Source organism: Chelonia mydas, chromosome 4, assembly GCF_015237465.2.
Source record: "Chelonia mydas isolate rCheMyd1 chromosome 4, rCheMyd1.pri.v2, whole genome shotgun sequence".
Taxonomy (NCBI): Eukaryota; Metazoa; Chordata; order Testudines; family Cheloniidae; genus Chelonia; species Chelonia mydas.
Window position 1 is genome coordinate 40,286,094 of NC_057852.1, and position 144,179 is coordinate 40,430,272.

The 144,179-nt window shown below is 41.3% G+C and overlaps 2 protein-coding genes and 1 long non-coding RNA gene across 5 annotated transcripts; 2 read left to right on the forward strand and 1 right to left on the reverse strand.

Annotated features, from left to right (window-relative positions):
* The first annotated feature begins 49,668 nt into the window (after positions 1 to 49,668).
* On the forward strand, positions 49,669 to 57,221 carry RPL7L1 (ribosomal protein L7 like 1). Its single transcript, XM_007056814.4, is given in 8 exon segments — positions 49,669 to 49,721; positions 49,723 to 49,815; positions 50,172 to 50,280; positions 52,718 to 52,881; positions 53,081 to 53,218; positions 53,479 to 53,588; positions 54,371 to 54,583; positions 55,160 to 57,221. Coding segments are annotated over 7 exon segments (849 nt in total). The 5' UTR covers positions 49,669 to 49,695; the 3' UTR covers positions 54,580 to 54,583; positions 55,160 to 57,221.
* A 12,027-nt stretch (positions 57,222 to 69,248) lies between these two features.
* Positions 69,249 to 75,147, reverse strand: MAD2L1 (mitotic arrest deficient 2 like 1). The gene is made up of 5 exons (XM_037897130.2): positions 74,920 to 75,147; positions 74,483 to 74,629; positions 73,752 to 73,872; positions 72,818 to 72,921; positions 69,249 to 70,882 (listed from the first exon to the last, which is right to left on the reverse strand). The coding sequence occupies exons 1-5, from the start codon at positions 74,990 to 74,992 to the stop codon at positions 70,710 to 70,712; spliced, it is 618 nt and encodes a 205-aa protein (XP_037753058.1). The 5' UTR covers positions 74,993 to 75,147; the 3' UTR covers positions 69,249 to 70,709.
* Positions 75,148 to 75,352: 205 nt separating this feature from the next.
* On the forward strand, positions 75,353 to 111,875 carry LOC122465536. 3 transcript variants are annotated; one of them, XR_006290453.1, is made up of 6 exons: positions 75,353 to 75,547; positions 102,989 to 103,062; positions 105,539 to 105,616; positions 106,830 to 106,906; positions 107,064 to 107,208; positions 109,829 to 110,180. It is a non-coding gene; the product is annotated as an uncharacterized LOC122465536 (long non-coding RNA). The 3 variants fall into 3 exon arrangements; XR_006290455.1 differs by lacking the exons at positions 107,064 to 107,208; positions 109,829 to 110,180 and adding an exon at positions 111,853 to 111,875; XR_006290454.1 differs by lacking the exon at positions 107,064 to 107,208.
* The last annotated feature ends 32,304 nt before the right edge of the window (positions 111,876 to 144,179 follow it).

A 144,179-nucleotide genomic window follows, 5' to 3' on the forward strand; every position in this document is an offset into this window, starting at 1 on the left:
TGTCCATGTTCACATGTAGTCAAACAGAACATTTCTCCTCTGATTTATCTCTATGACGTTGTCAAAAACCCCATACATGATCATATTGACGGTAATGGTTAAAGCCTTCCCAAAACGAATTTCTGCTCTCAGGCTCCCGGTTTTAATCAGGGAATAGTGATCGGCGCATTCCTGGTCGGGGGACAGGTCAAAGGCAAACATGGTGTAACCCTGTGCAAACTCCTCACGGTCGATTAACAGAGAACGATCTTTCATGTGTTTACCGGCCGTCTGTACCAGATTCATGTATTCTCTCACGCAGCGTCCTGCCTCGAAGTCTGGTTGCAGAGGCTTGGTCGGTATCTGCTCACCGTCCACATACAAGGCCACAAAATTAATATCGTAATGCTTAAAATGAAAGGGATTTTTAGCGTAACTTCCGCTAAAGGCATCGTTATCCACGAACCCCAGGACAAGCATTTTGGGTAACTGTCCCAAGAACAGGTTCTCCTGGTTACTGACCCTGCTGCCCGCAGGGATGCTAAACATTTTCATTCCCACACAGTCCACGGGGTATTTGGCATTAGCGGTAAGCAGGGCCTCGGCGTGCCCCAGACGAACGCTCGGGGCCACCCGTACTTTCTTCACAAAAAGGGATGCTGATAGAATGCACAGTTTAAAGCCTTCGGTTCCGCTGCCCATTAAACAGAAAGGATCTTTACTGCGCGTCAGTTTAATTTTCACATCCACTCTGTTCAACAATAGTTTTTCTTGAAAAAACAGGTCGCTGTGTAGATGACTCAGAAGCTCTACTGTTCTGCTTTGAGCGGTCAGCTTTGCACGCCTCACAAACCCTAGATTCTCGCCATCCAAGTCTGTGTCTTCCTGTTGTCCGGCAGTGTCTTTGTAAAAGAGGCCAGCGGAAAATTGCGTGGCGAGGGTGTCGTTGCTGTAATTGAGCACCGATTCTGTAAAGGCACTGTAAGGGTAACAGTTGTTGCTTTGGCCTACAAGGCGGTCTCCAAGCGTGACATCCAGCTGACTAAAAATAGAGGGCACTGGGTAATTCACCAGGCCCACCTCGGCGTCTGCGTCGAGTTCAGTTCCATTTCCTTTTACAATCTTGCAACACAGGTACAGCAGTGTGTTGTTTAAATCCATATAATCTACGCAATTCCCTGCTATAAAAAGTCAATGGGGGCAGACTCCGTAACGGCCGACAGAGGTGGCACCTCGATGTAGATGCTTTTCTCAATGCTGGTCTGCGTAGGGGCTATTTGGAACAAGTCTAGTTCGGATTTGGTGCATTCTTCAGACCCGCAGTGAACGAAAGCCATGTTGATTAAAATATATCTCTCGTATCTCTCGTATCAGCCGGCGAGTGTTTCCTCTTTCGCCCAGGCTTCCTCTTGGACTTTCGCTTATGGCTGACCCTGCGGGTCAAAGCCCTTCTTTTAAAGGGTTTCGGGGGACCTGCACATCGCGGGTTTGACGCATTTCTCTTTCTCTTCTTCCTCCTTTTAATGTACATCAGCTCCGATCCTTCCTGTGAAGCTGTGTTCCCCACCTTCTCCAGAACAGCGCGGGAGACGTGACCTACCACGTCTTTAGCTATGTTTTGAGCGGCGGTTTTTACGTGGGGTTTAATAATCTCTAGCCCCCTCCTCAAAAGCGGTACGGCTTTTCGAAAGAGGCTATGGAATATTCCACCCACGCCTACCCCATACATCACGGGGGCCCCATGATATCCAGGAAGGGCGTATCCCGCCTGGGCTTTGTAATATTTTCTGTAGACATTGGGGTCGCCGTAATTTTTTAGGATCACCATAATACTGTTTTGCTTTTTTAGAAAACTCCCTCTCTCCGGGGGCGCAGGTGTAGCTTGATGATCACCTTGCCAAAGCGAAATGAGACACTTTTGTTCTGATCTGTCTTTATTTCAGTGGTAATGGTGTTGATGTGGTGTTTACTGATAGGGACGTAATGAGGTTTATCGTAGGTGATGGTGACAAACTCGTTGTTCCTTCCTTGGACGGGGACACAACGTAAGAGGGGAACAGAAAAGTCCCCCAGAAACTGATGTTCTACGATATCCGTGTACAGATACAAGGAATTAAAACCCCCTGTAATATCTGCCGAGAAAGGGAATTTTTGGATGCTGTGTTTGGGGCCCAAGCCCAGAATGTTAGCTAGCTCCCGCTGGTAGAAAACATATAAGTAAAAGCGGCGGATTTAAGTCTAATTTTTCTACCCACAGGATCGTAGTTCATGACCATCTCAGGCAGTCCGGGGTGACGAGCTATGATACTGTTCATATGATCCAGTAATTCGGGTATGGACGCGTAATAACCTCGTCGTAGGATGAAACTCCATGCCATATCTCCAAAGGTGACTTCAAAAGGGGTGTCTTCATTGATAGTGTTCCAGCTGTGTGGGTATTGTATTTCCACTAACCCCACCTCCCAGGCACCTCGGAGATCCAAGGGCTTAATTAGCTGTATTGTAAAGTTCGAGCTGGTGTTTTGGGGAAAAACTGCAGAGCTGGCGTTGCTGGGCAAAGTAATGTAAAACCCGCCGTTGCTCATCTTCTCTGTCTTTGCGGGGAGGAATAACTTTTGTTTGTTTGCGTCTAAATGTCACAGAGTTGAGAAGCTTTCACCCAGCTATTAAACTTATCAGGCCACCCCAACCATTTCACCAGTAGTTGCTTTTTTCTCCCTTTTCCTTTCTCCGCTAAAACTTTTTCAATCCTGTAAATCCTGTCTCGTTTGGGGTTTACTTTTTGTAATTCTTCAGGGTAAAAAGATCCAGTAACTGCCTCACCCTCGTAGTCTTTTAATCGGTATACAGGTCTCTGATCCCTGGTTAAGGCTTCATCCACTATGAATATCTCATCGGTAAATGTCTGTTCATAACCTTTTTCAGAAGCTCCTTTGGTTTTAGATAGTCTCACGTGGTCGCCTTTTCTAAAAGGGGCAACAACCGGTTTTATTTTAAAACCATCGCCATAAACCATTTTCCATACCTTCAGAGAATTTGAAGGGTTAACGTCAGCGGGTCTGGTATGTATAGTTCTGTGAAAGCTCTGGTTGTAACTCTTTATAAAGTCAGGTAACACATCAATGTAGCAAAAGGTGTTATTGGCTGTAAAATATCTCCACATCCTAGTTTTTAAAGTTCTGTTAAATCGCTCCACGACCCCTGCTTTGACTTCATTATTAGTAACAAAATGGTGAACGCTGTGCCGCTTTAACAATCTGCTTAAGGGTTTGTTTAAAAATTCTTTCCCCCGATCGGTTTGTAATTTTTGAGGCACGCGCCCTTCACTAAAAATAGCTTTAAAGGCCTTGGTTACCTCCCCGCTCGTCTTGTCCCTTAGGCCTAAGGCCCAGGCATATTTGGATAGAATGTCTACCACTGTTAAGATGTACTTAAAATTGCTGTTGTGTTTGGAGAACCAGTGCATATCCACCAAATCTGCCTGCCATTGCGCATCCACATCCGAAACAATGGTCTTGTTTCTTTTAAAACGTATTTGAGCCGGTTTGTGTAAAGTATAAGCATCCTGGTCTGAAAGCCAAGCTGTTACTTGTCTTCTATTTAAAGTTTTACTATGCTTTTTGGCCGCTTGAAAAAGAGGGTTCACTCTGCCAAAGCTCCCAACTTCCCCGGGGGTGTAATATATTTTCTTTAACAGAGACGCCTGTGGAGACATGCCTGTTACTGGTACCATCTTTTACTAACACAAGTGAGGGTGGGGGACAACATTCATATGAACACATTTAAATAAGTTTTATTAATTGCCTGGTTTAACACAACCTTTTACAACCGCCTGTAAAAAAATGGACGCCATGACTCCTAACATGAGGGAGTCTGTGCTGGTTCATTCTTCCATTTTGTCCTTTTCCTCTTGAGATCTGTGTCTCAGACATGAGCAAAAACAGCTGATGCATGATACATTTACTCCCACAGGGCTACCGATGTGTAAGTTCTCAAAGGCCTCCAGAAAGGCATCATCGAGCTGTCGAGAGATTTTTTCAAAAAAAGAAACAGCGTAAGCACCCCACTGCTTGGTTTTTGATTTACACAATCCCTGGTTCCTATCCCCCACCCCCATTACGCACCCCCACCCCCGACCGTCACTTCTTAAACATTCATTTACCTGAGCCACATCTTTTTCATTCACCTTGTCCGCCCGTAACTCCCCCAAGCCATGATCACCTTCCACCTCTCGGGGGGTGGACAACAAGAGGCCATCACGCTCATTGCAGTGCCTCACAAGCAGCCGGGTTTCGGGGTCGGTTTCCGGTGTGTCCATCAACGGCTGGGCCAAAGGGTCCTCCTCAGAACTCTCGCTGATGTAGCGCTTTCTCCACACAAGTCCAAAGGTCCTCGGGGCTAAAACAAAGTCCGAAGTTCTCACGGGGGTGGTGAAGGAGTCCATGTTTCCACGATTTGTAAAACACGCGCTCTTGGTAAAAGACAGCCTCTTCCGCCCGACGCTGGGACTTATGGGGTGATGGGGCTGCACTCTGATTGGCAGAGGGGTCACACGCCCCTCTCCTGGGCGGTTCACCCCGTCCCCGAACGTGCCCTATTTTGGTCAAATCTGATCTCCGGGCGGCCTGATTGGTAGAGGTCGATGGGAGGAGTCGTTAGAGGGGTCACACACGAATCGTTTCCGGTCGGGTCACCCCACCCCGGAACTCATCCTGATTGGTCAAATCTCCTCTTGGGGAGGTCCTACAGGGGCAAAACCCCTCTTGATTGGTAGAGGGTTGGGGGTGGAGTCGTTAGAGGGGTCACAAGACCCACTTCCGGACGGGTCACCCCTGCCCCAGAACTCATCCTGATTGGTAAAAGCTGCTCTTGGGGGAAGTCCTACAAGGGCGAAACCCATCCTGATTGGTAGAGGGTGGGGGGAGGAGTTGTTAGAGGGGTCACAAGACCCACTTCCGGAGAGGACACCCCACCCCGGAACTCACCCTGATTGGTGAAATCTCCTCTTGAGGGGAAGTCCTACAGGGGCAAAACCTCTCCTGACTGGTAGAGGGCAGTGGGAGGAGTTGTTAGAGGGGTCACATGACGTACCTTGCTTCCGGTCACGTGGCAGCCTTGACCCTGGAAGTAATACCCCAGATGGAGGCGGGACTTTCAGTCAAGGGGGGCGGGGTCAAGGGGCAGGGTCAAGGGGTTAAGGGGCGGGGTTAGGGGTTGATTGCTTCCGGTCACGTGGCAGCCTTGACCCCGGAAGTAATACCCCAGATGGGGACGGGACTTTCAGTCAAGGGGGCGGGGTCAAGGGGCGGGGTTAGGGTTTGATTGATGGTAGGGCCCCCTCGAGCTGGGGCGGGGCTATGGGGTCAAGGGGCGGGGTCAAGGGATCAAGGGGCGGGGTTAGGGTTTGATTGACGGTAGGGCCCTTATACTACTTGTATAGATATGTAATAGTCCCTAGTACTTCATAAACCTATCAAGTTTAATAAAGAGTGGTGCCATTTCTATAGTTTTTAAGTCTTATAAGAATCCTATTGCAGGGATACATTTTTTTTTATTAAGAATGACTCACTAGAAAGACTATATTATCTATGACAGGTTTCAGAGTAACAGCCGTGTTAGTCTGTATTCGTAAAAAGAAAAGGAGTACTTGTGGCACCTTAGAGACTAACCAGTTTATTTGAGCATGAGCTTTCGTGAGCTACAGCTCACTTCATCGGTGCATCCGATGAAGTGAGCTGTAGCTCACGAAAGCTCATGCTCAAATAAACTGGTTAGTCTCTAAGGTGCCACAAGTACTCCTTTTCTTTTTATATTATCTATTAAACTCTATGGACGTTTTTCATAAGATTGCTCATTTTGCCAATGTTATTTATGTCCCCATATTGCAGTATCACGCAGAAGCCCTAATCAGGACCATACAAATATAAAAATAACAGTCCCTGACTCACAAAGCTTGAAATCCAAATGCAGACAAGTGAGTGTAAAACACAGTGGAGTTGGGGAAGATGACCAGGATGATATAATAGGTAATATATGCAGCCTTCCCGTGGTCAAGACTTTCAAAAGTGTTCAGTGTCACAGTTGGAGCTCAGCTGCTCCCATTGTTTTCTATTGGAGTTGCTAGACACCGAGGATTTTTTGAAAAGCTGGACACTTTATTTAGGTGCCTAAATTGAAGCTGATGGATGACAGGCTTTTGAAAAGGTGGCTGTAAGTATACAATTAAAAGGCTACATACAGTTCTAAAATAAATGATCACAGATACCATTGGTTTGGTAATAAAACACCATATCACATCTTTGCATAACTTGAAGGACAGAGATGATTTTACAACCATGAGTTTTATTAGATAGAAGCGGTCTTACTATTCTCATAAGGTTTGAGACATGAGCAGAGGTCTTCTAACCAATATACCATCTGGAAAGCAGGAAGAGAGTGGTTCCTGAAAACCCTATACCTTTTTTGTTATGTCTAGCATTACACTGGCAGAAACTTCCTTTATTTTAATGACCAAAATTAAATGATCAAAACCAGCTCCAGATTTGTTAAATTCCCATTGTGAATTTGAGCACATTCAGACATATCGTCTTCACGTAGTGTCATCTGTGGTGGGCACAGCTACAGTGCTGCAAGATGTGGAGCCATTTGCATGGCTGTCAAATAGTAATAAATTTACTGGCAGTCAAATTAAAAAGGAAAAGAAAAACGTGTTAAGAATGTCTTTCATTGCAATTCCACCCCCCCCCCTTAATATTTTAATTTGGTTTGCAAAATCTTAATGCTGCCATACATAATTTCAACCTTATTTTTTGTGCTACTCTTTAAATTGTGGTAAAAAGAGTAGGAACATAAGAGGCATCAGAACACAGTCTGATCCAAAACCCAGTTAAGTCAATGGGACTTTTGACTTTAATGGGCATGGGAGTAAGCCTAGTTATCATAAAACAGGAGCCAAAAAGTCATTTGTGCAAGGGTATGCACAAAGAAGCTGCATCCCAGAACTGCTCCTACATTCTTATAAGATAGAATGTATCTGTCTGCATATAGGAACAGTGGCATGGAGTAGAAGGGAAACTGTTAAATTGTTTGCTCAGTGCAAGATAAACATTAATAACAATCTCAACAATTTTATTTTCTTTGCTTCTGGGACAAACATTCAAACCATATAGTACTTATTACTATGGTCAATCATTGCTCCATGCACTACAGAAAGTGAAAGATAAAGCCAACCCACAAATGTAAACAGAGCACGTTGGCATTAAGAAAAAGTATGAGTTAAAAGACAGTGTCAAATGATTATTTATTTAAAAGCGCTGGCATCGCAAGTTTAACATAACAGTAATCCAGTATTCACAAGAAAGCACTATCCTGTGCAGGGCCCTCAAATGAGATGCCAGTTCTCAGTGTTAGGCTGCTCCAAAGAAAAGCACTATCTAGAGTTCCAAGGCCATTTCATGCAATTTTAGCTTGTTAAATAAAAAAACAACCCCAAAACATGGTTGCACCAAAATGTTGTTCTGCTAACAGATGTTTTGTTCCTTTAACAAAGGAAGTTTGGCTGTTTTCTTTAATTTTGGGTTGACTTGATTCAGAGTGCATCCATCTAACAGTTCACTTTCACATCACTTTTCTATTCTATGTTAGCATTTGAATAGGAACTGCATTATTCTAATTTGTTTGTTTGGCCTTTAAAAGTTTCCACTGTACTTCTGTATATATTTTGGTTTGATAAGGGAAGACTTTTGCTTTCAATAGGCTTATGATGTTAGCAAGTGTCTATTTCAGTGGTCACTTCTATATACTTTCTCAATATGCATGGCATGGCTTCAGTAGGTAAAGATAAGGGTTTCATATTTAACATCCCCAAACTCCCCACTGAAAGCGCAAAAAAAAATTAATCTAATTGAAGTATGTTATGGAGCCTAGATCCAAGAAACTGAATTTCTGAGGTGTTGTAAAAGATGTTTTTTCCCTTTCTGCATTGAATATCTACTTAATACAGTTGATGAAATCAGTGGCATACCTTGTACATACAATAGGACACTTGAAAAAGAATTGTACAGTATTCTTTCATTAAGTCTTACCAAATACAAAGCCAAATTTTAAAGCTTATTGCCTACATCTATATTAAGTGGCCTGATTTTCAGTTATGGTGAACATCCGCAACTCCTTTTGGCTTTAATGACAGCTGCCCAGGTGCTCACAACATCTGGAAATCAGGTGCCTAAAACTTGATTTTCGTACCCTAACTTTAGGCACACAAGTTTGGAAATTTTGGCCTACAGTTTTTCAGTTTCAGTAGAGACCATCTTCACACAAATGCAAAACTTAACTTCTCTGAAGTAATCTCTTCTGAAAACACAGGTTTAATTAGAAAAGCGACGATAAAGATCTTGTTTCTTTCGGAATGACTTCCATATGAAAATTTGTTCATTCTACCAGTCAAAAGGTGGTATTTCTAACTTTCAGTATTAAATTCAAGTCTGGGAATCTGAAAATCAAGCTGTGTTCTTTTGGTCCCTTACAAATCATGAATATTTTGCAATCCAGATGAACATTTGTTTTGTAGATGATGCAGCAGATAATTCAGTGTATGCTCTCATAGCTGTATCGGTTCTGCAGTGACAACACGGCTTTTGTCAGTAACAGACACAAAGGAAGGAAATGTTTTATGTGGCATAGGAAGATACCATTTCTGATCACTTTTTAATTATAACTGCACATTCAAATGAAATACTGTTTGTTCTTCTCAGTTGGCGTCAACCTCAAGCTGACCCCTATGAGACCAATGCTCTTCTCAGAGCAGACACAGTTGTGGCTGTTGCAAAGGCTCCTGAGCACAGGCATTCTCAAATATTGTTATAATATGGACCACATCTTAAAAGAGAAATTATCTTCTTCCATTCACAACTGTGAACCTTCCCAAATGCAAAAATAGCAATTGCTTACAAGGAAAGGTATCACTGGGAAAGTATTTGTACTATAGACTTTAATACATTATGTGTTTTGTGCTTCAGGGGATGAGGGGCCGGGGTGGAGAAGCTAATCACAGCATCTCCTTTTGCTGTTCATTTAATTTCCCCTTCCATTAGTTCTGTGTCTGTTAGCTGGGAAAATGAGGAGCCAGCCAGTACCATGTGATCCTCAAAAATCTTTGAAGCACCAGCAAATGCTCTGAGACACAGAGCCAGAAGAGTACTCAGAAATCACCTACTGCAGGACAAGCCCAACAAAGAAAATAACAGAACGCCACTAGCTGTCACCTTCAGCCCCCAACTAAAACCTCTCCAGTGCATCATCAAAGATCTACAACCTATCCTGAAAAATGATCCCTCACTCTCACAGATCTTGGGAGACAGACCAGTCCTTGCTTACAGACAGCCCCCCAACCTGAAGCAAATACTCTCCAGCAACCACACACCACACAACAGAACCACTAACCCAGGAACCTATCCTTGCAACAAAGCCCAATGCCAACTCTGTCCACATATTTATTCAAGTGACACCATCATAGGACCTAATCACATTAGCCACAGCATCAGGGGCTTGTTCACCTGCACATCTACCAATGTGATATATGCCATCATGTGCCAGCAATGCCCCTCTGCCACGTACATTGGTCAAACTGGACAGTCTCTACGTAAAAGAATAAATGGACACAAATCTGACATCAGGAATCATAACATTCAAAAACTGGTAGGAGAACACTTCAACCTCTCTGGCCACTCAGTAACAGATTTAAGGGTGGCAATTTTGCAACAGAAAAGCTTTAAAAACAGACTCCAGTGAGAAACTGCTGACCTTGAATTAATAAGCAAACTAGATACCATTAACTTGGGTTTGAGTAGAGACTGGGAGTGGCTGGGTCGTTACACATATTGAATCTATTTCCCTATGTTAAGTATCCTCACACCTTCTTGTCAACTGTCTAAATGGGCCATTGTGATTATCACTACAAAAGTTTTTTTCTCCTGCTGATAATGGCTCATCTTAATTAATTAGCCTCTTACTCCACCTTTTCATGTTCTCTGTATGTATGTATAAATATATCTTCTTACTATATGTTCCATTCTATGCATCCAGTGAAGTGGTCTGTAGCCCATGAAAGCTTATGCTCAAATAAATTTGTTATTCTCTAAGGTGCCACAAGTACTCCTTTTCTTTTTGCGGACACAGACTAACATGGCTGCTACTCTGAAACAAATAGTCCAGAGGACACAGCCTAGGCTAATGCAGAGTTTAGAGCTATTGGGGGTGTGTTTGTGTGTTTGTGTTCCTTTACTGAGATTTTTGCCCTGTGAAGTTCCAGTTTCAACCGTTTCATCTGGACCTTTAAGAGAATTCATTCCTGAAGTCACATTTCTGTATCAAATTTTGCATCTAGAAGATGCAATGGCAATTTGTACTAAATAGTCATGTTTAAAAGTGTGTTTTTGTTTTTTTGGGTTTTTTTTCTGAGAGACTGCTAGACGTGATAAGTCACAGCAACCTTCAGCATCCCTCTCACACCACTTGACTCTTCCAACTGTCCATGGGAGAAACTGGCCCTTGACATAATGGGATCATTGGACAATCAGCCTGTAATGGTAGACTAGCATTCAAAGTGGCAGAAGTTACATTCTCTGGAAATTTTGCCACAGAAATAGCGATTAAGTTCATGTCATCAGTCTTCACCCAAGAAGGATTTCCTAAAGAATTGGTAACTGACAATGGAGTGCAATTGACCTCTGCTGAAATGCAACACTACTTCAGAAGCAATGACATCAAGCACAAAACAGGTTCTTTATACCATCTGAGAGCTAATGGTATAGTTGAGAGAATGCACAGACTGGTGAAAAAATTTGCAGCTTATCAGTTTGTAAGTGAGACCATGGAAAGAAGCCTTATTTGAAACACTGCTTATGGAACCACTCCACACTCAACAATAGGAGTATCACCCTTTGAACTGTTAAGAGGACACAAGGCCAATAGATGACTTACTACCTGTCAAGGGCTTACACTTTCTGCTTTTTCAACCAAACCTTCCAATGGAAGTATTTGTGAATGTGTTAAAAACAAACAGAAATACACAGTATGTAAATCATAAGAAAGGTGTTGAACTGCACAAGTTTCAAACTGGAGATTTTGTTCATGTGAAACTGACATACAGAGTCAAAAAATTCATAGTAACTATTTAACATTAACATTAAAAGCTGGAGATGGTAGTTCTGCTTATTTGTGACCCATGTTTTATTGTAGGAAATGGTTTCAAAAATCATCTGACTAGATTATTTCTTTCAAAATTCTCACACAATCCTATTGTATTTAGCATGGCAATTAGAGCTATTCACAGCAGCAAAATAATCATTGAAATCATTCTTGATTTTTTAATTTTGTGTTATTTTCATTATATTCCATTTCCTATATTGGGATCTGATTACCATCCACTTCCTTTCAAGCATATAACCGCAGTCTATCTTACAACAGACTGAGAAAAGACTTAAAGACTTTTTTTATCTACAATAGCTCCTAGCTTGTTTGTATCTCTACAATTAGCAGATAGTCACGCTTTTTATTTTTAGCTTCCACCTCATTATTTGACATTTCTTTGTAAAGAACAGCATATGACATCTATGAGCTCAGATAACTTAAAATGTACCTAAATATTTCAGTATCTATTTGCCATCATTGTTTTTGTAACTATTTCTCTCTCTCAAGCATCATCTGAAGGTCTGAAAATGCTGCATTGAGTACTACCAATATACCAAATAACAAAGTTGCTGTGAATGCAACATGGATGTTTGTTTATTTCAATTAATTGAAAGAATTCAAGAATTTGATTCTGTGTTGAGATCCTCTTTGGTATATGTCCCATAAAAATTCATTAAATTCTCGGCTTTGTGTAATTGCTAACTTATAGCAGCAAATAATTTGGCCCAAATTCTGGTTCTCTATATATAGAGATTTTTTTTTAAAGAAGACAAGACCCACAAAAACATATTTTGGAGATTAGTGGCCTTTATCAAGGAAAGAAAAGGTACTAAAAATTGAGGGCATGTGGTTTTATTTGTAGCACCTTCAGTATAGTTCTAGAAACACCTCATAATATTTTCTTACTATTTCTCCCTTTTGCAGTGTTTGCAAACCCAGTCATCTATTCTGCATGCATCAGGAAAGCATTGCTCTCTTTTGTAATACAATTCTCCTGGCTTCCAACATGCTGGAGAGACACTTCAAAGCAAAAGAGGTAAGAGATCTACGTGGCCAAGAATGCCTAATATACCAGATAGAATAAGGGATTATACTTCAAGAGAAAAATAAATGATTTTACAACCATTGGGCTGTCTTAAAGTCCATCAGACTATTCGTGGGAGTAAGGCGAGTACAATCTGGCCTACTGTTTCTCAATTTTTAGATCAAGGTTTTCAAATGGGACTAGTGATTTCACGTGTCCATGAAGGAGGCAGGGGAAATAGCATCTTCTGCATTCTAGACTCTTGCACCCCATGCAGGGCTGGGCACAGTCTGGCCAAAAGTCTATCTCTCAGTTCTTTATCTTTTGAGCAGGCCTGTCTTTGTGACATCTATCTACTATTGCAAACTTTTTCCTTTGTTATTTGATTTCCAGCCATTCAGTGTTAATTATCTGCTGCATAATTTTTCTTTTGTTCTTTGAACTCCTTGGGTGAAGGGCTCTTCAGAAATCCAAAATATTTATTATTATTGTTGGTAAGAGTTCTGGACAAAATCCCTTTTAACAGGAAGTTATTTTATGACTGTCTTCTGAGCAACTCTAATTGAATTACATTTTCTCCCTCTTCAAAGATATTTTTGAGATCTTTGGTCATATTTAATCTCTGAATGTTTTTGCTAGGTTGACAGTAGTCATTTATTTGCCATTTTTAATGATTGGAACTTCCTATATCTGGTGATAAAGTCCACAGAACTGGTCATCCCAGGAGTCTTTTCTCCTTCTCCAGGACCCCATCTAGTCATGCAAAGACGTCAAGACCTTTTCTGGCCAAACAAGGTTCTTTGCCAGTAATTCTGTTATTGCAAAGACTTTTCTTCTGATGTTTGGGGAGCAAAGATCCACTACTCTGACTTGAAACCAGCTGCCTGTTTTTTTTTCTGGTCTTTATCATTCTTCCTGAGTTTTCATTTAACAGGAGTTACTTTCTTGTACCTTCTGAAAGTAATAACTAAGAATTATTGTTTGGAACTAGCCTTGTAGTAGTAACATGATTGACAAATATCAAATATTTAGAGGTTTGGAGTAGATCAAATATACTGTGGGCCAGATCCTCAGCTAGTGTAAAATGAACATGGCTTCATTTAAGTTGTTACGACCTAGTCTGATGCCACTCAGTATGCTCACCAATCTGGTGCACGTGAACCCAATTGTTGGGTCCCATCTGCTCCCATGTCAACTGAGTTTGGGTAGAGTCTAATCACTGTTTCTAATCTTGGACCATAGGACGCACTCAAAATCAATGTCTTAAATCTCACAGGCTCCCCCAATCACTTACACAAATGTTTCCAGAGCTCCAGCCTGAGCAGCTGTAATGAATACATCATAATAGGCTGCCCTTTGCAGATTAGACGTGTCAGCACATAATACAAAATGGAGTTCATAATTTCATACAGGCATATCCCACTTTGTCAATGAAGTCATCAGAGCTATGCTGATTTCCTCAGCTGAGGATCTGGCATGGTATCTTTAGTAGCATGTTTACTTGTGAGAGATATTCCTTTCAGTTCCAGTCCAACAGGTAACAGAGGAACTCTTTCGAACAGAAAGAAAAGTCTCATGCAGTGTTGCAGTTTCATGATATTACCCTCCAGGACTGAAATCTATCCTCATTGTTTCACCTACTTAAGTGAGAAAGTGCTTCAAAATTCCTAACGACTGCAACCCATTGCTGTGTCACTATGTACACAAAAGATTCAACAAAACCAAGCTCAAACTGCAATCCAGTTTTTAATATGACTGTGAAAAAACAGCTGAGAAACAAGTGAGATGAAGTACAGCAAATATTTTGCTACTGTACGTAATAAAGGGGTGCATAGGAACTCTGGGATTCCACTGACCATTGGCCTCAAAAATGCAGGGGAAAAGAGATAAGCAGTTTGAAAAGCAAAAACACTCCCAAAATGTAGCTCTCAGGGAAAACGGGCCTTTTGTCAAAATTGAAGGTATTTAAGTGAATAAAATGGAAATGACTAAAAACAAGAAAGAGTTGCCTTCGTAAAAATATGTAAAAGATAAAGGCAAATGCCCAATGACTTCAATGGGTCAGGATTTCACCCATAATTCCTGTCAATAACTTTGTAATTACACGGTGAGATTCTGTGCAGCACTCCAAGGGTACTGGAATAAAAGACTTATGGCACAGCCACGGCTGGCCCACGACACCTGCCTCAGGCTCGTGAGGCACCCAGCTAAAAATTGCAGTGGAAACCTTTGGGCTTGGGCAGGAGCCTGGGCTTAGGGACCTTTCCCCCTCGCAGGGTCCAGAATTTGGGCTCCAGCCCGAACCTGAACCCGAACATCTACACAGGAATTCTACAGCCTGCAGTCCGAGCCCCAGTCAGCTGATCTGGGCCAGCATAGGTGTATAATTGCTGTGCAGACGTACCCTAGAAGTCACGTCATAGGACTCACAGCTCGGGGGTAGGGAGATTATGATAGCTTTTAACCATCTTTGTGCCCTCCTGATTCTGGGCTCCTCCGGGGGGCTGGACAGGCACCTGGCATAACCTAGACAAATCTGGAGCCTTGCCTTATTTACCCTGGGGCTGCCCTATGAGTCACAGCACTACACATAATCTCCTCAGCACCATGTGCAGTGGCCCTGCCCCCAACTTGCTCAGCTGCTCCTTCTGTCTACAACCTAGCCCCTGGCTCACCCACTACACCAAACCTTGCCAGTGGAGTTCTTGGAAGGCAGACTTATAGCAGACTTCTGCACTGCCTGCACCAGGGAATTTCTCTCTGGTCAGATATTGAGCTTTTAGAGCCCCTTTATGCCACAGTGGCCATGGTACAGAGGCTAAGCGAGGGTAAGGATCTTACCTACTAAAGCCCATATAATAGCCTGATAAATTAGTGCACATCTAATTAGCTGCTTGAATTTATCTTTTATCTCATAGCACATCAGCTCTTTTCATCATCATCATCATCATCATCACTCCCATAAACGCATTGGTCATTGGGCCACCACCACTGATAAGCAATCAACCAATTGTCTCCACCCCAATGATTGTGTGTCAGTGCTTGAGTCTCCGCGAAGTCCATTCCTGTCCACCCTTTTATGTTGTCAGTCCATCTCTTGTTCTGTCTACCTCTTCTTCTCTTCCCCTGTACTGTCCCCTGGAGGATGATCTTGGATAGGCCAGATGAACTTGTTACATGGCTGTACCACTTCAGCTTGCACTTCTTCACAGTCGTCAGGAAGTCTTCATATGACCCAGCGCATTGGGTGATGATGTTGCAGACCTCTTTGTTAGTGATGTAGTCGAATAGGAGATGCCCAGGATTTTACGGAAGTATCTCACCTCTACTACCTCTATTTTCCATTCAAGTTCTGCCATAAGGGTCCATGTCTCGCAGGCATACAGAAAAATAGAGATGACTAATGCATGCAGCAGTTTCAGTTTGGATTCCAGGGAGATGTTCTTATTCCTCCAAATTGGCTTTCGCTTTGCTACTGCTGCTGCTGTTTGTGCAGTTCTTGCCCGAATTTCTGCCTTGGATCCTTCATCAGTGATGATTGCCCAAATACTTGAACTGTTTCACTGTCTCCAGCTCTTGTCCACTGACAGTGATATATGAGCTGATCCCATCACGTCTGTTTGTCATCAGCTTGGTTTTCTCTGCACTGATTTCAATGCTGTATTTTGCGGAGGTTTCATCCAATCATTTCACAAGGTTGGCAAGTTCATCTTTGTTGCCTGCCAGGCCATCAATGTAATCAGCGAACTGAAGATTTGAGATTGTTCACCCCTTCAGTGCTGACTGTGCATATGTGATCTTCTAGGCCATCAGTCATTATGCACTCCAAGTAAATGTTGAACAGTGTGGGTGAAAGAAGGCAGCCTTGCCGGACTCCAACAGTGGTGTGAAACCACTCTCCTATTGAGCCATTGACGAGAACTGCACTGCTGGCCTTGGCATACAGTTGTTTAATGGTACGAATAAGCTTGCGACCAACATTGTAATTCTTCATGATTGCCCAGAGAGTTCCTTTAGCAAGGCCAAAAATTAAAAAGGCAGACACCATAAAAGTGCCATATGACACCCTAGGTCTTTCATTGTGAGAGTGTTCCTGCAAAGTGCAGAGTGTCAATGGGAGTTGAAGTGAGTCAGCACTTCACAGGATTGGGCCCTATATGAGCTTCCATGAACTTCTTCCTCATGCTCACATTATCTTTGAATTGGTCTTGGTACAGGAAGATTTGATAGACATTCCAAAGCAAATACAGCTTCTTCCCAGCTGAAGCCATGTCAGAGCATCATAGACAAGTAGGGCTGGAAGGGGCCTGAAGAGGTCATCGAGTCCATCCATCCCCCGCCCCCAACACACACTTGCTGAGGCAGGATTAAGAATACCTAGACCATCCCTGGCAGGTCACCTTACAAATCTTTAGTGATGGGGATTCCACAACCTAGTTATTCAAGTACTTTATCCTTTTAGTTAGAATTTTTTCCCTAATATTGAACCTAAATCTCCCTTGTTGCAGATTACGTTGATTACTTCTTGTCCTATCTTCAGGGGACATGGAGAACAGTTGATCACCATCCTCTTTATAACAGCCCTTAACATATTTGAAGACTATTATCAGGTATCCCCAAAGTTGTCTTTTCTTATGATGTATTTAATATTGCACTGAAAATACTTTGCAGCAGTTGGCCTTGCTCTTTAATCCGGATCTGTCTTTAAATCTGTAGTGAATGCAACTTCACTCTTTAGCAGGACTAGAGATTCTAAACACAGTAATTTGGGGACCTACAAAAAGGAAACCAGTGTCTCGCCTATCTATTACCCCCTCTGGAAACCCTACACTCCTGAAGTTGTTTCTTTTACTCCTGTTCTCTGTCTCCACACTTCCTTTTAGTAGCTCAGCCTTTATTAAGCTTTTTTTTTACTTTTGCTTTATTCTCTACAGTTTTTTTACTTTTTTTTTCACTTTTGCTTTATTCACTACAATTTTTTCTGTCTTACTCCCTGGTCCACACACCACGTTCATATAAAAGTCACGCTCACTTTGGTCTCGCTGCCACACCTATCTGAAATGCTTTATCTCCAAGAGGCATGCAGGCACTGAGCAACAGCTGATCCTGCATAGCATTAACTCCCACATGGACATTAAGCATGGGTGAAATCCCGACCCCACTGAAGTTAATGGCAGAATTCCCAGTGACTTCAGTGGGACCAGCATTTCACTCTAGTTATGTGGAGAAGCATTCCACAGAGTGCATCGCCAAACATATCCCTTTCAGTCCCAGCATGGTTCCTTCCAACCAGCAGAGCTCAAACCCCACAAAATTGTGACAGAGAGGCCTGGACAGGGGGATTCCATGGAATTACTGTTCCCCTCTTGTGTGCCCTCTGACCCAGTTATGTCTGTTTCTTGCTCCCCCTTCCTCAGGAGGACTGGAGGGAAGAATCTAGCTCTTTGATATGGGGTACTGTACAATTAAAATTCAGGAAAACAATCACACAGGAACATATACAATAAAAAGTATAAACCAGACCTGACAAACCCAAATGTTTCAGACAGATTTAGAACTGAATGTGTCTCTGATAAAATGCTATTTATTTCAGAGCTACTACGAAATGTTTTTCTTATTTTTATGAGAGCTCTGGACAAAGAACACTTTACTGAAAATTGCTTTACAAATGGCATTTGATTAGATAATTAAATTCTGTTTAATGATCTTTAAACATCTTTGTTGATTATTTAATGCCTGCATAAGATTGCTCTAGGAACAGAAGTTAATTGGCAGTTCTTAATTATACAGTATTCCTGGCTAACATGCAACCCAGGAAACAGTCATGATGGAAGATTGCAAAATATGATTTTAGTAGTAGCATGGCATTGAGAAGTGAGCTCTAGTTTTGGAATAGGTGGTCCTAAGTTCTATTCCTGGTTTTACCACTGATAGACTCACAGTGGGATCTTGGACAAGTCACTTCACATCTCTCTTTTAGTTTTCCTACATTTAAAATGGGGATACAGACAGAATGGATACAGATAGTAACAGATGGACCTGGTAGATTGTGTTTGATTCCAGGTTAGATATGTTAAAGTTTGAGGTTTGAGATGGAGAATTAGGGTTGGGGTCCAACTTCTATGGGACTGATGTCTCAAAAGTTGCTCTCATAAAATTTTGCCCCAAATGATGGAATTCAAGTGACCTCAAGCAATTTCCAAAAAATGTGAAGAGAAAATAGGAGAAGAAAATAGACAAGACAATCAGCAGGATCAAAAGAATATTTTCTCGTGCCTCTGCTGCTGAAAATGAGACTCAGAAGGCTGCCAACCCCAGAAGATACAGTGTGGATGGGGGAGGTTTGAATTCTACAAAGACTCAACAAGAAGCAAGCAGACCAGATAGCTACCTGTGAAGATTGGGGAGGGGACCAGCTCTCTGCCCCCATGAGGATTTTGAAGGCTCTGCCAAGCTCAGAAGATGGATCAGTTATTAGCAATCAGTTTACAATAATATGGCTGATAATATTAATATTAAGATGTTTCACTCTGGAACTGATTCTATTTGGTTGGAAAGGAACACAGAGCCCAAGCACAGAATCAATAATTCACTGAAGCTGGGGTTTGAACACAGGAGGACAAACTCTTCGACATCATCCTTTCTAGCTTCCGTGGTCTTCTGAGCTTCCCATTAGCATTTTGGACCAATTCTTTAACAATCTCAGAATCTTGTGTTCTTAACTATGTGGAAGCCATAATGTTTAAAAATAGTGGGCCCTGGATAGGATGCATGGCCATTTGGATCCTAAATCTCTCTTTGAATTAAGTCTTATTCATACCTCTTTAAACTGCTTGGTCCAGCCAGCCCTAGGTGTTACCCCACACTAAGTCTTCTGACTTTATTTTTCAGATCCTTATCAAAATAATCTTTCATTCCCCTTCTCTCAGTCTCAGTGTATTTGTAGCTATATGGGTACAACTTCATCCTTTAAACAAAATTATTAACACTGTAAAGTGAATTTGTAGACAGAGACATTCATTAAGGGCCCAGCACACAAAGGAAGATTGAAGAGATTATGGGCCTAATTCAGCAAATCGGCAGCAGGGAAGCATAAACTATGTGCGTGGAGTGCTGCTTGTGCCAGACAAGCTTACTGCATCTCAAGGGAGATTCACTCCTTCAGAGTTAAGGTGATATTCCCATCTTTGCCATGTGCTAGGCTTCCACCATGGATGGTAGGTGACAGCTTTAACTTCCACTGGGGATCTGCAGGAACTCTCCAGGCATAAAACACCGAAGAGAGACGCTGAATCTGCACACTGTTCAGCCGAACTACTAGTGCCCCATTTTCCACATGTGCTGCCCACTTAAACTCTGTGTTTCTGTAAGTGGATTTGCATCTGCTTTTCATTGTAGCAACCTTGAGTAGTTTCCAACATCTGGGACTTCCACCATTGTTTACCATGGTTCTACCAAGCACAAATCCTTTTACCTGTATTTATGCTAATTCTAGTTCTTTATATATATCTAGCATGTGTCATTTGATGGTAGATATCTTCCAGAAGGCATGCCAAAAAACAGGGAAAGATTTAGAGAGGAGGAAGATAAATTACAGGAACATGAAAAACAAATAAACAGACGCCTAGAGTCATTAAAATAGATTAAACTTGTGGGAATAGCAGTTTATAGTACACACTAGAATTTTTTAATAAGATGGCAGTGGTAAAGTTCTGAAGGAAATATTTCACACCTCACAAGCAACAGATGTAGAACCTGTGAAGTGGAAGTAAGAAGCTTTGTTCAAGAGAGCTTGAGGAAAGAACTGGAAAAATACAGCTTGCTTTTGTAAGTGAAAGACGGTCTTAGGGACTAATTAGGGCCCAACATGGGAGACCAATTAGACATTGGCAGGTAGCATTGTTTCCCAAAGGGCAGGTCGGTTTGACAAACCTGATTAACGTAATTGAGGATGTAAGAATAAGATGCAATCTACCTGGAATTCAAGAAGTTTTTAAAAAAAGCACTCAGTGAAGTTTTGCCCTGATGCCTGATATACCAGATCAGTAAGAGATGACATGCTTCTTTTGTAGACTGAGAACTGTATTACTAAAAGTGGACTGAAACAAATAATAAAAGGATTAAGCCTAGGACAAAAGGAGCTAACCACAAGAATGCCATGTGGGAAGCTATGTTGCACCCAGTTTTGTGTGACCTGTATGTACACTTACAAGAGTGGAACAGCGTCTAAATTTTCAGATTATATAAAACTAGGGAGAGCCGTCTATCTGGGTAAAAGCCAGATCAGGTTTGGGGACCAAGATTCTGCCTCCTTTGCCCAGACCTTGCTCCACCAAAACTCTCCCCCACAAGCCCAGCCCCCACCTCTTTAAAACAAAAAAGCAACACCCCAGGGGTACATTTGTGTTACATTAGAATTTCTGGGAAGGGAAATGCAGCACCCTTTATCCCCTATTCCACCTGGTTCTTTGGTGTGTCATCTAGTACAGGACACTGATCTCCTCCAGTCCACAGAGGTGTTTGTGTTTACTACATGCTGCCACAATGAGATCAGCATACAACCCCTCCTAAGGCAGCTGCCACCTCCACTGGACTCTATTTAATAGTCACTTTTTATAACTTTTTATATCAAGACAGCATTTCTGTTCATTTGAACAAAATTTAAGAAAACTTCCTTGTATTGTAAGTCTACAGGAATGCTGGTATATGTATGAAAATGAAATGCAAGATAATATAAATCTATTAAGACAATGTTACAATGTATTGGCAAACTGTCATCAGTGGAATGTCACAGGCAGTGACACTGGTTATAGAAATGGACAACATTAAAAATATAAAGAAAATTAAATGTAAATAACCATAGTATGTTGTGGCAGAATTAAGATTGAGACACAGGTTAATTATAAAAAAATAAATTCTGAATTAAAGGTACTGTATCACTACCTCCTTTAGATAGTTGTTGTAACACATATGGTCCTTTATTGGGAACAGTGAGTGATTGCACATACCATATGTGCTGCAATATCTAAGCACAGTGCAGCTGGAGGTTTACGTTTCCTTACTTTTACTGGTGTTTGTCTCAGCCAAACTGATATTATTTTTAATTAGTGCTGGATGAAGACTGCAAAAAAATATTCACAAGCTTTTGTTCCAGTGAAAGCCACAAATTTACTTCGGCAGTATTTGTGACTCCTCCTACTTACTTTCAACAAACATTCTTACCAATGGATTTTTGTTTGTAGAAAGAGAAAGTAATGCTAATACGAGTGCATGTATGTATTTATAAGAGTATTCATGCTGCAAAAGTTTGTGTGGTCACCCTGAAACCTCTTTGTGGGTTTGGTAGTCATTCAATTAAACAGCAAACAGAATACCATGACCAGTCACACAGTGCAAATTATGAAAAGCAAACAAAGTAACAGTGGCTGTGAATAGTTCATGAGCCATTCACAGTCTGAAATACATTCGGATAAATCATCTGCCAAATGATTTTGAATAACCAAAACATCAATTAACCCAGATATTTGTCCACAGATAATTCAGTAACAGAAAAGTGAGGATAAATTTTAATATGGTTTTCTAGATTTAGAAATATATGAAGAAAAATGAACTGTTTCAACTAAATATCAATGTCAGTGTAAAACACAGTATTGTGATTAAAAGAGGCTTCTCGTAGATTCATAGAATTTAAGGCCAGAAGAGACCGTTAGATCATCTGGTCTGATCTCCTGTATATTAGATGCCATTAAATTTCATCTGTATTAAGCCCAGCACCTTCTGTTTGACTAAAGCATAACTTCAAGGCTGGTGGCCGCGCGGAAGGAGTGTGGGGAAGGAGGGTGAGTCCTCAGGGTCTAGCCTCCCCCAGCCAGTGGTTCACCTGCCACCCATGTTTTACCCTATACTATACAGATTTCATGGGGAGACCAGCGTTTCTCCAATTGGGGGTCCTGACCCAAAAGGGAGTGGCAAAGTTATTTTGGGAGGATCATGGTATTGTCACCCTCTTGGCTGGGAACCCAGCTCTGAAGGCAGCACCGCCACCAGCAGCAGTACAGAAGTAAGGGGAGCAGTACTGTAATTCCCCTACGATAACCTTGTGACACCCGCACAACCAAGGCTGGCTCTAGGATTTTTGCTGCCCCAAACAAAAAACATTTCCCCCCCCGCTTTTTTTCTTGCCCCCCCACCCCTGGCTCTGCCCCAACGCTGCCCCTTCCCAACCGCTTCCCCAAATCCCCGGTCCCACCTCCTCCCCTGGGCATGCCGCATTCCCCCCTACATTGCTTCCTGCAGCTCCCCCCCCGCAGCCTCCTGCCCTAGCTCACCTCCACTCCGCCTGCTCCCCTGAAAACGTCGCCGCTCTGCTTCTCCCCACTCTCTCTCAGGCGAGGGAGAGGCAGCGCATTCGGAGAGCAGGCGAAGAGGAGGTGAGTGGGGGGGGGGGAGCACAGGAAGTAATGGGGGGGGTAGAGGAACCGCTCCCCGCCCCAGCTCGACCTTTGCTCCACCACCGGCGCCTCTCCCGAGCACGCCACCGCCTGGCTTCTCCTCCCTTCCTCCCAGGCTTGCTTGTGCGTGGCAAGCCTGGGAGGGAGTGGGGAGAAGCAGAGCGGCGGTGGCGCGCTCAGGGGAGCAGGCGGAGGCGGAGCGGAGGCGAGCTGGGGCGGCGGGAGCACATTTCTAGGGGCGGCATGGCCGACGCCGGAATGCCGCCCCTAGAAATGGACCGCCACCAGCACCTGCTTGTTTTGCTGGTGCCTGGAGCCAACTCCTTTTTGGGACAGGACCCCTACAATTATAATACCGTGAAATTTTAGATTTAAATAGCTGAAATCATGAAATTTATTATTTTTAAAATCCTATGACCGTGAAATTAAGCAAAATGGACCGTGAATTTGGTAGGGCCCTATATATACAGTACACAGCTCCTAGCACAAACACACACATACAGCCTGTCAGATGCAGAGAAAAAATATTTTAAGATCAGAATATATTTCTGTAGAATACCTGCATCAGGATTATTTCTTGCTGAACTGAGATTGCTCACTGATGGAAAGATTACTTTTTATTACCAAAATTTTACCAAATCATTTTTGTTGTATAATGTATGTATCTATCATAAATGTGATATATTGTACATATTTTGTTGGCATCCCTCACCTCCACCACTTCGTAGGTCATCTATTCTGGGTACATGGGGAAAAATGGGAAAACCAACAGAGATGTGCTTATTATCACTCTGACCATTTTGTTTGTATGTTGTATACTGTTTCCTCTCCCTTGCTCTGTCTTTTGTCATCTTAGATTTATAATCTCCCTGGTCAGGGACTGACTCTTATTTGACAGTACAGTGCCTAGCACAATAAAAATAATTAATAATAAAGTGTAGAAGCAGGGCTAGCCAATAGGCAGACCATAGGCCAAATTTGGACTGCCAGATGCTTTTGAATGAACTGTGAAATATTTTTATTTATTATAATCATTATTGTTGTTATTTTTGTATTATTTTCTCTGGAGTCTGGACCTTGAGTATTCCTTGACCAAGAAATTTGGACCTTGACAAAAAAAATTGATTACCTCTTGGGTAGAGCATCCTTCAGTAGATAATGATTCTTTGGCTGGGCTCCCACTCCTTTATCCCATCCCTTTCTGCACCCCCTCTCTGACTTTCTCCCCAGTCTTCCACATGAGGGATCTGTGGCAATTTTCTGTTTAGGGCCTTTTGTGCCCATGGTTGGAGAGGTGGCAAGATTTGATGCTAAAGCAGTATAGAGAATTTTCAAATATATTTCTTGGTGAGGAGTATTCCTTACCTTATACATTTCAGTCTTCTAGATTTTGCAAAGAGATGCAATTTTCTTGAAATAGCCATATATGAATATGCTGTATCTCTGTCCTAATCAGGCAGTTGTCACAAACTAGCAGATAAAATAAAACCTTCTAACTAAAACCTTCCCTGAATAAATTAACAGGCAAAAAGTGCTTATATGTCCTTTTGTTATGCACTGTTACAGCACTCCGCATCATGGCTTTATTTAGTACTCATGGGCACATCTTGCATATAAATTAGTGGAAGACTATTTCCTCCTTCTTACCTTTTAATTACCTTCTATGATCATTATTTCAGTTAAAAAAGTGAACTTTTAAAAGGACTTTTGACAGGGAAGTTTATTGATGACAAATGGGTGCATGAAAAAAGAATGATGTGTCTTTTGTACTTAAAACAAAGAAAAGGTTATGGGATTATTTTTAGGGTGCAAACACCTTGTATCTCAATCACAGACTCTTAGGAGAGAATGTAAAACCAGGATTACAAAGAATTAATTTCTTATTGGAGTCTCTGTATTGTAAGGGATAAATTGGTCTTGAAATGAAAATAAATTATAGTTGCAAGCTATTTTGTACTTTCTGTTCTGACTCTTTTGTGGCTGCCCCTCCTGCAATATTGTTATGAGTAGTTCATGCCGAGATCTATTTATTAACATCCTTCTGTTAACTAAACGGCATAATTAGTTGCATTTATAACTTGAAGGTCCAATTAAAAAGACAGTCTAGTGGGAGGCAGGATTTCCAATTATTAAGTGTGAAAAAGACAGCTACTCTGCTCCCAGTGTCTTTCATCTCAGCCATATTTCAATCACTCTTTTCTTTCTCAAATAAAAGTGCAGCTTTTCATTTCCATGGGCAGAAGAAGAGATCATGGAGACATGTGGAGTCCACAAATAAATTTGTCTATTTTTCCCCATTTTTATTTTTAAAAGCTGAAGTTATATTTGTGTTACAATCTATGCTCCACTGTAATTAGATATGACACAAGAGGAAGTGACATTTCATTGTTATTATAATATATAAACTTTTTTTCTATTTCAGGATCATTATTCAAGTCTTTGCAAGTGTTTCTGAAGTAAATTTAGATTAATTTACATTTTAGTTCTTATAGTCATCTCACTGATGGAAGCTTTTAAATAGACTTCACCACTGTTTTAGCTGTAAATGTCAGGACTTTATTAACAGATGTAAATCTAGTGGTTAATGTCCAGTATAGAACTTTAAAAAGTTTAGTTCGAATTTACGTGAATAATAATTATGAATAGCAGGAGATCAAGTGTAACTAAGTCAGGAAGACAAAAATTTGAAAAGGCAAGGCAATAATTTGTTCTAGGTCAGTAGTCACAAAACCTTCTGTATAATCAAGTTTCTAAAAAAAAAGAAAGAAAGAAAGAAAAAACCATATCAGCTTGAAATAGAACCAGTTGAAAAATACAACAAAATATTAGCAAAAACATTTTTGAAATTTTTCACTAAACTTTTCTATTGAAATTTCAATTTTGAAAAATGTTGACCAAACTATAAGCTGGTTTAAAAAAAAAAAACAGAGAAAAAAACCATGAAATTTTGAATATTTTTTACCAGCTTTACTTTTTTTATAAAAAAAAAAGTCTGAGAGAAAAATGAAATCCTCAAAAAGAATGTGCTTTTCTGGATAAACTATACAAACTTCACAATTTGTGGAGGGAGAACACCAGTGTTTAGTTACCGGGAAGTCTTAGGAGACTGGATGCTTGAAACAGGGTTGTATTGTATTAATGTAATGAACATATACATAAGACCAAAGACTGAGCTGCACACATGCAAAATTTTCATTATCTACAATGGGATCAGGATTTAGCTCTGGACCTTGATATGCTAAACTATACAATGTGAACAGAAAAACCAGGATCTCTCTGAAGTTCCAATCTGTATAACCAAGGATGCTCTTGACCTCATCGCCTCAGCTCTCATGAAGTACAAAAACAGCAATGAAATTTAAGTACAGTTTATTGCCAGTTAATTGTTTTTTATTTTTAAAGTGAATTACTTACAACTTTCAAAGTCACTTTTCCTTATTTAAGATTAAATGTATAAACTAATCAGTTTTTGAGTTATTACAGCGCATGAAAGCACTAATTTTGTAAAAGGTATTTTTTTATATTTGAATAACTAAAAACAACTCAACGTTTTCTTTTAAGACTTTTGAAAATTCACCTTTGAGCTGAAGTAGAGTTTGAAAAATTTTAGCTCCAAAAGAAAACATTTCCAGAAAATTATTAGGGAGTGAACAAGGTTGAAATCAATGGATCTGGAGGATCTGGCTCTCAAAATTGAATGATTCTTTTAGGTATGTTTGGTGATTCTGAACTCGGAAAACAATTGGTGAGATTATTTGTGACCTCAGGAAGCTGGGGTTTGTTCCACATTTTATTTAAACTAAGTGTAAATTACACTTTTGAACAAAAAAAAAATGCCTTTTTGGAGGGGGAGCAGGGAGGAATTTTATATAGTTTTGTTTGTTACATTAAAAAAGACTTTATAAAGGGCTTTATAAAGCAGTGAGCAAGCGACCAGGGAGCTTTGCGACCAGGAGCCGCTAACAGGGAGTTTCGAGAGTCAGTTCTCCAGGTGAAGGAGGAGCAAATACAGGACCCTTGGGGTACGTGGCTGTCTGTAGTGTGTGTTTGTGTTTGGGGGTTATGTGCTGTGTGCTGAGCTTGTGTTTGTTTGTTTGTTTGTTTGTTTGTTTGTTTGAAAGACCGTGTGCTGAGGGAAGCTGTGAGCTTCTAAACAAGGTTTGAAATCTAGAAGCCTCTGTTCATTGGCTGAGCCTTAATCAGGGGATGGGTCTATCAAGGATGCCAGGGCTTTATGAAGCAGTGAGCAAGTGACCAGGGAGCTTTGCAAACAGGGGCCATTAACAGGGAGTTTTGAGAGGGAGTTTGGAAGGGGAGTGGGAAGGGGGCAAGGTACACTTGCCATTCTTTAGAACCTTTACACTAAACTATAATCAACACTTCTTGATTTAAACAAAAATCCTATCATTAACCTAGGTAACTGTAGGAGAAAATGCAGGCAGAAGCCCAGCAGCAGAGTGGGGGCTATCCTGTTGATTGCACTCAGTGTAGCACGTATGATTACTTGCCCTGTGGGCGTGTGGCATATGTGTGCATTCGGTGCAAGGAGCTCCTGGCCCTCAGAGACCATGTACAGGCTTTGGAGGCCAAGGTGGCGGAACTGGAGGAGCTAAGGGAGGCAGAGAGGTATGTTGATGAGGCTTTCCGGGACACTGTAAATTTGTCCTACCTCTGGTCAGACAGCCCCTGTGCTGTTCAGGAGGATGAAAGGCCCAGAAAAGGAGAGCAGTCAACAGGTACAGAGGGAAACCTTCCCATAGTTGGGACCCTCCTTCCAGATGATGTTGGGGTATCCTCTCGCACTGAGGTTACCTCTTCGGGGGAGGGAACTCCAGTCATTAGGAAAAGGCAGGTGTTAGTAATGGGAGATTTGATCATTAGAAACATAGATAGCTGGGTTTGTGATGACCAGGAGAACTGTATGGTGACTTGCCTGCCTGGTGCGAAGGTTGTGGATCTCTCGAGGCATCTAGATAGACTTATGCGTAGTGCTGGGGAGGAGCCGGTGGTTGTGGTACATGTAGGTACCAATGACGTAGAGAAGGGTAGGAGAGACGTCCTGGAGGCCAAATTTAGGCTGCTAGGAAAGAGATTGAAATCCAGGACCTCTATGGTGGCATTCTCAGAAATGTTACCAGTTCCACGTGCAGGGCCAGGTAGGCAGGCAGAGCTTCAGAGTCTCAGTGCGTGGATGAGACGATGGTGTAGAAAGGAGGGGTTTAGATTTATTAGGAACTGGGGAAACTTTTGGGATAGAGTGGAGCCTATACAGGAAGGATGGGCTCCACCTAAACCAAAGTGGATCCAGATGGCTGGCACTTAACATTAAAAAGGTTGCAGAGCAGTTTTTAAACTAAGAGATGGGGGAAAGCCGATTGCTGCAGAGGCGCACGTGGATTGGACAGAGACTTCTTTTAGAGGAGAGTCTATTGATAAAGATTCTCTAGCTTTTAGTCAGGAGGAGGGGATGAAAGAGGACAAAGTTTGGGCCAGATCAGACAAGAAACATTCACATAAAGAATCTGACACATAAGAAAAGGGCAGACAAATAAACAGTGACAAGTTTTTACAGTGCTTGTATACAAATGCTAGAAGTCTAAATAATAAGATGGGTGAACTAGAGTGCCTCATGTTAAAGGAGGATATTGATATAATAGGCATCACAGAAACCTGGTGGAGTGAGGACAATCAATGGGACACAATCATTCTGGGGTACAAAATATATTGGAAGGACAGAACAGGTTGTGCGGGGGTGGGGAGTGGCACTATATGTGAAAGAAAATGTGGATTCATTTAAGATTTTTATTTCATTTGATTCTACATGTTCCATAGAATAGTAATTCCATGCTCTAAGAAGACTATAACAGTAGGGATCTATTATCGACCACCTGACCGGGACAGTGATAGTGACGATGAAATGCTAGGGGAGATTAGAGAGGCTATCAAAATAAAGAACTCAATAATAGTGTGGGATTTCAATTATCCCCATATTGACTGGGTACATGTCACCTCAGGATGAAATGCAGAGACAAAATTTCTCGATACTTTAAATGACTGCTTCTTGGAGCAGCTGGTACAGGAACCCACAAGGGGAGAGGCAACTCTCGATCTAGTCCTGAGTGGAGCGCAGGATCTGGTCCAAGAGGTAACTATAGCAGGACCGCTTGGAAATAGTGACCATAATAAAATAACATTTAACATTCCTGTGGTGGGAAGAACACCTCAACAGCCCAACACTGTGGCATTTAATTTCAGAAAGGGGAACTATGCAAAAATGAGGAGGTTAGTTAAGCAGAAATTACAGTGACAAGAGTGAAATCCCTGCAAGCTGCATGGACACTTTTCAAAAACACCATAACAGAGGCTCAACTTAAATGTATACCGCAAATTAAAAAACACAGTAAAAGAACTAAAAAAAGACCCACCGTGGCTTAACAACCATGTAAAAGAAGCAGTGAGAGATAAAAAGGCATCTTTTAAAAAGTGGAAGTCCTAGTGAGGTAAATAGAAAGGAGCATAAACACTGCCAAATTAAATGTAAACATTTAATAAGAAAAGCCAAAAAGGAGTTTAAAGAACAGCTAGCCAAAAACTCAAAAGGTAATAATAAAATGTTTTTTAAGTACATCAGAAGCAGAAAACCTGCTAAATAACCAGTGGGGCCCCTGGACGATCGAGATACAAAAGGAGCACTTAAAGACGATAAAGTCATCGCTGAGAAACTAAATGAATTCTTTGCTTCAGTCTTCACGGCTGAGGATGTTAGGGAGATTCCCAAACCTGAGCCATCTTTTGTAGGTGACAAATCTGAGGAATTGTCACAGATTGAAGTGTCAATAGAGGAGGTTTTGGAATTAATTGAGAAACTTAACAGTAACAAGTCACCGGGACCAGATGGCATTCACCCAAGAGTTCTGAAAGAACTCAAATTTGAAATTGTGGAACTATATACAAATATAGTTTGTAACCTGTCCTTTAAATCAGCTACTGTACCCAATGACTGGAAGACAGCTAATGTAATGCCAGTATTTAAGAAGGGCTCTAGAGGTGATTCTGGCAATTATAGACCGGTAAGTCTACCATCAGTACCGGGCAAATTAGTTGAAACAATAGTAAAGAATAAAATTGTCAGACACATGGAAGAACATAAATTGTTGCACAAAAGTCAACATGGTTTCTGTAAAGGGAAATCATGTCTTACTAATCTATTAGAGTTCTTTGAGGGGGTCAACAAACGTGGACAAGAGGGATCCAGTGGACGTAGTGTACTTAGATTTCCAGAAAGCCTTTGACAAGGTCCCTCACCAAAGACTCTTATGTGAATTAACTTGTCATGGGATAAGAGGGAAGATCCTTTCATGGATTGAGAACTGGTTAAAAGACGGGGAACAAAGGGTAGGAATAAATGGTAAATTTTCAGAATGGAGAGGGGTAAGTAGTGGTGTGCCCCAAGGGTCAGTCCTAGGACCAATCCTATTCAACCTATTCATAAATGATCTGGAGAAAGGGGTAAACAGCGAGGTGGCAAAGTTTGCAGATAATAATAAACTGCTCAAGATAGTTAAGACCAAAGCAGATTGTGAAGAACTTCAAAAAGTTATCTTTGAAAACTCATGGTGATCGGGGGAGGTCCTGGACAACTGGGAAAAGGCTAACGTAGTGCCCATCTTTAAAAAAGGGAAGAAGGAGGATCTGGGGAACTACAGGCCAGTCAGCCTCACCTCAGTCCCTGGAAAAATCATGGAGCAGGTCCTCAAAGAATCAATTCTGAAGCACTTAGAGGAGAGGAAAGTGATCAGGAACAGTCAGCATGGATTCACCAAGGGCAAGTCATGCCTGACTAATCTAATTGCCTTCCATGACTAAATAACTGGCTCTGTGGATGAGGGGAAAGCAGTGGATGTGTTATTTCTTGACTTTAGCAAAGCTTTTGACATGGTCTCCCACAGTATTCTTGCCAGCAAGTTAAAGAAGTATGGGCTGGATGAATGGACTATAAGGTGGATAAAAAGCTGGCTAGATTCTCAGGCTCAACGGGTAGTGATCAATGGCTCCATGTCTAGTTGGCAGCCAGTAACAAGTGGAGTGCCTCAAGGGTCAGTCCTGGGGCCGGTTTTGTTCAATATCTTCATTAATGATCTGGAGGATGGCGTGGATTGCACCCTCAGCAAGTTTGCAGATGACACTAAACTGGGAGGAGAGGTAGATACGCTGAAGGGTAGGGATAAGATACAGAGGGACCTAGACAGATTAGAGGATTGGGCCAAAAGAAATCTGATGAGGTTCAAAAAGGACAAGTGCAGAGTCCTGCACTTAGGATGAAAGAATCCCATGCACCGCTACAGACTAGAGACCGAATGGCTAGGCAGCAGTTCTGCAGAAAAGGACCTAGGGGTTACAATGGACGAGAAGCTGGATAGGAGTCAACAGTGTGCCCTTGTTGCCAAGTAGGCTAATGGCATTTTGGGATGTATATGTAGGGGCATTGCCAGCAGATCGAGGGACGTGATCGTTCCCCTCTATTCGACATTGGCAAGGCCTCATCTGTGTCCAGTTTTGGGCCCCACAGTACAAGAAGGATGTGGAGAAATTGGAGAGAGTCCAGGGAAGGGCAACAAAAATGATTAGGGGACTGGAACACATGACTTATGAGGAGAGGCTGAGGGAACTGGGATTGTTTAGTCTGTGGAAGAGAAGAATGAGGGGGGATTTGATAGCTGCTTTCAACTTCCTGAAAGGGGGTTCCAAAGAGGATGGATCTAGACTGTTCTCAGTAGTAGCAGATGACAGAACGAGGAGTAATGGTCTCAAGTTGCAGTGGGGGAGGTTTAGGTTGGATATAAGGAAAAACTTTTTCACTAGGAGGGTGGTGAAGCACTGGAATGCGTTACCTAGGGAGGTGGTGGAATCTCCTTCCTTTGAAGTTTTTAAGGTCAGGCTTGACAAAGCCCTGCCTGGGATGATTTATTTGGGGATTGGTCCTGCTTTGAGCAGGGGGTTGGACTAGATGACCTCCTGAGGTCCCTTCCAACCCTGATATTCTATGATTCTAAAAAGATCTCACAAAATTAAGTGATTGGGCAACAAAATGGCAAATGAAATTTAATGTGGATAAATGTAAAGTAATGCACATTTGAAAAAATAACCCCAGTTATACATACAATATGATGGGGGCTAATTTAGCTACAACTAAGCAGGAGAAAGATCTTGGAGTCATCGTAGATAGTTCTCTGAAGATGTCCACGCAGTGTGCAGCGGCAGTGAAAAAAGCGAACGGGATGTTAGGAATCATTAAAAAGGGGATAGAGAATAAGACGGAGAATATCTTACTGCCCTTATATAAATCCATGGTACGCCCACATCTTGAATACTGCATACAGATGTGGTCCCCTCATCTCAAAAAAGATATACTGGCATTAGAAAAGGTTCAGAAAAGGGCAACTAAAATGATTAGGGGTTTGGAACGGGTCCCATCTGAGGAGAGATTAAAGAGGCTAGGACTTTTCATCTTGGAAAAGAGGAGACTAAGGGGGGATATGATAGAGGTATATAAAATCATGAGTGGTGTGGAGAAAGTGAATAAGGAAAAGTTATTTACCTGTTCCCATAATATAAGAACTAGGGGCCACCAAATGACATTAATGGGTAGCAGGTTTAAAACAAATAAAAGGAAGTTCTTCTTCACTCAGCGCACAGTCAACCTGTGGAACTCCTTGCCTGAGGAGGTTGTGAAGGCTAGGACTATAACAGGGTTTAAAAGAGAACTGGATAAATTAATGGAGGTTAAGTCCATTAATGGCTATTAGCCAGGATGGGTAAGGAATGGTGTCCCTAGCCTCTGTTTGTCAGAGGGTGGAGATGGATGGCAGGAGAGAGATCACTAGATCATTACCTGTTAGGTTCACTCCCTCTGGGGCACCTGGCATTGGCCACTCTCAGCAGACAGGATACTCGGTTGGATGGACCTTTGGTCTGGCCCGGTATGGCCATTCTTATGTTCTTAAGACAAAATTGCAGTTCCCCTTAAAACTTTTAAACAGGTTACACAATCTATTCAGTTTATGTTGCTCTCCTGCCGAAAGGGTGTGCAAGTTGATTGAGGAGTTTCGGTGGTTTGTTTGTTTGCCTGTTTTTTCTCAGAGGGGTTTGTTCACTTGTGATTGAGTCTACAAATTTTCAAAAGATGAAATATTTCAGTCGAACAACATCTGAAATCATAGGCAGGTGAATGCCCATCTTCCCCTGGTTTGAGGATCACTGGAGCATAGGAGGGAGGGAGACATCCAGACATTTAAAGTGAGGCAGCAGTGCGCATGCCCAGAAACAAAAACTTAGGTGCTGAGGGAACTTTTACCCTGAATATTTAGGACCCAAGTGAGTTTAGGCACCTACAGAATTCTGTGGCCTAGAACTGGGATTTAGGCACCTAAACTTCAGATTTAGGCACCTAATCTGGGGTTTAGGTTACTAAGTACCTTTGTTAATCCCACTGTCAGATACTATAGTGATGAGGGTAATATAAGAACCTATATAGAATAGAATGAAGGCATTTTACCTTCCTTTCCTTTCTTTGTACTTACTAACATTGCCATTCACATTTTGTCAAAGTTAAGTGCTGTCAATATTTCCATTATAAATCCTAAAATATGGGTGGATATTTAATAATAAAATACATTGCACTCGCATAGTTATATAATTGCATCCAAAGTTAATTATAAACCAAAGTATTTATGAACATTAATTATGAAGCATCACAGCGGCTCTAAGAAGCAGGTATTTAGGCTGATGTTTGACTTGCAGTTTGAAAATATGGCACATAACATTCAAAAGGTACTAGGTGCCAAAAAAGATAGTAAGAGCAGCTTCACAAACATAAAAAAGAGGGATGGTCTTTACTTTCTCCCCTTCTTTCTCTAAACTCTTACACTCCAAGGCCTCATTCCTGTGATGAAATCAACAGTGATTCTATTGGACAAAAGGGTCCAATGATGTGGATCTGATTGCAGGATCAGTGCCTGAATTTTGGAGAAGATGCAATGACTAAAGGTAACAAATAATGGGGCAGGAACAGGAGAAGAGAGGGGAAGGTTTGTAAAGAAAAACGCACAATTAGTTGGGGAATGTCTTCTTTCTGTATTGTTGGTATAACCCAGGTCTCCTTATTGTACTTTGTCCACAAGGTCATCCTTCCTTTCTCTCTGAGCATGAAACTCACATTTAAGAGAAATATTTAAAATTATATGAAGTCTCTTTTGCCATTTTGTGATCTCATTAACAGTAAAAGTACCAAGTGCTGACTAAAAGTCTCTCATTTCAGCCAATGAACCAAGCTCCTAACATGAAATTTGGCTATCGCTAATTCCCTGTGGAAAGGAGCCAGAAATTTATTTTGACAAGCTCTGATCTAATCTTGGGAACATTCTAATGGGGCAAATACCTTGTGATCTCAAATTGTACCCATTTTCAGATCTTTTAAGATGAAAGTTTATATTATTTGGAAGGAGGCCTATGAACTGCTCTATCAACAAACACGTTCCAGTGATTTAATCAAGAAGGAGACTGGGTGGTCCAAATCTCCATTTCACAAAAACAACTATCATGTGGAGACGGACTAACATTTAATAAAAATATTAAAGCTTATCCCCAAATAAATCTGTTAGTCTTTAAGGTGCCACCGGAATCTTCTTTCTTTTTGTGGATACAGACTCATCATCAAATGGGTGTTTCTAAGGGGGTCACTGCAATGATCGTTTCTTGGACCTATACGTTTATGAATGACCTGGAAAAATGATAATATCTTCAATGATAAAATTTATAGATCAGACAAAGATTGGGAGAGTGGTAAATAATTAAGAGGACAGGTTACTAACAAAGAGCAATTTCAATAGCTTAATAACTTGCAGTCAAGCAAACAATTGTAAGCAGAGTCAGGATGAGCTCCACTCTGACATCTGGTGGTGAGTTGTGGCAAGTTGTGGAAAAGAACTTTAGGGGCTGATCTCATTCGCATAGGCACACCCACCCCGCCTAGCATGAGCCCATAGCTGCCCAAATGGTCACTTTGGCTGCTGTGGGATCCCCAGTTTCTCTGTTATTGGGGCAGGAAGAATAAATTGTTATTATTCTGATTATGTGAATCAAGGACAGTGGAACTGTACTTGGCCTTTTGTTATGATGGAGGGACTCACCATCAACTAAGTAGCACTTGCTAGGCAAGGGACATGGGTTCCAAAACTCAATGAATTGAGAGAGAGGCTGGGGGTAGGTATTAATACCTGGTGGTATGGGCCTTTGGTGAGGGCCCTATATGCCAATTGCACTGCCTCCTCTCTCCACTGTGAAATAGCAGAGCTAATTTTGATTCCATTAGGAGTCTAGTTACAGGCTGCTGAGCTGAATTTGCTTTGGGCCAATAGTGCACCAGCACTGAAGCTCCCCTACTACAAGCTCAAATCACAAAAGAGCTAAAACTACTGAGTGTTGTGTTAAGTACTGGGGGGGGGCCTGAAGATATATTGCGGAACAGTCTGTGGGACAGCTGGAGCAGCTCATGGGATGGCGAGCAGAGCGGCGTGGCAATTGGCTTTGGATCCTGTAAGGTGCCCCTTACTCCGCCCATCTCCACCCTCGTTGGGACGTAAGACTCTGCAGATAAAACTTTTGAACTCTGGGGTTGCACTGACCAGGGACAACATTTGGGTTGTTGGACTTTTGGGACTTTGGGTGACCTTTGGGTTGCTGGACTCAAGAACCAAAGGGAAAGGACACGGCCCAATTTGCTTGGGGTGGGTTTTTGCTCATGGGTTGTGTTATGAATCCTGTTGGTGGTGTTTCCACAACATAATGCCACATTGTTTCTCTCTGTTATTAAAAGGCTTTTGCTACACTCAGACTCTGTGCTTGGGAGAGGGGAAGTATTGCCTCCTAGAGGCACCCAGTGGGAATGGTATATATTTGTCCCTGGTCACTGGGTGGGGCCGGTTTTGAATTGTGTTATTGGAATGGAACCCCTAGATACTGAACCCAGCCCTTGTTGCTGCCAATTCTGAGGGGCAGAAAGGTTACACAATATATGTTTAAATATGGCCAAATATAAAGTCATATCTAGGAATAAAGAATGTAGGTCATACTTAAAGGATGGAGGTTCTTTCCTGTGACTCTGAAAAGAACTTGGGGAGGGTCAATGTAAATAATAAGTTGAACATGAGTGCCCAGTGCGATGCTGGAGACAGAAGGGCTAATTTCTTTGGATGCATAAACAGGGGACTATTGAGCAGGAGTAGAGAGGTTATATTACGTCTATATTTGGCACTGGTAGAACTTCTACTGGAATGCTGTGTGCAGTTCTGGTGTCCACAATTCAAGAAGGATGTTGATAAATTGGACAGAGAAGAGCCATTACAATGATTATAGGATTACAGTGAAAGACTCAATTAGTTCAATCTGTTTAGTTTAACAAAGGGTAGGTTAAGGAGTGGCTTGATCACATTTTATAAGTACCCACATAGGGTAATTTGATAATAGACGGGTCTTCAGTCTAGCAGAAAAAGATAAAACAAGATCCAATGGCTGAAAGTTGAAGCTAGGCAAATTCAGACTAGAAATAAGGTGTAAATTTTTAACAGTGAGAGTAATTAATTATTGGAATAATTTACCAAGAGTTGTAAATTACTGGCAATTTTTAAATGAAGTGGATTTTTTTAAAGATATGATCTAGTTCAAACAGGAATTAATTCAGAAAGTCCTAATGCCTGTGTTATACAGGAAGTCAGACTAGATTATCTCAATCATCCCTTCTGGTTTTATAATCTATGAAATCATTTTCAGCCTTTTCTCCCTTTCTAAGAGCGGAGAACAGAACTTGCTGTTCTGTTATGTCGTCTTATTACTGGATCAGAACCCCTTTTTCTTTCCCTTTGTAATTCCTTTCAACAGCATAAAAATGCTATTAACTATACTGTTTTTCTAAGACTCTTAAATCTTCCTGTATCTCCTCACTCATTTACCCTCCATCTCATTTCACAGATCAATTGAAAACACGCTTTTTCTCCCAGTCTCATATTTCTTCATCCTCTTTTTCTCCCTTTTGCTATTAATTGTTCTTTAATTCTCTAACTCAGTGGTTTTCAACCTTTTTTCATGTGCAGACCCCTAAAATATTTCAAATGGAGGTGCAGACCCCTTAGGAAATCTTAGACATAGTCTGCGGACCCCCAGAGGTTTGGGGACCACAGGTTGAAAACCACTGTTCTACGGTAACGGCAACCTTTTGCGGACCCTTTAGACATAGTCTGTGGCAGAGGCAATGCATGGGGGGAGGCATGCGGGGTCACATGCCCCCCCCCAGATTGCTCGGTCACATGATGTAGCCGGGCCCATCTCCCTGCGGAGCAGTTGAGCCCGCGAGCTGCACCAGGCAGGCAGAGGCAGGAGCAGAGGAACAGCTGGGAGCTGCATGGAGGGGATCTGCTTTCCAAGAAGGGGATGGCTGCGAGGGCATGGGGCATGGTGTGACTTGAGCTGTTCTGGGATTGTGCCCCCCACTGTCAGCAGGCATGGGTCATCTATGGTCTGTACATCCCCAGTGGTCCACAGACCACAGGTTGAAAACCACTGCTCTAACTGTATTAAATTCAGTTTGTAAAACATTTGTGGATATAATGTGAAAGGCACTACAAATAACAAATTCAATTATTGCACTGTATTAAGTTGGTCTATATCTCTCCCATCAGTGCAAGAGACCTCTCTTACCTATCTTACGCATAAGATCATTCTTGTTAATGGAAAAAAAGTTAAGGACATTGTTGGAAAAGTGGGTGGGAAAGTAACTAATCTCAAGTTCACCCCATTAGTAAATCTATCTATTTTAGGGTTCAATACTCCTCTCCCTCCCAATCACCATAGTATCCGATCGCTTAATGGTAACAACCAATCATGTCATCCACTAATTGTCTGTTTCTTGCATGTTTAAAAGAACAAAGATATTGAAAACTGGTTCATGGATGTCATGGGCTAGAAGAGAAGTACAGAACCCTGGCCTGAAGGATTCACCTTTTTAGGGTTCAGCAGAGCGAGGCCCAGCCATCCCCTAAATTGCTGTCATTACTGTTGTTACTGTTTTTCCACTTCACAGAATGTGGTAAAAGCAGGACTACTATCCCTTCTGTGGATGTTATAGTCCTTCCAGTATCCCACACTTTACAGCATGGAGCACTTACCAGTAGGTATCCTTTTTTCTTCCACTCCAATTTTCTCCAGCCTATGTTTCTTTTAGAGAGACAAGGTGGGTGAGGTACTACCTTATTTTGGACCACCTTCTGTTGGCAAAAGAGACAAACTTTCGAGCTTACACCAAGCTCTTCTTTTCAAACCTCTACATTTTCTTTTCACTTTCATATCACTGGGGTGGCATATCTGAGAAGGAGGAAGTTTGAATTGTAATAGGATGAAGGTCTAATATTGGGTAGATATAGTTTTCATGGCAATACTTTGGAATGATTATTTTTAGCTGTAAAAAATTTTCTTTATGCCAAGTAGTGTCCTCAAAACTTGAATATGGAATCTTGTACAAGGAATGAGGTTGAAGATCTCTTCTTGATTTTAACATGGAAATTTCCTTTTCTCATTGTCTTTCTTGCTCCTCTCCTTCCCGTACAGGACTGAGGATGTTCCATGCAGTTGTTGTTTACCCCGCCAATTACAAACATGGGGAAACCCCCTTTGGGTCATTCTTCTCTCTCCTTGAAAAATACATATTTGTTATGGTACACTGCCCCAACCTTTAATGCCATACACCTTTCAGTGTGTTACTTCCCTAAATGTGTCCTGCTTTCAATGCTGCCTATTCCATGGGCCTAGGAGAGGGCACCAACCTAAGTTGTTATTATCAGTGTTATTGAAATGCATGCTGAATCCCTAATTCCCACTGAGTTGAGGGCACTCAATACTTTTTTTTAGAGTAAAAGATAATCTTTTGAAAGGAAAACAAAAAAAAAAAAAAGCAAGATATATTTACGGGTTTTCACTGCAGAACAAAATCAGACCAAAGACTTTTCCTTTATTTTAAAGCTTTCCTCTGCAAACTTTCTAGCCAACAACTCTACCAATTATTTCATCTTATCGCATAACTCTGCTCACCTCTCTAGCAACCATTAGTTGTGACTAAGAAGGCCCTTAACTAAGGAGATTCTGTACTTTATTGAAAATAACTATGATGTGGGCTTTCTGTGTTTGACAGTTAGGAAGCACTGGGTCAGTCTTGACAAGTCTAAGACTTATTTCTTCTTGACTGCTATATTCAAAGCAATGTCAGCACCTGAGCTGAATGTCTGTCTTCTCTTTCATTGTACTGTCTGTTTTGAGGTTGCAAGAAAATAACAGCTCTAGAAAAAATTGCACAAACATAATTAGCAAAAAGGAGGGGAATTCAATGAGCTCCTAGAAATTTCATGTGAATTCTCCCTGTATCATTCCAATTAAGTCTGAAATGTCTCCTGATTTTTTATGAATCACACATCTAACAGATGTTCACTTAAATTTAGTTATTATCTATTATTATTATAGAACCTACAAGCCTTAATCATGGACCAGGCTCTGTACAAACACAGAATAAAAAGATGGTCCCTGCCCCAAGGAGCTTACAGTCTAGGTATACGAAAAGAGATGACCGATGTGCGGGGCGGGGGGAGGGGGGATTTAAAGGAAACAGTGAGACAATAGGGAGTGGTCCCAGCACACCAGTAGCCTAGTTCTTGTCCAAAAAGTTTTGTAGGCACCATGAAAAAGGTGCATTTTAAGGAGGTTCTTGAAGGAGGAAAATGAGGTGGCTTTGTGGATATTTATGAAGGCATGAAAGTGCTTGTTTGAACATTTTAAAAATGGATGATGGAGCTGGAATCATGGGCTGATTGAGAGCAGGAGTCAGTCAACATCTCAACATTAAATGAGAGATGATAAATAGGATGGGGATAGGCCGTGAAGGGACTTGATGAAAGTGAAGATAAGCAGCTTATGTCTGATCAGACAGAGTAGGAGAAGCCTGTGGAGTAATGGGTTCCAGAATAAAATAGGGAAAGGCCACATTTGTTTTTACGTTCAAACCTATTGCAAATCTTCATACTGGATTTGGTGCCAAGATAATATAGTAATGGGTGTATTAGAAGTTCCTAAGTATCCTGACTCATATGCCAAAAAACAGCATGCCCTTATTACCCATTTCCCTTTGTTGACGAGGCCCAACTGGATAACGTTAGTTTGAAATAATACAAACCTGCCACTTATTCAGGGAACACATTTTCCCTAGTCTTTTTTATGCCTGGCAATGTATGCCGATGACCTTTCTGTTTTGCTGTGCAATCTTTAGCATCCCGCTGTCCTTCTGCATTTCCCACTAGAGAGAACATCATTTAAACGCTTTCATGTTTTAACATCAGTTGGATTCCTGTATCATTTTTTAAATACTTTCCCGCTTCAACACTGGAGTTACCACAGAAAGAGATGACATTTTAATAGCACTTGCAATACATTACTCTTCTTATCAGTTCACAAATAATTTTAAAGGACCTAGTGTCCCATGTTATCTTTGCTCTTGAAATATATCCCTGTGGAACGGATGTGTTTTCTTTTTTGTTTCTTATTTTAATTTACAGTTGTTTTCCTTAAGGAAATTTATTGCCCATGTGAAAGACGCCACATTAAAGAAAGTGAAGTTCCTTTTATCCAGTATAGATAATAGGATAGTAAAGCACAAGCCCATGAATCACAAGTTTGCCTACAGCAACAGACTGATGTGTCCCCATCCTAACCTGGAGGCAGCACTGTGGCGGTGTAGTTCAGCCTCCATGCTCAGATGGCCTGTCTTGTGCGAATGCCAACAAGGATGCCAATTAGTGTGCTGTTGGTTTTTGTGATGGCGTCGCACTCCGCCAGGAACTGAGCTGAGACCTCTAAAGTCACATACATAAGCATGGGTTCAAATAGATTTTTTAGAAAAAAAAAGATTCATAGGAGATTTGCCCTCTGGTTCTCTGCCTACCCAACAAAATGTCTGTCTCCCTCAGCTCTAATTCTCTCTCTGACAACCTTCAGCCTTGCAGAGAGCAATCTCAGGGAGTAGTCAGTGTTGAGGGCCATACAATATACAGAATGGAATAGAATTAATAAATTCATAGACCTCTGTGCCCTTTGCCACTTTCTCTGCTTACCTTGACTGTACTGTTCTCTCTAGTGCTGCTACTGTCTCTGTGGTGGGCACAAGGCAATAGCGTTAGTGGGAACAATGCTCAGAAGCACCCTCACTTGTTTCACCCAATCCTCTCCCCGCTGCCAGCCAGCATGAGTGCTGCACTTCAATTGGAGCTGGTAGTACTACCAAAGATGGCATCTCCCAAATGGCTCTGTAGTTGCACTGCCTCAGCAAATAATTGGTTTGTCCTCGTTAACATAGGTTCACATGCAAAGTGGTGCACTAGTTGAAACTCTGCAAATGGGTCTCTAAACTGATTCATGAGTTTTGACCACTGCTGAAGTGCACTGGATTCAAACTGGTGACCTAGGCGGAAAAGGCTCCATATCCAGTCCCAGTTCTGTGAGTCATCCAGTTACTTAGGAACTAGTTTTCTGAGTGTGATGGGGGGAAAATGCTACGACAAAGTTGTTAATTGAGCTTTAGTTGCTTTGAATAGACACAGTCAGTTGATTTTGAAGTAGAACTCCTAATGAATTTTCCTATTTTCTGAGTGAAATACAGTCATTCTTATACTTTCAACTGAGTGACAGATAAAAAGCCACATTTATTAAAGTGGTGTGGAATTTACAGTCTCATGCTTGCATAACACTGCAGCTGTAGCATGATCAAGTCAGCCAACTTTAACTTCAGTGTGCATTCTGGCAAGAAAAGAAAATCTTTAAGCAGTTTTACTGTAATGTGAGCAGGGGAAAAAGGAAGACATGACAAATTTTTAGGAAAAGCAAAGTGTAGGTAGTTATAGACTGGGGTTACTTAGTGTCCGTTATAGAAATATTGGGCCCAATCCTGAGAAATACTACGGGTCCTTAGTTCCAGATAAAAACAATGGGAATTGAGGGAGCTCAACATCTTGAGGGAAAGGGGTGGAAGAAGCTCCAGGCACCCACGCTTAAAATATTGGCATTAATGTTTAATATGGTTCAAAAAGGTAACATCTGAGTTAAGAAAGGCTTGAAGAAATGGTTATGGATGATTTCTACCCCTCGCCACTAATTTTTGGCTCACTCCACGTGGTTCTGACATATCCCAGCCCTTTACACTGTGTCTACTAAATGTTATAGTAAATTATTTTGTGTTAGATGTTAAAATGCACACAGTGTGAACATGCAGTCATATTACTTATAAATCAGTCCCATATTTGCTCAAGCCAACTTGATTCTTCAAAAACCCAACACAAGTTATTCAAAGAAGTATCACTTCATCACTGAAGACATGATTTTAATTTGAAATCAGATAAGGAAAATGAACTGGAGTCCAGGTTTTCTTGAGGGAGCAAGGTATCGGGGGAGAGGAAGACACAAAACAAGATACAATTATGGTATTTCGTTCCAAGCAAATGAGAGTGTTTTAGAATTCACAATCTCCATAGCAAATGAATCAATAATTAAATAACAAACGGAGTGGGTGCCTTTTTTTTCAGTTAAGCTGAGCAGAAGAATACAGGGCAGACAGTCATGAATTTAAAAAGTAGGTCAGGTAGGTGGAATATTTAAAATACTAACCAAATTATAAGAATTAATAATAACTAATAAAAGGCCTGCTGGACATAACACAAACAGCAATGGATTCTATGGTTTAACTAGGTGTATTTTTTCTGCTTCATCAATACTTCAGTTGCATATAGTTATACTAGAAAACTGTGTTGTCCAAAGGAATGAATCCTGTGATTGTAGTTACTGGTGCTTTAATCCAATCCATGAACCAAGATCTTTTATATAACTGTGTATATTTGTACTCCTGCCAGTAAATCTGTTTGTTGTTGGTTTTTTTTTGCTTTGAAGCAAAATTTTGGCCTGTATATGTCATATTCTGATTAATAATGCCTTCCATCAGTGTAACATCTGCTTAATCTTAAATTATGTTTTCATAATGTGCTGTCTAATGTCTCCTGTATAATGCAGAATATACAACCATCTGAAACAATTAGGACAATACAATCGATGAGGCTATCCTGGCTGACAGGTGCCCACAAGACATGTATGTAGCTAATTGTTCTTAATTATTTTTAATCGTATTTTAGTGATTTATACATAAATTCTAGACCCACTAAAATCATTGGCAAAACTCTCATTGACTTCAACAGAACTAGGATTTGGCCCTAAATTTCTATTGTTATAGTGTGTGTTTGTGAAAATTGCTATTGTAACATGGTAACATGACAAAATCATGTGGTGGACAGACTGTAATGTGAGTGTCTCAAAACATACCTTCAGATTTTTTTAAATAGAGGGACTCTAAATATGCTTAATGACCACGATGATACAATCACAGAGTTAAAACATAGACAGCACAGATAGTCTCTGCTTTGGAAGAAGCGATAACAAAATGTGGGAAATCATTGGGTCACATTCTCAGTTGTCATAAATTGTCTTTATTCAGAAGCAAACATGCTACTTTACACCATCTGAGAATCTCATCCATTCAATAATATTTTCAGAATGTTCCTTTGGGGTCCCGATCAGAAACTGAGACTGGCTGTGAGCAAATCATAGCTCCCCCGATCTCTGAGATGATTTTGTTTTCCCAACTTGGAAAATTATCATATCTCCCTTTGTGGATGTTAGATATGACCACACAGACCTGACTCTGGGTCCAGAACGATTGAGAATATACCCTCTCACCCTTTCAGGCATTTTAGGGTCAAATTATTATAGATTCGATGGCTCCAGAGCTCCCACAACAGTGGCTGCGAGGCAAATGTGGTGAAATTTGACTTCCATGCAGAGGCAGTCCTATGGAGCAATACTATCCTTAAAATCAGTGATGAAACCTTGATGTGGAGGGATTGGACAGACAGAGGAATTATGACTGTATTGCAGCTAACTGACGATACATTTAAACCATTTGTAGATCTTCAGCAACAATTTTGTTCGCCCTGCTCTGGGGCATGCAAATATCTCCTAAAAATATATTTGGATTGGATGCATTGGGAGCTCAAGAACCTCCAGAACTTTTATTATTTTGGAGAAAATTTCCTGGAATTTCTCAGCCAGTGGTATCCTTTTATGCTTTTCTGTCCCAAAAAACTCGGCCAAAGATTGGTAATTTGAGAGTTTCTTGGAATAGAGTTTTGGATACACAACTATCTCCAACCCAATGGAATACAATTGAGTCTAATGTTAAAAAAGCAGCTATAGACCTGGGGCTACGGCTTATTTACCAAAAAACACTTTTTTGAATATACTGATCCGCACATAGGCTAATGGTAAATGGGCCTCATAAATGCTGACCACTGTTGGAAATGTAACTCCTTTGGTGCTACATTAGCTCATATGTTTTGGGAGTACCCTTGTATCAAGATTTTCTGGTATGAGCTCGGTCAAAGGACTAATTTGATATTGGATACAAAATTGGAGCCCTCCCTCTTAAATTTCATCCTTGGATATATTCCTGATACCTGGAGATTACCTGGTAACAAGGCTGTGTGGTTCTAATGTGTAGCTGTGGTCGCTAAAAAATTAATCCTGCAAAGATGGAAAAGTCAGTCCCCATCAAATATTGATGCCTGGCTGAGTAATATGGCTGACCTCACAGCTAACAAACGACTTGCATTCTGGAGAAAGGGAATGCCTGAAAAATTCAAAGCAATTTGAGCTGACTTTTTAGAGGTCTATGATAAACCAGACCTTGAAGATAGATCTGTTGCTTCCTCTCCCCTCCCTTTATCCTAACCTTCTTTATTTATTTTGTGTATTATGATGAATCTGCCATTTTGGTATGTGTGTGGTATATTTACATTAATTTGAAAAAATTAATAAAAATTATAAATAATAAAAAATCAGTGTGCTTTTGCTATATATTGCATTACTACATATAGTTTCTTAAACCCTAATGAAATGCAATAGACCAAAACTATTAAGACACAAGCTTCTGTCACCCTAATTTCAGCTTAATAAGCATAAAAAATGGAAACTAGATTTAGTTTAGGATTAAGGGGTGGGATTTATGAGGAAATTGAGATTACACTGCAGAAAAAAAGATGATTGGTTAAAACTATGGGTTGAAAATAACCGTGAAAACAGTGGCATTCGACACAGCCCAAATAAAAAGAATTTGGCTCATAATTAGAAGTAAAAGGAAATGACATTCAGAAAAGATATAATCAAATTTTTCTTTTAAGTGGAAAAGGGAAAAAATGGAATGGTACATGAGGCAAGTCTGTATATGCAGAAGTTGCATGCACATTACTCAAGAAACAGTTGCGGTAGATGTAGAGCGGTGGCTTATGATCTTGTTTTCAATCATATATACATGGCTCCCTCTTAAATCACAGTGGTTACTGCAATGCCAGCAAAGCACTGGCCACAGCAAGGACAGTCACGTACAGTATCATGTGCTGCTGCATTACCCATGATACTAAAGCTGAACATTGGGATCCTGGAAATTGTCCAGGGCATCCCCGCCCTCCCACCAAGGTATGCATATTTCAGCCACAACACAAGTACTGGTGCTAGTATCAGTTTCCTGACCCTCCACATTAGGCCCAATGGTGGGGAAACACTGTGAAATATCCCTGTAATGCTGAGGATCAGCACAGTGGTACTTGATTTAAGGACACGAAGCTTCAATCGCCATAAATTAGCAGCTGACAGAAAAGTGGTAAATGTAACAGATTTGGATTTTGGTACAGCATTTGATAGACATCACTAAATCCTGATCTCAAAATAAATTTAAATTATCTTGCTTATGAACACTATCACATGGACTGAGAATAAATGGAACGACCTTAAATCACAAGTAATTACTAAAAGGCAAAAGTATTAAGTTGGAGGGAGGTGTTTGGGCATGTCATCAACAGCCATGTCATGTGTCAGGGGAGGCTAGAAGACCAATTAGCAGATGTGGATAGGAAAGGTCACACAGGCCTGAACAGAGTTGTCAAGCTGAGCAAGCATGGTGACCTATTTACACTAACTCTCCAAACCTTTTCACCCATTCCTACTCGTTGTAGAGCCAAGTATACATTATTTTAAAATATGTTACAAATGATGTTATAAAGCACTTGTAAATGGGGGAGGGGGGCATCTAAAGGGCTGCATCTCACTCACACCGATAGCCTGATGGAAAGCAATGGGACTACTTGCATGATAAGGACTAGTTAAATGGCTAAGGGTTGCAGGATGTGATTCAAAATGATTTACACATTATAACGTGCTAGAAAAAGCAAATCATATTTATTCATTGCAGACAGTATTACTTGCATCATAGCATCTTCCTTGTAACCCAGAAAGTGTTCCTCTAAGCCTCTAAGGGAGAAAGCTGAATGGAGCATACCTCCAGTCTTACATTCTCTTTGCATTTTCCATTTATGATACAGTACATTCACGTTTATTGGTCAAAGTTAAAGAGACAGATCTATCACAGGAATAATAAGCTGACCAAAAACACAACACAAAAAGTGATAAATTCAGACATTCCTAGTAGGAATATATTAGAATCAGCATCCTGCTCTTACAACCACTGCCAGCAGTGAGTCAGATTCTCCTACCTCTTACGCCGAGTGGCCTCATCCTCCGTGAGTAGCCCCATTAAATAAAATGTTGCTGTTTTGTACTCTGCACACATCTTGGGCCTAAGCTAGCAGCTCTTAATCAAGTAAGTAGTTCCATTGAATTCAGGGTTACAGTTACTGAGCCTTTATTCAGAAGTAAATTATTTACTCATTTAGGAAACATTGTTTCACACTGTGTTGTCCTTTAGGCTTCATTTTTCCTTCAGTTTTTCCCAGGTTAATTATCGTTAGCCATTAAAAATGCTAACATATTTAAAAGGGCATCTGTTACAGTTAGAAGTTCCTTGATGTCAATTAGCAGAAGCTAAAGAAAATATTCAGAAGTGCTTCAGGAAGTCAAGTTTTCCTGTTCACTGTCTGTAAAATGATATCCCTAAAGTCTCTAGTGCTATACTCTGAAACAGAATTAATTATTTCCTTTTAGAAAGTTAGTGGCCCATGAATGGAACATGTTGAACCTCACAGAATGAGGTTAAAGAATCTACCGACTTGGAGCTCCAAATGTTACCTTGATTTAGTAAGAGAGAGACTGTAAGGAAAATTTAAGAATAGAAGTACATTTTAATTTACACCCAGCAGAGTGAGATACTTAATGTGATTAAAATTCTGGGATGGAAACCAATGTTCATCTAACAGGTCTGTACTTGTCAGGAAAATAAAGGTGCAAAAAAAAAAAATCCTCATTCTGTTCTAATCCTGTGTTCAGCTAAGTGAAAAGATGAAGTCAGCTGAATGAATGCTGAATAACTGAGCAATTAGTTTATGGCAAGAGGTTAACACTATAGGCTGTTGAAGTTTAAGGGGAGACTTGATGACAGTCTATAAGTACCTACATGGGGAACAAATATTTCATAATGAGCTCTACTATCTAGCAGAGAAAGGTATAACACGATAAAATTGCTGGACTTTGAAGCTAGACAAATTCAGACTGGAAATAAAGTGTACATTTTTAACAGCGAGGGTAATTGATCATTGGAACAACTTACCAAGGGTTGTGGTGGATTCTCCATCACTGCAATTTTTATATAAAGATTGGATGTTTTTTCTAAAATACGTGCTGTAGGAATTTTGGGGAAGTTCTATGGCATGAGTTTCACAGGAAGTCAGACTCTCAGTAGTTTTCAACCTTTTTTCATTTGCAGACCCCTAAAAATTTTGAATGGAGGTGTGGACGCCTTTGGAAATCTTAGACATGGTCTTCGGACCCCCAGAGGTCCATGGACCACACATTGAAAACCACTGTTTTATGGTAACACAACCTTTTGCTGATCCTTTTGACATAGCCTGCACACCCCCAGTGGTCTGCGGACCACAGGTTGAAAACCACTGGACTAGATGATCACAATGGTCCATTCTGGTCTTGGAATCTATGAACTTATAATGCTTGTTGTATTGTCTGTACGATTATCTGTGGTACTTTTTGTGAAAAGATAACAGCAATATTCATAAATTAGCAAGAAGCATTTGTAAATATGGCTGCCTCTTTACAGAAAAAGAAAAGTGATTTTGTTTGGGTATTATAGCTGCAATAGCACAAAAACTAGCATTGTAGGTGTAATACCTATAATGATATTAACTTTCAACTTGTGCTTGAAAATTATTAAATTTCAAGTTCTTGGTGTCTATTATACTGCAATGAGATAGGATGCCCCAAAGGACTTTAATTATAATGATATGCAGTGTTATTTTAGCCATGTCAGTCCCAGGATATTAGAGACAAGGTGGGTGAGGTAATATATTTTATTGGACTAACTTCTGTTGGTGAAAGAGACACTAATAAAAGTTGGTCCAATAAGATATATTATCACGCACCTTGTCTCTTTGATTATATGATGCAGAGAGATACTTTTTTATTTTTTCCATGGTTTGGAAAGTAAATACATTCCATAGCGGGATAATAAGTGATGACTGTAGTGATGAGTTACAGAGAGGCCAAGGGGAAGTTGAATTTTTGGACAGATGGTGGGATTTAGAAGTAAAAAGGGCAAGGAACTCACATTTTTTTAACAGCAGTAGCACCTAACAACTCCAATAAGAGAGCCCCATGCTGCTTGGTGCTGTACAAACACATAAAAAAACACACAGAGTCTGCCCTGAAGAACTTATTGTTAACATAATTGTTACATTATTCCAGGCATAAGCATCACTCTTTTGTGGCGTCACCAGCATGCAGGAGTACCAAACCTTGGCCGGTAGTGTGCTGGGTGTCCCATGGCTGACACAGGCATTGAAGGTACTTCAGCTACTATGGCTGTGTGGTTCCCAAAATTCACTCCCCAATTGCTTCCCATGTTCCTTCTCACAACATTTGGTCAGGTGTTCTTAAAACCCCAGCTCCTGGAAGCACGTGATCAGGTAATCTCAGCTTTCATTTTTTAAAATTAAGTTTCTTCACAACAACGAGGGCTAGAAAAGCTTGAAAATGTGACCCAAGTGAATCTTAAAGTCTCCAAAACAGAAGGCAAATAAAAATAATTTATTACATTGTTAAAATTTCATGATTTTTTAAGCCAATTGCATGATCTTTGAAGAGGCTGACATCCTTTTGAATTGCTTGCACTATTACAATTGCCTTGCAAATCTCACAGAACTTTTTCCTCCTGACCACTTGTATCCATCCTGAGCAGGAGGGAAAGAGTAGCAGCTGAAGCATGGGTTGATGCCTGGAATGACTGGTCCTCTAGGTTTCCAGGCATATTAAGAGCAGTATTTTAGCCTCCTCAGGCTGCACTTTCTCCCCCAACAGGAGATTACCTACTCTCACCCTTTTTTTTATCCCAACCCCCATGGTAGCTGGCGTTGTTTTTGAAGCCCTGGCTGCGGGAGTCATGTGAGTACACGAGCATTTTAGTGTTCATGTTACAAAAAACAGTGTGTTACCCATTCTAGCGAGTGCAGAGAAAAGGCGGAAGATATAAGCCCACCAGGTTAAATAACAGAAGGCAGCTAGAGAGCCGCCGCCACCACCCCCCATCTCGATTTTTAAGCTAATCTGGTGATTTGGGGAACCCAGGCGTGGGGCTGGTGCTACTGCAGCGCAGGCAGACAGACACCCTCCGGGCCCGCCCTACGGTGTTGACAGCGGCTCTGACCCAGCAACCCTCCTGCGCTGCCAGGCCTCCCAGTGCAGCCTCAGCCGGGGCCCCAGCACGAGGAGGACGGTGGAACGCGCCCTCCCCCTTCTTCGTCACCACTCCGCTCCCATGCCACAAGCACAGAGGCGGAAGTCCGAGCCCAACCATAGCGACAGCGTCTAGGGATAGAGAGGCTACTAGCGGTGGTACCCGGACGCATGCGCAGTGATGGCAGCTCCTCTGCGTGTGTGGCGCGGGGCTCGTTGGCAAAGTAGCCGCATGCGCACTGGTGGCGTGACTCCAGACTCAGGCGGAGAAGGAAATATGGCGGAGCCGGAGTGAGTGGTTAATTTGCGAGCTGGGGCTGGCGGGGAGGATCCGTTTCCATCTGCGGGGAGGGGGCCCCTGGGATCGGGAGGCCCCGGGGCGCTACCGAGAAGCGGCCGGTGGGGGGAGGGAGTCTGGTCGCCGTTGGGGCGGCGGGAGAGGACGCACGTGCGCGCGGCGTGGGGGGTTCCCGCGGGCGGGAGTGGGGCAGGCGGGCCCGGATCTGCCCGGCGCTGAGCGCGGGCCGAGCTCCCTGGCCAGGCCCGGCGCAGCGGGGGGGGCCGGGAAGAAGCGCTGAGCCGGACTCTCCTGCCCGGGCCGGCGCTGATGCGTGACGAGTCTCGCTTGCCGTGTCCTCTTGCGTTAGACCCAAAAGGAAGATCCCCCTGGTGCCGGAGAACTTGCTGAAGAAGAGGAAGGCGTATCAGGCCCTCAAGGCCACCCAGGCAAAGCAGGCGCTGTTGGACAAGAGGAAGGTACGGGCCCTGCGGCTGCGGGCACCCTGCGCTCTCCCCGCGACAGGCCGGCGAGAGCAGCGGCTCCTTTTCTCGTGTCTCGGCAGCTTGTCCCTAAGGCGGAGGCTGCGAAAGCACATTCTGCAGGCGGGCCCCCAGGCGAGGCTTTTGTGGGATCTTGCCTAGGGAAAGGGCTCTGTGCAATTGTGTAGTTCAGTAGAGAGTGTGTGTGGGGGCGGGGGGGCGTGTTAGATGTGGGAAGAGGCACCGTTTCTAACGCACAGGCTATGGGATTGCTGTAAGGCAGTGGGGGATGGCTGTTGTAATTGCTATATGTATCCGTGGCCTGGGGATTTTATTTGTAGTTTACCTAATTGTAGTAACAAGCTGACTTGCCAACCCAAACCTGTCTACACTGGATAAAGAAGTGTTGCAGCAAATATGTTTGGTTCCACATTGTGGTTTATGGACTAGTTAGTTGTAGTCTGTAGAGAGCTCACAGGTTGCACAGAAGCCCCACCCCTCAAAGGGACTTAGGCACCTCCCTTTGACCCAGATTTAAGAGCCTATCTCTGGTCAGGATTCACAGTCATGACCCCTCTCCTGGAGTTTCATGCCCAAGCAATCATTTTTCAAGAAAAAATAGAGGAAGAAGCGATGCTATCTTTCTCTTCACCATCCCCATGTCCAGTAGTTAGAGCACTTGCCCAGGATGTGGGAAATCCAGGATCAGTACCTCAATCTGCCTGATTCAGATCTCTCACCTTCGAGGTGAGTGGCATAATCTTCAGCTAGTGGGTTTTCTAGAGTGGCTATCTCAGGGCATGGCTACACTGGCAACTTCAAAGCGTTGTCGCGGGAGCGCTCCTGTGGCAATGCTTTGAAGTGTGAGTGTGGTCGTGCGTGAGCACTGGGAGATCTACCTCCACAAGGGGATTAGCTCAGAGCACTGGGAGCGCGGCTCCCAGCGCTTGGAGCCTGTTTAGACTAGCGCTTTAAAGCGCTCTGACTTGCTGCACTCAGGGGGGTGATTTTTCACACTCCTGAGCCAGCAAGTTAGAGCGCTATAAAATGTAAATGTAGCCAAGCCCTCAGTCTCTCCTGTTGAAGTTGTTGTTACTTTGTATGAAATAATTATTCATTGGGACAGTGAATGTTTGATTGATTATAGCAGTGGTTTTCAAACTTTTTTTTCTTGTGACCCAGTTGGAGAAAATTGTTGTTGCCCGCAACCCAAAGGAGCTCAGGGCTGGGGCAGAGGGTTGGGGCGTGGGCTTACCTTGGGTGGCTCCTGGTCAGCAATGCAGCAGGGGTATTAAGGCAGGTTTCCTGCCTGTCTTGGCACCGTGGACTGCGCTGCGCCCTGGAAGTGGCCAGCAGCAGGTTCGGCTCCTAGGTGGAGGTGTGCAAGCAGTTCTGCGTAGCTCTCACCTGCAGGCACCACCCCCTCCCCCGCGCCAATGGGAGTGTGGACCCAGTGCTCGGGGAAGGGGCAGCGTGCACATCCCCATGTCCACCCCGTCTAAGAGCCAGACCTGCTCTGGCTGCTTCTGGGGTGCAGCACCGTGTCAGAACAGGTAGGAACTAGCCTGCCTTAGCCGGTCAGCACCGCTAGTGGGACTTTTAATGGCCACGTTGGCGGTGCTGACTGTAGAGCCGCTGTGATTCAGTGCCTTCCATTTTGCAACCCAGTACTGGGTCACGACCCTCAGTTTGAAAACCACTGGATTAGAGCACTCACTTGTGAGGGGGGCATGCTCCATAGCAGGGATTTGAACCTAGGTCTGCCACACTTCATATGAGTGTCCTGACCACAGGGCTCAAGGTCATCGGGGACCACCACATCTTCCATCTCCATTTTTGGTGTGTAGTCTGTCCCCCAAAATCAAAACCAAGCATTTTGGACATTTCCAGTATGTGTCTGTTTTTTCTTTTGACTGAAATAACTTGCCAAAATCAGCACAAATTTGTGAAATGTTTTGGTCAATCCAAATATACATTTTTCAGTGGAAAAAAGTTTTTTGGCTGAAACATTTTGCCTAGATTTAGTCATTGCACTCATATGTGGCTTAAATTGGGGTATCTAGATTATTGCTGACCTATGGCTTTGTCTTGCAGTATATTTAGCTGTGGAGCCCTGCTTTGGGCTGCACAGGGAGGGCTCCATTTAGTTTCTCACTCTGTTCGGGTATATGTTCTGCACTTCTCCACATACGTTTTCCTAATTTGCTCAGGTAAAAGGTTCAGGTTCATGAGCTAGCGCCTCGTGAGTTGAAGCTAATGACTGAGGTCTGTACTGTGCCACACAGCACCGCAAGATTGTTTCTTGAGTTTGGCCTCATGCGCTTCAGAATTTTTTGACATCAGGCCCTAAATCTCATTTTCTTCCTCTGACCACATGTACCTTTCATATACATCTTCTGAGAGAGATGATCATCTCTTATCTTTCTGTATTAAGCACCAGAAGGGGAAGCAGATACAATTCAAACGTATTGAGACGTTTGTTCGAGATTCACGGCGCAAACACAGAGATGAGGTCCGGCTGAAGCGCATGGAACAGAAGCCTGGCCAAATGGTGCTACCTCAGGGACACAAGCTGGCCTTTGTTGTGCGGATTGCAGAGTAAGGAACTTCTTCTTTTATACCATCTCCATCCTTTTGCTGGTTTCCTGTGTACTTGCCCAGGCTCATTTCCTGGTCTACACTTGCTGCAGTGAAAAGGAAAAGGCGGGGGTTATCAAGATGTAGCATCCTACAAATTATCATGGGGTGATGCCTGGGTGGGAGAAGTACACTTACCACTGTGGTGTCTGTAATTCAGGATTAAAGGAGTGAGTCTAAGGGTGCGGAGAGGGATACAGATGCTGCGGTTGAGGAAGATTTTCAGTGGCACGTTCATTAAACTGACTCCAGCCTCACTGAAGATGCTGCGCACTGTGGAGCCCTATGTAGCATGGGGGTGAGTACTCCTCTGATTTTTATAATACAGTGGTAAACTAAATATTCATTGTGGCTTTTTTATGTAGTTATTTTCTTCTTGGTTAGTTAGCTCTTTCAGTTTAGTTCACAACTTGGTGTCTTGATATCTAAAAATGTGCTTCAAATACTAGCACTCTTTATTCTGTGGCATGACAGTGAGGTAGGAGATCCCCTTGGTTAACTCTGTGCTGCACTGTTAATACCTCCCGCAGTAACAACCAGGTTTTTGATTTTGTACAGACATCCCAATCTGAAATCTATACGAGAGCTCATCCTGAAACGAGGTCAAGCAAAGATCAACAAGAAGAGGGTCCCTTTGACAGACAACACTCTGATAGAGGAGCATCTAGGTGAGGAAGAAGACCTTAAGGCAGTGAACTGAGGGAAGGGGGGACTAGTGTTCCCTCTAATTTTTCCCACCCATGTGCAGAATGAATTTTGTTATGTGCACCAATGTGGAGGTGATGTGTGACACATGACCTTCATATTGGTGTACATAACAAAATTCATGTGGTGGGGTGGGGCCAAGGGGTTCAGAGTGTGGGAGCGGGCTCAGGGCTGGGGAAGAGGGTTGGGTGTGAGGGCTCTGGCTGGGGGTGCGGGCTCTTGGGTGGGGCAAGGGATGAGGAGCTCAGGGCTAGGGCAGAGGGTTGGGGTGTAGGGGTGTGAGGGCTCTGACTGTGGGTGTGGGCTCTGGGGTGGGGCTGGGGATGAGGGTTTGGGGTGCAGGAGAATGCTCTGGGGCTACGGCGGGGAGAGAAGACTCCCCTCAGCACTCTCTCTCCCCGCAGCAGCTCTGGGGCTGCAAGATAAGTGCCCCTTCCTCGGCCCCAGCAGGTCCGGGCCGCCCCAGCTGCGGTAGGTTGGGGGCCCGGGGAGGGGTGCCCCTCCCCCAGCTGGTCCCCAGCTGTGGCAGGTTCATTGAGCTCCTGCGCGGTGCTAAATAGGTTGCTGTGCAGCTTACAGGGAACTTACGTGGGGTCTGTAACTTAAATGGTTTGTGATATATGGGGAGACTGCGACTCATAGAGAGAAGATGGAAATGTGAGGGTTGTCTGAGGTGCAGAAGGATTTTATAGTTGTGCATCTCCTTATTTATTTTATTTATTTATTTATGCCCTTCCTTCCCCAGGAAAGTTTAATGTAATTTGCCTGGAAGATCTTATTCATGAAATTTATTCAGCTGGGCAGCATTTCACAGAAATCACTAACTTCTTATGGCCATTTCATCTCTCTGTTGCTCGCCATGCTGCACGTAACAAAGTGGGTTTCCTCAAGGAGATAGGTGAACCTGGGTACCAAGGCGAGGGAATCAACAAGCTCATACGTCAGCTGAACTAGTCAGGTGAGGAGTGGTTATTTCCTTCATGTACCATGCTGTTGATTGCTGTGGGTTCTGCAAATTATTCATACCATCTATTTCTTAAAAATATCCTGTACTGGCTTCATACTTGACTGTTGATTGTACAGAAATGACTATCAGAGCAGTGGGAAATTGGAGATCTTGGAGTGAAAAGCTAGCAGCTTGTCAATGTGGAGATATTTAGATTGCAAGCAAAGCACTTACAACTCTTCATAGAATATAAGGGTTAGAAGGGACCTTGGGAGGTCATCTAGTCCAACCCCCTGTTCAAAGCTGGACCAATCCCCAACTAAATCATCCTAGCCAGGGCTTTGTCAAGCCTGACCTTAAAAATCTCTAAGGAAGGAGATTCCACCAATTCCACCCCTAAGGAAGGAGATTCCTCTTTGGGTACCCTATAAATAAGACAGCACTGGATTGATATTTCTTAGATTTGCCACTGTATTTTCTTTTAGACATCAGCAGTCTCACTGAACTCTTCCTTAGAAGCCAGACACTTTTTGTACTTGTCACGTTCTTAACAAAGCTGATATATCTCTTTTCCTCCTTGTCCTCTAGGGTCCATATGAGGATTTTAGGTTTTTGTCTCCTGCTCCATGCTGTATGTTTGCTCAGTTCCAACAGTCTGCAAGAATAATGTGACATTACATCTCCTGTCTACTAACTACTTCTGCCTTCAAGGAGAAGTCACGCATGAAGGAAATGGATTTAGTACTGTTCCTTCTCTGGGAAGAAGTCACATTGCTATCAAATGTGAGCAAGAAGTGACTTGAACTTCCAGGGAGCAGAGCTTCCATGTACATCTGATGAAACAGACATACTAAACCAAATTTTTACTATTGTTGGTTTTACACCATCTTCCTTTTGAAGGATCTGTCCTTGGAACGAACTTGTACCTGCAAACAAGGGGTTTGGAAGATGGGGGTTCCCCCACCATTATTTAATCCTTCATTGTAGCTGACTGTGCCTGGGGATCTTGATTCAGCCCTCCCAAACAGAATCAGTTTGTCTCTAGTGATGCTGCACTTTCCTCCAGCTACAACTTTCTCTTAGTATCACAGTTGCCTGGTAAGATGTTTATCCTTCCTGATCCACAGTTAAGGCTGAGGAGTGTATTTTAAATACATCCCTTAGTCACTGGTGCTGGGCAAGCTGCTAGCAGTAAACAAACTAATAGATGTTCTAGAATTTCTGAAATATCCAGACTATGTTTAGCCCACTGCAAAAGTGGTGATCCTCTGCTGCTTGATCACAGGATGCCTTTTAGATTCTCCTAAATCAGCCTTTTCAGGGACTCCCCATTTCCCTTAAAGGAAAACTTATTTGACCTTTACCTCATTGATTAAAGCTGCAAAGAAGTCCTTTCTTACTCAGTGACTTTCAAATAAATTGTTATCAAACTCTGCTGTAGATTGAGGTTAAGGTATGTGTAATAAATCAAGTAGGAGAGAGGAATTCAGGAGGGTAGTTTTCTTTGGTAAAACCGAGCTGCTGTCTGTAGTAAACATGAGAATTGACTATCCCTAAACCTAACTAGTAGTGGCAGAAGAAATTGGAAAGCAGTGCTCTGATTGCAGTGTGAAACTAAGTGGGATTACACTCATTGGAGAGGAGTACCTATGCTGATTTGCAGTCATTTGCAAAGTAAGTGCTTCTGAGCATGGCTTGCTGCTGCAATTGCCAATCTGACCCATTTGGAAGGGGAACGAATGGTGCTCTTAGAGTGTGAAAAGAGGAGGGAAGAGACCACTGCACTTCAGTAAAAATGACTTTTTCACATAACTTGGGGAACCAATGTTAGGGCATAGATAGATTTGTCATAGGCTGAAAACAAAGTGATATTGGTAGTACATCTGTTTTCAATTCCTCTCAAAGTGGATGTGTTCATTTTTTCTCCATCTAATAGAAAACGATTCTTGTGCAGATCTTATTGAAGATTTGTATTGGACAGTAAGTGTCACTCAATTCTTGGGTTTGACTTAAGTCTTGCAAGATCTTAGGGAACAGCATGGGTTAGCGTACACTAGGCTCAGAATAAGGAGAATTGTGTTTTCTCCCATCTCTGACTGACTTTGTGGTCTTGGGTAAATTGGTTCCTCTCCGTGCTTCAGTTTCCCAATCTGTAAAATGAGAGCAATTATATCTGAGATCTATGGATAAAAACACTGGAATATTGCTGTGGATGCATAAGAACAAGTGAAGAAATTTTTTACCTTTTTTACGGTATGCTTTACTTCTGTAATGCAAATTTCCTCTACTTGAAGTCTTAAAGGTGACCTGTAAAGCTCTTGAATTTTTCTATTACTGTCATATAGCATGTAACTCCTTTTTTTTTTTAAAGACAAACTTCTTTCTGTCTTATTTCTTCTTCCACACATGACATAGGCCTTAGCCACTTGTAACTTCATTTTCTGTTGAATAGTTCCATCAGAAACCTCATGGATGTGTTAAATTAGTAAGCTATAATGTTAACTGCTTTAAACATGTCCACATGGAGAATTTGCACAGGTTTAACTTAAATTAGTTTTCAAACTGATGCAAATCCCTGGGTGGATGTTCTTTCACATTGAGTGGTCTATCAGTTTAGGATAAAACAAAATAAACCTGGTTTAAATCAAAATAAGTGTTCATACAGCCTTTTTGCACGGATTTATCTACATTGGTTTAAAATTATATCAGTTAAAGCATTGCAGCTTTCTAGTGTAGACATGCCCTTAGTCTCAGGCTTTTTGGCTCCCACCCTTGGGTCGAAGGCAGTAATGTTTTAAAGAGTGAGACAGGGCAATGGTTTTTGCATCTGAGTATGCAAAGAGCAGTGATGGAAAGCAGGGAGCTGAGCCTAGAACCTCTGTTTTGGGATTCCCTAGGGCAAGTATTGAAGCTACTTTATTTTTAAATCATGAAAGCAGGGTGTTTGACAAATATCAAGCAGAAGTGGATCTTCCTAAACCATGGGTATTGTGAACAAATGCAGATAACCTCTTAAAGGTGATCGGGATTCTCCTTGGACTATAAGGGTTTCAGTAAAATTCTTAGTCTTGAGCAGTGAATACTTATACCACACACATAGAGAACGCCAACGGAGACACCAAGCGATAATCTGATGTTTTAGATCATATGTGATTAACAAAATATCTAACCCAGCATTCAGATTTTACTCTATTTCAATACAGCTTGATCCTCCATATTCTCAGCCACAGGTCAATCAATGGGACTCTGATTCAACCAGTGGGTCACTGCAGATTAACATCATATGTTCCTTAGGATGCAGTGTGTACACAAAGTCAGATCCAGTCACAGCATAAATGTACTGATGAATTCAAAACCTAAACTTCATGCAAACAGGTATGCCAAAGCCTTATAAAAGAGAAAGAGGTTCCCCAAGTCAGAATTGTTTTAGTGGTAACTATTGAAGTGGCCTCATTCTGTAAACAAATTAATTAGATATCAGTAGACAGAGTGAGACATCCAGCTGGTGAATATCTACTAACTTCCAAACCAGGCTGGCAGTAGTTGGAAGACCCATAACAAAGTATCAGGCTAAAATAAAACATTTTGAGCATAAATTCTCAATCTGGCTAATTTCCTAGTAGAAAAATGTTCTCATTTACGTGTATATATTGAAACATGACCGGATTCATAGTGACTCAGTCACTTTATGTGAAGGAGAAAGAGAACCATCGTGAAAAAGAACTGCCGGAGCATCTAAAGAATGCAAAGAGCAATTGTCAGCTGAGACAAGCTGAGCAAATTGAGTTTGGGTGTGCATGTGTGTGGGGTTGGGCCCTTATTTTTTGTCTCAAGTGATGGAGCTTCTTTGCCTACAAACTGTGGGGTCCAGATTTGAATCTTCCTGTAGTTACAGGGCACAGGAGATACACTCCTCAAGCATGACCAGCAGCTGCCAGAACCAACATGGATGAAAAGGATGTTGTCCATACTTGGTCAGACCAATGGCCCATCTAGCCCAATATCCTGTCTTCCAAGAGTGCCAGCACAAGATGCTTCAGAGGGAATGAATGGAGCATGGCAATTATCAAGTGATCCATCCCCTGTCATCCACTCCCAGCGTCTAGCAGTCAAAGGTTTAGGGACATCCAGAGCTCGAGGTCGCATCCCTGACCATCTTGGCTAATAACCATCGATGGGCCCATCCTCCATGAATTTATCTAATTCTTTTTTAAACCCAGCTATATTTTTAGGCATCACAATATCCCCGGCAATGAGTTCCACAGGTTGGTTGTGTGTTGTGTGAAGAAGTACTTCCTTGTTTGTTTTAAACCTGCTGCCTATTAATTTCATTGGGTGAGCCCTGGTTCTTGTGTTATGTGAAGAGGTAAATAACACTGCCTTATTTACTTTCTCCACACCATTCATGATTTTATAGGTCTCTTATCATATCCCCCAATAGTTATCTCTAATATGAATAGTCCCAGTCTTTTTAATCTCACCTCATATGGAAGTTGTTCCATACCCCTAATCATTTTGTTGCCCTTCTCTATACTTTTCCCAATTCAAATACATTTTTTTGAGATGGGGTGACCAGAAATGCACACAGTATTCAAGGTGTGGATGTACTATGGCTTTATATATAGTGGCCTTATATTTTTTGTCTTCTCTATCCCTTTCATGATGGTGTCTAATGTTCTGTTAGCTGTTGTGACTGCTGCTGCAACTGAGCAGATGTTTTCAGAGAACTGTCCGCAATGACTCCAGGATCTTTCTTGAGTAGTAACAGCTAATTTATTTTATATGCATCATTTAACATGCATAGTGTTTATGTTTTCCAGTGCTTTACTTTGCACTTATCAACTTAGAATTCCATCAGCCATTTTGTTGCCCACTCACCCAGTTTTGTGAGAGCCCTTTGTAAATCTTTGCCGTCAACTTTTATCTTAACTATCTTGAGTAATTTCGTATTGTCTGCAAATGTGGTCACCTCACTGTTCACCCCCTTTCCCAGAACATTTATGAATATGTTGAACAGCACTAGTCCAGTACAGATACTTAGGGGACCCTGCTATTTACCTCTCTCCATTATGAAAACTATTTATTTATTCCTCCCCTTTGTTTCCTATCTTTTAATCAGATGAGATTAATTCATGAAAGGACCTTCCTTCTTATCCCATGACTGCTGACTTTGTTTAAGAGCCTTTGGTGTGGGGCCTTGTCAAAGGCTTTCTGAAAGTCTGAGTCCACTGTCATCTGGATCACGCATGTCCACATTCTTGTTGACACCCTAAAAGAATTCTAATAAACTGGCAAGGCACAATTTCCCTTTACAAAAGCTGTCAACTCTTCCCTGATGTATCATGTTCATCCATGTGTCTGATAATTCTATTCTTTACTATAGTTTCAACCAGTTTGCCTGGTACTGAAGTTAGGCTTACTGGCCTGTAATTGTCAGGATTGCTTCTGGAGCCTTTTTTAAAAATGGGTGTCACCTTAGCTATTTTTCACCCCTCTGGTACAGAGGGTGATTTAAGCAGTAGGTTACATGCCACAGATGATAGTTCTTCAGTTTCACTTTTGAGTTCCTTCAGAACTCTTGGGTGAATACCATCTGGTTCCAGTGACTTATTACTGTCTTATCAATTTGTTCCAAAACCTCTGATATTGACACCTCAATCTACGACAGTTCCTCAGATTTGTCACCCAAAAAGGATGTTTCAGGTATATCAATCTTCACTGCAGAGGATGTGAGGGAGACTGATGTAAAGTATTCATTTAGCTTCTCCACAATGATCTTTTCTTCCTTGAGTGATCCTTTAGCATAAGGGTAGGCAAATTACGGTCTGCAGGCCATTTTAAGCCAGTCTGCGAGCTCCCACTGGGGCACAGGCTTGGGGGTTGCACCATACAGCTCAGCCCCGCTCCAGCCAGGGCGCCGGGTCGGGGGCTGCACCCCGGGGCTCCTGGAAGCAGCCACATGGCGCCACTCTGGCACTAGCAGGGTCGGGGGCCACTCCAAGCTTAAGAACCGGAGAAGGGACATGCCACTGATTCTGGGAGCCGCTTGAGGTAAGCGCCGCTGAGAGCCTGAGCCCCTCCCCATGCCCCAACTCCCTTCCTCAACTCCCTGGCCCCCTCCCACTCTCCAACCCCTCAATCTCAGCCCGGAGCACCCTCCTGAAACCCAAAACTCTCATCCCCAGCCCCACCCCAGAGCCTGCGCCCCCAGCTGGAACCTGGACCACTTCCCACACCCCCTGCCCCAGCCCTGATCCCCCTCCCACCCTCTGAACCCCTCAGTCCCAGCCCAGAGCACCCTCCTACACCCCAAACTCCTCATCCCCAGCCCAGAGTCCGAACCCCCAACCAGAGCTCACACCCCCTCCCTCACCCCAACCCCAATTTTGTGAGCATTCATGGCCCACCATATAATTTCTATTTCTTGATGTGGCCCTCGGGCCAAAAAGTTTGCCCACCACTGCTTTAGCACCTCGAGCTCCAGTGGTCGTTTGTCAGACTTCCTGCTTCTGATGTACTTAACTTTTTTTTGCTGTTAGCTTTTGTGTTTCTTGCTAATTGTTCTTCAAATTCTTTTTTTGGCATGCCTAATTATATTTTTGCCTTGATTTGCCATTATTTATGCTCCTGTGTCTTTTCCTCAGTAGGATTTGGCTTCTGATTTTCAAAGGATATCTTTTCCCCCTTTTACTCTTTAGCCATGGTGTCATTTTTTTGGTCCTCTTACTGTTTTGTTTTTATTATTTTTTATTATTATTATTATTTATTTTGGGTATATGTTTATTTTGAAGTGCTATTATGGTGTTTTCAAGTAGTTTCCATGCAGCTTGCAGGCATTTCACTCTTGTGACTTTTCCTTTTAATTTCCATTTAACTGGCCGCCTCATTTTTGTGTAGTTCCCATTGTTGATGTTAAATGCTACTATGGTGGGTTTCTTTAATATTCTCTCCCCCCTCCTGCCCAAGGATTAAATTTACTTATGGTTGCTATTACTGAGCTATAATCACCTAGGATAGCCAGGTGTCCAGTTCTTGACCAGAAAGTTCTGTTGAAAAGGGGACCTGACTGTCCAATCAGTAGTACTGACTGGACACCCAAAGTTTGGTTACTGGAGGCAGGGAGGTGTCTGGTCCTCAGCTGCACCAGCCCCCACTCAGCTAGCGTCTCCTACCTGTATCCTGACTGCAGGCGAGTCATGACCTGGGCTGAAAGAGGGGTTGCAGGAAGAAGCAGCGAGAGACATGATGCGGGGGGGGGGGGGGGAGGGAAGGGCGAGGAGCAAATGCCGGGGGCAGGGCGTCAGGGGAAGAGGTTGGGTGAGGAGGTTCTGGCACCCCTGCTGGAGTGTCCAATTTTTAAATACTACAAAGTTGGCAACCCTATCATCTCTTGGACCAGATTCTGTGAACCATTTAAGACTAAATCAAGAATTGCCCCTCCTTTTGTGAATTCCAGGACTACCTGTTCCAAGAAGCTGTCATTAATGGTGTTGAAGTTCTATCTGTGTATCCCATCCTGGTTTTCTAGTTTTGTAGGCTCTGTAATCTTCCTGAGTATTCCACAGTCGCCATCACCATCCTGATCAGGTAGTCGATAGTATACTCCTACTGTTACTCTTATTATTCAAACATGGAATTTCTTTCCATAGAGATTCTGTGCTACAGTTTGATTCACTTAAGATTTTTACTCTGACTCTATGCTTTCTTTCACTTCTAGTGCCACACCCCCATCAGTACAACTTACTCAGTCTTTCCTATATATTTTGTACATTAGTATTACAGTATCCCATTGATTATCATCATTTCAAGTTGCTGTAATGTCTATTATTATATCAGTTTCCTCATTAGTACCAGGCACTCTCGTTCACCCTTCTTAGTATTTAGATTTCTAGCTTCTACAAGCACTTGTAAATTATTGCATTTATGTGAACAATATCCCTTGGAAAAATTCAATTTTCCACAGCATTGTTTCCCCATGACCTTTTTTGAAAAATTACTTAAGTGGTGATACATGAAGAAACAATGCCCAAATGATTTTAAATAGGAATTACCAGTGGACGGATCTGGGACAGTTTGTTTGTTCTAATGTTCTGTCTCAAAGTGGCTGTCACTAGATGCCCCATTGATTAACCTGTTTCTAGCTGCTCTTTCTGTCCAGCTCCCAGTAAGTGTTAAACGTACCTCCTGAAGTATGAGTAAGTATATTCCTAATTTTCTGTATTCCTACAATAACTTTTGTCATCATATACCATATAATTCTTTTTCTAAATTCTAAACTTTTGGCATCAATAATACCTTGTGGTAATAAGTTCTACAAGATAATTATTCTCTCCTGTAAAGAGAGTTTCATTTTATCAGTTGTTTTGTGTTGTCTTTTAATATGTGGATATCTCCTTGTATTATGAAAGGGGCTAAACAGGAATGCCCTCTATACCTTCTCTATGTCCATCATTATCTGCATACCTCTATTATGGTCTCTCTCTAACCTAAACAGTCAGAGTCTTTCAATCTCTCCCCTCTGGAAATCTTTCCATGACTGATAATCTTTTTTGCTCGTTAGAACTCTATTTAATATATAATTCAGCACTTAAAAGTCCACAGTTAACATTTTCTGAAGAGGCAGAAATTTTGAATATCTACATGAAATAGCTGATAAGTGAATAATATAAAACTGGAAAAGCAAAAACTGTTTACCCATTGCAGCCACCCAGATTTCCTCGGGAATTCCCTTCTGTTAAACTTTACAGTTTTGATGACCTCTAGTGGAAAATAAACAAGGTACAGTAGCAGTGCTGTGTGGTTTTTGTTTTTTTTTTTTTCCCCCCATGTAATAATAAAACTACATATAAGGAATATAAAAGAACCCTACTTTAGTGAAGTAGGGTTACAAACACAAAGCCAAAAGGCAGGGAAAGCAAGGATTTGTTGCAGCAACCCTAACTCAGCCACACAGCACATGGTACCAACATGAGGTTTTAAGAGGCTTATTTAGAGAGAGATACCAGCAGAAATTTAAGTAGTGTAATCTTACAATGAAAGTAGTGTTTTCACTGCTTGGGATATTTAAAGCTAGGACTACACAGAATAGAAAATGTAGTATGTGTAACACAAAAAATACTAAGGAATAGCACGGTTCTGTATGGGGAGGGGTTAATAGGTAACCTGATAGGTTTTTTCCATCTCTAACTTCTAGTAATATTATAAAATCAGTTTTTGTTTGACAAAAGTCCCAAAACTTCACCAGAAAAATATTTAAAATTTTTCTCAATGCCAGAGCTCAGAATTACCTCAACTGTGGCATACCTTATTTTCATTTCATATTTCTAGTTATACTTAGCAGAACCATTGTAAACCTGAGCTGGCCTTCTGAATGTTGTTTCAACAGCAGTATAAGAGTGATTGATTAAAATTTGGATTAATACTAAATTTTGAGTTATTCCTTTCAGCAGAATTTTATAAAATATACACTGGCAGTGAGCATTTGCTGTCAGATACAGTGAACCAGGCAAAGGCGGTTTCAGCTGTACTTACATTGAACCAAATTGGCTTATCAGTGTGCCGAGGCCTATTGGCTATAGACAATGAAAGATTAAATAAAAGAGGCAAGGACCTTTTCTGTTGTAACTAGGAACAGACAATTACTCAGGTCCAGATTTTTAAAGGTATTTAAGTGCCTAAAGATGCAGACAGGCTTTTGAAACTCCCACCTGATGCCTGACTGGCTTTAGGTACCCAAGTACCTTTAAAAACTTGGCCCAGGGCATTGATAGCCAAGTCAGTGTGATATGTCAAGATGCTCCAAATTGGACCTGCAGTCTACATTACCATAAGCACTACTGAGGAAAATGCTTTGCTAAAAACCCTTAGCTTTTTCAAGATTCTTCATTATTTTTAGTACTTATGTGCATAGTATGGTGGTGCAGAAATGCTGGAAAAAGAAAAGCCCATGACTGTATAGGCAGAAGCACACTCGTATACCCGTGCACACAAAACCCACCTATATTAGAATGTTAAGGTTACAAAGTCACATACTCAAAAGCTAAGAAATGCCAGAATTAAGGTTGCGTGTGCCTTCATTTGGGTCCTATATATGCATGCATCTGAAAATCTTTAATTACATGATCACAAACTTTTTTCTACAGGATCTCTCCCTCATTCTCTGTTAAATTGCCACCTAACCCTAGAGAAACCTAAAGTATCTCGGTGCCTAAATTTCTTCCTTGCGACAGGCACACTGCTGCTTCGGCCTGAGGCCAGTGCCTATCACAAACATAAAAGCTGCAGCGGGATCCTCAAACCAGGTAAAGATAGGCATTGCCCGTGCATCTTGCTTGCAGGTGCCAATCCAGTAGGTCACCTTAAAACATGCCTTCCTCCACATGAAAAGGAGTAAGAGAAGGCAGCCCCCCTTATAACTTTTTTAGCCTAATCATTACGGCACTTACATGAGAGATCCTGGTTCAGTTCCTCTTGTTGCCTGACGAGAAGGGATTTGAACATGGCTTTCCCACCTAACAGGTAAATGCCTTAACCATTGGACTACAAGATGATTTTCTCTCTCTAGCTCAATGCATATTTAGTAATTTATACACACTGGGCCAGCTATATCGGGAAAGGCTGAGAGAGGCCCCCCTACCCCCCAAATATACCATAGTTCAGTGGTTAGGGTACTCACCTCAGAGTTGGGGAGCACAAGTTCAACTTCCTTCTCATCAGGCACAGGGGGCAGTTGAACCAGGATGTCTCACATCAGTGCCCTAACTACTGGGCTATAAGGGAGGTAGTTTGTCTTTCCCTCCCCTGCCAGCTATTTTGTGCAGTTAGTTGTGCTCTGAAAATACCTGCCGGATCAGGCACTATAGCAGAGATGGGTGTATGGGGATAAGAACGCTTATCTTCATTTCATGGCACTTAAGTCCTTTTGTAGATTTGAGCCTCAGCTACTATAGTGATGAGCATCCTATAAATGCCTACATGGAAATTAACAATTCTGTCCCCAGAGCAGGGTTTGAATAGTATGCAATAAGTAAGGCATGGGGCCACTCATTGAACTATAAAGGAGAAAACAAAATAGTGAATAGCTACTTAAGTGCATACTGTCCAGACTGATTAAGGCCAAAAGTGTCCAATAATTTTGGATGCCTAATTAAGAGGCCTAAGACCTGATTTTTCAGAGTACTTAGCATTATTTGGCAATTAATATGTTCAAAGCACGTCTCCTATTTACGTCAGTTAGCAGCTGTGGGTGCTTAGCACTTCTGCAAATCAGACCCCAGAATCTCAAGTTGGACCCTAGAAAAAGGTGCACACATACTGACAGAGTTTGGTGTAAGTGACTTACCTAGCATCACATAGGAACTCTGTAGCAGAATCCAGTTCTCTCGGGCAGCATTCAACTACTTTAACCATGAAACCATCCTTTCTCCTCCTACAATCCCCTGCCTCATTCGCTATGTACCTTCCAATTTCTGCAACAAATGAGGCATGTGGTCCTAAAGACAAGTCTCCTTCACTACATAGCCCTGATTCATGGCCAGAGCAGCTCCATTCTGTGTACTGAATGAGATGAGGGAAAAATATTGTGGGGGAAAAATATTGTGATCATATAATTAGACTGTAGCATAATGTGCATGCACAAGGTGTGAAAATAGAGTGCACAGGCAACCTTAATTTTGGCAATTCCTAATGTTTGATCCCTTGACCTTTGTAACCTATAATGTTTATTTAATGTACTTTATGTGGTATAATTTCCTAGCTGTTTTAAAAAAAAAAACCTGAAGAAAACAAGAGGTACCTCATGTGGCATCACATTAACATCCATCTGTGGCACCAGCACGTTGGAACCAATAGATCCACTGTACAACTCATAGCAATCATAGGTAGGCTGCCAGCATTAGAGGGATGAGAGCCATTTTGTCAGTAGACTTCACAGACATGTTGATTGCACAGGAATGGTGAGACTCCTAGAACTTGGCTTCCATTCCAGGGTCTATAGGGGAGCGTGCTCTAATACAGCTGTTCTCAAGCAGGAGGCCGAAGCGCACCCTGGGGGGCTGTGAGCAGGTGTCAGGGGGTCCACCAAGCAGGGCCAGCCTTAGATTCACTGCTGCGTTGCTGTGCCTAGGGCAAAGCTGAAGTGCCGCTGCCCCAAGTCCCGCTACCTGGGACTGAAGCTGAAACCTGAGCAACTTAACTTTGTGGGGCCCTTGGCAATTGCCCTGCCTCCTACCCCAAATGCTGGCCTTGGCTTCTATATGCAGAAAAAGCTGTTGTGGCACAGGTGGCCCATGGACATTTTATAGCCTGTTGGGGGAGGCCTCAAAAGGAAAAAAGGCTGAGAACCCCTGCTTTAATGGGCACAAACTATTCTGCCTGTTCCCCTCAGTCTCGACCTTTTCTTCCCCATCCTCTCAACTTCTGTCCTACCTCCTCCCCACTCCTTCTGAGTCTCCTTGCTCAGCTTGCCCCAGCTCCCCGTCTTCAATGCTCATCAACTCCTTCCCCCAATCTACTCCTTTTCCCAGAGCCGATCATCCCATCTCCACTGTATTCAACTCCTGCACTGAGAGAAAAGGAGACAGTCTCCCTGTTTTCATGGGCTGCTGGCCTGCAGATACCAGGAGCTGCAATTGCAGGAAAAGTCCTGCTGTCTCCCCACCCCTAGCCAGAGCACTCTCAGATACTGTGTAGGGATGGCACTTGCACAGTCTAGTCATATGTAGGGAGCTGAGAGGAGCTCAATGCATACAAAACCCACATTTTTAGCTGTGAACTAAGATTTTTCCAAGGCTTATAATTTGGACAAATAGGAGCAGATTTTCATAGGAATAGCCCCCCCCTCCCCCCAAAAAAGCTTGAGCAGTCACACCTTGGCTAAAGTGAAAGTCAGCTATAAAGAACAAGGTCATTAAAGTTTCAACAAAATCATTTTAAGATTATATTTTTAACATGGTGTAGAAACAAAAACATTTTCCCCTAACTCCGTTCTCAGAAACTGGACTGTTGTCAGAAACTTTCTAAAAAAGTTCAGCCCACTGTGAAATTTCATTTCAAACCACTGAAGCTTGAGAAAGTTATGAGCGACTAAAGCAGTGTTTCTCAAATGCAGCCACCCGAGGCTTTTCTTGTGACCACCTCCTCCTGGGCTGTGATTGTGGGTGGGGGAGAAGCAGAGGGCCCTCTCCCAGGGTCACCAGTGGGGGTTTGGCCCTGCTTCCCCCCCCCCCCGGAAACACAAACGCTGGAGGTGCAGGCAGCTGGTGAATGCCCCACTTTCCTGAGGGTGGGTGGGAAGTCTTCAGCCATGGGGCTTTGGGCTCCATCCATGCGATAGCTGGCTCTTATCCCAGGCTCACCACCCGCGCCATCATCCCCGGGCCCCACAGCCTCCCTGCATACCTCCCCATCCAGGTCTTAATTTGTCCCAGGGCTTTTCACAGCAGATGACTTACTAGCTAGCAAAAATTTTTTTTTTAAAGCAACCAAAAAAGCAAAGAAACAACAAAAAAATTTGTTGTGAGAACCCCTGGACTAAAGATAGCATCTTAACTTTTATGGACAGAGCTACCAGCTCTGCCTATAACATATTTTGGCAATACACAGCTTATAAAAAAACCCCAAACTTACTTTTTCTGCAAACAGGTAATTAAGAATGACTGCATAAGGTTTTTCTATTCTAAATTTTATCATTCACACTCACTTTTTGGACTGAAACCTCTCTAGCTAAAGTTTTGGGTTTTTTTTAAATGAAGAAGTAAATCTAAGTTTTTAACAGCAAGAGATTTTTTTCTTCAAAAGAGCCTTATTGCCAAAATGACTTGAAGGTATATCAGAATAAATCTGATAACTACCATCAGAAGAGGTATTTAGCCTTCCTCTTAAATTCTTATTTGATCAGATTATTGCCTTGAAATTAGCACTCTACTCCCCTAAAGTATGTGTGATAATGAAGGGGGGGAGGTAGCTCCCTTTGATGGACACCCAGCCAGCCAGTTAGCTGTAAAATCTCTGTTAGTAGCTGTTCTCGACTTGCTTTACCTGTAAAAAGTTAAACAGTCCCGGTGGTAAAGAGAAAAAAAGGAGTGGGCACCTGACCAAAAGAGCCAATAGGAAGGCTAGAACTTTTAAAACTGGGAAAGAAACTTTCCCTTTGTCTGTTGTTCTCTGGGCTACAGGAACAGAGCAGCAATGCTATAAGCAGAAATGCTGTGTAAGGTTTGAACCACGTATGAAAAAGTATCTTCCATACCTAGAAGAAATTATTTGGATAGGGAATGTTTAGGTAGATACAATCAGGTTTATTTCTTATTTTGGCTCATGGATCTCCTCTGTGCTAACCCCTGATGGTTTTGTTTACTTGTAACCTTTAAGCTGAACCCCCAAGAAAGCTAGTTTGGGTGCTTAATTTTTGAAACTGCTCTTTTAAAATCTAGCAAAAGCCTAAGTTCCAAATGTAATTTTTTCCTTGTTGTTTTTAATAAAATTTACCTAAAGAACAGGATTGTATTTTTGGTGTCTTAAGAGGTTTGTGCTTGTTTGATTAGCTGGTAGCACAACAAATTTCCTTTGTTTTCTTTCTCAGCTCTTCCCTGGAGGGAGGGGTGAAAGGGCTTGAGGGTACCCCAAAGGGAGGAATTTCCAAGTGCTCCTTCCTGGGTCAAAGGGTTGGGGTTTTTTGCATTTGGGTGGTGGTAGCATTTACCAAGCCAAAGTCAGAGAAAAGCTGTAACCTTGGGAGTTTAATACAAGCCTGGAATGGCAAGTATTAATTTTTAGAACACTTGCAGGCCCCCCACTTTCTGTACTTAAAGTGACAGAGTGGAGATTCAGCCACGACAGTATGTTTGAGTGTTCTTAAGATTGTAATATGCACAGATAAAGAAAGTTCAATCTGATCTTAACTGTTACACTAATAAAATTCTGGAGGTGTGCATCTTAAAAGCTGTCCATGCAACTTTGTCATTTTCTAAGTCTGCTTAAAAGGGATATTGTTGAGTTGAAATAGAAGCAGTTTCAGGTACTATTTTTGCCTTTAAGGACCCTCATTCAATGTTCTTTTATATAAAGACCTACACAGAGCAGTGGATTTTATACACCAAGTACCACTAAATCATTTTTTCTTATCTTGTGCACAAATCCTGTAAGCCCAGGCAGGAGTGAGACTTTATTCTAATCTTCAGAGTTAGAAAACTAACACCAGGTGAAACAAGTAACAGAAGCTGCGATAGTGATGTTAAGCCTTTCTGAGGGAATAGTGTTTGACTTGCACAAATTTAAGGACATTGTCTAAGACGCATGAAACGTGTAGTTCCCAGATACTGCACAAATGTAAAAAAGTTTTCATTAAAGATTTTAGAGCTTTATTCTATAAAACATGAATACAAAATAAGAAATATTAACATGAAGACATTACCCACAGAGTAAAACAATACAGAGATTTTGGGTTTAGACTAGAGTACAATCAATCATTCATATCCAGACCTTTCATTACACAGTGGAGAGGACTGATTTTATAATTTCTGTCCTGGAGCAGAGAGGTGGGAGGGACAGATGAGACTTCACCAGTGAATTAATTCCAGGATCATCTTCATTAACACCACTATCCACCTAAATTGCTATCAAGAACAACCCCTATTTGTCAGAACCATTTTTCTCAAGCAACAGTATATTTTTAGAAGTCTGTTAGTGTGCATCTCTTATGTATTATTATGAGATCATATTGAAGATTAGGTAACAGCTGCCATTCAAAAAGTATTCCAGGGCAATCATAAGTGTATTATCTCTAAGCAGCCTTTCTAAGCCAGGTTTTAGAGGGGTTAAGTGTTTGATATTGCTCTTGGTGCTCCAATCTAGAATGGATTTGGCATACTGTTCCGTATAAGAAGACACTGCCATATTCCTAAGTAAATCCTTTGTCTCTCATTAGAGGGATGAGAATAGGTCAGCAAGGCCTCAGCACAGCATACGGTGTAATGTGAACAAGAGAACTGCTTTGTTTTGCTATTATTTTGATCCAAACTTGAGTAAAAGATACAGAAAAACACCCACACCAAAAACACTGTTCAGGATGAAACTACAGTTCATAGCATCAGATTTACAAGAAGGCAGTTTCTGGACACAGACCATATTATTCATTCCATCAAGGAAAGGAATCCTTTTTGTAGGCCACCATACTATTTACTTTGTGAATGGTGGTAGTGAAGGAACGAAGACGGACCTCTTCAGAGTTGGCAATAAACTGTGGTCCTGACTCTTCCCATTTTTCTGGCACTGCCAAATCTTTGTCTGTGTAAATGAGTAGGTCAAAGGCACCTGTAGGCAAGAGTTTTCAATAGTTATGTATACCTTTCAGATGGGTTGTGCATTTTCACAGATTCCAAACCACTGACCAAAAGCCCCCTGCAAAACCCAGCTCATATATATGCTACACATGGCTATACATGATGTGTATGTGAGGCTGTTGGATCATATTAAAGTAGTTCTGTATTAAAATCACAAATGAGTTTGATTCCCCATAGTTTAAATTCCAGGGTATTACTAATTAAGAGGTCTCTTGGTTTTTGGTACTGTTTCTCTCCCTCTCTGTGTGAAACTTGCAAGCTGCTAATTGTGTTAGTACATTCTAAGACAGAGTCTGTTCTCAAAGCAATTCTTTGTAACAACAACTACTCACACAGAGAGAGACTCAAAGCAATACTCTAACAACAGAAACAGCACCCAGAGACTCCCCGCCCTTTTGTTGTATTCATCTTGCTTTGTTAACAATTGTGATTAAAATAGAGATAGAGGATGTATGTGGATGGATGATTGGTGTGGATAACAACTGAATGATCAGGGAGGTGCCAGCCTAAGAATCCAGTTTCCATTGGCTGAAGAAGGCGTCCAGTGGAAATAACCAGAGGACCCCCGGAGGGCAGACTGGAATCCACCCAACAGCCTCAAGAATGGGAGAACCAAAGAACAAGATAACATCTGGCAGCACGGAGCTGTCAGGAATGTACCATCTGCTGATGGATTCAGCAACAGCATGATGAAGCAATTCCCATAGACTGGCATAGGAAGAAATTCCTATAAAAACGGACTCTAGAAAGTGAGAACTTTGGGGTCTGATTCTGCAAACCAACTTCCAGGAGCAACAGATGAGCATCTGACAAGGCCCTGCTCCCTCCTCATGTCCAGGCCACCTGGCCAGTGGCTTGGCATGAGCAACTCTAAGGCTGGTAACTATGATAACAATCTTGCAGAACCTGTGTGTATGAATGAATGTGTGAATAAATATGAAATTGAATGTTATAGCTATAACTAACTGCTTACTATGATTCTTTCTGTATTCACAATAAATGTGGCATTTTGCCTTTTCCCCTTTAATAAGATCCTGCCGGTTTTTATTTTATTGGTATAACAAGGCTAAGTTAAAAACAGTGAGCTTTTTTATGTATGAAACATACATATATTCAGACTAACAATTTTCAATCTTCTTCTTAGCCCCTAAAAAGATCACCTAAAAACACAACCTGTGATATCAAATCTGCAAGTCAGTACTTACCTTTCAGTTTTTACTTCATTTATGCAGTTCAGTAGTTCTACTGTATAAACAGAACATCTCGTGCAAAAGTTACTTGTACGTTTGCAGTACCAGGGCCTAAATATCCACTTGAGCCATGACTGTATTTGAGCATAGCTGTGAACTAACTTTTATAGACTAGTAATTTGCTATTAAGTTATTCTATAGTAATTTATTGGAGAACGTTTTTGCTATACATAGTAGGCAAACATTTTTTTTGCCAAATATGTATGCCTAAACTCAGAGTTGAATTTTAAATTCAGTAGCAGGGTTCAATCTCTTTTTTGAAGAGAGTCTCTTCACCAGGAATAGCTTTACAAATACTTCAGTGGGAGGAAGAGAAAACATATGTTTAGAACTATTAGCACATTTAAATAAATACTTTTCAATTGAAGTGAGATCCCAAACCAGGCATAGCATATAGTTCTAGATGTACAGTATTCACATTTAACTGTGCTTTCTTTGCAAAAGCAGACAACTTGCATATAGAATGTTATATAATTGCAGAACAGACATTAGGTCAGGTGTCATACTTAAATCCTTCACTTAAATCTACATAAGCAGTATACGGCTTATAATTAGAAAGGTGGTAGTCTCATTTTGATTAAATTTCAGTTCAGGTTTAAGGTGTTTTCTTCTACACAAAGTGTTTCATTAGTCACACAAAGGTTTGGAATACTCACAGGATGTTTCCAACAAAGGCAGAAATGTTACTGTGGCAGTTATTTGTCTGATAACAGATCGAATTTCCTCCTGGATAGCTTTCTGAGATTTCTCTCTTGGTACACTACAAGAGAATAATACGTTGTCAATATAGGGGGGAAAAAAATGAAGCTTTTGTTATAATGAGACGTTTCTCCAAATCTAGCTCTCTCTCCATTGTTTAAAAGCGGAGATTGTTCTTGCTATACAATAAAGGGACAGATTGTGCAATTGAGACTTGCATTTCTTGGGTGAGGAACAATTGTTATATAGTACAATACAAGATGGATGGTCAAGGTTTGGAAAATATAACCAAAATGATAGTTTAAAATTTCAGTTCATTGTTCTTCCATGAAGCCTCTCTATGTTTAAGGATACCAGCCTCTGTCTCGATTTCCCTGTGATCTGGAGTTTATGGGGTATTACTGTTACCAAAGCAACTGCTTCTGAATATGAGAAATCAAGAAGCAGAACAGTGATGAAAAATCAAACACGTAAGTACCACCATGGAGGTCTATAATGGCTGCTGAAGTAGACTATATCTTTATGTAAGGAGTGAAGGAGAAAAAAAAAAATCAAGGGAAAATTTTACCTTTTCTATGCAGCTCCTTTTAAAGTAAATGGGAGTTACATATTCATCTGAGATCAAAAAAGTTTTCCATTTGATTTACAGTGAAGCACACCAGTAGACCGAAAGCTACAAAATGCTGTCAAAGATGACCTGAGCTGGTGTGTTTTCGCTCTACAGCTGAGTATTTTTTTTTTATTTTTTTTTTTTAAAGATTGACCCAGATTATTCTTTTTGCAGCACAGTTTATAAATACAAAACAGAGGGCCTTTAATACTTGCACCTAATCAACTACTAGCAGTAGTCAACAGGAAGGGTTTATAACAGTGTAATTTTGACTACATTACCTCTCATCCTTTGCAGTCTTGTCACATTCAATGTCAAACTGCCACCTTTCAAGAACATCATTGTTTTCAATACTAGAGATTACCACCACCAACCGCTGTACTAAACACTTGCATAACCAGTCTGAAAGAAGCAAGAGAAAAATAACTTCCCCAAGTCAGAAAATATAGATAATGTAGTAGAGTGAGCCTTCATTAACCCCATTTACTAGCTGCACTAGTAATATTACGATTTATGGAAAAGCAGTTAGAATGCTATGCAGTCTTCAGTTTGACTATATTAAGTTAGTGACAAGTTTCAAGGTGTACATTCTCTCCAATTCTAATAGCTAATCCAGAAATATAAAACCAATATGATCGAGAGAAGTTGGCTATGTAAATAGGCATGCTGAACAGACATGTTAAGACTAATGTAACCTCTTAGCAATTAATAAATTCACATTTGAGCTCTGAATGGTGAAGAGATCGAATACACGGCTCTGCCTCAGAAGACTGGTTAGAATGTATAGGTGTTTGCTAAAATAAGGGCTCCCCAATACAAACAAATAGAATAGGTAAATATAAATAAAACAGACAGTCTGTCTTGTCACATAAGTGAAACATCAGTTCATATGCAAGCCACGCTCTAAAACCCATCATGATTCTAAAGAATTATGCCAGGTGAGGAAAACACGGGAGTTCAAAGCTAGTAACATCGGGTGAACTACCACCTAGGTGCATTTGATCTGCTGTACCTTTTAGCTGTTCTACCACGTTGTTCAGGTAGTTTTTAAGTTCAGGATCTGTAGTGACGAGCAGAGTGAGCCCGTATTTCTGGACACGTGTGAAGGTCTCCGAGGGATAGATCCCACGCTGATATAAAATGCTGTTGATGCCATAAGCTGAAAGGCAGGTAGAGTCGGCCCAGTCACTGGACTCTCCCAGACGCCACCCGCACGTGCAGCCCCACGCTCGGCGGCCCCTTCCCTCCGCCGCGTTACCGGGATGGGGAGGGAACAAAACGCCGCACCACGAGTAGCTGGGCAGAGACGCAGCTCCCGGGTCACCGCGCTGCCTCGGGCTCCGGGCTCCCTCCCGGGGGCAGCGCGTACGCCAGTGTGCTGCAGGGACCCCCCCGGCCGCGCCCGGGCTCCTCACCCCCGCCCCGGAGCCGCGGCCCCCGCTCACTCACAGAAGAACTCGGCGACGATCTCGGCGCTGCCCCGCAGGGTGATGCCCTGCTCCCGGCTCAGCTGCTTGGCCATGGCGCGGACAGGCGGCGCCCGCACAGTCCCAGTCCCCGGCCCCGCCGCCGGCCCGTTCAAATCAGGCGCCGCCCCCTGCGCCGCTGCCACAAAAGCGCCTCATAGGCTCTCGCCCACCCTAGGTCCTGTAGGCGTCCCGCTGACGCATGCGCGTTGCCCGCTGACAATAACAGTTCCAGCACGCGCCGCCTCTCCCGGAACCTCCACCCTTGCGCAGGCGCAGTAACTTTTTCTGCCTCGGCGGGCCAGCCGAAGTTGTGAGCGTTGCCTGGCGGGGACTGGCGAGCTGCACGTTCTATCTATTGCGGGGGCAGCTCCTCTGAACGCGCAGACCGGAGGGGGGACGCTGCAGCGCGTGCCCTTTCCGCGCCTGCAGCGTGGCGTGCGCGAGACAGCGTCGCCTCGAGCTACGGGGGGCGGCTTGAAATTGAAACGCGCTGGGACGCCGCGCTGGCTAGGAGCCGACGCGCGCGCACGGGGAGAAGGGCTGCGAGTGACTGCAAAGAGGGGGTGGCCATCCCATGTTTCTAAAAGCAAACGTTAGCTGCAAGCAAGGTGGGAAGAGGGCCCGCTGCGGGGAGGGGGAGCTTCCGCCCAATGTGTGATCCCCAGCCAGGGCTGGGGCCGCTGATCCATGGCGGGAGATTTTAAATGCCTGATAAAGTGCGGCCTGGCGTGTTGCAACGCCACCCGCATCAGGGTCCTGCAGTGGGACTGCAACCGTGCGCCATCAGATGGGGAGGGAGGTCGGACGCTGGGGCGTCTTTATCCTCCCTCTCCGTATTTCAGTACGTGCGAGTCACACGTGGTTGAAGAGTTTTAATACTCTGGAGGGGGGAGAGTCGTTCGGTTAACATTATACATCCCTGTTTTCAGTATAGCCAGAATACATCCAGGTCATCTCCTTTTTTATCTGCAATACTCTGAATTTGTTTCTATACACGAGAAGTAAAAGCACAGCAGTTAAAAGGACAGGAAAACTAAGGAACATGTTTTCAATCCTGTTGAAATACATTCCCATGCCCCGCATGGGAAAAATAAGTTTTGAAAAAGATGACCTGAATAAATATGATTGTAAGATCCAAAATCAGCACAGTTAGAGAACCTCTGGGAAATGTTCATACTTACTTTCATTAGAGACTCACACAAGTCAAACAGATATTTCTCCCACTATGCATGTCATCAGAAGCGCCAGTGAAGGGAGTTTGCACTGTGCTGCTCAGCCCTACCTCTCTCAAATCGCTTATTAAGAGACTGCCACCTAGTCTTATATGAATAAAGAATTTGCTTTAAAGTGAAGCCCATATGAGTCTTGCTAGGTCTTTAAGAAAGATTTGTGTCTATGTGTTTTGTTTTAGAGCATACGAAGGAATGTTTACATTCTTAATCTATATTCAGTTTACAAAATTTCAGTGTAAAAAGGGCTTTTAAAATGGTAAATAATTTTTCAGTTTAATCATGCTTTTCAAAATATGGATAACAAAGCTGTTAATAATTCACTAACTTTTCAGTGTTACATATACGTGCTCTCCAGTATACCATACTTCTATCATAGTATGTCTCACATATTGAATCACCTGCTGCTTGAGAGCCAGGGGGCTTTTCTAGCTTCCTGCTGAGACTTCTGGGAGTCCTACTAGGAGTGGTTCTGAATATATGGATGGCTAAAAGGAAAGTGAATGAGTACCAATGCCGGAGCTTTTGTTGGGTCACTTGGATCAGAAGGAGCCCACCGTGACACTGCACCCCATATTCCTCACAGTGATATGATATAATTATGATGCATTTTGTACAAGACAGGCCATGTGAGGTGTCACTGGAAGGGTTATGATTTGCTGAATATGATTATCCTATTTGTATGCTTTAGGATATAGATATTCAGGGCTGTCTGTAAAGGCCTATACTCTAAGAATTTAGGTGTATTCTTATCACTTGGCTAGTTAGAGGTATAAAAGAAAGAATCAAAATCACTGTCTGCCAGTGTAAGGTCCTTCTTTTACTGTGCCAGTCTGAGGCCCTGTTCTTAGGCTAAGATCTTTGGCTAAGCAGCAGAGGCAGCCATAAGCTGGAAAGTGACCGGTCACATCCTCACATTCCAAACTAGTCACATTGAAAGAGAGTGCTTTTGGGCTGTTAGGAATACACTCCTGTCCTGATAATGCCTATCACCTCCAGAGAAAGGGAAGTGCCTAGAAGATGTAAAAGGAAACTTAGTTTGATAGGTTTCAGAGTAACAGCCGTGTTAGTCTGTATTCGTAAAAAGAAAAGGAGTACTTGTGGCACCTTAGAGACTAACCAGTTTATTTGAGCATGAGCTTTCGTGAGCTACAGCTCCCGATGAAGTGAGCTGTAGCTCACGAAAGCTCATGCTCAAATAAACTGGTTAGTCTCTAAGGTGCCACAAGTACTCCTTTTCTTTTTAGTTTGATAGCATTCTGTCTGGCAAGAACTCACTTATCAATAGCTGGGATGTGAAATCCTCATTTCTTTGTTGTTCTATCACTGTAGTCCCCATTTCCCTGTTGTTTGTCTGTATAATCTCTGTCTGGTTCTGTGATTGATTCTGTCTGCTGTATAATTAATTTTGTTGGGTGTAAACTAATTAAGGTGGTGGGATATAATTGGTTAAATAATCGTTACAATATGTTAGGATTGGTTAGTTAAATTTCAGTAAAATGGTTGGTTAAGGTATAGCTAAGCCGAACTCAAGTTTTACAGGAAGTGAGTGGGTGTATGTGTGTGGGAAATGGGAACAGGGAATGGGGGTGGGGAAATTGGAATCATGTTTTGCTAAAGGGGGAAATGGGAACAGGGAATGGGGGTGGGGAAATTGGAATCATGTTTGGCTAAGGGCAGGAATGGGAACAGGGACACAGGTGTAAGGCTCTGGGAAGGGGGACACTAAGGAGGAAACTGGAATCATGCTTGCTGGAAGTTCACCCCAATAAACATCGAATTGTTTGCACCTTTGGACTTTGGGTATTGTTGCCTCTGTTCATGCGAGAAGGACCAGGGAAGTAAGTGAGTGAAGGAATAAGCCCCCTATCATATGCATGTATCATTTTTGTATCTGAAGTTATGAATATTGACTAGGGAATCTGTATTTTAAATGGCCTTACTCTGGAAGACACCCACAGTCGGCCTTTTAGGTACAACAATGAAGAAGCCAGACAGGGCTGATGGCCCATCAGCAAAGACAATGGACTGTGGAATAGCTTAACCTTCCTGTGGGTGTTTTGGCCAGCCTGTAAGCAGTGGCTGCTATACACTGCAAGGGCATGTGACCAGCCCACATGTTTCTGGATTGGACTCCATCTTGGGATGTCAGTATTTTTCCACAAACTGGTCTGGGAACCAAGTTTTGAAACAAACGATTCCCACCATATTGCTAAAGCTATATAAGGCAGGGAGTGACATCATGTGTTGTTCTTCACTCCCCACACAAGGAGACTCCTGAAAACACCTGAGAAACAAAGACTGAATGGGGGGAAGTGCTGCACCCAGGCTAAAAGAATTTCTAGCCTCTGTGTGATGGATATGAGGATTCCAAGCTGTAAAGCCAGTGCAGCTTGTCCCTTAAGAATCTTTAGCCTGCTTGTATAATCAACCAGGGTGAGAATTTGCTAATTCATATCCTGTCTTTCTAGTATCTTAGGTGTAGTTTTGCGTTTTTGTTTATTTGCTAGGTAATCTGCTTTGTTCTGTTTGCTGTCACTTATCATCACTTAAAATCTGTCTTTTGTAGTTAATACATTTATTTTAAATTTAATCTAAACCAGTGAGTTTGGAGTGAAGTGCGTAGGAATTGTAGCTTAAAGGGCAAAGGCTGTTGCTTAGTCCTCTCTGCATTGAGGGGGAGGCGAACTGGATAATAAATTCATACTGGTTGGGGTTTGGACCAGGGCAGGACGTTAAAACTCTGGTGTCCTAGGCTGGGAAGCTGGTGGTTATTTTGGCTGTAGCCTCTCTATTGTTGGTTCACATGCAGTGGCTGATCAGAGAGCCTGCATGTAACTGCCTCTTGGTATGTCCCTACCTGTGAATGCTGGTGGAGGTGTATGACTGGGAGCAGGTCTATAGCTTGTCACAGCAGCACAGTGTGAGAGGGAGCCCAGGCTGTTTGGTCAGAGGGCTCAGTGATACCCCAGTTTCAGGTGGCACCCCGGGGGGGAACATGTCACACCTACTGTTGTGGCAGTTTGGATGGAATGTGTCTCTACAGTATATGCTTTCTCCACTGCTGATTCACCTGATTACTGGTGCCTGTCAGGTCTGCCAGTTTGGCTACTGAAACAAAAGATCACAGCAACAATGCTTTAATCTGCTGATGCCAGCTTTGTATCAAAGTGTGCCTGACAGTAAATTTATGTGTGCAGTAATATCTAGATAGATACGGTTGGGTTAGAACCCGTCTTTTACAAATTGGCCCCGTGCCTTTTTTCTTTCTTCCTCTAGTTCTCAGGCATCATCATGTTCTCTACTATAGCCCCTGGCCTTGGTTCCCTCCAGCTGGCTTTCACATATTTTAATTGGATCCTCTGGCTGTATAGTTTAGGAATAAAGGGAAAAAGCAAATGCACTGTATGGACCAGTTGGACTAGGAGAAATGACCTTTCTGTTATTAAGCTTTCCATATTTCTGCTCTAGTTGATTGCGTACACTTTAACACGGAAAAACATTTGGTCCAATTGGAACAAATTATATGCCTAGAAACAATAATCAGTAAGTTGCCTTCAGTCACTAAAGCTGTCTGACTGCTTGGTTTCTTTAATCACCCTAAAGCAAAAGCAAAATCACAAGTGTGGGATAAGACGTCTTGTCATACAAACTTAGCTCCTTTACATCCCCAATGACTCCCATGGCAATTAACTGAATTCTGGTGATGAAGAAATCCCTCTCATGTTGTCTCAATACAACTGCCTTGAGACTCTATTATTTATATGACCTTTTTGGTGTATTTACTAACTGAACTAGACCTTCTGTTATCACAATCCCATGCAGCTCTAAATCGTATTTTCTTGATTTGTCTCAAAGATTAGTTTAACTGCTGATCCATGGCAGGTCATAAGAGACACGTAATCTACAATGGATACCTAAACCCCACTCGTTAAAGGAGTAAACTGTGTTCAGTGGATCTGATATACAGTATTTTGCAGTATCCTTCAGAGCTTGCCTATGCCTTAGTGCAGTTCATACTATTTATATTTCCATGCTCTTCTCACCGTGCTATCTATGCTTTTTGCAGTTTAGATTTTGCTATCTTTTAGTCCACTATATTTGCTTTTCAATCAACACATTAATATTTTGTTTGCGTGTCTTATTTGACATGAAAATGTAATCTAACTATAATAAATTGCCTATGTATAATACTTTTCCCCTTTATTTTTTTTGGTGCTGGAAGTCTTTTAATTTTATTGCTTTTTAATCCTTTTTAATTTGTAGTATTCTTCAATGTCTCATTACTCTCAATTTTGAAAAGTTTAATATTTTAAAGGTCAGTGAAATACAGTTCTTTATTCATAGCTGCATGCCCTTTCTTTCTATCTTGTGTTGTTTATGGCTGCAAATACACAAAACTGAGTGTTTCAGAGGTGTGCTCATCTTCATTTCTGTCTGTTTCTGGTGTGGCTCTTGTTCCTTTTTTAAACTTGAGAATTTGTTTATGAGTTGGTTTAGTTGCTTGCCAGAGATTTCTCTCTCCCCCCCCGCCCACTTGTTTTTCTTTAGAGTCCTCTGGTTGTCTTCTTTTATGCTCCTTGTTATAAGTCCCGAGATCCACATTATTTTCTACCATTCCTTTAGATCTCTCACTAGGTAGCCTTTATTGAGGAGAGTTTTGAAAAGGAAACCTTATTTATATTTTATTTAGTTTTCTCATAATTCTTCAATCATTGCTCCATTTCTTTCATAACACTATGGCTGAGAGATCTTGAAATATTTTGATTCTGTGGCCCTGGAAGGAGATATCCTTTATCCTCCTTGGCTTTTCTCATAATTACTTCTTCTGTTGGAAATGGTATAATATTACAATTATGTCCCTTGGGCAGTTGCCAACTCTAGGGAGAAGGAAAAAAGGTCTCCATGCACCATATCTATCACCACTTCTGCAAAATAATTCCTAAAAGATCTTTGGCTTTAGTAGAACAGGATTTCCTGTTTTCTAAATGTTCTGGAACTCTTTGTGGTCTGTTATTCCATGTCTGATTATTGAATATGATTACCAAGACTTTGCACTTGCTGTTTCACCCACGTCTACAGGTTCAGTGTCACATCAGAGTTTGCTCCAGCTTCAGATGTACTTCTCCTTTCTTCTTGATCAGCTGCTTTTCTTTATAGCCAGTAATTAGGTATGTGTATCTGTTCTTACGTTTGAAATTCCAACAAAAGTTCATTAGTATCAGCCTTGGTGGCTAACATACTTTTTTTCCTTTTCCATCTAATTTGGTTTAGCAGTGCATAGTAGTTCTGTGTCAACCCAAAAGGCTTCAGCAGGAGCTGAAAAGATGGATCTGGTTCCAAGGATAAATGGTCTGTACTATGAAACTTCTCTTCCCTAGAAAAACCCTTGCATCTTACTGGCCAACTGCAGCTCTTAGGCTTTGTAAATCCAGCTGGAAAAGCAAGTCTTCTCATTGGCAGGACAGCCTTATTGCTGCTTCTTTCCCTGTAGTTCTCATGGCTTTTAGCTCCAATTCTTTCCAGGCTTAGAAGAGAGAGATCCTCCCTCTATTGAGGCAGCCAGCATTCTAAAACTTGTTTTTCTTCTTTTTATTTCTTGTTCCCCTCCTGAAGTCTCCTTAAGATTTTACAGTGCTGCTCACCACCACAGTCTCTAAATATCTTCCAAGCTTAACATTTATGGCAGGTGTTGAAGATGCTCTGTCTGCAGGTTAGACCTTTAATCCCTCCCTGCTTTGACTGGAGTTTACTCACCACATCACAGATGCCAGCTTGACTCCTTCACTGGGCTGAGATAGTTCCTCCTGGCATGGCAAACTTCTCACTTCTTTTGACAAAATGATTATTTTTTTCTTAGGTGTGACTGTTAGACTTCCACTAGGCAACTTTAGGGGGTGTTGAGGTGCAAGTTTGGGTAGCTGATGAAAGCAGAATTTGTTTCTGCCTTCCTGAGTACGGAGTAGGCTGCCATTCCTTCTGGGTAACATCACTATTCCACTCATTTAATATCTTTTTTAATATTTAGCAATTTAAATAATTGTTACTATACATGAGCTCTCTGTTCACTTCTGACTCCACAGATTTCGTCCAGAGGTTCTTCTGATTTTAATATTGGCTTCTTCTACCACTGACCCTTCTCTTATCCAGGTGTGCCTCTTCCAGATCTGGATCTACAGTAGGGGTGGACAAACTTTTTGGCCTGAGGTGTTCCTGAGAGGTTCCAAAACCATATGGAGGGCCCTGTAGGGAAGGCTGTGCCTCCCCAAACAGCCTGGCCCCTGCCCCGTATCCGCCCCCTCCCACTTCCTACCCCCTAACTGTAGGAGCAGTATTTTATAATTGTACTGTAAGAATAGAGGTACTAATGTATGTCTTGATTTCATTTTACCAGCCACCCTTTTTGAATAGCAAAAAGGAATAACCCTCTGGGACATTGGTAGGAATGCATCTGACAGACTGCCAGTGTCTGTACTGATGTTAAGGCAGGGACAGACAAGAACAATCCTTATGACTGATTATGGTCACCCTTTTGTTTTAGGATAAGTTATAATGTCTACTATGGTTTCCTATATGTATTACAAATTAGGCACTCTAGTTAAATATACATTTCATTGTTTTTAAGATTTAGTAAGTAAAAGACAGGATCTTGTATTGCGTCTATGTTAAGGAGATTCAGAATAAACTGACACTGTTTGTATTCTCAAAGGTCTCGGTGAAAAGACTGTTTGTGTGAATGAGGAATGTATGCATCAGGAAAAGGTAAGTTGTGAAGGCCATTGTTACAGCCAGATGGTCAAGGAAAAAGGAGTAAAGAGACTTAAGAACACCAGAAAATCATCAACGCGCATCCATAGTGAGGGAAGGGCAAATTGACGAGACTGAGGTGAAGACTGGCATCCCTAAAGACAGGACAATTGATTAAATCGGAACCAGGGCAGGATAACCCTATCGGAGGTGTATTGGAATGTTTACATCAGAAGATAACACCAATTAAGAAGTAACCTGTCACAAACTGACACAGCAAAATCCATAGACTTCAACAGAGAAAAGGAACTATAAGAATAGGGTGCTTTGCCGTGGGATTTTGGGTTCATCTTGCCACTACTCCAGGAGCATTGGATCGCGACCGTCAAAGCCCGGCTCCCCTCTGCGACTAATCTGGCTGGCCACTAGATTGATCCAGACTCCAGACCTGGTAACTATAAAAACATCAACTGGCAGGACTGTGTGCATGATGTGCATGTGTGTGTGACTGAAAAGCATATGCTAACTGTTGTATTTTCAATAAATATGGCGTATTTGCCTTCTCTCTTATGAAAGATCCCGTGTGCTTTGTATAGCATAACATAACTGCCCCCCCTCAGAACCCTTGACCCATCCAACCCCCCCTGCTCCCTGTCCCCTGATAGGCCCCCCGGGACTCCCACGTCTATCCAACCTCCCCGTCCCCTGACCTCCCCCCTCAGAACCTCTGGCCCATCCAACTGCCCCCTGCTCTCTGTCCCATGACTGCCCCCCGGAACTCCCTGTCCCTTATCCAACTCCCCTGCTCCCTGCCCCGTTACCATGCTGCTCAGAGCAGCATGTCTGGCAGCTGCGTGGCCCTGCCGGAGCCAGCCATGGTGCCATACTGCCCGGCAGGAGCTCGCAGCCCTGCCTCCTAGAGCGCTGGTGTGGTGGCATAGCAAGCTGAGGCTGCGGGGGATGTGGGACAGCAGGGGTGGGGCAGGGGGCTAGCCTCCCCAGTCAGGAGCTCAAGGGCCGGGCAGGATGGTCCCACGGGCCATAGTTTGCCCACCTCTGATCTACAGCACAGATAGGGTGACCATATTTCCGTAAACTGAAAACAGGACACTGGTAAGAGATGGTGAGTGCTCAGAGGAGCTTACTTACAGTATGCAAAAAAGATATATTTCATGGTTTTATTTTACTTAAAACTCAGTAGTTACTGTCATTGTTTCTTGTCTTGTCATTCTTCAGGGTGTGAAGCTGCTTGATACCAGTTGTATTTCTCTGATGATGCTTTTTTCATCAGATTTGCTTGTCTTTCAGCATCTTGTCGTAGAATTCAGTACAGTCTAGAGAAAAGTTAGCTCGCACACACAAGACAGCGTTCATGGTGGAGACATTCAGATGTGATTTTTCAGGAGACGATACACAATTTGTAATTGAAAAGACACGTTCAACAGGTACAGTCTTACCCAGCAGGTACGGCACAGATTCCACAGACTTGGCTAGATCTGTGTATTGTACTGCATTACGGTCCATCTGTCAAACTCTTCTGCCACCTTTCAGTGACGGGCGTTCTCTGATGGTTCCAGTCTGAAAGACAACTGGAGACAATTGATTTTGCACTAGACCACTCGTCAAAGAGACTATTCTCATCCAACATATTTAAGGTGGGAATTCTGGTGTGGCATGCAGCGAGGCTGTCTTGCATTTGCTCCCACTGCAGCATATTCCTCAGCAGAGCCCACTCAGACTTTTTGGTGCACTCAAAGGCAGGTCTCCAGTGCTCTAAGTAGGACAGGCATGCTGTGTAAAAATTGTCTACTACATCGTAAAACTCCTCTTCTTTCTTTTGCCTGCATTCTACAAGATTCTTGTGCAGTAGGTTTTTCACTTCTGTTGCGACAAATCTTTCTCCAAGCCTCTCCGATAAGTTAACGTTCAGGGAACATATTTGCAGTGCAACTTCTGTCACTGACAAATCGTTTTCTCTGTCATTATGTTTTGAAACATGGCAGTTTGTTTGGTGGCAAATAGAAGACACAGTTGAGTGGCAGTATAATCAAAGAGCTTCTTTAGCAGGGTTGGGCATTTATCTTGAGAAAGAAAATATGCTTTAAGCCCATTGAAAATCAACAAAATCCTGTGTATTGCTGGTCCCAATGAGAGGAATCATGTACTACCTGCTCTAGTAATTTGGTATCCTCAATTGCAACAAATCGATAGAAATCTTTCAGCTCTTCAACACTCACTGTGTAGATATGAAGGTATTTGTAAATCTTTACAGCAAAGCTCTCCACATCTAAAGGAAGACAGTCGACTGCAGTTCAGAGGCAGTTACGCACAATATGTGCACCGCCTCCAATACCGAAGATCTCTTTTCCTAAGTTGGCCTGGAGCTTTCACCTCTGATTGTTTTTCCCACAGTGTGTGGCACCCCTAAAGTTAGTATTAATGTTGTCTGCACAAATTCCAACATAAGAGAGTACTTCTCAATCACTTGCTGGCTGAATGCACATGGCAAATCTGATGTTTCTCTGGGTAGAGACAAAAAGTCAATAATTTTTGTGCAAGCTCCACTCAGTAGGAGAAAATACCATATAAGAACAGGAAATAGTTTTTTGCTTCTTTTTGTTCGATGCATCCACACTAAGCATAATAAAGGAACACTTGTCCAACTCAAGCTGCACTTCTTCAATGGATAAAGGGGTAAGACATTGCAAACGATTGCCTCAGATTTTGTGCGAGCAGAAAACTCTAGGTTGGTACAGTTTCCTAATTAATTATAATGTACAGTCACTAGACCAGAAACTCTGTCTGTACTGCATGGAGTGGTAAGCAAACACTCCCTCACTGGCAAAAACTTTTTCAGCTTCTATGTTTTGCTTCAGAAAAAATCCTGAAACACTTGGTGTTAAACACTTACTTTTATCAGCATCTCTGTGTTTCTTGCTTTGAAGGTTCTGGGTAATGTCATTTTGACTGCTGTGGGCAATTGAGAAATGTGCTCCACACGCCTCACATACAACTTTGCTGTTGTTCAATGTTGAAGTGTCTTTTTTTAAAAACTTGAATGGCTTTTGGAGGTCTTCATTACAATGACACAGACATTTCCTAGACATTTTTATAGCAAAAAATGATCACACACAAACTATTGATTCTTCTCAGGACACAGGTATGCACAGCCCCACCCCCCGCCGCCCCCCATGCACACAAAAGGAGCAAAAGCATCACGTGATTGGTGGCAGCACTGCCTTCACAGCTCGGCAATGGAGAGCATCAGCTGCTTGCGGGGGTGCCTAGCTCTGAAGACAGTGCCCCCGCCAGCAGCAGCACAGAAGTAATGGTAGCATGGTGGCGTTGCCACCCTTACTTCAAACACAACCAGCTCTTGACAACAGAGAATGTGTGTGAATGAACTGTTTATGCTCCTTTATAGGGATTTTTGGGATACATGATGTCAGTCTGCCTCTGGCGGAACCCTGCTCCTGACAGCCCTTGTTTTGCTGAACCAGTTCCTTGCTGTGGGCCAAGTTAATCTCCAAGTTGAAGGGTTTACACCAGAGATCTCTATGGCCTGGTAAATCTGCTACTGAATCACTAGGGTAGAATTTATTTGCAAATGTCCCTTCACAAGGCATTCTCTGAACACTGGCTCAGCCCAGCATCTGAACACAGCGCTCTGCCTCTACAGCAGGCAGCCTTTTTGGCTCAGGGGGACTCTTAGCTACCACAAATGTGCAATTAAAAACCCTTCCTATTTCAGACTGTCTCATCACTCAGGCTCCCACTCTAGGCAAACATTGAAGCTGTGAAGAGACCATCGCACTGCTTTCAGCTGCAGCTGCAACTCAGCTAACCAACAAAAATCAACATTTACAAATTAGAGCACTGCCACTAACCCCCATCGGATGACCTGCGTACGCCATCCTTCAACCCTGCTGATGCTGACAATCCATGTAGCCATGTTTTGTGCCCATCAATAAATGGGGATCCTACCTTCTTGTTGCTGACCTTGCACTGAGCTGATAGGAAAATTAATTTAGTGCTTCTATACAGCCTCCTGGTCAAGTTGCTCAAAGCATTCTATATTGAGCCTCACAGTAAGGAAGGCTCAGACTCTGATGCAGCGCAGAGGTAAGGGTGGGAATACCATGTCACCCTTACTTCTCTGCTCTGCCTTGCAGCCAGCAAGTGGGGCTGCTGCCCAGGGGGTCAGCTCTGAAAGCAGCGATGCCTGCCAGCAGCAAATTCCTCAGCTGCTGCTGGCAGGCATCGTTGCCTTCAGACCTGACCCTCCGCCCCTGGCAGCAGCCACAGCTCTCCTCTTTGTCACCGTACACATTGTGCATCCTGCTCAAAGACCCGTGACTGCAGTCACTGAGCTGAGAGAGGGGTACACCATTCTAATGTGGGCAGCACACTCATTTCACCAGAACATCAGGCTGCTTGGGAAGGGATTTTATATCTCTGAGGCACAGTCCTTTAAGTAAACTCCTCACTATCCTGTGGTGCAAGCAGTGGACAGCTGTCCCAGGCTGACCCAGACATAAGAACTACCTGTAGTGTCCAGCTGGAGAGCGGCGGCTGTTGCCTGGGGGGACATCTCTGAAGGCAGCGCTGCCTGCACAAATCAGGGACAAATGCCCAGTTTTAGTGAAAAAGTAGGGATGGCCAGAACAGAGCTGAAAAATGGGACATATGGTCACCCTAAGCATAGAAGATTTAGCTATTGTGCATTGAAGTGCTTCTGCATATTATGAAAATACTTAAAATAGGTCAGGAGTTGTCAGTGTGCAATAGAAATAAAATGTGAAAAATGCATGAAATTGGCTTTCTTTTTAGTAAATGTATTGTTTCTCAGAAAGTAGGTGGGATCAGTATTAAATCACTTTTGGCTAGAGCAAAGCACAATAAGTGTGATAGTCCACCAATGTGTGGGCATTTCTGTGTTACAAGTGAAGGTCCTGTACTGAGCCATCACAGGTTACATAAATAATTGATAGAACATTTTACTCTTGAATTAAGTGCTAAGGAAGTTATTGTTTTTGTGAAATTCTGAACTTCTTGATATATATTATGGTACAGTTTGACTTAATTCAGTTTCTTTCTTGTTGATGTAGTTTGTTTTTAAAAGGTTCCCTTTGTAGTTTTGTATCTCTGTAGTATTGGATTTACAGGATAAATACTGGCACTTAATATCAACAATCAAAATAGTTTAAACAATTATTTCTGTTTTGGTTGGCTAAAGCCATCTTTAATAATAATGTAAATCATTGACTAGTATTCTAACTCATTTAATCCAGTGCTCTTTCACCTACAATTTTAAATCTCCAAAGATTAATTATATGCTTCAGACAAGTACTGTAAAATCGTACGGGGAAAAAAGGGAACTTGAAGTAATTGTTGAGAGCTATTGGGACCCTTGACTTCTTTCTTCCTCTCCCAATAACTCTGATGAGGGGAATCAGACATGATTATTTGAAGTTCAGTTTTTTTCTTTACAAAGCTCCCCCAAAACTTGAATAGTCAGCCATGAAAATTGGAAAAAAATTGTCTGCAAATTTAAGTCAATTTCTTTTTAGTGGAGTTTTAAAATTAAAAATAAAAATGTATAAACCTGTAGGATTTTTTTGTAAGATTTACTTTTTGTTTGAATAATGTAAGTAGTACTGCATGTGTTTTGTAAACTGTACTTATTCAGATGACTGTTTCTTTCTTGGAAGAAGAAATTGATTTGGGGCTTGCCACAGCCTCATCAAAGTCAATGGAAAAACACTCAGTGACTTGAATGGAGCAGATCAAGTCCTTACTTCATATAAAATAATTTTCTTACTAATTTTGAAAAAAAATAGTAATTATTAATATGGAACAACGATTGGCTAATTTCTTTACAAAGACCCTGACTATTTCCAAATGATATTTATGCAAATGAATTAGGAGGGATTTTTAGCTAGCTTTGCATCTGGACTACCAGAAGATGGCACTGTTTACATATGAAATCTGTGCCCTTTCATTTAGCTCATAAAATATATTTATTTCACTTATCTTCATGGGCTTTAAAAATATTTAATTCAAACCCAGTTCTAGGTAGATTTTTGCCAATTTTATAAACATGATAAGAATGTCAAGGAGACATTTAACTTAAAATTGGAAACTAAAAATTTATCCCAAGGGAAATAATCTACTTTTAGATTTAATAGCTGTTTAACTGTTTTTATTTCATACCCAACATCTAACCATTACTTTTTCCCACAAGCAAATATTTTTCAGTAGTATAAATTGTTGTCATTCTAATTTCCATAACACTTATAAAATAGTTATGAAGTTCTTTCCTCCTGCATTCAAATTCACTTGATTTTGTAAAATGAATTTACTGCTTCAGATAGGGGTCAACACTCTATCCATTTAACAAGTACACCACGAACTTCGCTCACAGTCTGTCTTTTTCGGTAAGGGCAAGAGCCTACCTAGATCAGTGTACAAGCCCATTCTTTCCGTGGTCTCCCTTGAGATCACTGACAAGAATGCAAGTGTCATGTGTGATGCTGGCTTTTACAATTTTATAAACTTTTAAAAGTATTCCAAAACTCCAAGTGTTGACCTTTGGGTAAATGATTTTCACTATACACATTATAGAAAATTATTGTGCAAATTTCATGTAGTGCACAGAAAAAAATATGGCAGAGTTTTGCAAATGGAGGATGAAGTGGCATAAATTGTATCAAAATGCCTGTTATATTATTGCAGGTTTATTCAATCGTTAGCATAAGATCTTTGTAGATGGGTCACCATTTCCTGTTTAGTTTGTAATTCATAGAAGTATGAATTATATGGTATAAAATAAATGCTGCCTATATTATTTAAATAATATTTCTTGCAGCACTTCCTTGTGTTTTACAGAGAAGGATAAGGGGAAAGGTAGTTCTTTTTTTGATGGATGAAAATATAGAGCAGTTTAATGATGCTAAAAAATGCTGTTCCATGTTAGCCTAATGACGGTTAGTTAATGAACTGTATGCAAAAAATGTCAGATTTTTATTTTTAACCTTGGTTTCTATCACACTAAAACCAATTTAAATGTTGACAATTCTAAGGAGAATTGTCAGCTAGTACAGGAATCACATTTCTGACTGGAAAAGGAAAACATTAACAGGCTTTTCTAAATTGACAACATTGCAGTGTTATATGACGTCATGTCACAGTGGCAATGGGTAATGTTACACCCATTAGACAAAGGTTCTTTAATAACCTCAATTAAACAACTGAAAAGGTGGTAATTTGGGTGCTAATCTGCTTCATGTTGGCTCCCAAGGGAATCTCAGGTTAGAAGTTTCCTTATTTTTATATTAAAATAAAATTGGGCTGCTCTGAAATCATTTACATGAGATAATTTCGTGTATTTCAATCTATCATTTAATTCAGAATAGCTCAGACCTTTTCAATAGAATGCTGGAAATCGAAATGTCCAGACAGACCATTTGAAATGGTTAGCATATCTGTTCTGTTATTAAATACCAACGGAGTGGGAAGGAGATGAGAGGCTATCCAGTGTGCTACGTATATTTTGATTAATATGTTGCCTTTTGGGTGCTTAACATTTTATTGCCACTTAAATTTTAATCTGTAAATTCTGATACATAATCATGATGGGGTTGTTGAAGTAAGATGCAAAAAGAAAAGGAGTACTTGTGGCACCTTAGAGACTAACCAATTTATTTGAGCATAAGCTTTCGTGAGCTACAGCTCACTTCATCGGATGCATACTGTGGAAAGTACAGAAGATGGTTTTTATACACACAAACCATGAAAAAATGGGTGATTATCACTACAAAAGGTTTTCTCTCCCCACACCCCACTCTCCTGCTGGTAATAGCTTATGTAAAGTGATCACTCTCCTTACAATGTGTATGATAATCAAGGTGGGCCATTTCCAGCACAAATCCAGGTTATCATACACATTGTAAGGAGAGTGATCACTTTACATAAGCTATTACCAGCAGGAGAGTGGGGTGTGGGGAGAGAAAACCTTTTGTAGTGATAATCACCCATTTTTTCATGGTTTGTGTGTATAAAAACATCTTCTGTACTTTCCACAGTATGCATCTGATGAAGTGAGCTGTAGCTCACGAAAGCTTATGTTCAAATAAATTGGTTAGTCTCTGAGGTGCCACAAGTACTCCTTTTCTTTTTGCAAATACAGACTAACATGGCTGTTACTCTGAAACCTGAAGTAAGATGATCCTTGATCCTTCCCCAATCATTGGTAATACTCTGTGTGATGCTGGCAGATCAGGTGCTAGTTCAAGCCAAGGCCTCTAGGCCTCAACTGAACATTGACCAATGCATAGCTGGAAACCAGTCTGGCTCACCTGTGTGTTAGCATTGTTAAAATAGATGTTAGGTTTATAAGAATGTGTTTAGAATTTAGACTTTATGAAATTCTTGTAGGATGCTTCATGTAGTAATCTCATTTATAACATCTGTACCCCATGCTATAAGTTTATATTGCGTGTTTGCATTGTCAAACTCTGTAATTGTGTAAGTCATCAAACAGGTCATCAGATGTAAAATGCGGTCTTTCTACAGAAGGTGTTAGGTCCCGCCCACCAAGAAGGCCCACTGCAAGCAAATGAACCATTGTGAAATATCAAAGACCAAAAGGAGATGTGCAAGTGGTCTTGTCCCATCATTTTGAACCATGGGGAAAGGGAATAAAAATCCCTGACAGGAAGAAACTAGATCTCTATGCTGCTTGGAGTTTGGGGTGGCAAAATTTCTAGGCATAAGCAAGGGATCCCTAGTTGCTTAGCCTGGGTTATCTCTAGGGGACTGTGGAGCTTGCATATTACAGCAGCTTCTATTACCTTTTGGAACCTAAGATCATAACTCATTTGTGTCTGTATATTTACTTGCTTTAACCATGTAAATAACTCTAATTTCTTTTTTTTAGTTAATTTATTATAGGATTGGCTTCAAGAGTTGTCTTTGTTGTGTAGGGTCTAAGTTGCAATTGACCTTGGGGAAGTGACTGGTTCTCTGGGACTAGGAGTAACCTAAATATTGTTGTGATTTTTGCTGTAAGGAACTATCTATCACAAAGGCAAGCTTGTCTGGGTGGCAAGATAGGAGTGCCAAGGGGTCCGTCTGTGACTCCATGTTAAGGCTGTTGCAGTGCTTGAGGAGTTCACACTTGATACTTGGTTGGCGAAATCTAAGTGTAGAACTCACAGCCAGTTTGGGGTTTGTGCCCTGCTTCTTAACAGTATGTCCTGGGGTTGGTACTCACACTCCTGAGCCACTTCAGACAGCTTGACACTCCCAGTGACTCTAAAAGGAATAAGATTGGAACTTACATGAGATAGCTGCATCTAGATAATGTATGGTGACTGGTGATATATATAAATAACTAGCATGTAGATGGATGGGTGGTACAAAATACATCACAAAAAAATCTGGAAGCAAAAAGTGGGTGTATCTTCACAGTTCTCACCTGCAAAGCAAAGTGTTAGAGAAAGAAAGAGAAAAGAAAACTTTTTGCTGCAAACACAATCTCAGAATGTTTGTTCTTTTCCCTAGAGCTTTGACACCAGGTCTGTGCTAGTGTACAGGAAAACAACGCTGGGTATTGTCATGCAAATACGTACAAAAGTCTTTTGTTTTGAATTGTTATAGCCTGCATCTTATTAACCAGAATAGATTTTCCCAGGCTGGATCTACAGTCATTCACACATCATGTGCCCTGTTCTCAGAATAATATACCCTTAACATATAGAATCAAACTGAGAAAACAATGGAAGAGTAATATGTAGATATGTCCATTTCAGTGTGGAAAAAGCAGTAAGTTTGGGGAGCATAATTTATTCAGGAACTGAATCCCTTTTCATGTTCTAGACATGATTTGAGTTGGAGAGTGGTTAATACAATAAACTTCTATTGTTGTAAAATGCTGAGAAATGCCAGCTAGAGTTCTAAATGGGGTATGCTGCAAAAACTATAGTTCTATGATATAGGGGAAATACCAGGGAACTTTTTATGAAAGAAAGCAATCTTTTTTTTCTATCCTATTTTCTCTGTACATGTGGCCCTCTTCTAAATATTTTATAACGACTCTGGAAGTAATGTATTACTTGGGCTAATTTCAAAGCAACCTCCTGAAGTGACTAACAACAAGGAATGAGACACAGACACTCCGTATAAGTTAAAGCTAATGGATGCAACATTATTAACATGTTAATGACAACAAACAGATGTGCTTTAGCAACCATAATCCTACCCCTATTGTAACAGAACTGGGATTGCAGACAATGGCCCTGAAGGCCCCATGGCTTCACCTCCATGTATGAACTGTTCTATAATCTCCCTCCACAGCTGAGATCCTTGCTACCCTTTTTTGTGCGACGGTTAAGGATACAGGTGTGGGGTTCCTCAATCTATGACAGACAGGGAAGCTGTCTCCTTGCTGTGCAAATACAATTGGTCAAGGCCAATGCCTCCTGGTCCCTACTAAACCACCATTCCAAGGCGGGGTCCTGCTGATTAGACACCAGCAACTAAAATGAATGGTTCCATTCCATCTTCTGGATAGTCAAAAACTGTTGCACCTATGAGGCAAATCCCCTGGAACATCTGCAAGATCACAGCCAAATCCTGTTTAGAGTGAATGACCAGATTAAATCCATACAAAATCCTAGATTGTTTTCACACAAATGGATGAGACAACAACCTGGGCTGTGCCAGAATGAATGGTTAGAGAATGCAGGTGTGGCATGAGTTTATCCCAGAGATGCCATGGCAGGAGAATTGCATGGCTTTGCACTCAGAGTCCGACCAAACAGTGTGCTTGTTGTCCAATGGATTATGCTGTGGTTGCATGTCCATACTCACAGGTTTGGGATGTGGGCTCATTCTTCTTTGTAAGGATGACAGACACAAATGTTATCACCTCAGTAACAAATATAGAATCATAGAATCATAGAATATCAGGGTTGGAAGGGACCTCAGGAGGTCATCTAGTCCAACCCCCTGCTCAAAGCAGGACCAATCCCCAATCAAATCATCCCAGCCAAGGCTTTGTCAACCCTGACCTTAAAAACTTCCAAGGAAGGAGATTCTACCACCTCCCTAGGTAACGCATTCCAGTGTTTCACCACCCTCCTAGTGAAAAAGTTTTTCCTAATATCCAACCTAAACCTCCCCCACTGCAACTTGAGACCATTACTCCTGCTATAACTAATCTAAACTGGAGGTAGGAGTATGGAGTTCACATCCGACTAAAAGCAGTTTGATTGCCATGAGTTTTCTGATTGAATCAATTATGCATCAAGTCCCATGAGAAGAGGATGGTTGGTTAGCCTGCCAGTATTCTTTGCTCATCCTCAGTGTCTTGGGGAATACAGACTGACCATAAGGGCCTGGTGCAATTTAGCACAACCACCTTTCCTGATCTTATGCATTCTGTCTATATCAGCGTGTGTGTTACGCTTGCATTATGACCAGCACTCAGTACCCACTGTGACACTGGCCAGGGTCTGGCATCCATTCTGTCCTCATGGTAATTTGAGGAGCTTTGCAGGCATTTTTCTACTTAATTTGCCTTCCTACCCTGTTTACTGCTCCCAATCTCTGTGTACGATATGGATCTCTTTGCTTGTTATGTGGCTGGGTGAGCAGGAGTGATGGCAAGATTGGAGTGGCCATTTCTTTTTGTGTTGCTCAGGCCAGAAGTTCTGGAACTATGAACTGAGTTGCACTGATGTAACTCTGGCAGAGACAGACTTTGGGATCATGGGAAATAATTGACAATCTTGACCGGTATTCTCCATCTTCCATCTTGCCCTGTCCCTCTCAATACAGTTTTGCTGCACCAGGGAATCTAGCCCTATATAACTAGCAACTTCTTCGTTTTACAGGAATACTTTATCATATTTTTCTGCTGTGTTGGTTAATAGTGGATGAAAGCTTAGGGAACATGTGGGTTATGTGGATTGTTTGACAGGAAGTGCGTGTGTTTGAAAATATGGGCAAGAAATATCTGGTTTACATCAGTAACTTGAAAGTGAGAAAGGATGCTGTCTTTGTGTAAGGAAAACTCCAATGGGCTGAATGAGTAGGTGTGCTGTGGAGGGGATGGGGCACAAATCAAGCTCACAAAACTCAGTTACAATCTTAACTATGGAGTGGCTACAACTGCATCATAATTCATCCTTCAACTGACAGGTAAAGTGAAGAACAAATCTTTTTAAGTTCCTATATTTTTTTAATTAGCGCTTTTTAAAATGGCACTCTACAAGTAATAAATAATACTTAGTGCTATGTTCAGAATTTTCTTGGAGTTTACCTCTTGAGACATTTCCAGTTTTTCATGCTGTAAGAAAACTTGGTAAGGCTCTCTTGGATTTTCTTTTTCCTTTGAAGACCAAAAAAGGCAATTAAAGATAATCAGTTGGAATCCTTTGCAAGGTAGCCAAGAAAAACAAGTGAAGAAAGGGTTTACTAGGACAATTTGGTTACCACCACTTCATTGTTAGGTCATAACTGGGCCTTGGAGAACAGTCTACTGAAACTTGTTGCATAATAGTCAGTGCTGCCAATATTGTTAGGAGGGAAAATTCTTTAATCTTGTCTAATCTTTTGAAAGTTCATACTTGTTACCAGCAACTTCTCTCTGCAATGATGGCATCATCCAAGCCTCCTGATGAGATGTTGCCAGAAGGAAAAAATTGAAACCAGATGGGTCGGTAATGTGAGAAGCAGTTTGACATTAATTGTTCCTCCATTTCTCCCCTTCTTTGAAATCTAATTTGAGTAAAAATATGGCATGATTTCTCTTGGTGAGCTTTTTTTTTTTTAAATAGCTAAGCTGGTGGGCAAATGGAACCACTCTTATCAAGGGTAAATATTTACACCAAGCTCTTCAAGGTTAAGATCACTCTTAATACCAAGGAAAATTGGTCTATCTAAAGCAATATTGTACTTCATTTGTAGTTAGTCTGACTGATTTGTCACAACTTTGACCTGATTAGTTCTTTTAAGTCTCTTAAATATATTAAAGTCAGTGTCAGAAGGGAAAAGGGGGGTGGGGCTGGAGAGGGGGACTGACAAAACAAAACAGCAGCCTGAGGCAATGACATATAGATTAGCTGTTTCTCTGATCTTAGAATGCATTGTAGAACAAAACAAAAAGGGATCATAAATTGACCCAAGTGGTATTGCTGTTACTGAAATTGTTGCCGAAATGCAATGTAATTGCAACGTGACAGTCTACTGTAGAATGACAAATAAAGCTTACAGACTATCTGCTTAACAAGAGAAAATAATTCAGTAAGCACTACGTATCCCATTTAGAGGTTGTCTCATTGTTGATTTGTGCTTTCTCCCACCACCCCTGACTGTTTGTTGCATCCATCTGTTGTCTCACTTTATATTTTCATTGTAAGTTTTTGGGAGCAGGGACCATCTATTTATTATTTGTTTCTTTAGTGCCTAGTAAAGTGGAGCCCTGATCAATGACTACAGCTACTGTAATACAAATAAGAGGGAAGTGCCTTAAAATTGGACGAAATGTATCTTCTAGTGAATAGATCAGGGAAATGGGAATCAGTACTTTTGTGTTGTGTTCCCATCTCTGGGAGTGACTTGTAATATGAATTTGGGCTAATTACTTAACCTTGTCATGTGACCCATCTCTCATGTGACCCATCTGAGCCTTCACCTCCCATCAGCCCCATCCTTCCCTGGGGACTACATTTTCCATAATTCCCCTTTCCTTCAAAGGCCAAGTCCCAGTGACTATTGACAGCAGTGCCTCCCTTAAGTTTAGTGCTTGCTGAATTTAGTATCAATAAAATGGCTGTATTTGAAACATCTAGCTCCTGAAGCACAGAGATAAGGCATGGTAGGGTTTCACTCAGTGCTGCAACTACTTAGCAGTATACCTGATCCTTTCTAAAGGAGCTGCAGTGTATTCCGCCGCTGGTAGGTTTCCCTTCATGTGCCAGTGAGTCTTCAACGCAAGATGAATCCAAAGTTATTGGTATGTCCCATTGTAAATTAAACTGTCTTTCGTTTAATCTCTTTTTAACCTGTGCTTTTCCATAAGTAGCTGATAGTGTGTTTTATGCAATATTTTCACAACAGTCCTTAAAACTAGGAAAATCAGCCACTTTTTTCAGAATGACATATGGGGCAGAAAATGACAAGAGCATGCCACTTTAGCAGCAGTAGGAATGCTTAGGGGTGTTTTGTAATTGGAAACTCACCTTTTTTTTTTTTTTTTTTTACTTGAATCATTTCCAGAAATGCTTTAAGACAATAATTCAATGTTTGCCAAGTAAAATCTTAAATGCTTGAAATGCTGGTAGCTGATAGTAACTGATGGGGCCCCTAGTATATTTTTAGGACTCCTAAACTCTTCAAAAGCTGTGAGCAACTTTTCCCCTTCTAAAATATTACCAATTTGCTGACCTTCCTCTGCTGAGTGTCTCAATTCTTACAGTGAATGCATGTCTCTGATTGCTGCTATGTAACTGTTTTACATTAGATTAATGATGTTTAGACTTCATCTCTGTAGCAGCCTTAATTTTAGTTTATCCTTTTGGGTGTTTTGACATATCACATTGCATATAGATTTAAAAGCAATAATAGCTCTTTGTGATCTTCAGGTTTCTGCAGACTCCCCCAGCTGAATGATTGTGTTATCATGACCAGACAAATACTGTAATTATTAATGAAAGGGCAAATGAAAATTTAGCCAAGGTTCCACAGATATGGAATGTACATAGCTTGAGACCAGAGTTCCATCTCCAATGAAAACTGAGTTGATATTTCAGGAGTAAAATATTGTAACACACCAAGTACACTAATTCACTAGTCAGGATGTAAAAATGGCTGATGGCAGTGAAATTGGATCCAAAATTATCTAGATTAACCAAAAAGATGAAGGAAAGAAACCTCACAGGCTACGCTTGGTAAAAATTCTACAGGACTACACAAAACAGCATAACCAAAGCAATACCGATCCTGTTTCAAATGGTTTATTAGAGAAAATAAAAAAAAATGTGACTCCCCCCCTAAAATATGTGATAAACCAAATGAATTTGATACAAGGGGAGATTATCTCCATATGGGTGTGTGTTCTAATGATTAAAACAGGACTGGGATTCAGGAATCCCAGGATCTATTCCCACTCATTTCTCTGAGTTGCTGTGTGTGTCACTTATCCCATCTGTGCCTCAGTTTCATTATCTATAACATAGGGTGTTATCAGTTAGAATTACCATGATTAACTTATGTTTGTAAAGAACTTTGTATCCTTGGATATGTTCTGCCAGTTGCTAGACAGTGGCAGTGGGAATATACCCATGACAGCCAACCCCGGCTGAGAGAGTTCTCATGTTGTCTCTGGCTAGCGACATCTGAGCACTCAACCTACAGAGTCCCACTAGCATCACAAAAATACTTAAAGATGAATTTGCGGTGGTAGGCAATTGTTTTACTAGGCAAAAAATAATTAATGGCAGAATCTCCTTCCTTCTACATTGAATAACTGGTTTTCTTGTACAGAAGAAATTGTTGCTTTTGAAGATCTCATGCATAGGTGGCTTAATGATGCAGTTAAATGACTGGGATAATTTAAAAACATTTTGAAAAATGGGTGACTGCAATATATTTCATAAATAGCTCCTTGCCCAAATACAAATAAACAGCTCCTTGCCCAAATACAAATATTGTCTATTGATGAAAACAACTACACACTGATCTGAAATAAAATATTGACTGATGTATTATCTCTGAGCTTCTCATTTGAAATATTCCTATTGGGTCAATAATTATTGACATTCACCTCAACAAAAGTCAATATATTTTTAGTTTTTTTTATCAATAAGGTTGCCAGCACTTCACACCTCCCTTGCCCCTCTGTTTTTCTTTTTCCCAAATGCAGATCCTCTCTCATTCTCTTTGAATGAACAGGACATAAGCTGTGGCTGCAGGAGTATAAATATATAGAATGTCTTATTTCCATTCAAGATTTATAGTAGAAAGTGTCTGTCTTTCACTGCATTAAAGTGAGATTTCATGGATTCTGTCTTTTCTCCTGTCTGGAGAGAGTACCATTATTAATTTTTTTTGTTTCATGAATTAGCTTGAAAATTAATAGTTACATTAGATTAATTTAATTATTAAACAGGTCAACTTTGCTGCCTTCAGAATGTGATATCCTGTTACAATTGGACTCATTTTTGTAAAGTGAAATAATTTATGTCCAGAAAAAATATGTCTTCTCCATCAAACTCTTTGTTCTGTTTGACACACAAATTCCTCATTCTGTGGGGAAAGTTCTTTAATCTAGAAATCATGTTTGGTAATTTATTGTCTGCTGTTACTGATATTGCCATGATACTGTGAAAACTGATTTTTTTCCCTCAATGGACATTTTTGTGTTTCAAATAAGAAAATGTCAATTAAACTGAAAACATGTCTAAATCAGGGATATATTAAAATTTACAACAGCTTGTGGACAGATTTTATAAATCACCAAATTTGTCATATCTGAGTAAAGTGAAAAACAGAATTGTCCTGAGTTAATATAAAGAACCAATAAGAGGAATAAGATATATAAAACTTAGGTGTGATGGAATGAAACACAGCCATTATGAAGTCAAGGTTTAAGTATTATTCATTTGAATTCACCATGATGTATTTTGCATATACTAATTCCATTTCAGACAGTTTTCTATTTGCTTTGATGGATTTTCCTGTGATATTTGTTGCAGGTAATAGAAGAGTAAATGGTACATATTCATAATACATTTCCTTCTCACACTTTGAAAAAGTTTGTATTACCAGCATTTGTTTATATCTATAAGTAAGTACATTTGGTCCTTGTGATTGTTTCTCTCTCCTTCTTAAGGCCAAATTTGATCATCCTAGTGACAGAGTTTTGTGCAGGGGATCTACGGTGGTTTGGGCTTGGGACATGAATCCCCTCTATCTCCCTGGGAGTTTGGCGTGCACAGAACGTGCAGCCCCACTTGTAGTTTGCAAGCTGTACTAAGAGCTGGGGTCTCTGCACTTCTCTTACAGAACTGCAGGGAGGGACAGTGAAGCCTGTGGATCTACAAAGAGGTTGAGTTTACTGGCTATTTCCATGCTCTTCTCACAACACCCCTGTAAGCTGCTGCAGAGGGAGGCTCTGCAGCGTGCAGTGAGTGTGGATCTTCTCACTCAGCCTCTCTGCAGGCCCCCCACAGTGGAAGTACAGTGGTTCTGTTGCTTTGTCATGCTTGACACGACAAACCCCACCTGGGAATGTCCTCAGGAATGCTGACTAATATCCCAACGGGAACTCTCAGCAAGGAAGGCTCAGCTAACCTGTGAAACCAATATATTTACTCCAGATTTACACGATGTAAAGGACAACAGACTTTGCCATAAAAGCCAAGTGTCTTTCTACAACTCACAAGTAGCAACAAGAATTGTAGAGGATATTTGTAATCTGATGCTTCTCTTACTTTTATTAATTTATCAAAAATCGACTCTCTGGTTACACACATTTATTTTGCAATAATTATTCTGATGCTTATATTATTCCTGCTTACAAATAATTTATTTGTAGCCTTTTTTTTTTTAAATAAACCAGCCCAACATATCAGTTTGTTTATTTACAATAAATACTGTAAAAGCAGCATAATGTATTTCCTGCAGAGAGCAGATTTCTCTTTCCCCTGTCATGTTCAGGTATGATGTGGCTTCTCAATGTATTTAATTATACAGCTGATCAGCTCGTTGGTAAATCTATTTGCCTATTAATGCCTAAAATAACAAGATATCCATTCAATTAGGAAGAGCCCTGGGCTTACTTTCTGTTAATACTGAGCACAAGCTTATAGAACAAACACTGATACCTCCAACTAACGTATGTTAATGAAATTACCTGAGTGCACATAGTATACTAGTAGGTATAAAAAGGTCAGAATTTATTGGTGGTGGGCAAAGAGGGAGCAGAAACAGACTTCTTCCATTTTGGTGAATTCAAGTAATATATAGAGCCCAGAGCTGGAAAGCTTGTTCATATTCCACTGGCATATCCTGCTAAAAATCAAAGATCTGGGATAAGCAGTACATTGTTTCTTGTTTTATATACAGCATTATACAAAAAAGGGATGGGGGGCATGAATTGGAGAAACTCTTGACCCACCTAGAAAAGAGGGCAGGGACCATCTTTTTGTTTGGTGTTTGTGCAAACAATGGGGTCTTGGGCCATGACTGTGGATCCTAGGCACTATGGTAATACAAATAATAATTGCGAAAGATCCTTTGGTGTATAATAGCAAATTCTAGAGAAGGTTAGCAGGAAACTATGAAAACCTTGCAGCAGCCGTGTTACCAGAACATTAATATTCATTTTAAATGAAATACTGGGATTTTTTCATTTTTTGAGGCATAGTTTTATATTTATATTCATTTTTACGAGTTTGACTCGGCAAACTCATTATTTCACGAGCACTGTGCAAGAAAACTCAAGTGATGGTTTTACCTTATGTGCCTTTCCATTCTTCATCCATATAACAGGGCTGCCGTTTTTCTATGCTTACTATATATTCCATGAACTTCATGCCACTAAATTTAATTAAATATATTTTTCACCTACACTTGCATGAAATTAACACTTCCTCCCTTGAAGTGACAATTTTATGGAGACATTCTTGTGTCCCACGAAATTAAAAAAAAATCACATCTACTGGGCATTTATTTGCACATCCAAAAGTGATAGGCTGTGTTGCATGCCATTTTCCCCAGCACACCTGCTGATCTTACCATTGCTAATTAAAGACTGCATTTAAAGCATTATAAACACTTTGTGGCTGCACTTGATGAAGACAATTACAATGCACCCACTTCGAAAAGAAACATTAATTCCATGGTTGTCTGAGGGCAGTCAATGTACTGTCCAGTATATAGATGAAGAAAAGGAGTACTTGTGACACCTTAGAGACTAACCAATTTATTTGAGGATAAGCTTTCGTGAGCTACAGCTCACTTCATCGGATGCATACTGTGGAAAGTGTAGAAGATCTTATTATATACACACAAAAAGCATGAAAAAATACCTCCTCCCACCCCACTCTCCTGCTGGTAATAGCTTATCTAAAGTGATCACTCTCCTTATAATGTGTATGATAATCAAGTTGGGCCATTTCCAGCACAAATCCAGGTTTTCTCACCCCCCCCCCCAACACAAACTCACTCTCGTGCTGGTAATAGCTTATCTAGAGTAACACCACTCCTTACAATGTGTATGATAATCAAGGTGGGCCATTTCCAGCACAAATCCAGGTTTTCTCACACCCCCGTCCCCCCAAGGGGGGGGGGGGTGAGAAAACCTGGATTTGTGCTGGAAATGGGGGAGGGGGGGTGAGAAAACCTGGATTTGTGCTGGAAATGGCCTATCTTGATTATCATACACATTGTAAGGAGAGTGATCGCTTTAGATAAGCTATTACCAGCAGGAGAGTGGGGTGGGAGGAGGTATTTTTTCATGCTTTGTGTGTGTATATAATAAGATCTTCTACTCTTTCCACAGTATGCATCCGATGAAGTGAGCTGTAGCTCACGAAAGCTTATGCTCAAATAAATTGGTTAGTCTCTAAGGTGCCACAAGTACTCCTTTTCTTTTTGCGAATACAGACTAACACGGCTGTTACTTTGAAACCTGTATATAGATGAAGGTAGTGGTACTTTTATGACCCTATTGGAAGAACTTGAGGTAGGTATTATTAAAACAGAGAGAGAAGTTACAGGATCAAGAGCTTGATCAAAAGCCAATGTAGTGTTTATTGTCAGTTTCATATTTTCAAGGGAATATATAATACCGTAATGAGAAGACATCATCAATATCCACAGTACGTGCTTGTCTGTCTAGTGGTATTCTGAGAAATGTTAGCTGTCAGCAGCTATCTCATCAAGGACAAGATGAATGAAACCAAAATATTATGAAAATGGGATGTGAAGGTCTGTGAATGTTTCTGTTCTTATTAAACATTAAGCATTGTGGTTCTGTTACTGACCAATATTTTTATTCTGCAGGATGAAATTGAGGAACAATTTGAAGTGAAATGTAATCCTGCTGAGAATGGTAAAACCACTACAGAGAATATGAAGTAGGTGGGGAAATCTCTGGTGAAATAAGTTAAAGACATGCATGACATTGTGACATTCCCCAGGGTACAGTCTGCACTGTTGAACTGTGCTGTCTGCTGAACACTCTACCCTGAGGTGCCTTTTACATTGCTTTGCTGCCAGAACAGCCACTCCTGGTCTGCTCATGCAGCTATCAGCCAGTAAATTCACTCCCAGCTAAATACATGAATGCTCTCCCAGCCACTCATGAACTACATACAGGGCAACACTGGCAAATTCTTCAGTCCCAGCCTTGTTCCCAAGAAATGTGCATCTTGCACTGCTCAGTATTCTCCTGGGTAGCACAAGCTCATAGTAAGTCCATCATGGCAACACTGGGTAATGATTATGCACCAGCCTTCTTATCCTAAGTTGGGATTCCCAAACACTGCCGTCCAAACACACTGATTTAGGTAAAACAATAAAACATGTTTATTAACTAGAGAAAGGTAGATTTTAAGTGATTACTAGCGATAAGACATAAAAGTCAGAACTGGTTACAAAAGAAATAAGAAGATAAAACAACAAGCTAATACCTACATGAACTTAAAAGCAAGACATCTCTCTCACCATAAGCTGTAACAGTTCACATGCTGAATTTCCTTTCAGCCAGGGACCCCTCCCTCAGTGTTCTTCAGGTATTCATTGATGCCGCAAGCAGAGAGACTGGAGGAGGAGATGGGTGATATGGAGGTCACTGTCTCTTATTTTTATACCCTTCTCCTCTCTTTGAGGATTAGCTCCCCACCGGGGCGTAGACAAATAGCTACCTGTGTATGTGACATTTGGACTGTGTCTAGGATGAAATGTAAATTTCTTGTTTATACCTTGTCCCCTGCTGGTGAATGGCCAGTTAAGCAGGTAATGGCTCTTTAGCACCTTGCTGGCATGCTAGTGTGCCGTCGTCTTTAAGAAAATGATTTGTGGGTGTTACCCAGAACTACAACGTATTTCAGTAACAGTCGTATTGTAAAATGTTATAATTTTACATGCAGTGTTGTTACATACCTTTTAAGAGGATAGTAATATTCAGCAGACTATGAGTTTTAAAATGATACCTCACAAGGCATACATTGTACAAAATATAAACTAACCAGATAAAGGTGGTGAACATGGGGTACAGCATGTCACAGATGTGTTTTGTGCCAACCTAGCTAACAATAGCAGAAGTACTGTCATGCCACATTCACAACCAGATAAGTCAGGAATGATCAAAACCTTTGGTATAGCTACAAATAGCTTAGGTTCATGAGACCTGTTGGAGAGTCCATACAAGTTCAATAGACTAGGAATTAAAGCTACTTGAAAATTTTCTGTCAAATGTGTTTTGGCAGAAAATGGCCTTTTGATTAAATGAATTTTTTTGTGAAAAAAATTCTGGCTTTGTTGAAACTGACAAAACAGATTTCAGAGTAGCAGCCATGTTTAGTCTGTATTCGCAAAAAGAAAAGGAGTACTTGTGGCACCTTAGAGATTAACACATTTATTTGAGCATAAGCTTTCGTGAGCTACAGCTCACTTCATCGGTGATTTTTTTTTTTAATTTCAGCAAACCAGAAATGTTTGTTTTTTTTGTTTTGTTGACAGAACCAGAAACATTTGGAAGAAACATTTTGACTAAAATGAAAATGGTTTTTGGCCAAGTTTTTCAAAGGGGAAAAAAATCATTTCCCAAGCTACTCTATAAGCTCTCAGCAGGCTTGTGCTGAGTATATCCTGCCAAATAATCACATCCTAATAAGTGTCCGAGCTAGGAGTGGTCTTAAGAACAGGCAAGCTGAGCAAGGCCACTTATTTTATTCAGCTGTGTGTGTGTTTTTTGGCTAACCAGCTGCCTGTATGAGCTGAAAAGGCAGCAGCTGACTTGGGGAATGACAGAGAGGCTGTAGGCAGGGTTGGTTCTGAGGCTGCAGAATCTGTGGTTACAAGAGATCCTGAATTGGGAGGTGTCATATGACAACGATAAAGAATTAGAAGAAATCAACTCTTTCTATAACATTGAACAAGGACCGGGATTAGGATTAGGATCAAGAAAGCAGCATTATCCTTACAGCTACTCTCTTTGTGTGTTTCACTGGAGAAATTCTGCCTGCACCTTTCTCTAGCCCCCATTATGCCTGGTTTGCTGCTACAATTTTAAAGAAACAGTACCCTAAAGTTAATTGAGAAATACCAATTCTTTAAGAATTTTTGAATTTTTAAAAAATTTCTTCTAAACATTTTTGGTTTTGATGAAAAGCCAAGATTGAAATCCACCAAGTTTTTCAGTTTTCAAAAAACTTTTTTAGTATTCAGTGGAAAAACTTCAGATGTTGGTTTTTCATTGAAAATATAGAAAGCTTTGAAAATTTTCCACAAAAAAATTCATTTTGGTAAAAAAAGCCCTGTTTATTAGAGGAAAAAAGGTTTTGCTGAACAAGAATGTTGACCAGCTCTGTTTTGTACATATCCTATCAGGAAATGGTTCCAGAGAGAGGAGAAGAGACTTTTTCTCACATGGTCAGCTCAGCTTTAGTCCATTCCAGACTAAACTAGGTGAGTGTATGGGACATGTATGGTGTATACCCACCTCTCCTGAGTTTGCCTCCTTTTTTCCAGAATCTAAGCTGTCATATTGAAAATGTGCCATAATGGCCAGTAATGTACATAGGTGCTGGAACTAAGGGTGCTGGGGGTGTGGCAGTATCCCCTGGCTTGAAGTGATTTCCATTAGATACAGGGTTTACAGTTTGGCTCAATGTCTCTCAACACCTCCACTATAAAAACTGTTCCAGCACCTATGGTAATGTATTTACTGTCCAGCTTTGATTTGGGATGTAGAGAAAATTTTAAAAATAATTTCATATAATAAAGGGTGGGATTGGCACTCAAAAAGAAAAATAAATATTTCATTAGTCAGAATGGAAAGAAGCCAGTCAACTACTCTTCCAGCAAGACCCCTGGATTCCAGATAGTGAAATGGAGGAGCTAATAACCTTTCCATGCTGGCATTTATCTTGTTATAAACCAGATACTTGTTATAAACCAAAGTAGTGTGGTTAAATTGTTTGGGAATCTACAGTTATTGTATTGTTGTTTTTTGGTTGATGGCCACTTCATTCTCTGTTGTGGTATTTCTTGTGAGTCGTTTTCCTCCTCTTGGCAATTTTGATCTATATCCAGAGTTGCTATATCACTCCTTTAATCCTCAAAGAAACATCTCTGCTTCTGAATGTATTAGAGGTAGACAGAACAATGAGGGCCCTTTTGCACACATGTGGCTTGGCCTGATTCCATGAGATCATAAAAACATGCCTCCTCCTCCACTCCCTTGACTGGCTAAATATTTAGTACATTTTGTTAAGTCATATGTTCAGTATATTTTATTTACTGGGCAAAATTAATCTCTAGTGTTGCCAGTGGGTTTACCTCAGGGATAAATTTGACCACCTTCCTTGTTACTCTGTGAAAAATTAAATTCTTATAGTAACTATTTCAAACAACTTGGGTGAGACTTCCCTGAATTCCCCTTAACTATGTTTTTTTTCCCTCAGGGAGCATATTATTCAGTATAAAACTTGTCTGCTCCTAATTAACTTCCAAAGTGCCTTATTTTACACAAAAATATTTTCAGGGGGAGATTTTCCAGACTTCCCTCTTTAGATTTTTAAGAATTTCTGTATGCAGAAATGCAGCTGATGACTCATATTGAACTATTCAATTTGTTTGCTGTGTTTGTTCCCTCACTGAAACATACACACTTTCATAGTGGTACCACCAGCGGAGCGAAACTTTTGAGTCAAGAAGTGATGGCTGTGATGCAGTCATGACCATAACAGAAACCTGGTGAGTGATGAAAATTAATGGGGATGAACACTGAGTAATACAGACCCCTTTGAGGTACACTGACACCTTGAATTTTTTGTAGTAATTGTTAAAAAATAGCATACATAGTATTGCTGAATTTTTAAAATGTTTGTTTCTACTCCCCATTTATGTGCAGAAGGCTCTTTTGGGCAGGTGGAGAGAGCAACAAAACCAAACATGCTAGAGCTCACATCTCCTCCTCCCCTTTCTTTCTGTGCTCACACCATCCTGTTTGCTGCCTCACTTCCGTGTCACTTTCAGCTCTGCCATGGCTGTCACTGGTGAGTGCCCTTTTACAGAGGCTGGGGAAGGGAATGCACAGTCAACAGAACAGTCTAATGCACAAAATAACAACTGAAATGGAGAGAGAAGAGCAGAAATATTTCACTAATCTTTGTTACATTAATCTTACGAGTTACTTGTAATAGGAGCAAGTATAACATTTTCCAGAAGGAAATACAGTTTTTCCAGGCAAGTGGCCGTTTAAAAGAAAGAGCAATGAAATGTGTCACTGGGACAAAGAAATACTAACTGCAAATAGAATTAGGCAGCATACAGGAACTAAAGCTGGAGATGAATCTCTATGGATGGAAATTGGAAGTAGTAATAGAAATAAGATTATCAGATCATACGATAAGTAAAACGAAAAGAACCTGTGAAAGAGACGCTATTGAAATCGCAGTGTTTAGTGCCTCAGATATAAATCTGACAATGAGATAAAAGGAAAAAAATCTTGTTGCATCCCATTTCCCTGCCCTTTAGGTCTTCATGGTTTCTATTTAAAGACAGGGCCTAAAGACACACCTGTAAGGAACTTTGCTCTGCCTCCCTTCTGCTTTGCCACTGGTCAGTGGAGAGAGGAATTATTGGGCAGAAGAATCTGAAATGGGAGTCTGAGAAGATGCTGTTGCGTAAGGCGTTTCTGGGACTCCAAGCCTACATACCCATTGGGGAACAGCACGTGTACCTGATGGGAGGAGAGGAATTGTTCAAGCTAGCTATCCCCTGGAAAGAATGAAATCATGGCACATCCAGCTCCCTTCACCCGCCTAGAATCCAGGGGAAATGCAGTGGCCCTTGTCTTTTCTGGCTCTCCACAGAAGGAATGTGGATGAGGAATATGGTTAGGAGCACAAGCGTTGTTCCTCTACACAGCCCCACACTGTATGTGCTTGTGCACACTCATACACATACTTTGGCTTTCTATAAGCTTGCTTCTTTCATACACATTCACTTGTCCTCATTCTTTGCTCTGTGCCATTTTTCATCATTCAAGATGATAAATGTCACTTCACTGCATGCTGTAAACAGCTATGTTTGCATTCAGTACTCAGAAGAATAGAAAGAACGTTCTGCAAGGAACAAGCGGACAACAGGATGATATCCTGCCTTCCTGGAGCCAGAACAGGAGATGCCACTCTAAGATTGATTAGGCTTCTGAAGATGATGGGCAAGGACCCATTGGTGATGGTTCATATTGACACTAATGATTTGATCGCAGTCTATAAGTACCTACATGGGAAACAAATATTTGATAATGGAGTCATCTATCTAGTAGAAGAAGGTATAATATGATCCAATGGCGGGAAACTGAAGCTAGACTAATTCAGATTGGAAATAAGTGTAAATATTTATAGTGAGAGTTTAATCACTGGAACAGTTTACCCTGGGTTGTTATGCATTCTCCATCGCTGGCAATTTTAAAATCAAGATTGGATGCTTTTCTAAAAAATATGCTCTAGGAATTATTTTGGGGAAGTTCTATGGCCTGTGTTATGCAGGTGGTCAGACTGGATGACCACAGTAGTCTCCTCTGGCTTTGGAATCTGTAAATGAAAACATCCAAACGTTATAATATATGAATTTCCCTCATCCTTTTTGATCTACTTTAACCGTGGGTGCTGAGCCAGTAAACTCACAGACATTTCTGTTTTATGTCTGAAGAAGCTTGAAGTCCTGATGCAATGACAACGTTGAGGGATGTCACTTGATGTCAGACCAGGAAGTTTGATGGTCTGAGCCATCAATTCAAAGAACTCATGGAAGTCTGGGCTCTCGGCCTGTCACTTAAGCCCAAAAATATAAAGGACCTAAGTTGAAAAAGGGATAATAGATTTGTTTATCTGACACTCTTGTTCAATAAAACATCACATGTAATATTTCACAGTGGCCATAACTCATTTTTTAAAGTTAGCATTTTAAAATTTCAAGCAAAAATACATTGTGTTGAAAATGATGAGCCATAATCTGAAACACCAAGTCACTTAGGAGTAGAAGGAGTAGAACTAAGATTTTTGAGTGAGCTTGTAAACATCTTCAATAGAGAGCTGAAAATATTCTCTCTGATTTCACTTTGTAGTAACCCTCATTTCTGGAATTATATAAGAAACAGCAGTACACCTGTAATTTGCATCTCCCTTGTGTATTACTATAGCAAATTGGATACCGTATATTTAAAATAAAATTACTCATTCTTGTGCAGCTCCTAGAATACAGCAGTACAGGTTAGAACATCTTTCCCTTCCAAACAAAGCCACTGAATCTGTTGCTTAATTCATTATTTGTCATGCCCCAAGTATGCACTTGGTATCTGAGAAACCTTCTGCATATTAATGCTGCTTTTTTTTTCTTCTTTAGCAAGTCTGACAAAGCAAAGATACTGAAATGACACACACTATACAGTGTCTTTGTACAGAGATGGCATCATTTTCTTTTCAGCTGAAGTAACTTGTGCCACATTAACTTAACTGCATCTCAGTCACTCTTGAATTTGTATAGCTCTTATATACTTAAAGTTATGGCTACTTTTGTGCTTATTGTGGGGGAAAAGTGTATAGTAAAGTTCAAAGCACATACTATACTGCACTTTATCTTATGACATCTTCCTTTTTTGTATTATAGGAAGTACCATGCAGAAAAGCTACACAAACCATTACTGTTGAAACAAAATTGATCTTACACTACCACTGAGTAAATTAAATAGTGTTGATTTCAGTAGAACAACGATTGTACATGTGACATTGATAACAATACATCATGAATTCATTATGAACAGGACTACTTCAGTAAATACCAGATGAATTCATGATGACTGGATTCTTAAAATGCTACCAGGTTTACTACAGGTTTTCTGTTTCCATGTGTAATTACTACCAGGACTATCACTATTACCTACTAATTTAATAAATGAAACCAAACAGAAAATTAAAAACAGTGTACCTGAGTCTTGCTACAAAAATACTGAACGTCTTAAATATCAGTGTTGATGATGCCTAAAAGCAAGAATTATGCTTAGTCAGGATTTGTGTTTTCAGTTTATTTTCTTCATCATGAATCTAACTAGCCAAAGTAGTCTAAGGAATTTTTGGTCACTATAGGTTTTATTGAAAAATGATTGATTCATTGTTTACAATTATACAAATAACGAAATAGGCTTCAAAATATTATTTACAAGAGGGCTATGAAAATAAAACTTTTTCTTCAAAAATAATTCTTAGATATTAATCATAGGAGGAAAATTAAAGGCAACTTTTCAGCAAAGTAGCAAATATTTCATTTAAAGTGGACACGTTTGCACATAAAACCACAGAAACTTATACAAAAATCTCACACTGTGCCACATTAAATAAGAGAAAAATGTATGTATTTATTTATTTAAAAGAAAAGGACCCTGACTACTTTAGGTTCAGTTTGGGATACCATTTAGCACTCTGGTCCCTGATTCTGATTTCCTGCCAGATTTGTACCAGTGTAATATCAGAGATTTCAGTTAAATTACCTCTGATTTACACACGTGTAGGATCAGAATCAGACTCCCACATTTGGCACATATTTAAGTTTACAAAATTGACTGTTAGTCTTTTCGTCAGTCTATCACATATGGTTGTATGTTCCTCTTGCACACATTTCTAAATAGCACATATGCTTAATAGTCCAAATTGTTTTTTCTTTACACACTACATTAGAAAATACTGCTGAGGACATGCTGAAGATCATCTCCAATAACTATTTAATGTATAGGTTATTATATGATGATTTCACTCAGATCAAGGTTATGTGGGGATTTATTTATTTTAATTTCAAGAACCAAAAAAGGGGGACACAGCTAAGAGGAAGCTCAGGGGTGAATTGATTAGACTGATGCAGCTCAAATTTGCTCCTCCTTTTTTTTTGTGGTGTTTTTTCTCTCCCTCTCTCTCTGTCTCTCTCTATTTTTACTTGGCATGCTTAGTGATGAATGGTTGTGGTATAATACCTCCTTACAATTAAATTGATAAAGCACACATAGTTATTAGGGTCATTAAATTGTAGGTAAGGTTGTTATATGATTGACAAATCTGTTGAAGGCTACATATAAAAGCTACTTAGGGCAGAGACTGTCTCTTTACTCATTATTTGTTCAGCACTAATACAATAAGCCCTGATCCTTACTGAGGCCTCTACCCACTACAGTATTCTAAATAATATTAATAGAGTTTCATGAGGCCAAATACTAGCCCTAAATGTCTCCACAATATATAATCTACATGATGCATCCAGGATCCACAACTACAATGACCTAAGGGTATAATGCCCCTTCTCAGGGGACCTGTATAGTCCTTATGCAATTACCCATTTCCTACCTTCTGTTCCAATCCAACCTGAGCGCTGTTGGGCTGATGTCAGACAGGCACTGGGCACATTCATTGCTTTCTTGCGGGGAGGATGACCCATTAAGTGAGGAAAACTTAAAAAGGTCTCACATGTGAAAAATCACACTCTGGTGATGACTTGGAGAGAACCTAGGGCATCACTGGGCCAACCGTCTTCCCCACCGCCACACCTGACATGGAGCATAAGATCTCATTTGCCCCAAAAGATAAACAGTTACTTTGGGATTCATAAATGGAAGGAAACCACTACAGTGTCCCTGGCTCTTTCTACAGGCACAACAGGATTTTCAGAGGGGTGCTTGCGGGAACAGAGTTAATTTACATAGCCCAGCAACTCCGTGGCTTTTGAATATAGAATGAACACAGAATGCCCTGATTTTCTTCTGTACCTGGGCCCAACCGTTTTTGGATTGGTCAGCCCACTGTGGAACCAGGCTATACAGTGGATAAGAAGCTGCCACACATCTTACTGCCATGTTGGAGAGAAAATCAGGATTCAGCCCAGGGTGACCAATTGCAAAAGTGGAGATACTTTGTCAGAGCTATGTAATTAATTTAAATGTACCCTGTACATGAATGTTGTTTTAATTGTAATTGCTGGCACTTCATGTGAGAAAATCATAAAATATATTGTGACGGGGCAAGGCCAGATGGCTATAGAAAAGTAGTGGGAGATAGATATATTAGCTCCAGGCTAAACAAATCCCTGGTACCAGGTTAAGTGAAATGGAAGCTGCTCCAGGTCAGTTAAGACACCTGGGGCCAATTAAGAACTTTCCAGAAGGCAGGGAGAATGCTAGGTTGATTGGGACACCTGAAGCCAATCAGGGGCTGGCTGAAACTAGTTAAAAGCCTCCCAGTTAGTCAGGTGGGTGTGCATGTCAGGAGCTGTGGGAGGAAGTTGCACTGTTGGAGAGGCTGAGTTGTACACACCATATCAGGCACAAGGAAGTAAGGGTGAAGGGTAAGGGTGAAGTGGAGCTTGAGGAAATGAGGGCTGCTGTGGGGGGAAGTAGCCCAGGGAATTGTACATGTCATGTTTCTAAAAGGTCAGCTACCATAGCTGATACTAATTAGGGTCCCTGGGCTGGAGCCCGGAGTAGAGGGTGGGCCCGGGCTCCCCCCCACCTTTGCCCCCTGATTAATCACTGAGACTGGGAGACAACAGAGACTGTGCAAGGAAGGATAACTTCTCCTCACCTCCCTTGCTGGCTTATGATGAAAATGGCTCAGTAGACTGTGACCTTTGTCTCTAGAGAAAGCAGGATTACGTGGCGGGTCACAGTGAGCCTCTGAGGCTAGTGAAATCTGCCAGGAAACGCAGGACCCACAGAAGCGAGGACAGAGCTTTGTCACAATATTAACAAAAATAAATCAGTCCTGCAGGAAACATTAGCTGCTTACCAAAATCTAAGTATATTTCGGTAGACACTATGTACTTTGACATGGGCAGAGTTCCCTCACCTTATTATATACTATATCTGTGCAAGTTTTTACACCTTATTCAATAATAAAGCAGCAGCCACCATCTTCTGAGTCACAGGCCCTGTCTAGACTAGCATTTTAAATGGCATTTTGAACATGATAGCTAACACAAAACAACACTTAGTTCTTCCTGTAGGGAATAATAATAATTAAATAATCCACCATTAAAGTGGATTATGCTCACCCTACGACTCCTTTCTATTTTTCTAGTGTAGACATGCCCAGAAACTGTGTGGTTTTTAACCAGGCTGAAAGAAAGATGGTGAAGGGGCATGGAGGAGATAGAAAAACAAGCAAATAGGGGAATGAAAAGGGGAGTTTGAAAGAGGAAAAAGGAATAAAGATGGGAAAATTGCTGGGTAAAAGAGTAAAATGACAGCCAAGTTTAAAGGAATTAAATTATATTTTATTTGTTCAAGTTTCTAAATTTATTGGGCCAAATTCAGATCTGATATAATTGGGAGCAAGTCCAAATATGCTAATAAAGTTAGACCTGATTACACTGGGGTTGAATTTAGCTCATTGAGTAAAATGTTCAGAAATTTAGTAGCTTAAGTCCCATTTTTCAGAAATGACTTAGGCATCACATAGGCACTTTTGAAAATGTTATCCTAGGTCTCATTTGCAAGTGACATAGGCACTAAGGCCCAACTCCTCACAAGTATTTGTACTCCTAATTTCCACTGAAACCGTTTCAGTGAAAGTTAAGAGCTTAAGTAACTGAGGGTCTGGGCCTAAGTCCAGAGAACCTTGTTCCTGAAATTTGAAACAATCTTAGAATGAGACCTTTGCTATGTAATTTTTGTTGTTTTTGTGGAGATGCTCAGATACCATGGTTGAGGATTCATTCGTAAGAACTGAAATAGATATGTGATTATAGACTGCACAAGTTCCAGTATATGAGACAAAACTGTTAGAAACTTTCTGTGATGGGATGAAGCTCTTGTAGAGCCCAGAGTGAGGGAGAATAGAGCTGATTGACTAGCTGGGCTGCCAATCACTTGGAGAGCTCAGGATTGGACTTCCCTTCCTCCCAAGGGTTCTGGGTAAGGAAGCCCTCTATAAAACTCCCTGGCTTCCACTTGAGGATTACAGTGTGGACAGAGGAGTTATTTAGAGGAATTTAGGCCTGTCGGAGTTATGTAATGGAAGGTATTCCTTGTTTCTTCTTCTTCTTTTTGATTTCTTTAAAATATATCAGGATGTTGTTCTTTATAAAACTCCTCTGAAGTGGATTTTGTTGCTTATTGGACAACTTCACTGCTGTTCTGTGCCATGCCCTCCTTGCTTCGTTCTGAAAATAAAAAAAAAGTAATGAAATATCAAATATGGCATTTTAAAAGAATGCTACCTAGTGATATTCTAAACTTATGATTTTTCAGTCAAAGCCGCATGTCCACTGACTCTTCATGTTAATGTGCTATGGTGCTGAGCAGAGTGTAAATCCATAGAATGAATAGCCTTAAGAACAGATACAAAAGTCAGGGTAAAAAGGTTAGACTAGGGAAAAAAAGGAAATCTGTCTGTGTTTGATCTTTTTCCAGATTGGAGGAATGAGCTATGATTTAATTGTGTTAAATGCCTTGATCCTTCAGTTATGTATCTCCTATTCCACCAGCAACATCTGTGTAAAGATTCCACATGATGATCAGTAGGTAAACCTCTGCTGTAGCTCAGAAATGTTCCTATAGTACTACAGATGTAAGGGTCAAACTTGAGGGCATTTCAAAGAATAGACTTTTACAACCTATAGAAATTGACTCATTTTCTTTAATTGTGTGCTCCCTGTAAAACCAGTTCAAAATAATATCTAACCTATTATTGACACATTATCCAGCAGGGAATTAGCCAGTTTTGACTATTACAAGCAACAACTGATTCCCCCCGGCCCTCGGGGCCTGCTGTTGTAACAAGGAAAATGTTGCTAATAAACGCTTTCTTCAAAGTGACTCTTCCAGTTGAATCGGAGGGAATCCAGTCACTCATTTGATGGAGCTTTAACCAAAAACGTGTTGGACAAATTAAATATGGTTTAGCCTCCTGTTCTGGATTACATCAAGAACCTATAAATGCAAAATGTTTAGTCACAGAAGACCATGCTCTGTAATTAATTATTGTAACTCTCCTCACAAATCAAAAGCAGCCTGGAGTGCAGAGTTCAATATGTCAAGACATGGGTACTAAAGTTTTTTAAAGGGGGGAAAGAAAGAAAAGAGGGCACGAGGGAAAGGTAAATACATATAGGCTGGAACCAGGAGGACTGAACTCTTCAGATTGCTAGGAGTGAGCCAAGAGCCACATTGCTTTAGGGTACTGGCTGAAACTGTGATAGGCCTTTTGTCATTCTACTGGTTTCATAAATAAAGAGTCGCAGACTCACTGGTTTGTAAAATAATGATAGCTTGGAAGAGTTGTGCTGTTAGAGCGATTTCCTTCTTTTGTCCATCATGAAATATTTATGGTTGTGTTTGAAATACCCAATTCACTTTGACAATAGAAAATGGCAAGTCTGATGCCATACGTTGATATGCTCATACATGGTGACGCAGGCAGAGGTGATTGAACTTCAGTGTGGACAAGAGGATTCTTTTGATTTTGATGGTGTCAACAGAAGAGAAAGCTAGTTTGTCTGAACAGGACTACACCCTAACCCATTTTTAACAGACTCTTGATAAACAAATACTAAGATTGGCTTTGTAATTTGGACCAAAATATGAATCTCATCCAAGTACACAAGACCTGTATAACAAAGCATCCTTATTAGATAAACTTCTCTCTTAAGACTCAGTTCTAACTTATTTCCCAAACATATATTTGTTTCATTTTCACTGCAAGCCCATCTCAATTAAACAGATGACTCCTGTTGGTTGCTTGAGTGATTACTTATGACAGGCTTCATGGTATGAAGCATAAAGGCAGTTTTCCATATCCTTGAATGATTTGACTTTCTGCATGAGCAGGAAACTCCATCAAGCCCAAGATGGAAAAGAATGTCACCAACCTCTGTGAACTCTGTGGGGCCTTCATCACAACCCTTATGAACATTTGAAGTTTTCTGGTATTCTAGAGAGGCCTCACAAACAACGGCCCAAATGAGAACGTGCAGAGAGAGGGGGAAAAATCTTTCTTCTTCACTGCTCCTCATTCATCTCTCCTATTTACCTAGCTTCTTTCAGTCTGACTGTATCCCATCTGGTAGGTTTGACTACTTTGCCCCTGTGGCTGCCTTGAGATTGAAGACAGTTTCTGGCAAACTTCAGCTTCAGCTACCTAATATTTGAACTTGCAGAGTCCTAATATTCATAGCCCAAAGGGAGTTCTTTAAAGATGTACACTTTACCAGGGATATCTTTCAAGTATATTGGATTTAAATCTAACTTAATGTGCATTTTAAGTATATTATATAGTTCATGTAGCAACTGATAATTATCAAGAATATTTGTGTTAACGAGGACTTGTTCCTTCCTTACCCATGGTCTGCTCAAATTTGACCTTGCACATGGGTCAGTTGAGAGGATTAGTGAGGAGACACAAATGCAGTGTGTTGAGTATATCAGCCATCTCTATTTCATCGGGTCAACCCAGTGCTGTCAAATTCCTTAAACAGTGACTGACTGAGATTAGGGCATGAATGAGTGTACCTAGTTGAGATACCGTCTAGGAAAGACTGATGGTGGTTGGTTGAGGGAAACAAATACAGAATGTTGTAGTCCACTTGCTGATATGGGTTATCTTGCTGTAGGCAGCTGTCAGTGTTTCATGATCTGCTCCGGCTGCCAATTTTTGTGTGAAGTTTAAGGTGTTAGTTTTGACCTATAAAGCCCCAAGTAGCTTACAACCTGCAAATTTGGCAGATTGCCTCTCTTCCTGTCTGATACTGCAGATGTTCAAGCTGGAGCACTTTTTGCTTAATAGGTAGGATTTCCTGGCAGGTCATTTTCCGTGGGAAATCTGCTTTCCAACTTGCTCCTGCTGTGGTTGGAAACACCCCAGATTTGTTGACTGTAAGGCATACTTCAAGACCTATCTATTCTCAAACTCTTGAATTGGGGAAGATGGGTTGCGGAGGGGGGAATAGTGAACGTTAGCAAGTAGTGGGATATGTGGGTATTTTTCTCTATCTCTTGTTTCATCATTAAATTGCTGAATCTGTAATTTTATAAGAACTGCATTTCTAAAATATTTGTCAGGTGCACCTAGAACATGAGAATAGGCACTCTTCCATTGTTCTAGAAGTGGAAACAAATAAAAACAAGAGTGAAGGAGCAGAATGATTGTTTTGCTATTGGATGATATTTTATATGTATTCTAGCACCTTTCATTCTTCATGATACCAAGGTGCTTAAAAGCTAAGGGGCAGATGCTCAGGTGAACTGCAGCTCTTTTGTGCTGCTCGAGGTAGCTTGACTTGTCCAGCTGAGAACTTCCTTGGCACATACAGCCCATGCACCCCCAGCCCTCTGCTTGGCCCTAGTGCAGAGAATGTGGCTGAGACTTATGTGCTCCACCTATGCTTGACTGGTGGGAGTTAGAACAGCCCCTAAAGGTCAGCCTAGAGAATCTTTGCCTGTACCAGTATACAAGCAGAACTGCCAAAGTGCAGCCACCTGTGTGTGGGAGCTAATTAATGCACCACTCACAGCAGTGGTGAGCAGAGTAGTTTTGCCCCAGAACATCAGAAGAAAAAACTCTCATTGGAAGACTTTCCATGAGACTTTCATTTTTTTATCTGTGATTTTTCTCATTCACCCCTTCTTTGAGCTCCATTCTATAACTTTAGAAAGGCATTTTTTCCTTCTAGGAAATAAACTGGACTCTTCCCTTCTTACTCAAACTAGAACCACGTACTGCCAGGGCACAGTTTTTCACTTTACTGCATCAAGGGGCCTATAAAGGTAGAACTAAATGACATTCAGCAGGTTGAAAGTCTCAGGCTTTGCATAATTTCTAGTGGTAGTGAGTTCCACAGCTGAGGACTCTCCGCTGAGAATGCTTTGTCCCTAACCCGCACCGCCATGATTTTCTGACCTGGACTCAGTCAACAACAACATCTGTACTGAGTGGAGCTGTCGAACTGGAGTTCGGAGAAGCAATTGCAGTCTCTTCAGTAGCCAAACGTTAGCCGGTTAGTACTTTCTTGACAAGAACCGGAACCTTTAAATGGTTCCAGAATTGCATTAGTAGCTTTTGTAGAGGATGGAGCACTATTGTGTTGTGCTCTCCCATCTCGTTACTCCACAGAGCAGGCGCCCAGCTACTTAATCAATTGTAATTTCTAAATGATCTTCTAAGACAGTCCAAGGCCAGGCAAACTTCTGTTGCATAACAAACAGCACCTCCTCTAGCAAAGTCTCTGCTGAAAGAAGCATAGTATCAGTGTACCTTGGAAGGACGAAATGCTGAGGTGTCTGTTGGGTGTTGGACCTGTGGTTTCAGAGAGTGTAAGCTGTTCAGACATGACTAAGCCATCTCCTCCAGCAATAATTTTGATAGGTGTCAGCAAACACTTCTCTACTTGATGCACATAGTTTCATAATTTATTTCATCTAATCTTTTTGTATCTTAGTAAAAACATGCACATTTCAGTTTCATGATTTTGCTAGTAGACTTCTAGTAATTCTTCCCTGGCACTGATTATATAATAATGATGATTTTAAAAGAGAAAGCTATTCAATTTGAAGTTAATAGTACATTTGTAGCCATAAAAATGTGCCATTGAGCGTGTGCTACTGAAAAATAAAGTAAAAGTTTTAATACCTGAAACTGAACACCTATTATAGGTTGAAACCTGAACTTCGGAGGCTATAAACTTTGGCTTCATCTATAAATTTTAAGTACATTTATTACTGCAAAGAAAGCCATCAAATTAAATGAGGCACAGTACCAACAGCTTGATATTCCACAAATCTGTTTTGATGTATACCAAGTAGAAGCAGGAACAGGCTCTTTAGAATCAGAACATTCAGAACATTATGTCCTCCGTTAATCACCTTAATTAATGTATTTAGAAGGGACTAATGTGGAGGAATTCATGTTTATATTATGCTACAAAAGGATAGCAGGTTATACCAGAGTCACCAAGCAAATCCCACTCTCATGTTCACTTTCTATCAGAACTAGGGTCATGCAAAGAATCACAAGAGAATCTGAAACTCAGTGAATCTTAGTAGGTTTCACATTTTGTTATAAACTTGATGCTGAAATCATGTTGGTCAAAAGAATCATTATGGTTGATAAGCCATTCAAGCTAATCGGGGCCACTGATTTTGCATCCAAGTCATGAAAAAGTTGTGGTTTTACTTGGTAGCGATGTGAAAGATAGATGTGAAAGATGTGAGACTTGGCAGTTTTGCTTAAGGTTTTGCTATGAGAATTTGGGATTGTTCAACCGTGCATTTCAATTGAAACTCAGGAGATGCAAAAATCTCAAGAATATGAAACAGAAGAAAGTGTTCACACAAACCCTGCAAAAGAAAACTGCCAAGTTTGACACGGCTTTACTGCATCCTCTAAATATTGTCTATGAGCTCACTGTCACCTTCTGCCTCAAAGTCTTTGTAGGGAAAGAGCACTAAGTTGAGTTTTCCAGGAGGTGTCTAGAAGTGCCAGGATCAGCTGTAGATAGAACCAATGAGTACTGATCCTTTCTACTGGCTAGAAGGCTGCAGAGCAGGCATAAGTCAATCAGGGCCCAGTAGGTAGGATAAAAATGGCTGACTGCTTCTTAAAGGGGTTAGTTCTGTATGAAACTGGGACGGGGAGGAAAGATCTTTTATCTGTCTTAACCTAAGAATCCTAACCTGGCCAGGATCTAACTCTGGCTTTGTTTGAATCAGTGGGAGAGTTTTATTTGTTTTGTGGGTTGTAAGGCCCAGATGGGCCATGCTGAGTTGATTATTTGGACTGCTGTAAGATTAGGTGAGCATTGTGAGATGTTCCACGGGCTAAGGTGAGCCCATGACAATTATATTTACACTTGACATGGTTCTTAGGATTTAATAAGATAAGGCTTCCTTTTTGCTCCAAAATACAACTCTAGGGTGGGACAAAATTTTTGGTTATCTTTTTATAGAAAGAGGGCCTCAGTATTAGTTGCAGGATTGATGTCAGGCAGGAACCTAGGGAATGGCAGACCGATTATCTTACAGGGAGGGCCAAAGAGACTCTGGAAATTATGGTCTTTCCTTCAGACCTGAGTCTTCTGACTGTGAACTGCAGGGACTATTTGCTCAGTTTCTAGGTGATATTTTTAATCTTTTTTTAATGAATAAAGTTGTAGTCAGATACCTAAAAGCATCTGAGTGCTTTAAAAAGTGTAATAACTAGATAGAGAAGCGTCATAAATCTACCTAATAGGTTTTCTGTTGTCCGTGTGACCAGGATTATCAATATAGGCCTAACTTTCAAAAAAAGGGTAGTGTTTTGGGGGCTTGCATTTTAGGTGTCCAACTTTGGACATCTTATTGGGCTTGATTTTTTTTTAAGAGGACAAATACCCACCACTTCTGAAAATCAAAATCCTTCAAGGCGTCTTTCCAAAAGACCCTTATTCACTAGTCAGTTTTGAAAAGTTAGCTGTGCATTTGTATGCTACCGTTTATCTGATTCAGGGTGGTATATGCTGCAGTTTACTTTATTGCCCTGTAGCTTACTGAATAGGTGAGTTTTAGAAACTACTGCATTGTAATAGTGATAGAATCTGATGCATTAGAATTCTCAAGGTGAAAACTTCTTATGAGCAGCTTGATATATTACACTTGGATGTATCGATTATAGCAGAATCTGAAGCAGCAGTAAACTTGGAAAAAGAAATTATATAATATGGAGGCAATTAACTTTATTGTTATGTCATACATTTACCATTATGAATTCACTGCTTTATAGAATCAGCAGAGGATCTGAGATTGCAACCCCTTGATTCTGCACTAATATTTGTATGTCTCTTTATGTAAGAAAAATACATGCCAGGGAAGCATTAACTCACTTATAGCTTTGTGGTCTCCAAGGTTTGTCAGATCTTCCTGTCTGTAAGGCAGTACCACCTCTAGCAAGGTGCAGAGGCATGGCCCCATGAGTCTGTGAAGAGGAAGACCCAAAGGTGAAAAATGGCCCCAAAACAATGGATCCCAGGCCAGATGTCTTGTCCTCAGGCACCTCTCCAGTTCCCCTTTCCCCTCTTCCCCCAGATGCTGGAGTCTGTCTGGTGCTGTTGCTGCCTTAGTAGTTCTGTGACATACACTCATGTCTCCTTTGATGGGGACACATGACTTGTAAGGAGGCAGTAAATGCTACATAGAGCAGAATGAATATCTGGATATCTTTTATCTATTAGTTTGCCATGGGCTCATGCCATATAGAGCTTCTATTCCTTTGCTTCTCCCTATTTCTACTGGTCCACTCTCCATTTTCCCCACATGGCATAAATTATGCTGTAGAATGTGTATATAGAAATTATTGTGGCTATGGTTTTTGGAGTCATTTATATCCATATGCTTCCTTCCTCTGAAGGCAGTTGGGGGAAGTAAAATATAGCCCTTTGTAATGAACATCAATTACATGTAGGATAAAAGATCTGAACCTCTTTCCAAGTATAAATGGTACTGCTTTTATGGACAAATAGACTTTAACAACTGGTACTGTTTTGCCCAGTTGTAATTAATCATGATTTTTACTTTTTTTTTTTTAATAAAAGAAATGACATGTTTAAAAAACATATGGGTCAGGATCCAATGCTGCATTTCTGAAAAAGGAAAAAACCAAATATCTAAAAGGCTACAGGCTAGATCCTCAGCTGGTGAAAATTGACATAGGTCCATTATAGGCAATGGAACTAGTTTGTTTTATATTACCTTAGAATCTAGCCTTATATATCTAGCAAATATGCCCCTTTTAGGACTAGATTTGTGGGGATAAGTGGCAGGCATCTTCTACAAACCCAAATTTAATCCATCAGAGAAAAAATATGTTTCTTCTGCATTTCTTGTATGTCCTTTGTGAATTATCTACTCACTCTGGAAACTGTTATGTTTCACAAAGGCTTTTGAGAAAGAAAAATGGACTTACAGCTGCCTAAAAGAACTATTACGGTTTATGAACTGTTTATACATTTTGAGACAGCTGGCAACATTGCTGGTTAAAACCAAAAGTGAGAGGCTGAGAGCTAAATGTTGGCTTAAGTATATTGATGTTTTCGTACCGTGTCCAAGATACATTTTGTTCCAGGATCATCGTATTGGCCTACTTGTGTTTACTGTCCACCACAGTGTATTAACAATATCACAATAAAGCAATAGAAATGTAAATTCATCACAAAATATACGTTATTGGCATAGAATTATTTGGTGGTGGTGTGTTCCTGGCGTGTATAATTGCTGTTACAAACAGTGCCTCAAATGAATGAGAACCAAAATGTTGGAATGAGTAGCAAGGAATCAATCCAATTTTAACTTTGTTTCAGTGCAATCTTCTGCTTTTATTCCCAATGGTTACCTAATGGCTTACACTTCCTTTCTGAATACTTGATCTACATTTACTTTACTCATTGCACCAGAACTCTGTATCAAATGGCAACTGAGTGGATGAAAAATGATTTTGTTCACATTGGAGAATAAGTAAAATTACTTACATACCTCAGAACAATAAAGGAGTGTGTTAACCTCGCTGGGCTTGACTGTTATTCCCAGGAAGCTAGGTATTCCCTTCAGCAAGGGATGAATATAAGAGGTGCATGTTGAAGTCTCATCCATCCCATGGACCTAGTTATTAATAGCAAGATCAGTGGGGAATGAGAAAGTTAGGTTTTCAGTATTTGAAGAAATGACTTGAAAGCTATTGTACAGTGGTTAGACTAAACATTGCCTTTTTAGCATTCAGAACTATGATGAACATGTGCTGTTTTGCTACTGTAATCATGATGCTGAGTTTTAAAAAACCAGCCTTCTCTAACCATAGCCATTTTCAGACTCATGTTAAGTGCAGGTATTTTAGAGATAACTGGGCAAGTGTGATATTTTGATACATGTCAGCAATTTCCACATTCCACATGATCTTTGCCTATCACTAATGTCAGTTCTGATTGTATACTCACTATTTATCCTGCTCTCTGGTACTCATTTTGTTAGTAGTTTCTGTTGAGGTTACAACATATGACTTTTATGGGTTTCTGGTACTGCTGGCTTCCACTTGTGTTTTATCTGGAGTCATAACTTACCGGCTTAGTTCTAAGGGCTTGTCTACACTTAAAAAGGTGCAGTGGCACCGATACAGCTGTGGCATTTCAGTGAAGATGCTACCTACACCAACAGGAGAGGTTCTTCCATCCATGCAGGTAATCCCCCTCCCCGAGTGGCAGAAGCTGTCTATACCGGGGGTTGGGACGTTATAAAGATGTCACACCCTTGAGCGATGCAGTTATACTGACTTAAGTTGCTAGTGTAGGACCAAGCCTCAGTCTCTGTTTTCTATGGGTAAGAGTTTTAAGGAAATTCTCTCTTCTCTTTTCTTCCAGCCTTGTTAACTTGTAAGATAGTTGAATATTGCCCTTTACCAGGTCTTTCTCTTTGATTTATGGGACTTACATCTTTCCATTCCCAGTGTAGCCTATTTGAGCCTATGCATAACCTCATTTACATTGTTCTTACTGATTTCTGGCTGAGGAAGCTCTTCTTTTCCCCAGTGGAGCACCATTGTCCTGGTTTACTGTGCATCTTTTTTTCTATTGGCTTGCTTTGTCAGATATAAGAGATTCTTGTCCCAAGGGTGTTCTGAATGACTAGCAAACAACCCATCTGTCCACTGGACTCCTTCTGACTGGCAAAGAATTGCTTTGCTTAAATGCATCTGGGCCTCCTCCATCTGCATAAGATTATTCCCATTAAAGTCTCAGCTATTTTCCATTAACAAAAATAGAATGTGAAAGGAAGTGAAATTTGGATTGTATTTACTGTTGCTAACAGTTGTGTTGTTACAAATGTCATAGAATAATATTGCAGGAAAACACAATAGGTGGTAGGCTGGCTATATGTTTTAACTTTAGTCCATAAAGTCTAAATTATGTGACCCTATATTCAAAACAGTTGTGTGGAACTTATTTACAGCACCAAAAATGTTTATGGAAAAAGAAAAAAAAATCATACTAGGAGCCTACATTGTCCATTATAAGTAGCAATATTTTTCTTTAAATGTTTACCAGCACCAACACTGCTAGTACTTAAAAGTCAGTGGTGATGAATTCTTAGCTGGCCTGTGTTAAATGCTGCAATCAATCAGCTTTCTAGTTTGGACATATATAGTCATGTAAACAAAATAAAGCATAAGGGATGTGATCTCTGACCTCTTCATGGTGTTAAGTACTATTCAGTGTAAGGGTAGAACAGGCTGACTCTTTGTGACTGAGAAGAGGAAAGGAAAGAAGTTGGGGGGCAGGGATGAGCTGCCAGGGAGAAGGAAGGCAGCAGAGAGGATGCAGATGTTAGCTGAGAGTAGAGCACAGAGGGGCAGAGATCTTCAGGTTTCGAAGTCTTCCTTGGATGAGGAATGGAGCATGTTTATTTGCATTACAGTAGCGTATAGAGCCCCAGCCCCATTGTGCTGGGCACTGCACAAACAGTGGGTGTGGAGGACACAGAGGCACAGAAATGAAGTGACTTACCCAGTGTTTTTCAGCAGGTCAGTGGCAGAGCTGGGACTAAAACTAGCTCTCCTGACTCCCATTCTGGTGCCCTAGGCGCTGCCTCTCCACATATTACTCTTAATGCACAGAAGGTAGGCAGGAGATTAGCTGTGGGGTTGACTCACACATCAGAACTACTGTAATGTACAGAAAGGTGTGCCTTACACGTGCATGCCCAGCCCTGTGCCCCACCAAGGGAGAAGGGCCACCAAAGCAGGTGCCATCAAGTGTAGAGCATCTTTACCAGGGACAATATATAAAATGAAATTAATGAGGCAACTACCTCCCAACCATGTTCTGGGTTTTTTTACGTAGCAGCCAGATACAAAAAGTAGAGCTAGGATGAGGTGAAAAGATTTTGGCTTTTGACTCCTGGTCTACAGGCCTATCTTATACTCGCCACGTTTTCCTTGCTCAAGTGTGACCCCTGGACTAAAATAAGTCTGTTCTCTTTTACATAATTCTTGTCTTGTTTCTAGTTCTACAAGGGTGATATAATTTTTAAATGACGTGCAAATGTTAGCATTAAAACTGAGGTAGATAAAAGCACACAGGAAACAAGCCTCAACACTGAAGAGCTGCATATAAAACTATTTGGGGGGAAACATGAAAAGGTTGACTGTTCAGTTCCTATAAGCATCCAAAAATCTTCCTTTGTGGGTTCCATTAATCTTTACTGGTTTCCATTTTATAGTATGTTACCATGAGGATTATTGTAATGGTCCCTTCTAGTTTAAACCGTATGAATAACAGCAAAAATCTAATTTTGAACTGATGAGGCATTTTGAGATGAGGGCTTACGTTTTATCAAGCTTATTGAGCGAACCGCATGGGATTTCACATCAACAACTTCAGCACTGGGATGCACTTGATTATAGAGCACAAGTGTTACATAGAGATGAGGAAGATGTATCAGAATACAGCTGTGTATGTCTTGAAAGCAACTGATGGATGATGTGAAGGATTGCACTGGAATGCCTTCCAGTGTGCAGCACTGAGGTCATAGATATTAGTAATTCTATTATTGTCTTAACTAGCTAGAAACTCAGAAAATAAGCTAATGTTATAACATTAACCTAACTCCGCTTGAAATTGAATCTGATCAAAAACAAGTACAGTAGAATTCCGTGGAAGGAGACTCACAGATTAGGACTTTCATGTTTTAAGATTTTATATTATGTGAACTTTCCATATTGCTCATATTAGTAATAGTATCAGTGTCCAATCCAGTTTCTGAAAACTGCTCCGTTTCTGCTCTTTTAAAAGAAGAGTATGAAATAGACTTTGGTCTTGTTATAATTCTCATACTAACTGCTTCAATAATTCTATAGCAAGATATTTAAGGCGTCACCTGAGATCCCATATGCGGCTTGCTCTTTGGTTGAATATTATGCTTTCTTTGGTAAAAGAATACCTTTGACATTGGAAGAAAGATCAATAAAACCCTTCGTTAGTTTGGGTGATTAATCTATGTACTTTGTGGTTGAACATCTGGGGCAACATTTACAATGAGAAGGCTATAAATTTTACTTTTTATTAGCCAACGCTGTTACAAACAGTTTCTCATCTGAAGATCTCCCCTGCTTAGTTCAGAGGCAAATAAATTTTGGCAAGACTTGGTATCTCACATCTCCCTAGGTTTTTTATTTTTTTACATAAGTTTCTGCAAAAAAAAAAAAATCAGCCATTACTAACTTCCATCCTATTATATAATTTCCCATGTGGCTCATTGTAACTTGCTTCCCATGTCTGCACTTCCTTTTTCCATTTTCTTGTCTGCTAGTGACTGTCATGATAAAACTTCTTACAACATAACACAATGTGTTACAAAATTCTCCCTTTTATTGGTAAATTTCATATTTGATGGCTTAATGCAGAATGCAGTGTTAGTTGGACAAATGTGCAACATTCAGTTAGTCCCAAATGACCTCTGTCCATATTTTTATTAGCCACCAGTTTGTTTCATTTTATTAGTTTAAGGAATTACAATTCTTGTACAATTTCAACAAATGTTCACTCTTCTTTTAAAAAGGAAGCCTCTCATACTTTTTGACTGGTTGATGGACTTGCGTGGGTAAGCTACTCTGCTATACTCCACAGGTCTGTGCTGTTAAGATGATTTTAATGTATTGTTTGTCTGTACCAGAAGTCCCCATCTTGCCTTTCTTGGGTCTAATTCTGATCTCTCTCCAGCTTTACTTTAATTCCATTAGGTTCATGCCTCCTGATTTAGCCTGATCTCAGGTCCTGATTCCACAAGGTGCTTAAGGATATGCCAACTTTAAGCACATGCTTTTATCTTTTACTGAATTGAGGCCTAACTGAGAGCAGAATTGGCCTAGAATGTGTTGCTTTCCAGATGGAAGAACTGTGAGGAATATTCAGGCAAAGAAATGCCCACTTGAGAAGTGGAATAGATTTTCATTATGATAAGACTCAGTCACTCAGTATAGCATCTCCTGGTGTATGTTAACTTGTCTGGGTATGGCTGTCCTTCCTGTAAAGAGCTCCTTTTTTTTAAACCTCAATTTTCTCTGAAAACCATCTGGGGCTTTTCTGACCAACACTTTGGGTATGTCTACACTACGAAATTAGGTCGATATTGTAGAAGTCGATTTTTAGAAATCAATTTTATACAGTCGATTATGTATGTTCACACTAAGCGCATTAAGTTGGCAGAGTGCGTCCTCATTACTGTGGCGAGCACCGACTTACGGAGCAGTGCACTGTGGGTAGCTATCCCACAGTTCCTGCAGTCTCCGCCGCCCATTGGAATTCTGGGTTAAGCTCCCAATGCCAGTTGGGGCAAAAACATTGTGGCGGGTGGTTTTGGGTACATGTCGTCAGTTGCCCCTCCCTCCATGAAAGCAACGGCAGACAATCTTTTCACACCTTTTTTCTGTGCAGACGCCGTACTGCTTTCAGCGGATGGTGCAGTAGGTCTGCTAACCGTCGTCATCCACCACTTCCGCTGCAATTCTGTTCTGTTGCTATTGTCTCAATAGTGAATTTCTCCATGTTGTCTGTCATGGACTCCCGGGTACGTGTGTTCTTCCTCCCGAAATGTGCATGGTGCTAACCATCGTCATCCACTTCTTCCGCTGCAACTCTGCTCTCCTGCTCTCATGAATCCACATTGCAGGTCCTCTCGTCATTCTCTAGAAATATTTGTTCTTGTGGCATCCATCGTCAACCACCTCTTCCGCTGCAACTCTGCTCTCCTGCAGACGCCATACCATGACAAGCATGGAGCCCGCTCAGATCACCATGGCAGTTATGAGCATTGTAAACACCTCGCGCATTATCCTGCAGTATGTGCAGAATCAGCACCTGCAAAAGCATGCGAGGAGGCAACGGCAGCGCGGTGACGAGAGTGATGAGGACATGGACACAGACTTCTCTCAAAGTACAGGGCCTGGCAATTTGGACATGCTGGTGGCAATGGGGCAGGTTCATGCCGTGGAACGCTGACTCTGGGACCGGGAAACAAGCGCAGACTGTTGGGACCACATACTGTTGCAGTTCTGGGATGATTCCCAGTGGCTGCGAAACTTTCGCATGCGTAAGGGCACTTTCATGGAACTTCGTGACTTGCTTTCCCCTGCCCTGAAGTTCAAGAATACCAAGATGAGAGCAGCTTTCACAGTTCAGAAGCAAGAGACGATAGCTCTCTGGAAGCTTGCAACGCCAGACAGCTACCGGTCAGTCGGGAATCAATTTGGAGTGGGCAAATCTACTGTGGGGGCTGCTGTGATCCAAGTAGCCAACGCAATCACTGAGCTGCTGTTATCAAGGGTAGTGACTCTGGGAAATGTGCAGGTCATAGTGGATGGCTTTGCTGCAATGGGGTTCCCTAACTGTGGTGGGGCGATAGATGGAATGCATATCCCTATCATGGGACTGGATCACCTTGGCAGCCAATACTTAAACCGCAAAGGGTACTTTTCAATGGTGCTGCAAGCACTGGTGGATCACAAAGGACATCTCACCGACATCAACGTGGGATGTCTGGGAAAGGTACATGACGCTCGCATCTTCAGGAACTCTGGTGTGTTTGAACAGCTGCAGGAAGGGACTTACTTCCCAGACCAGAAAATAACCGTTGGGGATGTTGAAATGCCTGTAGTTATCCTTGGGGACCCAGTCTACCCCTTAATGCCATGGCTTATGAAGCCATACACAGGCACCCTGGACAGTAGTCAGGAGCTGTTCAACTATAGGCTGAGCAAGTGCAGAATGGTGGTAGAATGTGCATCTGGACATTTAAAAGCGCGCTGGCGCAGTTTACTGACTCAGACCTCATCTAAACCAATATTCCCATTGTTCTTACTGCTTGCTGGGTGCTCCACAATATCTGTGAGAATAAGGCGGGGGGGAGACATTTATGGCGGGGTGGGAGGTTGAGGCAAATCGCCTGGCCACTGATTATGCACAGCCAGACACCAGGGCGATTAGGAGAGCACAGCAGGGTGCGCTGCGCATCAGAGAAGCTTTGAAAACCAGTTTCATGACTGGCCAGGCTACGGTATGACAGTTCTGTTTGTTTCTCCTTGATGAAAACCCACCCCCTTGGTTCACTCTACTTCCCTGTAAGCCAACCACCCTCCCCCCTTCGATCACTGCTTGCAGAGGCAATAAAGTCATTGTTTCAAAATCGTACATTCTTTATTAATTCATCACACAAATAGGGGGATAACTGCCAACGTAGCCCGGGAGGGGTGGGGAGCAGGGAAGCACCAGGTGGGGTGGGGGAGGAGGGAAGGACAAGGCTACACTGCACTTCAAAACTTATTGAATGCCAGCCTTCTGTTGCTTGGGCAGTCCTCTGGAGTGGATCGGTTGGGTGCCCGAAGGGCCCCTCCTCCCCCGCATTCTTGGGCATCTGGGTGAGGAGGCTATGGAATTTGAGGAGGAAGGTGGGCGGTTACACAGGGGCTGCAACGGTGGTCTGTGCTCCTGCCTTTCCTGCAGCTCCACCAGATGCCGGAGCATATCAGTTTGATCCCCCAGTAGCCTCAGATTTGCATCCTGCCTCCTCTCATCACACTGCCGTCACCTCTCCTGTTGCTCCAGCCATCTATCCTCTCGCGCATCTCTCCTGTCCTCGCGTTCATTTTGTGCTTTCCTGGACTCTGACATTGTCTGCCTCCATGCATTTTGCTGGGCTCTTTGAGTCCAGAAGGACTGCATGAGCTCAGAGAACATTTCATCACGAGTGCATTTTTTTCGCCTTCTTATCTGCCTTCTTTCTTTTTTTCGCCTTCTTATCTGCACTAGCCTCTGGGACGGAGATGATAGTGGCAGTGTTGAAACATTTGCAGCTGCGGGAGGGAATAAAGGGAGAGTAGTATTTAAAAAGACACATTTTAGAGAACAATGGGTAGACTCTTTCACAGTGAACCAAGCCATTAACATTACATAGCACATGTGCTTTCAGTACAAGGTCGCATTTTGCCTCTTATATTGAGGGCCTGCCAGTTTGGTGTGAGAGATCACACACGCAGGGCCAGGCAACAGGTTTCGGCTTGCAGGCAGCCATGGTAAGCCAGTCTTTCGGCTTCTTCAGCCTTCATAACATGTAGGAATGGTTTCAAACAGCAGCACCCTCCTTTCCCATACCAAGCACCTGTTGAGTTGGCCATTTAAAAGGAGGGGCTGCGGTTTTTGGGTTAACATGCAGCACAAACCCAACTAACCCCCCCCACCCCCAATTCTCTGGGATGATCGCTTCACCCCTCCTCCCACCGCATGACTAGTATCAGGGAAGATCACTGCCAGCCAAACGCGAACAGCTCAGCTTGAACGCCCCCTCCCACACCATGTGGCTAAAAGCGGGGATGATTTCAGCCACAGGCAAACAGCCCAGCAGGAACGGCCACTTCTGAATGTCTCCTTAATAACATCCCTGGGGGATTTCCACTCCATCCCCAGACACGTTAACAGACTTTTCCAGTAGCTGTACTGGCTGTGAATGCATCCCAAGTCTTCAGGGCAAATTAATCATTAAACACGCTTGCTTTTAAACCATGTATTATATTTACAAAGGTACACTCACCAGAGGTGCCTTCCCCAGCTTCATGGTCCAGGAGCCCGCCTTGGGAGGGTATTGGCTCCGGGGCAATAAACAGTTCCTGGCAGTTGGGGAGAATGGTTTCTCTGCTTGCCTGATTTGCGCTATCCTCCTCATCATTATCTTCCTCGTCCCCAAAATCCTCATCCCTGTTGCGTGAGACTCCCCCCTTGCAGGTGTCCACGGACAGGGGTGGGGTCATGGTCGGGGCACTCCCTAGAATTGCACGCAGCTCATCATAGAAGTGGCATGTCTGGGGCTCTGACCTGGAGTGGCCATTTGCCTCTTTGGTTTTTTGGTAGGCTTGCCTGAGCTCCTTAATTTTCACGTGGCACTGCTGCTGGTCCCTGTTATAGCCTCTGTCCATCATGCCCTTAGAGATTTTTTCAAATATATTGGTATTTCGTCTTCTGGAATGGAGTTCTGACAGCACGGATTCTTCTCCCCATACAGCGATCAGATCCAGTACCTCCCGTTCGGTCCATGCTGGATCTCTTTTGTGATTCTGGGACTGCATGGTCATATGTGCTGATGAGCTCTGCATGGTCACCTCTGCTGATGAGCTCGCCATGGTGGCCAAACAGGAAATGAAATTCACCAAGTTCCCGGGGCTTTTCCTGTGTGCCGGGCTAGTGCATCCGAGTTGAGAATGCTGTCCAGAGCGGTCACAATGGAGCACTCTGGGATAGCTCCCGGAGGCCAATACTGTCAAATTGCGTCTGCACTACGCCAAATTCGACCCAGCGATATCGATTTCAGTGCTAATCCCCTCATCAGGAAGGAGTACAGAAATCGATTTTAAGAGCCCTTTAAGTCAACAAAAATGGCTTCGTCGTGTGGACAGGTTCAGGGTTAAATCAATCTAATGCTGCTAAATTTTACCTAAACTCGTAGTGTAGACCAGGGCTAAATTCAAAATAAGAGAAGTCCGCCAGTCATGTTGAAGGCCCAGTTGCCTCCCTGTGCCCTCTCTCCTCCACTTCTCTCTGTCTTAGGTCAGCCACACACTCACATTTACCAGAATGGTGCTAATGGTCTGCTCTGATGGAGCCACAATGAACAGCTCACCCAGTGATGTAGTTTGGAACAATACCTCAGATTTTAAATGGTCTTTTGTACAGACCACCCGAGGCAACATGACCGTAAACATGCCGCTAAGATCCCAATAGTCCTACAGTCTACATCAGTAAAAACCGATACAAAAAGCATGGCCTCGTTCTTCATTGCCCTATAACTGCATGTGTTGTCTATACTGTATTCAAACTCTAAATGTTTAAGAATGCTTTGGTCTGGGATTTTCAAAATTCATTTCTGCATCCTGAATGTATATTGGACCGCCATCATTCTATGCACATTTTAGAGTGGTGCAAAGTTGAAAACACCAGGTGGTTCAAAACAAAGTCTAACAATGAATGCAGAATTCCAGTTTTCCAGGGGCGTTTCTAGTGTAGTTTGACTGTGCCTTTTGTTTTATAACGATCTCTTTTATGTGAAAAGAAGGACACTAGCTGCTCCCACGTGCATTAATTCAGAGAATAAGAATGTCTGAAATGTATTGCATCACGAGCAGCCCAGACTGAGAAATTTTTCACTAATGAAAATGGAATCACAACATTTTCAACTCTCTCATCCTTGGAGGATAATATTAAAAGTGTGAGTTGTCACATCCCAGCCAGAAAGCCATTTTGTTGTCAGTGCTGGGTGAAAAATAAAGATTTAAAACCTGGGACCAAATCCCCAGGTGATGTAAATAGTCATAGTTCCATAGACTCCAGTGGAATGTTGATTTACACCAGCTGAGGATTTGGCCCTAGAAATACATTTGAGGATCTGTAAGTGTCACGTTCAGGCAGTTTAACAGAAAAGCCTATGAAAATAGTGACAGTATAGACATAACAACATGGTTTGGAACCTGTCTGTTTGAGGGATTGCTTCTCTCTTCAATGACATTGCCATCAGTGAAGGTGCTTGAGACACAGACCTTCCATTTAAATGGCTGGGGGCTGCTGGCAGAGCATTCTCTAAGAGTTCCTCAGCTCTGGAATTCAGTCTCCTGTCCTTGATCCAAATGCACTGAATCTGTTGATCTTCAGTTCATTTTACAAAGGCCAACACTGCAGTCATTGGGAGAAGGTTTAGGTGTGTGGTGATAAGAGGGGAAGTGTTTAGGGAAGTTGAGAGACGGGAACTTTGTTTTTTGGGTGAGGTTTTATTGGTTTTGTTACAGATTATTCTGTTTCTAGGCTCTTGCTGATTAACTCTTCTTCTTCTATGGCTCTTCCAATATTTTTAAGGACTCTTAAAGCCTGAGACTGTCACCTCTCTCTATTTGTTGAACACAAATAAACACTTTACAACTCTGCAGTGTAGTTGAAATGAGTACACTTTAATTGACTGTAGTGGAGTTAGGTCCACTAACACCAGGGTCATATTTTCCAGTATTTGTATCTCTGGAACCGTTCAACCAACCAGCTACATTTGGTTCCAGGTACTCAGGGTCGGCTCTACAGTTTTTGCCACCTCAAGCTGTGAAAAAAACTGCCGCCGTGGACAGCAAAAGGGAGAAGCAGCCACCGAATTGCCGCCGCGGCCAGTAGGACAGAGAAGCTGCTGCCGAATTGCTGTTGTGGAAACACTGCCGCCCCTTTCTTACCGCTGCCCCAGCACCTGCTTGGAACACTGGTGCCTGGAGCCGGCCCTGCAGGTACTGTATCAAGCTCAACTATATATCAGTCAATGGGATTGCATCTGTTAACACTGGGATTAAGTTTGGCCTGGAGAGAAGATGCAGATGATGCACAGACCAGTTCCAGATCAAACCCAAGCCGGAATATCTTCCTAGGTCTATCATAGAACTTGACATTAAACAAGTGTCTCAAATCATTGGGAGTGTTATTTGCCTTCAGTGATAATTGCCTTTCATTTCTGGCATCATTTTTTCCCACTTTTTAGACAGCTGGTTCACTAAGACCTCAAACAAACTCTGACTTTTTGGAAGTGATTTGTAGCAGGCAGCTTGCATCTCAAGGCCACTTTCAGAAAAGGGAGATTGATTTCTTTCCTTGAACCAAACAAACTGTCTTTCAGGTGCAGTTAGCTGCTTGGTTTGCAAGCCCAGGCTGAGTTTCATACATGTGATAATGTTATCTCTAAGGGAGCAGCCATCCCTTGCAGTTCAGGTTTAGCATTACTGCTTTTCAGACAGCTGCAATCACTGACAACTGCCCTTGTAGTATTGTAGGGACTGATGCATCCCAGAAGGCACAGTACACATAGAGAAGTTTGTTTTCCCTATAGTAGCCATTTAGATGGCTCTTGTTTCCTAGTGTGATCTCTATTTTTAAAAATATATAACATATGGCTAGACTCCAGTATTCTTGTTCTCATCTGTCTCCTTGTATATGTGAAATGTCTTTTAAAACAGATGATATATATTAATATGACAGAATATATATAGTGGCTCTGCTCGTTTTTATTTCAGAAGTTTGTGCTATACACAATGCGTGTTTACAGTATAAGAGAGGAATTTGTGTATGTAGGAACCAAACACTGAAAACCTTAAAATTATGAAAATAATTGTAGTTTATTTCAGATAATGCTGTGCATTTTATGAAATACTTATTAGTATCACAAATAAGAGGTCTGGTTTATATATATTATGAACTCCAAAATAACCTTCAGTTAATTGGGTGTGAAAGAAATACAGGATTGGGCCCAAACTCTGCTTACTTGTGTTTAGGGCTCAGTGCTACCACAATACAAACAATTGTGGACTTTGATAGAAGAACTGGATTCTATCCCCAGCTCTGCTACTAGCCTGCTAGGTGACTTTGGGCAAGTCACTTCGCCTCTCTGTGATTCCATTTCTCATTTGTAAAACAGGGGATAACATCCTTTGTAAAGAAGTTTGAGATCTACTGACAAGTAGCTCTTATATAGTGTTTTTTATTACTTGCTCCTGGGGCATTGCAACTGTGCACTACCCTTTGCTCCAGGGGAAAAGTAATCTGTGCCAGTTCTCCCCCTCTGCACTGCTGGCTGGAGCTCTGGTGTAGGGAGATGTGGATGGCTATCCCCCTCCAACTCATCGGCACGGGTTGGGGAATTGCAGCCCTATAGAAGCTGCTCTCTTCCCTCCCCGCCCCGGTACTCAACCTGGGGTACAAGTATCCAGCACAGGTGAGTGACAATACACCTTACTTCCCTGAGCGGGCACGAAGTTACAGTCTCACCCTTAGTGCTGTACAAGATACAAAGATATTCCTTGCCTTGAAGAGCTTACAGTCTGAATAATCAGACCTAGAGTGCCACTTCAATGGGTGGAAATGGACTGCAGGGGAACAGATAACATTCAGAGGGATAGGGGAGCAAAAGCCACCAGGATACAAGGTTACACATCCTGTCCCAGGCCCCTCCTCTCCTTGGCTTTCCTATTGGCCAGGCAGAGGGAGACGGAAGTGGATTGACTCCTTGCTCCCTCCTCATTAATTTAAACCCTTGCCTTTGCCTCTTGGAGCCTCATTCCTGGCCACTGGATTTCTTGACCTTTTATCTGCACTGGATACTGGCTACAATTAGAAGAGACAGGAAGCATGCACAGTTAAAGGGATATTGCAGCAAAAGGATTCACTATTTGTTTAGAGAACAGCTATGATATATAGTAGAAGACTCGAGGTTTACTCTCACTACTTTTTTTTCCCAAATGTTCTGAAAGAGATTAAAGTAACAAAAGGTTTGCAGAAGTGATTTCCTCCGCCCCTCTCCCCTTCTGACGGCATCACTATAGTTCAAGGGAATTTCTGTAGGGATTTTCAGTCAGTTTGGAGATAGTGAAGCCAACTGAAACAATTACTCTCAAAGTAAACAAAGATAGTCTCGCTACTTCTCTATGCAAGGTAGGATACAGGGAATCCTTTAGCCAGGGATTATCATTTGACATATTTGGGGCCATTTCTTGATCGTAAACCTTGAAGCTTGATTACACTACAGACTATATTTGATGGTCTATTTGTTTAATAAATTCTTCTATGATTTGTCTGGACAAATTCCCAGCTGATTCATAGCATCTTTTGGAACTGATCCAGCAACAAATCACAAACAGCTTTGTGATTTCCACCAAATGTAAGATTACTCCTTATGTTGTAACTAATGCTCTCTGTGTGGAAGAATAATAATAGAGATGTTGGATCATATTAAAGAAGTTCTGTATTAAAATCACAAATGAGTTTGATTCCCCATAGTTTAAATTCCAGGGTATTACTAATTAAGAGGTCTCTTGGTTTTTGGTACTGTTTCTCTCCCTCTATGTGTGAAACTTGCAAGCTGCTAATTGCGTTAGTACATTCTAAGACAGAGTCTGTTCTCAAAGCAATTCACACAGAGAGAGACTCAAAGTAATACTCTGTAACAACAGAAACAGCACCCAGAGACTCCCCGCCCTTTTGTTGTATTAACAATTATGATTAAAATAGAGATAGAGGATGTATGTGGATGGATGCTTGGTGTGGATTATAACTGAATGATCAGGGAGGTGCCAGCCTAAGAATCCAGTGTCCATCGGCTGAAGAAGGCGTCAAGTGGAAATAACCAGAGGACCCCCGGAGGGCAGACTGGAATCCACCCAACAGCCTCAAGGATGGGAGAACCAAAGAACAAGATAACATCTGGCAGCACGGAGCTGTCAGGAATGTGCCATCTGCTGATTGATTCAGCAACAGCATGATGAAGCAGTTCCCATAGACTGGCATAGAAAGAAATTCCTATAAAAACGGACTCTAGAAAGTGAGAACTTTGGGGTGTGATTCTGCAAACCAACTTCCAGGAGCATCAGATGAGCATCTGACAAGGCCCTGCTCCCTCCTCATGTCCAGGCCACCTGGCCAGTGGCTTGGCATGAGCAACTCTAAGGCTGGTAACTATGATAACAATCTTGCAGAACCTGTGTGTGTGTGTTTGTATGAATGAATGTGTGAATAAATATGAGATTGAATGGACTGTTATAGCTATAACTAACTGCTTACTATGATTCTTTCTGTATTCACAATAAGTGTGGTATTTTGCCTTTTTCCCTTTAATAAGATCCTGCTGGTTTTTATTTTATTGGTATAGCAGAGAAAGAAGAGTCTACCTTCTAAAAAGACACACAAAAAATGATCCTTATGACAGTTCTCAAGTATTCAAAAGGCTAATGATTAAAAAAATGGATCCCAATGGAACTGCCACTATTTTTTAGTTGGTGTCGTTGTTTAATGCATTCATATTTGCTTCATCTCCAATGTTTTTCTCTTCTGATGAGACAAGTCTAAGTACTTGTGGTGCAGTGTGGTAACAGTATGCTACTTTCAGTGGAGTGTCCTCTCTTGTCATGTGAATTAGTCTCTAGTGGGATGGGATAACCCTCCCCTTCTATTAGAATTCTTTCAAATCCCTCGGAAGCCAGGAGGCGAAGACTCAGAGTGAGAGCCATGAGTTAATTCTCTTAAAGTAAAAGATGGCCATTTTTTGTTCAGTCATAAGTGAGCTATTATAAACCTAGGAAGCTTTCTTTTTTGTAAACTCAGAGTAATTCCCTACTGAAAAAACTAACATCCTTGAGTACTAATCAGTATAATGGTGTTTGGGGTGGTAGTGCCAGAACTGATTTTCATGAAGAAATCTGGGTGGTGTCATCAGATGACATATCATGCTAAATGTAAAAATGACATCACACCATGCTATATTAGGGATTATAAAATGTATGTTATGAGCCCAATCCAACTCTGAGTAAAGTAAATAGACTCCCATTGACTTTGAGAGTTGGATCAGGCCTTGTGAAAAGATAATCTGATTTATTGTCACAGCTGTACATACCAGCAAATGATGTGCTATCAGTCTGAATGACTTCTTTTGAATTAAGACAAACAGAGAGAACAAATAAAACTATTGTATGTGACAGGAAAAAAAAACCAGAAGCATTTGTTATTCACTCTCTAACAGTTACATCTGGATAGAAAATGGAGGAAAACACTTTTCTTGGCAAAAATCTATTTGCATATCATCAAATTTTAATCTTTGTCAAAATTTTGAGAGTATCTCTCTAGTAACAGCCATCTGAAATTGATTCAGAGCCTTCCTCCCTCTCCCCCCATAGGCAGTGTTATATACTTAAAGATCCAGCACACAGCATCTCCTCTTGTATATAGATTGTTTCATACACCATAACACATGTTCCACAGCCTGTGACAACCATCCAGGTTGGACTATGACACTGCAAAATATTTTCAAAAAACTCTGCCCATTCTCACATCGTCTTGAGCAGAAGTCACAAACTTTTCCATCAAACATGTTGCCCTCCTTGAGCAAATAGGGGACAACTTTAAAGTCGGCATTGAAATTATGTTAAACATGATAGATTTACATGAAGCCAGGTGATGTTTTAACTGCACTGGGCTTTGGGATTTGAGATGATGTGGCCTTAAAGCCCTTGGGCATTGGGAATGAAGTAAAAAAGAAATTTTAAAAATTATTTCATTTAGAAACTGTTTCCTGTACATAGGTATTAACATAGATAAAGGGAAATGTCTGAAGAATACTCTCAATGACTACAATGCAAAGAAATTTAAATAAAATAGAGAAGTGCTGAAAATGGTCATTAGATGAAGTTAAAGTATGTGATACAAATTTGACAAAGGCCAGGAAAAAGATAAAGTGCATAGACTACAAGCTCTGTGGGGCAGAGACCACTTGTTTGTTCTGTTTTTGTATAGCACCTAGCACAATGGGGCCCTGATCCATGATTAGGGCTCCTAAGTGCTACTGTAATGCAAGTAATAATTTTATTGTTATCTAACCCAACTGTACCTTCCTTCTCACCTGATAACCTGGAGAGTGAAGAATAAGGTGTGATTTGTTTTTGTTTTTTAAACTTTGAGTTTTCTGGCATTAGCCTCTCTAACATTATTTAGGTGTTTTTTAGAAGTGTAGGGTTGGGTGTAAGCCACATGACTCCTGTTGACTTTAATAAGAGCCACAAGGCTAAAAGCCTGAGCATTACATCGAAAATTTGTCTCCAGATTACACAACAGTTAGATTTATTGTTCCCCAAATAGAAAAGACCAGCAATATTTTTGTTAGATCTGACTTTGGCTTTGCATCTGATCTTACACCAGTGATCCCAGAGTATAATTCCATGAAATCAATGGAATTACTCTGGTGCAAAAATGGTGAGATCAGAAACTGCCCGTTCCCCCTTCAATCAAATCCAGTGCCTGAACATGCGGAGGAAGTATTTTAAAATTCTATTTCTTTTTTTCTTTGTGTGTTAATACAATCCTGATACAAGCTTCTTTTAACAGAAACATGCTCATTTATACACTTCTGCCAATGACTTTTGAAACAAAATTCTTAGCTGTCTTTATTCTGCTGCTTGGAGGTTTGGAGTGTATTAACTTTAAGAACTTGATGGAAATTATTGCATTTTAGAGGGATTATCCAATTATCTACTGCAGATCTAACACAATAAATCTTATACTTAAGCCAACCATTAATCAGCAAACCCTAGTAGCAATGACAAGCCTGTACTTTCAAATGTCCAGAAGGCTCAACACAATATCCATATCCCTTCCCTTGACTTCATTTCTTTGATCAGAGCTGCAAATGATCAATTCTTGTTATTGTTCCAGCATAATAATTGAAAATTTAATTACTATCTTCTTAGAATGCCTTCACCCACTTAATGTGGATAAACCCCTAACTGGTCATCACTGATTTGTGTAACAGGGTGAATTCTTTTTCCCTCTGATGTGAAATTATTGTGTGTAGATTTTGGTCCTAGGCAAATTTTCTTAATATTTTCTCCTACTTACTTTATCCAAATACTATACACTTTGATCTTTTTAGTTTCTCCTGGATGGCTGTCAGGATTCTGTATCACCACAAATGAAACAAGGTGTGACAGAGATACCATACAGTATCTCTCTTGACCTTTTGCTGCAGAAAATTTGTGTAGATTGGAAAGAATAAATGTAATAATATTCAGTGTGAAATGTTGCTGGTTGTCATGTATTTCACAATCTTACCTTCATTTTCACAGCCCTTTTAAAGTACTGTTGTAAAATGTTGCTGCAAATTGTTTCCTTTCTGGGAAACTGTCTTTCCATTAGTGGTAAAAATTTGCAAAGCTCCACTTAGTGATTTCCTACATATACACAAACCTAGTGGAAAGCTCCAATCTTGTAAGGTTTTTTTATGTACAAAAGTTTTCCACTTCATTTTTAAGCACAAATTTTACAATTTACTGTTTGGTTAATTATGATGTTTGCATAGTAAATGTGTTTTATCTAGGGGAGAATGAAATATCTAGAAAAGCAAGAATAGGAAATTTTCCTTTTGAACTAAAGCTACATACTGAGGTTTTCTGGTCATATGTCTTCTTAATGTGTGACCATAGTTGGATGATTTTGCACAGTTAAGAACATGGCTGACAGTTCCTCCTCAGTGTGTGGGTGGAGAATAGTTACATGGCATATCAGAACCTGTACAAAACCAAAAAGGCTATCTTATAGATTTGGAAAGATCCTAAAACATATCACTGCATGCAGTTGAATGTTAACAGTAACAAAATTCTAAACAAAAAACTTTGTAAGGATGTAAATGGAAAGTTTTTAGGAGATGAGAACATGATTTTAAAATTATTCAAGGTGCAATATTATATTGGAAGAAATGAGGGAAATGTTCCTTGATTGTTTCATTTCTGGGTCCTTCAGTGTGTTCCCTTTTATTCACATTCCAGTAGATGGTGCCAGTGTCACAATTAACATGTCCATTTTCAGTCGGTTTGGAAGATCTTTTATTTTGGAGTGGGCAGGTGGTGGTAAAATTGAATCCAGAGCTTCCAGAACTGTCAGTGAACATGTATCCATGAGCAAGAAAGAGTTCTGTGCCAGAAATATCTCTTTGCAGTTTTGAGGGTATTGGGCTTTAACTGCTTTCTAAGTCACTCTAACTCAGTAGAAGCTTAGATCAGAGCAGAAACAGCTGATATGAAAGGATTTAGGAATGTGCAGGCGATGTAGTGTACAGGATCACAGAACATTCTAAAAAAAGAAACACTGGCAACTTCTTGTCTTATATCTTGCGGGCTTAATATCTATAAAAAAATTAAAAGAAACTGACAAGTGCTAACATTATCCTTTACTATTTATGAACTTGTTACAATTTTAGGGAGCGTTGGTGAGGCATTGATTCAGCTTACCGTTTATATCAGCTTTTAGCTAGGTAGGCACTACTGTTGGAACGAGAAGGAAAATCAGATGATGCCTTGTGTAGGAAGTTAATGCTGAGTGATGTTTTCATAATTGCAGCAATAATGGTGTAAGACTTTCAAAGCTATTAGCATTATTGTGCTTCAGATTTTACTCATCTCTGTTCCATTTTATTGAAGTATTACCTCTAAGTTGGAGAAAAGAGGGGGATCAAAAGCTCTATTCATTGAGATAAAGCGGTAAGGAAAGTAGTAAGGAAAACACCTTTTTATTTTCCTTCACTCTGCATTTCACTCTGTCATATGTAGTGATATCACAGCTACCTAGATATTGAATTTGCTGGGCAGTGGAATGTTATAGGTATGTCTAATTGCACACCTTCTAACTAAATGAGATTTTGGACAATATAAATAAAAATAAGCTTGGGGTGGCTAAGGTAGGAATGATTTTAAACTTTAATGTAAGAAAACCGATCAAAGGATTTGAAAGTTAGAAAATGGCAAGCCTCATAGATCTAAAGTGAGAGTTGTGAAAATATTTTTGAAAATGTACTATCTTTTTCTTTTCTTTGAAAAGAAATTCTGCAAATGTTCACTGAAATAAAAATTGAATTTGGCTAACTATGCTTTTGTTGTTCACTTTCTGCCAGTATTCCAGTAAAGAAGTTCACTGACAAATATTTGGAAAAAACAGTGACCGTTAAGCATCTATTAGAAAATAATAGTGGAAAACAAACGTTGAACTTGTAAATGTCATTATCTGCGGCTGAAAACCAATTTCTGAGAGTTCCCCATCATCTAACCAGCAAATAAAATCATTCTCATGGGAGCTATATTAATTAAAATTAATGATATTTATATTAATTATATTTATATTAATTATATAATTAATTTTATAATTATATTAATTAAAACAGACCAGGCACAGCTTGGATTTTGACCATCAGCGTCTCTCACAAGAAACTGCTTGTGAACCAATGATTAAGTACCAAAGTATTGCTGACCAATCAGTAATTACTGACCAATAATTAATTACCAAAGTTATTCAGAGAATAATTAAGAATATTTAGTAATGTTGAGGAAATCTTATGAAAACAGTCCCCAAGGGGTGGAGTCCACAAATGCCATTCCAGTGCAGTGAGCTTCTCTTCTAAACTGCTGTTTCAAATACTCCCCAGAACAATAGGGCAAAGAGACAGAGAGCTGGCTAAAAGGACGAGCTAGGAATCCTCCTTGCACAGGGATGTGTTAGAGCCAGTAAAGCCAGCTCTATGGCACACGCTTCTGGCCTTCGCTGCGAGTGTGCTTGGAGCTTGCTATGCTCCTTAGATCTTGGGCTTGAAGAACAGCCTGTAGCCTCAGGGCTGCTCTGGGGTCTGAGTAAACCTCCAGCTGCCCCAGAATCTAGAGGTGGAAAACCATGGTGGAAAATCACCAAAAACAGTACTCCACCCAGAGTGCTAAGCAGAGCTTTGGCATCCTCTGGCCTACTAAGTCTGTTACTATCTGATGGCTGTTTGATTATCCAGTTAAGTGAGTAGGTGGTCTCAGTCCTTTTTCTAATGGATAGCTAGTGCCCATCACAAACCTCAATTGATATTAATAGAGATGCCTTTCTTAATGTTCTCAAAGGAGAGACCAATCACTGATGGGAATTGGAAAGCAAATTCACCACCTATTCCTAGAGGTGGACCCATGACGTGAAGATTGGTGGAGGAATTGTCTCCTGAGGTCTCTTCCAACCCTTATCTTCTATGATTCTATGAAATGCCTCTTGATTGCCGTTGTTGTACCTGTTCTGTAGCTAAAAAACAAACAGAATTTTCTGAAGGTGGCAGCCCAATGATCTTCATGAGCAATAAAGAAAACACTCTAAAAATTAAGGGATAAAATAATAAATAGGATGAACCTTTAGTGTCAGGGCCAAATTCGCTTGAGGGTCTGTGCCAACAGAAGCTGGCCAGTTGTCTGGCAGACTGTGGTGGGGCAACTGCCCCACACAGGGAAGAAGGGTTAAAGCAGGCCAGAGGGAGCCTGCACAGAACCCTCCAATTAGAGGAGGACTCACTAAGCGAGCCAACTGAAAGGTGGCTTGTTGCACCGGCCAATCATGGCCAGCGGGGTCATATATAAAGGGCTGCTCAGCAGAGCACAGGGAGTCTCTCCCTGGCCTGCTAGGGAGAAGGACTGGCTGCCTAGTCCTTCTCCCTAGCTAGAGAAGTGCTGGGCAGGGTAGCAGAGCAGAATGGGCTTCTGGCTGAATGTTGCCAGACTGAGGGCCTGGAGGAAGGGCAGATAATGTGCTAGGGCACCCCCACTTGCCCTGAGGGAAGTGGCCAACACAGAATGCAGTTTGCCCCTGGAGGGACTAGACTGGTGATTGCAGCAGGCCCTCCGAGGTGAGTGGTGGGACTATAGACTGACAGTTCCCTTGAAAGGTGGGAAGACAGTGGAGTGGGGCACTGTTGGAGGGCTGTGCCCAGAAGAGGATCCCGTGGTCCGGGGAGTGACATGAGTCACAGAGTGGTGGAGACAGCAAAACGGGAGTAACGGTGAGCAAGACACCATCAGAGGAGGGCGCCCTAAGGAAGGACTTGAACTAATTTCAGAACGGCCTGCAGGAGGCACCACAGTGGTGAGTCTGGCACCGCTACACAGACCATCTGGTGATGGAAAGTCTGAAAATGTGCTGCTGGCCAAAATGGAAGGCCCAGCCAAATAAAGTCTTGATGCACCCTTCTCCACATCTCTGTGGAGATTAAAGTTGTTGTTTAATTGTAGAGTCTGCTGAGTAAGGTGGCAGTGGAAACCTGCCCTTAAATTAATATCATAACTGCTAATTTATGTTCAGATGTACTCATACCTCAAAGTTTGTGTCAAATCTATGTCTATACAAATAGGTTAATCCACTTCACTACAAGGACATTGGGACCACTTCTGCAAACTTACTTTACCACATAGAACTTCCTACTCCTCATCCACAGCATTGTCTTTGCTACTGGTCTAGTTTTGGAATTTCTTCTGATGCTTGATTTGTTGGTCTCACTAAATAGCATAGAGCTCAGTATTGCTCCTGAATGCTCTGTTATACCAAAGACCTGCACCAGAATAACATGTTTAGCATCTTAATCAAT

What these genes read in the sequence shown, in the direction of transcription:
- MAD2L1 (XM_037897130.2), bottom strand. Translation starts at nt 74,992, where the DNA reads ATGGCCAAGCAGCTGAGCCGGGAGCAGGGCATCACCCTGCGGGGCAGC. An exon ending in GATCGTCGCCGAGTTCTTCT is followed by an intron (nt 74,630 to 74,919) that starts GTGAGTGAGCGG and finishes CCTGCCTTTCAG; the next exon opens with CTTATGGCATCAACAGCATT. An exon ending in GCCTTTGTTGGAAACATCCT is followed by an intron (nt 70,883 to 72,817) that starts GTGAGTATTCCA and finishes TCTTGCCTACAG; the next exon opens with GTGCCTTTGACCTACTCATT.